At 36.3% G+C, this 141,007-nt stretch overlaps 5 protein-coding genes across 9 annotated transcripts; all 5 read left to right on the top strand.

Moving 5' to 3' along the window:
* Positions 1–417: 417 nt before the first annotated feature.
* On the top strand, positions 418–20,306 carry LOC124409091 (organic cation transporter protein-like). The gene is made up of 8 exons (XM_046886495.1): positions 418–890; positions 11,126–11,336; positions 12,266–12,524; positions 16,917–17,215; positions 17,767–17,879; positions 18,758–18,972; positions 19,247–19,595; positions 19,965–20,306. Exons 1-8 carry the CDS (start codon positions 520–522, stop codon positions 20,140–20,142), a joined length of 1,995 nt encoding a protein of 664 aa, XP_046742451.1. The 5' UTR covers positions 418–519; the 3' UTR covers positions 20,143–20,306.
* A 2,427-nt stretch (positions 20,307–22,733) lies between these two features.
* On the top strand, positions 22,734–54,624 carry LOC124409094 (organic cation transporter protein-like). 2 transcript variants are annotated; one of them, XM_046886498.1, is made up of 11 exons: positions 22,734–23,020; positions 43,560–43,564; positions 46,354–46,609; positions 50,527–50,737; positions 51,107–51,365; positions 51,595–51,787; positions 51,946–52,164; positions 52,589–52,803; positions 52,990–53,165; positions 53,777–53,949; positions 54,064–54,624. In XM_046886498.1, exons 3-11 carry the CDS (start codon positions 46,362–46,364, stop codon positions 54,161–54,163), a joined length of 1,794 nt encoding a protein of 597 aa, XP_046742454.1. In that variant the 5' UTR covers positions 22,734–23,020; positions 43,560–43,564; positions 46,354–46,361; the 3' UTR covers positions 54,164–54,624. The 2 variants fall into 2 exon arrangements, with proteins under 2 accessions (XP_046742454.1, XP_046742455.1); XM_046886499.1 differs by lacking the exons at positions 22,734–23,020; positions 43,560–43,564 and adding an exon at positions 42,202–42,369.
* A 2,670-nt stretch (positions 54,625–57,294) lies between these two features.
* On the top strand, positions 57,295–83,441 carry LOC124409105. Its single transcript, XM_046886519.1, has 6 exons — positions 57,295–57,536; positions 73,719–73,924; positions 78,371–78,506; positions 78,667–78,800; positions 81,482–81,722; positions 83,125–83,441. The coding sequence occupies exons 1-6, from the start codon at positions 57,428–57,430 to the stop codon at positions 83,208–83,210; spliced, it is 912 nt and encodes a 303-aa protein (XP_046742475.1). The 5' UTR covers positions 57,295–57,427; the 3' UTR covers positions 83,211–83,441.
* A 1,084-nt stretch (positions 83,442–84,525) lies between these two features.
* Positions 84,526–100,056, top strand: LOC124409097 (dipeptidase 1-like). Of its 3 annotated transcripts, none has more exons than XM_046886507.1 (11): positions 84,526–84,634; positions 92,831–92,972; positions 94,021–94,183; positions 95,088–95,371; positions 95,744–95,801; positions 97,121–97,297; positions 97,437–97,527; positions 97,600–97,675; positions 97,757–97,907; positions 98,449–98,564; positions 99,725–100,056. In XM_046886507.1, the coding sequence occupies exons 1-11, from the start codon at positions 84,631–84,633 to the stop codon at positions 99,828–99,830; spliced, it is 1,368 nt and encodes a 455-aa protein (XP_046742463.1). In that variant the 5' UTR covers positions 84,526–84,630; the 3' UTR covers positions 99,831–100,056. The 3 variants fall into 3 exon arrangements, with proteins under 3 accessions (XP_046742463.1, XP_046742462.1, XP_046742461.1); XM_046886506.1 differs by lacking the exon at positions 84,526–84,634 and adding an exon at positions 86,216–86,473; XM_046886505.1 differs by lacking the exon at positions 84,526–84,634 and adding an exon at positions 89,795–89,899.
* Positions 100,057–107,545: 7,489 nt separating this feature from the next.
* LOC124409100 (GTP-binding protein RAD) lies at positions 107,546–137,601 on the top strand. 2 transcript variants are annotated; one of them, XM_046886513.1, is made up of 7 exons: positions 107,546–107,908; positions 123,942–124,199; positions 125,373–125,588; positions 130,001–130,083; positions 132,086–132,275; positions 135,408–135,473; positions 137,227–137,308. In XM_046886513.1, the coding sequence occupies exons 1-6, from the start codon at positions 107,611–107,613 to the stop codon at positions 135,455–135,457; spliced, it is 1,095 nt and encodes a 364-aa protein (XP_046742469.1). In that variant the 5' UTR covers positions 107,546–107,610; the 3' UTR covers positions 135,458–135,473; positions 137,227–137,308. The 2 variants fall into 2 exon arrangements, with proteins under 2 accessions (XP_046742469.1, XP_046742468.1); XM_046886512.1 differs by lacking the exon at positions 135,408–135,473 and having other exon boundaries at positions 137,227–137,601.
* Positions 137,602–141,007: the final 3,406 nt, after the last annotated feature.

Genomic DNA, 141,007 nt, shown 5'->3' with positions numbered 1-141,007 from the left:
AATAATGAAGCACATGAAAAGTGAAACGCGATAAAATTTATTTATCATTGTAAATAAGTAACCAGAAAAATTTGAAAAAATAATTCGAAATATAAATATTAATCAAAATAGAAAAATAACGTAACAAAATTATGTGACAGCAAGATATTATTTCATCGAAGTGATACGCTAATTGAATAATGAATAAATTATTTATCCAAGTATTCATTACACTGCAGAGGTGACGGTGAAACGGGAAATTCGGACTAACCAGAATAATATATAGGATCCCTCGCCAGTGTCTAAGTTTTTATGGTTTTTTTGGACGTTTTAGAATCAAATAAATACCTTATAGGGTATTTGATTATTTATTTTATTTTCTTTTTCTGTTAGGCCAAATGACATTGAAATTTGATTAAACTGTTAAAAATTATCTTCTTATACATTTAATATTGAATTCTATACTTTAAAAAAGCATAAATTAAGTTGAAAATAATATTGAGAAGTTGCTGATAAAAGTACCACCATATAACAATCACCATGCCGCCACAGGAAAAATTTCAAAGCCACGTATCAGAATGCGTTACAACGAATCAAGAAACTTGCCCGGATCTTATGGAAAGTGGTTGTTCGACTTCTCAAGGAACCATTTGCCAGACCGGTAAAATAGCTAATTCAGCAGTACCAATCGGTTACAATAAGGATGGCAATGCCAATAAGGATATTGACTTTGATGATTTACTACCATATGTTGGAGAATTTGGACTTTATCAGAAGATACTTTTCATCCTCATGATCCCTTTCGCCTTCTTCGTGGCTTGGGTTTACTTTTCTCAAATTTTCATCACTCTAATACCCGAGGAACATTGGTGTAAAGTTCCAGAATTGGCGAACCTGTCGGTCGAGCAAAGGTAATAATAATATTAATAAAAATGACAATGATGATGATAGCAATAATAATTATAATGATGATAATTACGAACACCCGCCATACTCGATAAGGTAATACGTTAGCTGTTAAGCCATAAGCTAAGTTAGGTTAGCATGGCAAGAGAGGGGATGCATTATACGTCTTCAGCCGTCTTAAGATCTTTTTATCGCACGTGCATGAAAAGTGGGGCTTGCATAGCAGTTTATCGGGACGAAAGTAGCCAACTTCATCTCGGTGTTGTAAAGATAGATGTGCGCATGCGCAGTTAGCAATTGCTTCACTTTCGTCCCTTGGGAGATAAAATTGACTACTCGCGTCCCGCAAAACTGTCACGCAAAGCCCCACCATTTTTCATTAACTTGTTATAAAAACTATCGCGTGTGACTCGGGCCAAAAGTTGCAGGTGATCGCAACTCGTGTGATTTCCGGTGTCGCTTTGCTCAGGCGCCAACTTCACACTCTAGTTTCAACCCTTGCCACACAATATACTACGACACGTGGGTTCAGTGATTCTAATGTGACGTGCAATGCAGATTCCACGTCACGACTTGATCCGAAAATTAGCCGTCTTAGAATCACTGACCGCATGTGTTCAATAGAAGCATCTTCATTCGCAAAAGGTACTAGGAAAACTGCAAAAACCTTGCCCAGATGTAGCCGCGAAAGTTTAAATTTCATCTCGCTGATTCGCCGCCTGAACGATGTCACCCGTCTTATGATTTTTACGAGGTGTTGCTCAGGTCTTCATCGACACGCTGAGGATTTGAAATCGGGTTTTCCGGTTCTGCAGTCTCGCACGCTACGCGCCCTGCTACTACAGCCAATAAGAACTCTCAATTTTGATCAAATTTATTCGGATTATCGTAAGTGGTAGCAGTTTCCTACTGACAATCGAGGTGATGGATACACCAAAAAATGAAGTGCCAGAGGCAGCTAAATTCCATTTGTTTATTCGCCCTTTTTGAGTTTTTCATTCCCACAAATGCATACTTCATTGATAAAAGAAGTCTTATTTTGTTGGAAGTGAGAGGTTCTCACAAGTTGAATTATTTCTATTGACTAACTTTTTAGTTTGCTCTTAGGTATATGACTAAAAATTTGCTTGCGGTATTAACAGCAATAGTTTTATCGAATGATATATAACTTGGCCTTGCATATGACCGCGTTTATTGTCAGAACCAGAAAAATAGACTTATAGGCATGAATGAATTTCAAAGAGTAAACTGCGAATGCTTGAATTGCTGTAACATGGGGAACAAACATGCACCTCTAACGGTGTATACGCTCAAGAAAATTCGTCACTTAAACTTCAAGCTGTTTTAAATGTCAAGTTTTACATTCAGGGATTTTGAGCGTAGTCTCAAGTGGCCGATTCAAGAGTTTTAACGAGAATCCATCGCATTGAGTCGTAAAACTTCGAATCGATCTGGAATTTCTAGTAAAATGATTGAGCTATCGTCGGAAAGTAAACTCTGGTCAACTAGTGCTGACTAAATATCGTACAGATTGTTCATCTATTTATTTCGACGCGAGACAGGCCATGAGGTTATGTTTTGTAAATTATTAGAGTATCAAATTAATGTTTTACGAAAGAATGAGATGGCTTCAAGTAAAAACTTTGAAACAGGTCACGCAAAGCAACAGTTTCATTTCAAAAATATGAAAAAAATTGAGAGTCTTCTTATCGGTTAATAGAATTTTGAAAAAAATTGAAAACTGGATCCAAAAACATAAGATCAAAAGTGGTTCGAGTTCAGCTGGAATACGCCATATCCATAGGGCAATCCACCAGTTCGTACGTACCTAGAATCTGGCATTACAGATTTGATTTGTCTGCTATTGTCATATCTTATTTGACGTGATAAAAGTAATCGGTTTATAAAACGTAATCGTTGTAACCGTACAAGCCTTTGAGAAAAAAAATAATTTATTTTTCATTCAAGCATCTACTTCGAATGTGTAGTTATTTCTCAAAACTACAAGTGAATTGGCAAAAATGAGGCAAACGATTTTCACGAAGAACCATCTGAACTACTGTGACAAAAAATTTTGGTCTCTGTAGAAAAATTTTTTTCTCTGGAAAAGTCTGGTTAATAAAATGGTGCTTTTTAAGCCCCCACCCGACGAGTAATAGTATTTCTGTGTAACAAGTGCGGAAGTTTGCAGCCTTGAGTTAAATCGAGTGCTTCAAGCGCACGAGTACTTATGTGAACGTGGTATGAGCCAAGGCAAGTGCTGTAATCACACCATACTAATCAGATATCGCCCATCCGTACCACAGCACAAGCTATTTTTTCCAACATGCGTAGAGAAAGTTTGATTTGAAAAGCACCGTAGGTGCCACTGACAGCGCATAGAATCGGAGTTAAGTAATTTACGCTTAATAGACTGATGTTAATTAATATAATGTATATATTTTAGGTTGTTGATAAAGTTCTTGTAGGAATTCGGTTCAATCTGCAAGGAATGAATAAGAGATAATAAAAGCAGTGGCTCGCCTCATTTTTCGCAGTGAGAATATAATCAAAGTGTACACATATCTTGTCAATCTGGGATATTCTCATGATAAACATACTGAATGTTATTCTGTTTCATAAGTTACTGCGTTATGAAAAGCCAAGACAAGTATTTATTTAATGTAAAGAAATTTTTGATAACCACAGTTATGGTCCCATTCGAAAAATTATGGAGAAATAACAAGCTAAATCGTTTTAAATTTTCTTATCAGATGTAGAAAGTTCAGCGCTACGTCTCGTCAGTATTTTCCCGCTATAGTATCCGAAATCATTTAGCCTCAACCGAAGTCTGTGTAATCCAACTATATCTCGCCTTTAAATGAGTCTGTATAAAATTAACACACTAAAAACTATGTATCCAATAAATCTGTCGTGGAATTTAATTTTCAGTTACATTTTCGTAACGGCACGATCGAATGGTGTCCAGAAAATTAATTGCAACATACAATTAATTGGGTTTTAATTATTCAGTATACATATTGTGAAGTAACTGCACATATAATTTATAATTAGGGCGAATTAGATTACAAATTTGATGGTATTTTGCAGTTAAGGTGAATTAAAATATAAGTTACATCATCTGGTGAAGTTGTCAAGAAATTCGTAATTTGTATTTCTTTTCACCGCAGTTAAAAAATATGAATGCAATTTTTTTTTTGTTTGGTTTTAATTAAAAACTGCAAATCCGATTTGTATTTTACTTTGTTTTTGATTTGTAATTTCCAATTGGACAATTAAAATTTTACTCATTACTGGTCAAAACACGGTTTGACCGCAGACCCACATTCTACAATATTTGAAATTGGAAATGAATGTTTTCAACAGTGTGTAGTTCAGATGTTCACTCATTTTCAGACAAAGCATTATTATTATTTACCTAGGACATGGAATCAGTTATATATTTTATTCGCGATCAAGCATTCCTTGAAAATTAATTATTTTCCGAAAGTTTGGTGGCCTTAATCAGAGGAAATGGCTGAATGAGTATTCAGATCATAGAATTTCCGGTCTTGATCTTTCACCACATTGCTACCTTGCATTTTCACCGACGATTTCGATATCTACGATACATATCTATACTCGGCCAGTCAAATAATAAATATTTAGGGCCTGATATCCGATCTTACTTGTTGGAATTGTAAATTGACAGAACGCAAACTTGTTTCTCTACGATGCTGGGAAATGGGGTACGCAAATGACATTGGCGCACGCGCACAACTGAAATGCTTGATTTTCCAGACACGAGCTTTCTTCGGCGCATGCGCACCTTAGAGTGTCTAAATTTTACGCGCGATCAGTGGAACCTCGAGTACTTCTCATTTCTCAAATCAAACTTTCCTTCACAGGTGTTACAAAAAATTACGTGTGGCACACGGCGGGTAGAGATAAAGAGGACGAACGAAATAGCTATTTATGTGGCATGCCCGTAAACCGCCTGTTTTTTGGGCAAGAATAAAGATTTCAGGACGAGCTGAAGGCGAGCCGGAAGCGAGTACTGAAATTATCCGAGCCAAAAAACGGTTTACAGGCAAAACGAAGAGTGAGGTTATGTCGCGATCTGTTCGACGAAGCAACTTTATTCGGCAGTTTGGAATGCGCACTTCGAACTGCGCATCAAAACTGCGGAATAAAGACTTTATTCCGCAACCTTGTTCGCTACCGTATAAAGCGTCACTTTAGGGAACGAAAACTGCCACAAAAAGTGGACTTTCCAATGCCCATGCCGTAAGAAATATTTCAGAATTATTTAGCAGAAATCTTTATCTTTGCCAAAAAACAGGTGGTTTACGGGTATGCCACATAAATAGCTATTGCCAGTAGATAGGCAACCAAAGTTACACTTTGCACGCAGTATGCAGTTGCCTACCGGCCGAAACATCCTGAAGAACGAAAAAAATTGACTGTAATTATATAGACGTCATTTTTTTGTAGTAAAAATTACATCCATTGGAATAGGATTTTCTTCGTGGTGGCGAATGTTGAAAATTCCAAGTCTTCGTATGCAGTTTACGTCGAAATTTTCACATTCTGTTATATATCGTCACAAGGAGTTTCACAAATGAAAACCCTCATTTCGCATCCCGCTTTGGATTGTTCGAATTTACATTAGATTTTTTGGAAATAACACGAAAAATATATATCGAATGTATAACTTTTCAGAAGTTGTATTGCAATTTATGATTTTTAATAAACTTCTCATTCGTTGATGCTGAAAATTTATTACGCTCTGAACTGATAACTATACGTCAATGTATCATTTTCTCCAAACATTTTTTTCAGTGTATGTCCAAGCGTTGTTATGTTGACAGAGCATGTCTTATATAAAATCTATTCAAATGTTTAAAAAGCGCACAAGGTTGATTTGAGAATCAACTTGCGTGACCACAATTTCACTTTCCGATTCTAGAAATGCGCTGCGCGGGTCCTAACCACTTTTGAATGAACTCCTGCTATCGGTTTTATGCATTGAGATCCTGGCTACGGCTAACGACAAAAATATGTATGAGATTATATCATAGAATCGATTCCAATTTAAATCCACAGGAATTGCCGAATTACACGTTCTTAAATTTTCGAGTCACGTTAATGCGAAGATCCAAAATAGATTTGTTTTTTTTTTTTTTTTTTTTTTAGAAGGACACTTTGGAGTACTTTTGAAATTTTTACAGTGGGATGTCAGTGAGATAATGATTAAATTAGTACATCATAGCTGAGATCATAACACATCTCAAATCTAACGAAATCGAAATTTTTTTTATTGTAAAAAGTTGGTCAAAGGTTTATGGATCATTAATCTTGGTTTACCTTCGAACTTTCCTTACGATCCCCTTCTCAAAAATCAGGCATTCTCGTTTATCCAAGCGTGCCCCTTACGTACTTTTTAACAACATTAAAGTGTCAAATTAAAATCGGTTCAATTTCATCCAGAATCTCAAAAATAATAACAATTATCACATCAGTTCTTACGAGATAATATGAAATTGAGGATAAAAATATCCGAAAGCATATTGTGAGTCTTAAAAAGAGTGCCGGTAGGTAAAGAAGAAAATCGTCAACGTACTTTTTGCAAGGTAATCAAACGTGTATATTTATATACATATATGAGTTGGAATTGCACAGAGAGATACAATCTAGCGAGCCTTTCACAATTAATGTGAGGGCCAACTGCAAGACGAGGAATCACTTCGTGCGGCTCGAAAGGCTCAATTCACGATATCCTCACGTTATGCTGTTTAATTGCTTTGATGCTTCGAATATCCTTGAGATTAAATGTTGAGAAAATATTAGTAGAAGTAAATATTCGGTGTACGATGTACTCTTCGATACGTATAAGGATAAGCGTGTATCGCAACTACAATTACTTTAATTCCCGACGTATTTACATAGGTATATGTATAGTACTTATTACCGCAGCAAGTATCGCAACAAAAATTTTCTTCCGAACAATGGCATTACGAGAGATTTACGTTGGCAAAAAGTGTTTTATGCAGTTCAATACTGCAGTGATAAGATGCTTGAGAAAAATCGACTCTCAAGTTTGTAGGAAAAGATTAAAAATTAATCATACAGTATTCACACAATAACGTGACCTCGGCTTGCATCACAGTTAGAATTCAATAAAAACAATGAATGATTGCCAGTGCAATTCTTATCTAAATATAATATCATACAGATTTAAACGATTACCTAAATTTGAATTCAAATTTTGGAATTCTCGAATATTTTACGTCCAATAAAATGTGAATAACTGATGAAGACTGTTCAAGAAATGGTCAGCTTGAAATGGAACTCAATGATTTTCACCTTGTGCTATCGTCATCCAGTATGGATATTATAATACAATGCATTACTGCACAAGTTGCAAGACCTTCTGCCGCGAGTCATGGGTGCACGCTCTTTAATCAAAGACTTTGCGACTGAAATGAAATTGAAGTGAAACTGAAAATGCTGGAAACTAAGGAGTGTATTATATACGTGTAGGTTATTCGGCCCTGATTTAGGCAGAAAACGTTACGAACGCTGTTGCTAGCCATCTGCTTAAAGTATAAGGTACGCATAGGTCAGGGTCGCCTTAAGTCCCCATCGCTGTTACCTCATGTATCAATCGAAAGTGTGTAAAAGAATAAACAAATGTTTGGATATCCTAAATTATTGCACTAGAATTCCTTGATTATGCAGAACGATCTGTTATCGCAGAGCAGTTAAAGCTTTCACGGCAATGTGCGCGCTGAATAATTTTTCAAGCAAATGCAATTTCGTGAGAGTATACTTGGCAACAGGCTACATTAAGGATACATGGGAGGTACAGTCACGTTAGAAAGGTGGTTGCAACAAAAACGTGATGAAACACGGGCTTGGAAAGTCTCATTTAACTTACTTTACTTAGAGATAGCTAAACAATCCCTGTAGCATGAGAGAAACTTTGAAAACACTGAACTTGTAAAAACCTTATGTTAACAACCAACAACTTTGATGGAAAAATATTACCCTCTATTTTTTTATCGAAAAATTCAAATGTTTACTGGATTCTCCATAAATAATGTAAGTTAGATTTTTAGTAACAACAATACGTTCATAGCTAAATCATAAGTTCATCACTTATAAATTATTAAGGTCTCTCATTTTTAGTTTTTTCTTCCACCAGCCAATGACCTAAAGAACTGTCTCGTGTCAAACGATTTCCAGTGTATTCATTTTCAAAAACTAAGCTATTGTATAGCAAAATCAGATGAACGATTTCGATCATAACAACGAATGTTGTTAATGACAGGGTGTTCAGTACTGAAAATCCGTGTTTAAATATTTTTTTTTCTGGCTCACAAGGAGCTTCTTAATCATGTTCAACCTAATGAAGTTCATTTACACTTTTCAAACCTCTGTTTACTGCTGATTTTGTTCCCGCACGTTTTCAAGCTGACTATACGCAGCATGCATCCTTAACGGGGATTGCGAAAGGAAATGGCACAAAGTAAGGCCGTCGTATCTATTTGTGTAGACAGTAACGGTTTGGTGCGTATCCAAGCAAAATTACTAGCAGCATTTGATTAATTTTTTAACCACATCATCGAGGTTATCACGTAGGTTCATTTTCCACGTTGTTCACGCACGAAAGACATTCGGTCAGGATTTTGCAAATAATAAATCAAAGTTTGTACTATCGACAGGTGTGGAGGTGTATGTTTTTTACATATGACATGCAAAACTTTCCATTCTCACGACTTTTCACGAGAACCGTTAGTGGCACATTTCATTCCCAAGGTTGAAGAACATTGTCGCCGCTGAAGTGTAACGAATTTTAAATGGCCACATAATGCGCTCACTGCACTATTATATTAGTTGAAAAATATAGGTGAAAAGATATGTTCATACGATTTCATCATACGTCGACAAAACACGACTCGTCGTCATATGCTTACCACTGTATAATTTCCATCGCACAATTTATGCATTGCGGACGTCCCTCTCTTAACTTGCCGACTATATGTTTTTCTCATAATTTACCCATTATCGCAGTGTTCACGCGCGTGTTTTTAAACACGTGACATCGCACAATATTATTATTCATTTATATTATGTACATGTGAAATATTACGCATCGCATGGTTATACTATGTTTTAGCATGAATATCCAATTAATGATTCCGAGTGTGTGTGAGACAAAAATTACAAAACTCGAAGTCGAATATGCCTGACGTAAGTTTCGATCAGAATTTTGTAAGTAACTATGTATCAGGACGTGTTTTTTCGTAGACTATTGTAGGGTCACTCATTTTGAATTGAAAATTGGAATTCCAAAATTGAAAATTACGGACACGAAGTGGTGCACGTACAATGCATACGCAACTTGCAACTCAAAATCCTATGCAGAATTTTGCAACTGCGTACCGTAACGGATTTTTGAGATCACTCGTTTAGAACTTGTGTCCACAGTTGTAAATTCGCGAAAGCGAGTTAAACATGTTTATTTGACGTGATGCAGATACTAGTTTCTTGGACGATGATGATGATAATAGTAAAAGTAATGATGATGATGATGATAGCAAAAACAACAATAATAATAATGGACGTCTTCATACTCAGAGCGAAAAAGCGGGGGCTCAGCCGAAAATGTTTCATACTGCTTTGTAACCTCGGAAATGAATGACTCCGAAACATCGATTATCTTTCAATTACTGCTCAATCGCAAAATTTGACCCGCAAGCTCCGATAATAGTTGAAGTGAAACTTTACTCTGTCGGTAAAGAGTGACCATAGTATCGTCTTCATTACAGTTTCAGTGCGTTGACGTAGAAAATCGGCTGGTTCGGGTTGACTAGACGTCAATTTAAAATGAGACACAAAATGACAATTTTTTATCTCGGAACACAGCATCGTTCATCATTAACAAAATTAAAGAACGTTGAGCTATTTAGTGAAGTCAAGAATACAACATGTATCTAAATTAAAATATGCAACCTATTTTACTTCTAACAATTTCTGAACATTGCTATGTACAGTTACTATCTGTACTTCGTTTAGTTACTGTTAAATTTAACTTTGATAACTAGAAATATTCAAATGAAATAACGAACCCAATTAATCACATCCATACTATAAAAATGCAAAAGAAGTCAGTTAGATTAAATTAATACGACACCATATATCTTCTTCCAAAGAAGCTGAAGCTTGCAGCCAAAATTAGTATCCAAACGTGCTAACGTTTATTAAAATAAGGCAGTGAAGTTCGATAGTCAAAATTTTGTCGAATACCGTCAACCACTAATAATTTTACAGATTGATGGGCTTACATGTGAATAGACGGCAAAAAATAGGTGCCTTTGTGATATTTTTGAATTTGACATTCGTTTTGCATTCGAACTTTTTAGCTTAACAAAAACGGAAGGTAGTTCATCGAAAAAAAAAAATCATCCAATGCAGACGAGAGACATAAATTTGTAATTAAAAATAAAAAAAAAAGTAAGACCACGGAATTTCCGGTAAAATTTGAAAATCTTCAGTAGAGAACTGCGATGTCTCTTTCCAACTAACGGTTCAACGGGTACATTGATGTGCAACGATAATCTCTGACGATACGATATAATAAATACAATTTAACGCTTGTAAGATTTCTGATCAACATAATGCACAAATGAATACCTAGTTCGTGCTAATGCAACATGCACGATTTTTTGAGCGGATCGTGATTCCTTCGTTTATACCGGTTATCGACGTCATGGAGGTCTTAACATGGACGTGATCGTGAATTAACTGGCCAACTATGTGATCAATTTTGAAGAACCTTCGTGGGAGCAATGAGAGCGTGAACGTAAATATGTATTAATTGAAAACATATTGCTTTCGTAACTATATAATACCGTCCCGTGCAGGCTAAATCTCATAGAAAAACGAACGGACGAATAGTTTGGCAGAAAAAAGGAACAAAAAAGAAGAAGAAAAAAAAAAAGCAACAAACTATCGGACAAATAATTGCGGTGGGCAACTGTATCGTGAGGTCTTTATACCTTTGAGAACTCTCGACGTTTACATTTTTTATGTTCATCTTAATTGCAGCCTTCGTTCGACGAGGTCGAATCTAGCGATGATTAATGATTTAAGAAAATTACAATCTCTGAGCTGAGAACAAGCCGTCGTATAATTGTATCAATGAGCCAATTATAGATGTTGTGCATTAATTATCGTCAACGTGACTTTGTTCCAGGATATCGTTGGCTATACCTCCAGCCGCCGCGGATGGAAATGGCGAGGAATCATTCACGACATACTCGAGATGTTCGGTCTACGCGGTGAATTTCACCCAACTTTTAGAGCAAGGCATCACAGCAGCCGATCCCTCCTGGCCGATTCAAAAGTGCCAACATGGCTGGGAATTCAATTTTACCGAAATTCCGTATGCCAGTATCGCAGCTGAGGTAACGAACATACGAAACTCGAGTAGATTTATTAAATTGGTTACGGTACTGGTTATCCTTGAGCAACTGCAATGATTTATGGAATCAATTGACTGAAAATCATTATTATTAATTCAGCGTTCAGTGTATAAGAGATTCGTGGTTCAGTTTCAACAAAGCTTCCTGCATGAGATTGAGGAAAAGATACCGTTGCAAGATCTATTATTTATCCGATTTGCTGCTTATCATACAAACCTTATTTTTCTCAAACGCTGTTATCTTTTTACCCTTAAAGCCTCTGTGCCTTTACATTGTATTCGAGATTCAAAATGTATTTTGTTGAAGAAATATATTACACTTTCGAATAGAGTAAATACTTTGGCACACGTCTCTTGGCTACCGATATCGGATCAAACTGCCATCCGCATATTTTTTCTTCCGACTTATTAGATTATGCTTGTATTCACTTACTTACTTACTATACACTTGGCTACGGTTGAACGACATTTGTCACCGCGCCTGAGAACTACTGAGTTGAGTACAGGTGAGTGGGCACTCTATGTAGTTCAAGGACGATTGAACAGGAATGATCTTAGATATATCTTCGACGGTTACACGACGTTGCTTTGAGTTTATCACAGAGAGACGCAAGCCTTGAATCTATGTACCAAGTCGACGACTTTTACACCTACAACAAGTCGATAATAATATACCTGATACATGCCTTAGGGTGTTTCGTTTGGAAATAAAATATTTCTTTCTGTTCCTCACGCAGAGCTTATTGTAGGTAGTAGAGAAAATAAATGCTCGCTGATAGATATTCTAATTCGAAATTTTTCTATTTAAAAAACATGGAGAAGCTATAATTTGAAAAATCTGTCATTTTTTCGCTTACTATTTTAATTATTATTTAAAATGGTATTTCAATTATACTTTTTCCAATATTTCAGCTGGAATGGGTTTGTGACAACGCAGCTCTGCCATCTTTAGCACAGAGTATATTTTTCGTTGGAGCAATATTCGGTGGATTAATTTTCGGATGGATCGCTGATAGATACGGAAGAATTCCAGCGCTTGTCGGTACAAATCTGGCAGGTTTCATTGCCGGAATCGCTACAGTTTTTGCCACTAGCTTCTGGGAATTTTCGTTATGCCGTTTTTTAGTTGGCTTGGCTTTCGACAACTGTTTCACGATGATGTATATTTTAGGTAAGATCCCCTGGTTTTATACGGACGTCAGACATTTTCATCCTTTTTATTGCCTTTACGCCAGAGTGCAGATATTCGGTTACAGTTTTACGCATCCTTGACATTCGAAGGTGTGACCATTCATTATAAACGCCCAATCTGCTCTTTTATCCATGTGTCAGTACAGAGTACCGAGGCACTTAACTAGATATATTAGTACGTATAGGCTGCATAAATCAGTTCTACTGTTTTTGTTCATCTTTTTGCATCATTTAGGGCTATAAGAGAAACCAATGAACTGCATCTATCGTAAATCATGCAGATATAGCCGATATTATATTCTCAAACTTCCTTTATGGATGTTTTAAAACTTTTATGCGAATCGTGCTGTTTTTTAGTTTTCCATCCACGATATTGTTTTTCAAATCACTTACGTCGTAACAATTTTATCAGCTTCAATCTTTGGCATTGACCTTTTCAAGATGTTTATTCCGATCAAGCATTTGTTCCGCTGAAACTGTTGAAAAATCTCATCGAATTATTGAAAAATAGATATTTCTCAAAATTTTCCAATTCCGATTAGCATGCCGGTGAATATGTCACCTATATAGCAAAATTAACTAGTACGTATGAAAACTTGTTTATTAATAAGCTTCAGTTACCCATTTTCATCATACTTGCGTTGCAGAGTTTTGAGTAATCCACCTCGAAGTCAAAATCAACGTTCATTGAATAAAAAAACAAAAAAAATTAACCAAGTAACTAAATTTGTCCAAACATGATCAATAGTTAATTAAAATTAGTAAATGAACAAGCACGTAAAACCAGTTTTTGAACTTTCCACTATGTAACAACATGAAAAAAAAAGACTCAAACCTAGTCTACGGTTCTATATCCATACATACATAGGTAGCAATTTTTTGCTAAGGCTTCCGGATAAAAAATTCAGGTCCATTGAATAGACGATGCCCACTATGTTAATTTTTCTGTAGATTTTTTACATATCCTTGTAGCTTGTATAAAGATAAAAATTATATCAAGTGTGTTCGATTGAGTGAAAGATAATTATGTCAATATTTTTTTGCTGATCGCGGCATTTGCTACGAGAATATAAGTCCAAAGTTTATTACATTACAATCTTCAGTGGAGGACGACATTTTTTTCCAATCAAAATCTTTTGACAGTCTCCCGGATCTACGTTATACTGATTATGAAAAAATCATTTTCTTAAAGGATTGACTTGCCAAAATAAAAGAATTCACAGTCTCTGGTCAGTTATGATTGACATTAGAGAGGAACCCGAAACAGTGGCCTGGCGGAGAATACAATCTGTACAAAAGCAAAAGACTCCAGAAAAAAGAATAGGCATGAAAATTTTTCATTGACTTGGCACTTCCTCGTCTTTCCTCTCATTATATTCAGCTCCTTCTCTTATTATAAGTGCGTATAATCACATTACTCGCCTCCTTAGTAAAAAATATGTAGGTCATTTCTTATTGCTCGTGTCACTCACGTCGTTACTGTCCGTTACACCAAATAGTCATTGGCATACACATCGGCGTAATTATTCATGTTAAATTAGTCCTAGCGTGTCTCTTAACATTTCAAGTTGCCACTGGCCAGAGACTTGATATCAGATCTGCTGTCATAATGTTTGCACTGAGCTTTATGAATTGCATTTATTTAACCTAAATTATGGTCTCTTAGGTTTGTGAATAATTTTCTCATGCTATTGGTGACTTTCAAGGCAACATTGAAATGAAAGTTCTTTGTAGAAAACAAATGGTTTCAGTTCCAAGCGATTTTCGTACGTTGAGCTTTTCCTCATTGAACACTGCCTACACCACCAAACCAATGATTTCTGCATATTTATTTTTGAACCCGATCGAAATTCACGGTTTTAGATTTATTATTAAAAATATCGCAGAGTATAGTTCGACGTAATAAACTAGCTCGTCCGGGGATTTGTAGAATTCTCACGCAGGGAATTTAACATGGAGTAAATTCGCCTAAAGTAGCGGAGTTTGGCGTAATTCGTCGGAAATTCGACCATGAGACCGAAATGAGACCACAAAAGTCTGTCCGAAAATCTTGACAGACGTTGCGATCGATTAATATCAGGATTGCTTGGATCACGCGGGGAAACGTACGAATTAAACTGTACAGTTATTCGGAAAAAATTCGTTGTACTCGGCTTTATTTTCATTTTCTTCAACAAAATCGTAGGCACGATGCGCTCAAGTATGCATTATTTTTCATTCATAAAGATCCTATTCCGCATTAAGATCTATTGAGGGTTAACTTTGAATATAAGTATTCAAGCCTAATAAATGTGTGTTGGTATGATAATATATGAATAGCAAAAGCGCCTGCGCGTAGGCAATCAAATAAACGTTCTGACTCAGGAATAGCAGTAAAAGCACTTGACGGCGCAAGCAGGCATCGTGACAAAACAGTGGATTAACTTAAAAGGATCGACAGTCAGTCCTTACCGACCGCGGTAAGCGACACTTATTTGAACTTCTATCAAAATCTACGCATCAATAATGTGATAATATCGCAATCATCAAATTTATACATGCAATGCCGAGTACGAATATCCTTTCCTATAATTGAATTATAACTGATTGCAGATATAATGGACAGTTTTGTTCGGCATTGCAAGCAAAATTGCGTTGACTAGGCAAGTGACATTTGACTCGGTCGGTAAGGATTGACTAGAGTATCCTCTCAAGGTGGCATTACGACGGGGTGAATTTTGTAGGCGTCGTAGCAGGGTCCACCAGATGTTACGCAAATTAACAAATTCTTAAACGCCCAAAGAAAGTAAATAATGCTTATTAATTTACTCAATTACCCTAGAAAACTCGTTTAAAAACTATTTCGTTGCCTCAACCCTTGCAACTCGTACAATTTTTATGAGGATTGTGCACAAATCGCGTAATATTTCTCACTTTTTAGCTTAAAACCCCGATATTTTTTTATGCCATTCGGCTTTCCAATGTTTCTCTTCATAAAATTCGGAAACTTTATGAAATACAGTACCTACGACACTTTGTCGACATTTGTTGTTAGATCATCACAACATTTCTGTATTAATTTTAAATCTTACGGATCTCCTGAAATGAGTGTGTTTAGTATTTAATTAATCTTTTCCATCAGACTAATGGTATGAATGACTAAATGTCTTCAATGCCTTCTACACGAATTCTGTTTTAACACGATCCTACGACGTCGATTTGCTTCATTCTAGATGCAGATCGATCGGACGACGGAAAGCGCGTTATGATATTCGTGCCTCAGTGTTCAGTGATGGAAAAGGGAAATAAAAACATTTTAAGCAAACACGTGTAAAATCTTATAAGTTGTATAATAATTACTACAAAGTTATATATCTGTAATTTTCCCTTATAATCGAAAGAGTTCCAGACTTTCACTGACAGATTTACCTTGAATATATTTTTCACGTTAATTTTCTTGGTGAATCAAGTATAAAAAATTCCAAACATTTACAAGTTATTAACTTAAGACATTTTTTTTTGTCAAAGATGACTCGCCATAAGAAGAAAACTCCCGAAACATTAAATTTTTTATCATTTTCGGTCCGAAAGTAAATGCGACTTCGATTCTATACGAATTATGCGACAATCCATCCATTTTCTCACGTTAGCTGCATCGCCAGTCATTATCACATGATTCGCGTAGAATTAACCCCCCCCCCCCCCCCCCCCGTACTGCTATTGCTTAGGATCTGGTATCAACTCGACTGTCTCGAACACTTCCCGTCTCTACCGTGTCTGGAACTCGACTGCCGATTTTCAAAACCGTCGCGTCAGTTTTGCCTCATGGTAGCGCCCCTGGTGGCCAATTTAGGAAACATTTAACCGACTACAGGAGATCCGTTCCTCTTACATACCTTTAACGTAATTCAATTCAAATCTCTATTTATCGGTGTAACAACAACAATATATTTCTTGTCTAAACTTTAACAGCACATTTTTCTCTGTTTCTCAGGTAATAATGTGAATGCTAAGTTTTCTTTTTTTTTGTTTTAAATTAATATTGTTTATTTAAATTAGTTGCCGACATGTTTCAAAAATATTATTGTGCTTTGTGGGTAACTTTAGTACAAAAAGATTCTAATTGATTAGCACTAAAAGGAGGAGTTATTATTTTTGTAAATTTTGAATATAATTTGTAACTTGGTAGATTTCAAAGTTACCTCATAGTGTTCATAACTGTGAATGTCATATCGCATTCTCATGACGGGGATCAGTTTTAATCACAACAAATCATATTTTTTAATATTTATAGCTGCACTGCTTAACTTCTCCTGAATGCATATTCAAGAGACAGAACCATAAGTTTACAATGTTTCCATCGGGTGGTTTTTCACGTAACCTTTTCTTTCAGTTCTCGAATACGTGGGACCTAAATGGCGAACGTTTGTTGCAAACATGTCGATCGCTTTGTTCTTCACTTTTGCCGCATGTGTTCTACCCTGGATAGCTTATTTTCTGGCTGACTGGCGTTTAACTTGTATCGCAACTTCTGGGCCCTTAATCTTGGCTATCGCAACACCGTGGTTGGTTCCGGAAAGTGCCAGGTGGTTAGTCAGTCAGGGCAAAGTAGACAAGGCTGTCTTAATCATGAGGAAGTTTGAACGAATCAATGGAACAACCGTCCCCGAAGGCGTCTACAAAGAATTCAAGGTACCAACATCTAGAATCAGTAATCACTAACGATAAAAGTTAAAAAATTAGGTCAACCTCCCAAGTGAATCCCATAAGAGGATGTAATCGTCAGTCTTTATTTTTCCAAGGAAAATTTCAATCATTTCAATGCATCAACGATGCATAGGCTCTGATGGTAGCCAAAATCAGTGATACTTAAGGCGGGTAATATAGGTACCTACTTTGGTTTTTTTCGAAAAGAACGGGCAATCGATATAAATCGATTTCGAAATACCTGGCATGTTCAATCTCCCGCAATTAATGAGTGTTGCAGAAAAAACCTCACGTAAGAGTGTTGAACACTTTTGATAATTCCGTTACCAAAAGCCTTCTTGCGAAAAGATACCCCGATACTAGTATTGTGCACGTCACCACCACTTCGTTTTATGGGTTACTTGAACCATAAATATAGTATTTTTGATTAAGCTTATGGTTAAAATGTTACATTTTTTTACATAGAACTTCGAGAACAGGGTTCGTAATTTTTCCTAATCGAAAAGCTAATTTGAAATTTTGTTTCCTCGGAATAGGACACCTGCGCCAGAATTCAAAAGGAAGAAGAAACCGGCAAAGCTCATTCTGTGTTGGATCTTTTCAAGACACCACGATTACGCAACATCACCATTCTCCTGATAGTTATCTGGTATACAAATTACCAAGTATCATGTTCGTTGTGCAAAATATTCATATTTCACCCGAAACATTCGTCAAAGAGGTTTTCAAGGGTATGGATTTCACCATACTGGAGCTACAATTTTGAATTTTTAAATTTGAATAAAAAATTCATAACCTTTACCTGCAATCGCGTTCAATACTTAATTTTTATACAAATCTAGGTTTTTGGTTTTTTTTTTAACAAATTCTCCACAATATGCTTATAAGATTCGCGTACATTTCCAACTTTCAGAAGAGTAGATTGTGTAACAAGTGCGGAAAGTAAGCAACATCTGAGTAAGTAGCATGAGCCACACATGAAATTTTTTTCTACACTTGCTTGGAAGTTCGAATTTGGAAACCTCTGGAGCGTACGTAAGATTCCCGATTTCCAAATGGTGCGGTAAAACAACGTTGACGCATGCGCGCGATTGCAATGCCATATGCGTTCTATATGTTACACACTATCGTAGCTTTGGCGTGAAAAATAGGACAATTCACTTCTGCGCATTCACCAACGTTGTTTCCCCGCAATTTTGGGAACTAAACTACTTTACGCACGCTCCATAGGCTTTGAGACTAGAATTTTTCAAGCAGGTATTGCAAAAAAAGCCTGCGTTACACTAGTGTATAGGCGGTATCTGACTCGTGTCATTACAGTGCTTGCCTTGGCTTTCACTGCAAACTTCATACTCGTCAAAAACCACCAACTTTCTGCACTTGTAAAACAATATACCATTTCCGTGTATTACTCGTATATAATGGCGAAAATCAGTAGTTCGCGGCTATAAACGGATCCGGCTCGACACGATTATTTCTAGAAAAGATGAATTTTTTTCCTATGCATCTTAATGAATTCAATTTCAGGATGGCGATATCTTTGGTCTTCGATGGACATGTTCGGAACGTTGGTAGCTTGGGTTTGAATGTTTTCATGACATTCACTGTAGCTTCCGCCACAGAACTTCCAGCCGACACATTGCTTACTGTTGTTCTTGACAAATGGGGTCGCAGATGGTTAGCCTGCGGTTCAATGGTATTTTCCGGAATTTTTAGCCTATGGGCTTGTGCTGTTCCAACAGGTAACAGAAGTTGACTCTATCACGTACATATTACTACCACAAACAGGGGCGTGTAGTAGCATTATGACGTCTTATTTAAGCATGGGATGCACTTGCGAGCCATAATGGAACTTAAAAGCTGCCCAAAGTTTTTCTACCCTGACAATCATGTTTTGATAAAAACAATGAGCTGATATTAGTTTGAACTTTTGCCACTAGCGAGCCGGTGACTCTTTTTTCCAATTCCAATTGACTCGAGACCATTCTTATTAACATTGTGTTTACACACTCACAGGCATCTATTCAGCGAGTCTGGCTATAATGGGACGATTCTGCGTGAACATATCTTACAATATCGGACTGCAGTATGCTGCCGAACTTCTGCCTACTGTTGTCAGAGCCCAGGGTGTTGCTCTGATTCATATAATGGGTTACGTCTCCAGCATTGTTGCACCCTTCATCGTTTACATGGCTGTTTTGTCGCCCATACTGCCGCTGTTAGTCCTCGGCATCCTCGCCATACTTGGTGGAGGACTGGCTCTCTTCTTACCGGAGACTCTCGACAAAGAACTTCCACAGACGCTGCAGGACGGTGAAGACTTTGGAAAGGATCAGGGTATATGGGATATGCCTTGCTTGGCAAAGTACGTAAACATTTCTGACGCAGGGTCAAAATACTCTTCTCGAATAGTTATAGGTTGACGTTGCATGCCTTTATGGCAGCAAATTCGTTTTCAATCGATACATCGCTGGATACGCGTTTATTGTTCCTAGCCTTTCATATTTTACGAGATTTCCGTCAACACTTTGGTCGGACCTGTCAAAGTCCAAATTATGACTTCTTAAATTAGTAGAAGCATTGATCTTTACAATCAAAGAGTTTGGTTCAATATCTATGTGGAAGTACCTGGTAAAATTTACGAAACTTTCTTTTCTCGGAAACCGCAATGCTTAATTTTCCGCAAGTTTGCACTATTCGGCAGTAATGTTTATGTGACACTTGTTTCATACAGGAAAGCTGACGACGAAGAAGTTCCACCACCTATGATTCGGTCTTTGGCTCATGGAAGTATTCGAGGTTCCATGCGAGCGTCACTGCGTGGTGAGACCCTTAGGAGCAGCATGATTCAAAGATCAAGTGTCAGGTCACGTAGAAGCGTTGCTCCAACGGTGCAAGTGGAAAGATTGTAAAAAAAAACGATATTCGACCATTATCATACTTCAAAATTTGTACTTCATCATGAAAAATTGTAACGAAATATGTGCACACAGGCTGTGCGTGGTAAATGCAAGAGTGTGCATATGGGCGGATCACACCTAATCCCAGTCAGTCTAATAAAGCCTGTCCGCAACACACATAGCATGATTATTCTGTCTTACCTGTTTCTGACTTTCCTAAGATGTCGTAAAATGGTATGAAAAATTATAAAAGTATAAAAAAGTGTGCAAAATTACTAATTAAGAGAATAATTCTATGTTAGTGTTCGACGTTACTTAGACCACACAAGTACAGTAACAAACACTGTAGTTTGCCAAAGTTTGAAACAAATTCATTATCGAAGAGGATTAAAAGTGTTAAAAAATATGATTTGGTCAGTAAAAAATGTAAGTATTCGGAGTTGAATATTTGAAGAAAAATACCTCGCCTCCTTTTCTGATACCATCCATAACTACTACAAACTCCTCCAGGTCATTTGACAATGTAGGTTCTTCAAATGTAGGCAAGACAAACTTTTTCAATGCATTTTTAAATGCCACTAAAAATTTTTACCCCAAACCTGAGGATCTGTGACAACTTTAGTTTTTGAATAAAATTGATTGATAAATGTTCCAAGCAGACTGATTTTTTGCCATAACATTGATTCATAAAATTGTCTGTCTGTCATGTGTTAATCATTGGTACTTTTTATGCCTAGCATTCAATTTAATTTTTGCTATCGTCATTCCATTGGATTCCCCTCATCTTTGGCAGCACAACAGATTCTGGGTTCAGCACAAAAGCGGTACTGATCTGAATACGACGTTAAAGCGTTCATCCGTTGTTTGAAACAAGGAGAATATATGGAAGTAGCGTTATTACGTTAACTGGTCCTTTGAATTATATGATTAATAGGGCTGAACATCATGTAATATTTTATACACAGTAGCTTCCTTGCCTCTGTACATGTGATCTGTGCACTATTTCAGTAGCCAACTAACTCTATGCGCCGCACAAATGCTGTTAAATTAGAACAACAATAGTCATTTACTAGGCAAAAATTAACCTGTCATTTCGTTTTGATAAATATAGTACATACGCAGCATTGGTGAAATTACTTATTCTTACGCGGATATAATATAGGGAACAACTATAACCAAATATTTTTCTTCATATAGCTAACTATACAGCACTAACAATAAGCTATTTTGAATTTTTACCATAACAGAAAGATATAGTTCTGAGTAGAAAATGGAAAGGAATTTTGTAGGTGCACTCACAAAATCTAGGTCAAGTTATTATTCTTTTAGATTATGGTCACTCCTTCTATGTTTACTTGCGACTACTTGTTATTTAACTGAAAAACTGTAATTAACTAAACAAACAGGTTTTATGTTTCAATTACCAAAAAATTTAATACCGATCAAAGCGATCAAAGAATTGAAATTTAATATTATAAATCGCATTTCAAGTATGATTCTTTCCTCCGAAATTTTTAAGTACCTAGATGAAACAAATGCTGTTACTGCTGTTTGAATTACCTATGCACGTGGCAGCTGCGTGAAAAGAGCCCGCATACAATATCAGTATGAAGTCGTAGATAACACACGAAATTATTTCTAATTATATTACGTTTCAGAATACACGTGCAGCTCCTTGCGTGAAGTGTAGTTGGTTTACCTTCACATTATGATAAGCATTAAATTGATAAACTGGGCTCCTTTCAGGCAGCATATATCATTGTTATTAACCAATTAGACGTTAAAACGTGTTGAAAATGTATGCTCCGTCGGCAATTAATAAGATCCGGATGCGTTGGGTGAAAGAAAAAACAGGTTTGACAAAAGTTCATGACTACACTATCAAGCCAGATTTCAGCATTAATCGAGATTACTTACAGGTTCTAGTTGAGGCTGCGAGCCACTCAACCACGCACGTTGCTGTGAGAGCGAAGGGACTGCATTCATTCAATATAGGATTTGTAGTCCTGCTAGAGTCCCCGTCACACTCCAACGATACACGATGTTGAAGTTGGTAACGTTGGCCTGAATAAACATTATAAAAAAAATCCTTACTCTGTAAATTTAGAATGAATAAAGATTGCAGATAAAATCATATGGTTTTCGAATAAGTATTTTACGATAATTGATGAGTTTTGATGCTTGAGAATGTATTAGATAAAATCTGGGCCCTGTCGGAGCACCCAGAAAATTTTCCCATTTGCCTTGGTGCTAACCTCAACGCAAGTTGTGTACAGTAACCACAGAGGAACGTATAATAATTACTCTGATAGTTGACGTGAATCAGCAGGAAAAACTGCGGTAATTATTGCAGCGATCTAATTTTATACAGTTTCTGATATCCCAGTTTCATTATGCAATACTTTTATAATATTGAAGAAATATTACAGAAGCGTTTTAGATTCCAATTCCTTGACGTGTCTTTTGTAAATAATGAGCAGGTATTGTTTGAATACTGATTCTCGAATTTAAGAAGACTTCCCAGAGTCGCGAAATTACAATTTTTCCTCTAGACATATAGTTATATTAATGTCGCCAACTTAGACATAATTTTATAATTAAGATAATAAGACGAGAAAGAAAAAAAATAATCATCCTTTTGATACAATATGGCTGGATTTAAGTAGCTGTTATCATTTCAGGGCAATTTGTTTATTTGAAACTAAATCAGGGGGTCTAAATTTAATCGGTACCCATAAATTGGCATTGTTGTTGCGAGACGGATGGTGCTGAATATGGACGCGGTGGCTCAGTTTAGTGCATGGTTAGTTGGCGGTGGGTGAAGAAGTGGGATTCTAGGTTGGATCACATCGATTTGTTGGTGTCAATTATGTCAAGAGCCACTTAAATTGTTGTGAGTAAATGTTGTTCGTTGTATAATCTATGAAAAATGCTGTTTACCAGCAATGGATTACATCATATAGGAAGTTTGATATAATTATTGAAAAATTTCTCACTGGAACTCGATGTATTTCATGAGATTATTTTTAATCACAGTACTTCATTATTGGTGTCGTTTCATTTGATCATCTTCGCAACGAGCAGTGAAAATATTGTCCAATGGCAACAATTTTCTACGTTTCGAATATTTCTTTAACGGGAAACGTAACATTTTTTTTAAATACGTAGTCTTTGTTGGTGTGACGAGATGAGGAAAAATTCACACATAATTCATAACAATGCGGTAGAGAAGTGCCGATTTATAATTCTATATCGTTTGAATGTTTTTAATATCTGCGGAAGTATCAGTATGATGAATGTGAAATCAGACGTTTTTCAGAACCTTATACTTCTTAACGCTACTTGTTTTTCAATGAGTATCACTTATTTGAAACTGACGCTTCTTATAACGAGGCGAATACTTGTAGATAAAAATTCTGTCGTGGAATTTCTAAAAAAATCTCAAAACCTCAATGTGATGTAATCTTATCGTGAGTAATACTACTTTATCAAAGTATTTTCAAAACTTTGTGTGCTACAATAATTCATATATAATATACTCTCAATATTTGGAAGTTACCTTCATAAGCGCTTATTAATCTGATTGATGACAATCTTTCTACTCTATTCAATAAGTATAAGTCTGTAAAGAAATGATTTTGAATCATAAATCTGGGTCAGTTCCAAGGATTGACGTTTTATTCACCATATTCGCCCATTTCGGTACAAAGAGAGTTCCGCCACACACCGCCATTTTTCCGCGCAAACTCTTCTTCCGTTCTACGGTAACCCAGCCATTTTGTCTACATGAGTGAACATACATATTCATCAGAATATATGATGATTTACATACACTTATAAAATTGACGCGACAGCTGGTGGGAAAGAGGGTTTTATTTTGGCGTTTTGGCGAAACGGCTTGTTTGAAACAAATTAAACGTGATTTTCATCTTAAGAAGTGGATCAAATAACTTTCTCAAGTTCGCATTAGATTAAAAAAAAATCACTGAAAGAAAATTTAGTAGCCTTAGATCTAAAAAATGTCAAAATTCACTTTCATAATATCGTTTAACATTATCAGCCACGAATGTTTTTAGATTTCATAAATAAATTGTTTCTTCAAGACGGCCATGTGTGAAATGTGATTTCAGTGATTTGAGATTTTACAAATCGACGTAGTTGCAAATCTAGGTGATCCATGAAAAAAAAATTCTGAGGAAACCCATGCGGCTTCGTATGAAATTTTTCGCAACCGTTTTTAAGAAATTTTTTAAAACTTTTACAGGCAGTTTTTACTAAAAATCATCTTGTATGATGATACAAGAAAAGTTTTTGCTTCGGTCGCGAATAACTTGTTCTAAACTGGATGAATCCGACACAGTTCGTATGACGCTTGTAGAAAATTTTATACAAATTGCTATAAAACAAATAAAATAATGCTACACGAAACCTCGCGCGAAACCATGGCATGAAAGATGAAGGAACCATTTCAAGAAATGAAGATACTTTCAACGACAAACGATTTTCATCATACTTCACTGTGAAAAATGACGGTGTTAAAATTGACCCAAAGTCATAGGTGTGGCTACTACAATACAATTTTTGTAGTCAATTCAGAACTTGAAAGTCAGATCATGTTACATTTGCGATAAGTAGTATAAGATTGACATCAAATAGCGTTGGATTGACACCAAAAAATATTCTATCGAAGTCTACACCGGATTTTTTTTACAGTTTTGATGGTACGTCGAGAAACTGAATTGGTTTGTAAAGATGTTACGGAATAAAGGTCTAGTACTGACTAACGGTCATCAGGAATTTTTTTTCCCCAATTCGGGGAGTGGAGGAAGAAAAAAGAATCGATAGTAAATAAGAGGATAGGAAAGAAACTTTAAGGTTACTGTAAAGAATGTGGGAGAGTTGGTAAGTATAATGTATAAGTCTCTATAAGTTACGTAACAAAGTGGTGAAAAGTACTGCGAAAAACACTATTTTCACGGGTTGCTTTTCTTCCGAAAAAATGCATTCTTCATATAAAGTGTATCTCGAGTAAATACGTAACGATTTAGTTTAAATTTGAAGACAGTATTCTCAGGCAGTTTATCTGTTTTGTCACGATCCCATATTCCAAATGTACACTTTTTTTTTTTAAATTTAAATTAATAATTAGAATACGACGAAAAAACCTCCAAAGGGGATCAGTAATTCAAGAATCCTTCCCCAAAATACAAAGTAAATCTGTATTTAGGTGGATTTCGAGAGGGTATTTTTAGTACTTCTGCACTTTGGTGCAAACACACAGTTTTGCACGTGATAATATTGAAAACGCCGCTTCTTCTGCCCATGACATTGTACGAAAAAGAAAAGAAAAAAACAAATGTGTGTATCCAACCCTATCATAGTCACCCTTTGCGATTTTTCGTCAAGATTAGGGGAATCGGTTAGCTTTCGGCTAAAGCAGACCCTGATAACAAAAGACTATGCGTGTGCAAAAGTTTCACGTACAATAAACCTTGTGTAAAAGTGTCTTGTAGATTAAAGTTGTGTGTGTAATCGCGCCGTGTGCCAAGAGGTCGTGCGCAAACAAACGGAGTGTGAAAGTGCCGTGGGTTTAGGTTGCTGTGGACTAATGCTCTGTGTGCAAATAGGCTTTGCCACGGTTTTGAGGTATCGTAGGCGCCGCGTAACATGTCACTGATCGAAATGGCAGAAGTTATTGCGAATGAATCTCGATCTACATATTTTTTAATAAAACAAACACCAATCGATAGGAATTATCGGTTTTCCGGTTATGAATTTCCAAAATTCACACACTTTTTCAGCCGAGTACTCATACAGGTAAAACAAAAGAAGAAGAAAAACAAACAAAAAAAAAAACGTGCTAATTTTCTGTTGGCGACAAAGTGTTGCTCGTTTTTTCCAACTCGTTATATCAGATTTTTAGTTTTTTTGATAATATGTACACTAGGGTGGCGCAAAAAAAACCAACTGTTTTTTTTTTCTCGAATCTCGTGTGAGAAAATGTTAGTTTTTGGTCTTTTAAGAGCCCACTCCAAAGGACAGTTCAAAAAAAAATTTTTAAGAGGTCGCTCCACATTTTTTAAAACGTCAAAAATCGTCAAAAATCGATTTTTTTTTTTTTTAATTTTTCTCGTTACGGTATAATTTTATAGACAAAAAAAAATAAGTTTCCGAAAGTTTCAGTTCAAAATTTGAATTTTGAAGGTCGCTCATAATTTTTTTTAAATTTATTGGTGCATTTCTTTAGATCTTTTCGAGCGACCTTTTAATATTCATATTAAAATTTCATAAATTTTTTTCTTCAATTTAGTAAGAAAGAATCAATAACAATACACCACGACATGAATTAAAAATGAAACAAAATACTGAAAATATAATTTTTTTAATTCAATTCTTTGACAATATCTGACATTTTAAAAAATTTGGAGCGACCCCTTGAAATTTTTTTTTTTGAGCTGTCCTTTGGAGTGGGCTCTTAAAACATCAAAAACTAACATTTTGTCACACGAGACTAAAAAAAAAAAAAAATATTCGGTCTTTTTGCGCCACCCTAATATACACGTGGATTCTGCTACGCAAATGGATGCTAGCAGACGATATCGGTTGCTTTAGATCGGTCAAAATTCACCTCCTTGGGTGTGCACGATGTGAAAAGTAAGATGTTTTTTTTTTGTCACGACACAGTGATCAATAAAAACTGTAAACGCTTAAAGTAGAATACGATTTAAGCGTTGCGAAATATTGAATATTTGATAAGCAGATAGTGAAGCACCAGCTTGTAATCCATACGCTTATGGAATGTGCACGTCATTTTCAGTCATAGCGATGCAAAGATGACTTGAAATATTTACGGAAGCATGAGTTTATAGCGTGATAAACGATCTATAGCAAGCAATTCGTACCGACAAACATTCAAGACAGCTTCCAACGTTGATTGTATTCAATATTTTCCATTGACTTGATAGACTTGGCAGTTCTCAAAACGCTCTTTTTCCCGAGAGAGATTAAACAAAATTTGACATTTCATTACTATTTTCTTTTCATTATCAGATATGTTGACGAATTTTCCTCATTTAGTTGCCGCGCAGCACAGATTCGCATACTTATGTAACGCTAATTTCATTTCATTTCATACCATAATTACGTAGAATTCCCGACTGTTTCAAGTTCCAATCCCGTTAGCGCGCTTTGCTTTTCTTTACTTGGCACGTTCTACTTCCAAGGGACTTGAAGAAACAAATAATTTTCATGCGATGGTCTCACACGTTGTTGGAATGACAGACACGCGTTCTTAGAACAGTGAAGGAACAGGGAAGGTATTTCTTAATTATGAACGTCAGTAGAGTTTCGCTCTTGAAGGTTTTTCAAAGAATTCTAGAGTCGAAGAAATATTTGCAATAAAAACTTGAGGGAAGTTTGTTTTTCAAAATTTATTATCGGGTGAGTCACGAGACGTGTCGACGTCAGTCAAGTCACAAACACAATTCATAAAGGTACTCATGTCACAGTAGTATTGATTCGGAGGGATCTCGAAGCTGTTTTGACGCCCTGAAGGGATGAACTTTGTTTAAATTGAGCTCCTGCCGTGCTCAACACGTCACGTGACTGACCGTGTGTTTAGGGCATTCCATAACAAGTCAACATGCGATTGACCTAGTCGACTTTCGACTTCGGTGATTGTTCCTTATCTCGCAGTATGGATATAAACTGGAGGCGAATATTTTTTTTTTTTCAGATTTTAACATCAATCCAGGCTCAAACCATTGATTTATGAAAATGTTTCTTTTTCGTTAAATTTATTACGTTATTAGAATTATTTACAAAATAATTATGAACGATTTTAAGTCGTTCAAATGAAATTCCCTGACTTTTCCATTACTTTTCCCTTAAAAAAAAATCACTATTCCTTTACCTTTTTTCACGAAATATAGGCAATGATTGGCGGCTATTACGACCAAAATCTCCTGACATTGTTAATCTTCAATATATAAATTTGGATTAAAAAACATTTATTAATGCTTCGTTTAGGTCGAATAAAAAATGTTGCAGGTCTCTAGACGCGTGCAAGCAAATTCTTTATCAATATGGGGTTTTTCACGACTGTCGTAACAGCGACTATCAGGCTCAAGACCTTATCGAGTCGACATGGAATTCCCCATTTGTAATACACAATAATTATAATCTTCATAAATATAAGAAACTTTCGAATACTGAATTAGATATAGATCGCAGTTGATACTAAAGAATGACTTTTCAGAGAAGCAAGTGTTTCTCGAAGGTTAATTCTAATGTAACTACTTCCTATATTTGGCACCTGTTGCCAGCAATAACTTTCTCTTTGACGTTAGGGAGCTTTCCGTGTTTTCTACCGAAACGTCAACGACATAGCAGGATGAAAAGTAGATTTAACTTGGTAAAATGCTTCTTTTTTCGCTAATCCTTACTACCCTCAGCCCTTTTATCTGTGACGTCACAGGTAACGGTAAGTGATGAATGAATGCTATGAATACATTCAGTAGAAACCATAAGAGGGCATAATTGCTGTGCTACTCAACGAGTGTAAACACTCTGAAAATCCATTTATAAACGCAATGAACTTGGCCCGGAATATCGTTCAATGATCTCATGACACGTAATTATCGCAACTGAGGAAATATACATGAATCAGAGTGGAATTTCCGCGTATGTTTCTATTCTTCCACTTCTTTCTTAATCTTGAGTCGAGACTTTATACCCACCACACAAGACACGAGGTCATCGAGCATAACTTCACTCGCACACAGCATACCTGGGAAGGTCATTGGTGGTTTTATAGGCCCGTTCACTATTGTGAACTAGAGGAAATCCAAAGTGTGATGAAAACCGCGAGCGTGCATTTTTTCATAAAAATAAAATCTGATCTAATTATTTTATATTTTTTTGCTTTAGATACAGTGAAATCGGATTTTTTTTTAAATGTAAACCAAAGTTTCTCAACCGATAGTTTTTAAAGACATCTCTCGGAGAATGCAGACAGGTATTTTGATGAGCACCAATTTTTAGTCGTGCTGTGAATGTTTTGAATCTGAGAAATATGTCTAAACAAATCTCACCTTAGATAAATCCTCACTTATTGTTAAATAAACGAATTCTAAGAAACTTTCCATGAACCAGATCTACTGGTCTCTGCAACAGAGATAATCGGAGACGTGACCACAAACAAACCGCACAGCTAATTAGCTGTTACAGATAACCATAATTGCAAAGTCATATGGGATATGTAGACAGCGTTTTTACACTTTTAAAATTAGCCTTTTCTAGTGCAGAATATAATATAATTGCCATGAATTTATCGGAAAACGTTTTTTTTCTGAATGATATTCCGCATATTTTTTAAATAAATAACAAGAAGCCGTGAAAAGCAGTATTTTTTGCAGTACTTTTCTTCTCCTTAAAAGCCAATTAAAGTACTAAAGAAACCATCAAATATGATAAAAATATTGTTTCGTCGATACTTCCTTCTTTAGATGAAATTGTTTCCTCATTCGTGGGCCTAACTTAAGGCCTTACGTACGTCTAGCAGCGCCAAAAATGCGCTACAAAAAAAACCTTCTTTAGTAGGGATAACAATAGAAATTATATATTATTATTAGTCAATTATTTTGAGTCTATTGAGGGGGTGAGACATTCGAAATTCAAAAATGACTTTCTCAAAAAGCACCCTAGTCAGCATTCTAAGAGAACTGAGGAAAGCATTTCCATTTGTCCATTTATACGAAACTTTCATAAGAATTTTCCATTATCTGTTTCGAATGCATTCATGAAAGCATTCTATCCGCAATTTTTTTTTTTCAAACCATTCACGCGCACATACAAAACCTTTTGAGATCTGCTCGAGTCAAGAAAAAAAAATGCAAGTAATTACTGCATGTTTCACCATCAATTCCGTTTGCTAGGTATCGACGGGAACATGGCTATAGATCAGTGCTATAGATCAACTAGGGCATTCTTGTTATATTGCGTAAATAAAAGAAAAGATGAAGGAACAAATAACTTCTCTCTCTTTTTCCTATCGCTGTCTTTTTCTATTCATAAGCCGTTCTCTACCTCGTTTCCGGTTTTGATCAACTTTTTACAGGCCAAGACAAAACTTGGGACGCTTTTTCCAATCCCTCCGTAGAGGGATTAGATCATTACGTTCATCGAGATAATCACCTTTCAGTGACGCAATTTCATGGTCATAGTCTAGAGTCCTTACGAGTTAACGAAAAATTCGCTAATTCTCAATGGAATTGTAATAATAATTTTTCTTTTAAGGAATGTTGAATGCCTCGTTTCTTCTTTTCGCAAAGAAACGAATTCCTTGGGTATTTACGAAGATGTATCTACATTTTCTATGTTTCATCTTCGGAGAGATTCTGATTTTTCACAAAAAACGTGTCGAGTTTTGTTCATTTTACGATTAGAGAATGCGCTGAGAATTTCGAAGAAAAAAATTGATGAAAAATTACGCGATAATTTTATTGTGTTTTTTTATGTACAGAACATTCATGACAAGAATTCTGAAGTAAGTAATGATACGTGATAATATCAGTAATAAAAAATATACCGGCATGCAGGCTTGAGATATTTTTCGTAAAAACACACATTTTTGAGTTGAAAATTAATTTGCCGATATTATTCAACCTGTTGAGTTCAAAATGCTGTCACTAAGCAGACCTCGTCTTCATTATGAATTCCTTGGTAGAAAAATATTTTCCGACTTTGTTTGAAAAAAATGTCTGAAAAATTTTCCATCCGAAGTATTTTCACAAAATTTCAATAAAATCTCTGATTGTTAGAGTGTTCCGATAGCGCAAAATTCATATGAATGTAACGGATAAAGAATCAATTTTCTCACAGTTTCCAAACTGTTTAAATTTTTTTTTTAAATGATTGAAAATGTATTTTCCCTGAAGTATTTTCTCAAAAGCAGAAGACCATAGTCTGTAAAACGATTGTCGTCTTTCTTAGTGTCCAATTCAGCGAAAAAATGCATCACATACATTAATAGGAAATCGGTAAGGTCATCACGTAGTCATATCACGACCTTGTCTCATTCGTCGTGGTCACCATATAGTAACAAGTAACAAAACTAATTCAATCTAACCAATTCCCTGTTCGGTTCCGTGAGGAATTGCAAAGTCAGATCGAGGCTGCGGGTACACGGAAAGAAAAGAATTTGACCATGATTTACCTCAGATAAAAAGTATTTCGCTAGATGAGGACGAGTTTTGAGCCGGTCAAATACTTTCAACTCCTTAGCGCTTGAACTACGCTGCAAAAAAGTATAAAAGAAATTATTCGTAAAGGAAATTAATAATGAATAAATTTTTTTGATACTTTTACAAGAATTTGTGAAAATTAAAAAACGAATTGCAAGTCACTATCGTACAGTGTAGCAATAACTGTTGAGGAGGTATTCGTTTCTTTTGAGGGAAAGAAATCCATTTTTTTTCATTATCATCGCCTCTTTTCCGCCCTTGATGCACAATGTATTATTACCTGATATAGTTTTATGATATTTCTAGAATAGATACACGAAAACAACTTTCGGGGACGGATAAAAAACGTGGAAGTTATCGAGGCTTATCACCAATTTTCTCGAAAAGTAATTTTTTTTCTTAAAAGTTTTTCACGGTATGTGGGGGTGGATATGACGGATATAACTTATAAGTTTCATCAATGCTAAAACACTGCTTCATATCGAAAAAAAATATTTCGCGCTACACTGAAATTCGTCAATTTTTGTGCCAGTGTCGACTTTGTGGTCATTATTGAAATTTATTCAAATTTTTTTAGCCCAAATCTGAATCTCGCCTCATTTCGTCAGCACTGCACCGATTAGCCTCTTCAAGGCTAATCATCTTTCACTAACCTAGCTAAAGACCAATCATGACTTTTCCAAAACTCCCACTATTAAAGACCCTTTTCAAACCAGACCAATGCGACAGAGAATCACTTCAGACACCAGAGAGAACAGAACTGAATTAAAAACAGAACAAATCAAGACTTCATACCATTCAGAACTCTTCAAAATGAAGATCAATCCAGATCATCCTAAATTAAAAAACTCTCATATTCAGCTTCTTCGAACTTCAGTACAACTAAAGAAGTGAAAACCGACATTGTAAAACCAAAATCTTGAAAATCGATTCAAAAAACATCATTTTAAATTAAAGTATTGTGTGAAAAGAATCATTCCAATCACGCGTAGCGATAGTTGGCACGACCCGCAGCCACATAATTCCAGATCGAGACAGTCTGCAGGAGAAATCAATACGAGTAGATCATATAGAAGTTCGCGAACCTAAGCACCTCAAGGTTAGTAAATCGAGCTTAAATCAAGTATCACCAAGTGGATAAAAGATTTCTGGCGACGTTCTTTCCAGAACGTATATAGCAACTGATTTGCGGACTGATTGTGAGATTTCCACGCCAGTTTCTCGGCGCCTGCCTCAACCATCCTGGAGTAGCCCCTCAGGAGACCAGCCCGCGAATCCCGTATTCCGCATAAACTCGTTCTCATTTCATATTTAACACCAAGTTAATTTCATTATCCAAGTTATCCCACTCGACACGCTCGAGCCATACACTCTCGCAATACGACACTATATACGCATATAATTTATGCATAGACACATGATTATCCTACAGTAATTAGACTCTGCTTTCACGTAGCGCGTTGTTCGGAGAAATATTGACTCGAAACTGTCAGTTTATTCAGTGGACAGCCAAACGTGACGGTTAGTTCATAGGTTCTGGCTTAATTTTTCTATTGTATACCCTTCATTAATCTCACTCTTGCAGGTAAGGGCATTTATAACAAACGAATCGAGCAGCTGAACATAATTATTTTATTTTATTCGACTTAATTAATATAACAACAAATAAAAAGGCTGACGAAGATAAATAAACAAAATAAATTTAAATACACGTGTGATGTTATAGAAAATTGCAGACGAACATTTAAAGTTAATAGGCCAGACGTTTCGCGGTTGTCAGTCGAGATGCGCCATCGCTGATAACGCGGATTGCGCGTAAACTAACAATAAGTTCCACCTAAGTGACTCGGCCCAGTAATAAATTTAGAAAAAAAAAGAAAACTTTCCAAAAATTTTCATTGCAAATGTTTCTTCGAATTTCGCATTTATTGAAAAACCTTCCAACCCAAAAATCTACTTCCCCTTTAACTAACCCCGTTAGGGACGTAGGGGTCAAGTAGGAGATTACGATATTAATCAACCGCTGTATATAAGTAGTAGGTAAGAAAGGAACTTTTTTTTCGTGATTTTATTGAAACATCATCCAAACTATTTGTAAAGTATGCCGTTGGAACTCGTATATATGTATATGTATATATTCCTTGATCTTCCCGAAAATTTCATATGGCGACAACGTATGTTGCCGCCACGTTGCAGTTGAACAATCGCGGCAGAGAATATCTACAAAAAGTAAGTAGCATTTGTATCGTAATATTTTTCCTCGTATTTTTTTTTTAACTCCGCTCACGTACCTTCGTAAATTAAGTATTTTAGGATATACTAGCGTTGCGAGTTAATACACATATATACATATATTAGTCACAGGAGCCCTTGGGCTGTTTGACTTTTCTTTCGCGTCAAAAATGCGAAATCGTGTTAAAATTTCCTTAATAATTTTGTTTGTATTTTCCATGCATAAACATCTGAACTGCCCCCCGCCCCCTTCCTAGTTCCGTAGGGATCCTGCAGGACTCTATCAGAAAATCATATTTAAGATATCCCGAAGTGTTCTAAGCTATTTTTTGCTTTTAGTTATATCAAAAAGAATGGGTTGAAACAGCAAGAAAAAAAAAAAAATCCTGCCCCCTCTTATTCAATTTTAATGTTTATTGACATTCATAATTGAAGAATATTTTTATAGAGGTGCCTGATCCACCTCACATGGAATGTCCCTTGTCTTTTTCAAAACGTATAATGTATGTGATTCCAAAAAATTGTGAACCCATCGCATGAGAATTATTCGTTTATCAAGTCCTGCGGTAGTGAAACTTTTCAAGTACAGCAAAGCAATGCGCGTCACTAGGATGGAATAATCTAAAATTCTACGTAGTTATGGAATATAATGGAATTGCCGTCACATAAGCATTAAGCATGCGAATTGGCGCTGCACAGTAATGAAAAGACAGAGTTTGATCGATAAATCTAAAAATTAGAAGAACAGTGATATGACCTGAATTTTTTATTTGTTTTTTTTTTTTTTTTGCTCTAACGAAAAATGTAAAATTTGCAATAAAATCTTGAATGCAATTAACGTTGCAAGTTCTTCTAAATGTTCATCGTTACAAATTGCTTGCTATAAATGATGGTTTGATGTTATAAATTCATGCCTCCGGAAACACTTTAAGTTATCTCTTGATCGTTAAAACTGTAAATCGAGTGTAAGTATAGCTGACAAGCTGGCGCTCCATTGTTTGTTCATCAAATACGCGTTCTTTGTACAACGAGTGATCTATATTCTGCTTCTTACGGTTACGAGTTTCGTTATCTGTCGATGGCGGTAAAAGAGTTTAGGTGGAAAAAAAAATTCTGCTTTTCATTATACGGACACAATGTAAAAATTTGCGCCAAATTTTTCGTGATTTTTCATTGTGAGCTAATTTCGTTTTTGTCAGCTTTTTTTACATTTCAAATGTTTTTTACTTCGGTTTTATTACTTGTATTTTTAGTAGTAGATCAATATTAATTGTCATATTATCAATCAACATTATTACTAATCATGCAATTACGCTGTACAAACCTAAAAACTACATTGAATAGAATTTTTTCATCGATTGAGATACGACAGCATTTCCAAATGGTATTTCACACAAATGAACATCACAAATTTTTGATGAAACTACATACATCAATACTTTTCTTGTTAATGACTGCAGAGTTGTAAGGCGGAAATAATAATAATAATAATAACAATAATTAAAAAAAAAACCAATAATCAGCATGATTTCCTCAACTGTAACGTGCCACAAGCATCTACGATTTGATAGTTAAAAAGTTGTATAGCGCAATTTGACAAGTAGTGTGAACTATACGATAAATTATAAAAAGCATGAATCAAGAAATTGAGTGACTCGTTTATCAAGTTATCATTAGAAATCAAGTCTGGCTTTTGATGGGTGCAAGAGGTGCACCACACTCGGCCAAAAATTAAGGTGGAACGAAAACAAAAATTGAAAGAGCAATTTTTCAATAGCCAGAAAAATTGAAATAATGAATTTTCGAAAGAGCCAGTAGTCGAAGAGGAATTGAAGAACAATAACATATCGTATATACTTTTCATATAAAATAACGGTAACTTCTTGGGCTTAATTGAAACGATGACAAAGCACGATTCTACTTTTCAACATAGATTCACTTAAATTGAAAATAACATATCAAGTAATAACTTACAATTAATACGATGGTGAAATTTTATATTATAGGTTGACATTCCCGAAAATCCTAGTTTGTTTTTGTTTCACTTGAGAATCAATGAAGCTTAAAACTTTTCTAAAAAAGGAAAGAAGATTCGCGATGAAATACATGGGATATATTTCAAAAAGGAGTTGGTTTGAAATTATATTCGGTTGAATACTTCACAAGCAGTCAGAGGCCATGTCGAACAGTCGGCAGAACATTACGTGTCGTTTTACAATCTGTCGACTCAATTATAAAAATAGTTTATATAACAGTATTTCATTTCAACTAAATGTTCAAAAATCTAGTATACTCTAGTAGGTAGATAAGAATATTTTATATGAAGTCATTAACACATTTTTTCATCGCATTGGCATCGTCAAATAATTGATTTCACAACGTTTTACCGATATTGATTATAATGAACTAATGGTAACATCGAATTGATTTCTGAAAAAGAAAAAAATCTATTCCGAGACTTTGTGAAAAATAGTTTCTAGAATAAACCGACAATTCGCCGTCGTAGAGTGAAAATGAACGAATTGAGGTAACAGATTTTTTATCGATTGAGCATTTTGATTTCGGCGTTTTCGATTTTCATATTTTCAAAGAGATCTTCGTAGCTGAGGAACGTCACACTTTTATAAATATACCCAACGTACCACTATCTCGTAATAAAATTGTTGAAAAGTAGCGATTTCTACCCGACCTTCTTATACCGGTTCTGAGAATCGCCGCAGTAACAAAATCTGCAAAAACACGTTCCAAGTTCTCTGTAGATAAAACATTGCAATCGGGAAGGGATTTGATCTGGGAACGCTCGCTTTGCCACTTACGCATTTTAACAACCACGCTTGGCAATTGAGGAAACTTTCTATATTATTCCTTCGCCTCTTTGACCACCTGATCATTATCTTGTTCTGATGACGTACGAAGAGAATTACTTCTATAACCTGCTTAAAAATTTAAAGGTTAGCGATTCTGATTTCGCATTCCTTTCGTATATATATAAAAGTTGCAGGACTCGGCTATACGTAGAAATCTAAAATTTCAGTACGTTACTCCATTTCAGACAACACATTGCAATTCTTCATCCTTGATTCATTTAATAGAGGTATTGGTTTCAGTCGAGAATCACTTTCTGCGATTTCAACGAATTTTAAACGTTTTCGAACCTCAAGCATCAAAAAATAAAAAAAACTCTCGCGATGATCTCGCAAACGGCTGGATGAAAAAATCTGAAACTTACGGGATTTTACGTTTAATTCGAACTACCGGTTCTACCTGAAATATGAATCAGTTCTCAACTTTTATCCGACATACCTACACTTTTTCTAAATAAATAATAAAAAAATTTCCACTATATATTTATTTAAAATAATATTTATAAATATTTTGTTTAGCAGAAATTTTTCCTTCTAACTATCTTTAAAAAATTTCTCATTCCTCAGCCAAGTTCTATCAGTTTCACATTTTTCACTCGTACATTGTCAAGATCATCGCGTAAGTTTTTAGGACGGACCGACAGACTCATGGTGATAAAAAGTATTGCAAAGAAACTGTTTTTCCAACTTACTTTTGTTGCAATAGATCTCACAAGAGAGATATTCGAGTGCTGGCAACTGATCAGTGCGAAATATTTCGAAAACGGGCTTACGACGTTTCGATTTGTCTTCGGCCCCAAAAAGACCGAGTTTGCAGTTTGCCTCCTTGTTACGCAATATATTATTCAACATAAAAGTGGGTGAATATTGCTTATCGACGCAGTCACTTATCTTGAGGTAATTTACAAACTATATTACCTCAAACCTTGAAGTTCGTCCAATTATTATCATAGCTTTGCCTATGAATTACGTAAGTAACTTCACTTTTGAGTGTCGCAATTAAATATATTTTTCACACTATTTCATGTTGTGAAGTTTTTATGTTATAAAATGTATAATCCTCATGAACAACACAATGTAAACCTTACTTTCCGAGGTTACTAATTTCTCATAAATACGTTTACTATCCAACGTAATTCTATCGAGGGCTACAGTTCTTCTATTAGATCCTGTTTTAAAATTTTCAATTTGTATTCTGGATTATTCGGCCAATGACCTGGTCCTAAGGTTTTCCATAAGGCAAGATATAACCGTTAGATTTATTATGTATAAATTTCAATGTATCCACGAAGAGGGATTCATTATTTAGAACCTCTAGCTCCGTGAGACTCGCTGAATGTTAAAGAGTTTCGATGCCCGAAAATCAGTCCTTGATGCATCGACATATTCTACACGAAAAACTTTTCCCGCGTAGTCACAAATTCGTCTTAATTTTCAATGATCCACATTAAACGATTTCCTGATAATGTCACCTTAAATGCAACAAGTTCAGTAAAAATTCTACATAACGAATAAATAAAGATTCTCTGCAACGACCTGTTTTTGGCATATTGCTGTCAATGATTACTTGACGATGCTGACATGACGCCATGATCAAAGAAGACAGAGTGACGGGAACACTTGCACAAATGCATTATTCTTTCCAGAAGTAAGTCGATAATTGGATCGGACAGTATCGGCACGTCAACGGTTTACTGCCGGTTCAAATTCACCGGATGGCAGTCACTACTTCGTCTGTGTAACTGGCAGAACAAAGGCACACTAACATCGACATTTTGCTAGCATTGGCCGTCGCGTCAGTCTTATGGGTCCTAGGGCGAATTCCTGCGAAGGTCGGAACAACAAAGCGGATAAAAAAAATAAGCAACAACGAAGTATCGAGTATTTTACTATTCCTCACTGACGCGATGAAGAGGGATAGAAGGCTGGAAGTCGGTATAAACAAATGTCTTGTTACACGCGACTGTTGCCAGCAGGTGAAGCCTGACATTGATTTCAAGGGAGGGCTGCTGACCCTCGTATTCGACTGGATCCGTTCACATCCGATCGGCGTCGGACCCGAATGACTTTCCTGTCGCACTTGCTCGTAGCGGTATCGATAGGCACTCGAATCTCTTGTAATTCAATGAAAAAGAATTGCATTCTAATTTAATCTCGCGAATTTTTTATATGCGAGTATTGTTTACTGATTTTTATTTAGATTTTTACCTTTCTTATATCAAGATGTTGGTTTCGTACGAGAATGAATTTTAATAAATATTAAGAAAACAGGTTTTTATAAAAATCTCGTTTTATCTGTTTGTCTATTTGCTCGGACATACACTTGCGGTGATCTGGGAAGTGGTGGTATAAAAAAAAAAAATCTGAAATTTACACGACTTTACATTTAAATGATGGGAATGAAAAATTGATATGTTTCATTTATTTCTTTCAACGTGCGTTTCTACCGAAGAAGACCAAATTTTGATAAATTTTAAGCACCCCGAGTCACTTATGCCTATGAATTTCCTACGATTTTGGTTTCTACGAATTTTCGTTAAAATTGAAAATGGCCGAGTTATTGGAGAAAAACCATTTTTCATCAAATTTAAAATGGCGGACATAAGTAAGAACAGGATTTGGTCACCATCTTGAATTTACCCGAACCAGTGAAATTAATCTTTCTTTCCACTATGCAAAACCTCACGATTATACAAAGTTACCGAGCAAACGATACGAAGAAAAAATGGTGAAATTATGATTTTAAAACAAGATCTTGTACGAAAACTACTACCGATAAACTTATATTAAATAATAAATAGATTTCTGAAAAGTAGATATCGCAAAAAAAAAGTCTTACGTTGTGTGTTTCATAAGGATTCTGATTGTTATAGAAAAACATTAAAATATCAAATGGTAAAAAAAAAAAAAATACGAATTTACATGGAGTAATTTCCGAAATATTTCAATGACAATTGTACAAGTTTCAAAGATTTGGCAATCAGACGGTTTTACAAAGCGTTTTCTAGGGCGAGTGACTACATAAATTCAGCATTTTATATTTTTGTTGCACGCTTTGTAAAAAAAAAATGACAACCTTGCAGCTAAATAAGATAATTCAATTTTATTTTCGTACATCGGAAGAGAAAAAGGAGAATGCATAATTTGCAATCGTTATCAACGAAACCAGGTCTTCTTGAGAAATACTTGGCGCCTGTCTTTCGATGCGTAGAGTTTCGCAGCGGAGTGACGACAAGAAGTCTTTCGGGTGGCAAATCCGAGGGTGAAGATGAAAGTTTTTTCACGTGACAGGGGCGTTTTTATCATGGCAAAAGCTCCGCGGTATCAGGCTCTCGCAAGTTCACCCGTGACTATGAAATCTGCGCGTGTATTCGCTGGGTCAACTTGAACGAGGCAGTCGGTGTATAATTTTTTACGCGGTTACACTTGTTTATGCTTTAAAAATAGCTATATTTGTTTGGTGGTGAAAAATCATAAAATATGACACCTTGTGTATAGCTGGCTTACGTTTTACAGCTGATTGTGAGAATTGAGCTACTTTTAGAATAACCCAAGAACTGATAAGACGAAAATACGTGAATAAACATGAAAATGAATCGTCAACTATTTTGGAGTTATAACTCAGAAGCTGGAATTACAAGGGATTTGTTTGAATTATCACGAGATAAGGGCAAAGATTAAGCTTGTTTGATACCAACGAGCGAAAAAGATAATATCAGACGTTTCGAGACAGAGAAGTAAACAAATGAAAAATGCAGAAATGGCTAAGCATATAGAAGGGAAATAATATGTTTACAGAAGATGCTTCTGGTGCATGTATATATTGGTACAACAAAACGCCAAGTGAAGAGATACTAAAGAGTACATCTACGACAGCAAAATCCAAGATTGTTAAATTAAAGCACGAATTCAAGTCACATAGAAATACGGGTACCCTGAACCGGTTCTTACGGGTATTAATATTCCGTGAAAGCAAAACGTGGATTATTCATTAAAGTAGAATATTTTATCACCTATTTGTAAACTAGGACTAGATCTCTTGAAAAAGAAAAAGAAAAAATATTGAAAGTACTGTAATTGTAAACAAAAGCTTAGATATCGATGGTTTAGTGTTGGGCACCACTAACTACTTTGTGTAATTAATTACATCGAAATGGCTAATTAAATTGGTAATTTGTAATTAACGGGGTAAAAAATACTAACTTCATTTTCAATTTGTAGTTAGAAAAATTTCAATTACAAATTACGAATGCAATTAGTATCGTTTATTCTTCTAAATACAAATTACGAATGTAATCAGTATCGATTTTTCTTCTAAATACGATGATTTTTACACGGTATAGTATTTTCATGGTTGTCAAGATGTGTCAACAAGCTTTGAGTTCAACCGCATCTCCGGTTTTGAGACTAGCTTACGGAGATTCGTAATCCTTGGAATACGTTTGATCTCATAATTCAGTCAGTTCAGAAGAACAATTCAATCTTCGTTTGCCAAAAGATGTCTCGAATCCTACTAAGAGTGAAAATTTTTTATCCGAGAAAATTAATTCAACAAAGAAGCCAATGAAAGTAGAATTGATTACTAAAAAATGGTTATAAAATTTTCGAATCATCGCAGCAAGTATAGTATCATCTGAGTGACTGAAAAAAATTTCAAAAAATACATCATCACTCGCATGTGTTGGTAGTTATGAAACTGGTTAAATACTGTGTGAATTTTTACGAAGTAAGAGCTTCTTCGACTGCGGCAGAATGAGTTCTGAATTGAATTCACTCGCAAGGCAATTCCCTAATATTCGCGAAACTTCAAGAACTACTTGTCGTTAGCAAAACTAACGAATGAGACTTCTTTCGAGACTCTTACAATTAGCATCGCTGCGTCGTCTTTAGCAAAGGTATGGAACCTCCTTAGAACATGATATGCCCTAACATGAATATGAATAATTGAGTAAGAAATTATTTTATTGATTATTGATGCAATAAAAGACTTTCCTCCCATAAGGTTATGTCGTTTACGTTAAGCATTCGACGGAGTTAAGCAGAAATGGAATTTTTACCCCGCACGAGACTGCGATCCCGATCTCCGGAGCATGTCACGTTTATAAAGATGTAAGTTGGTATTTCCTCGTTCGCGATCCAACGTTCTATATCTTGTCTTGTTCCATATAAGTCGAATCCTCCTGTATGTGACAGGTTTACCTACGCAATGGTATAAACTAAATCGTGATGAAATGCAAAACCGATCGCCATGAGCGACATGGAAAGTGCGTAACGCACGCAAGCAGACAGTCCCAGTAAAACCCAGGCTTGATAAGCGTCATTAAATTTCAAATAAAACCAACAAAATCCCCGTGGCTAGTCTCTTACCGACGTCACGGGTAACCGGTACACCACGTGACTATTAGACTCGGTGAATAAGCGGAGGGGCAAGGTTGTATAAAGACTGCGGAGTCACGAATTCAACAGTTCCCTGAATGCGTTCACGATGCAGCTTACAAATTAATTGCCGTCAGTTTGGCAGATTCATTCGTAACCCAGAGTGGCTTAGGCGACAAGAGTCATTGTTGTGAATTCCTGAACAATCGTGACTCCCGAAGGTCCTTTGTGCGGAAGTTAGATTTACCTTTTTAGGATATTGTTTGAACATTTGATATTTGTTTTACAACTCTTATAGACTATAAATTGGATATTACCAAAATGACGTGTACGAATAAGTAAACAAACAAACAAACAAACGAATTAATTTATTTTAAACGAATAAACGAGTTGGTGAACTTTTTAATTCATTGACAAATATAATAAAACAGTAAATTAATAAGTGACTATAGTCGTGATAATTTCATGAAAAAGACCGTTATATTCAGGGATTTCGCTTCTAGTCAGTTGAAGATTAACGAAGTGTGAGTATTTATTCTGTAAGAAAACCTTTTGATTTAAAAAAAAAAATCAATTTGTAGACGCATTTTGTGAAAAAAATATTTTTTCCACCGTTACGTATTATCCAAATATTGAATACCCTTCGGTAGATTCAACTATAAATTGCTTCATACATTTCACTATATGTAATCGGTGTATACGGATTGGTCAAATTTACGAAATCATTAGAGCGATGGTAACGGAATCCATGGGAATGTGGTGCCAAACCTAACTTTTCTCGGTCATTATTAAACCATTTTGTTTTCCGCGTACTATAAAATCAACTAAACTTTTTTTGGTGGTACGAAAATAACGTTTGATCGTATGTATATTAACCCCGAAATTTTTTTTCCCGGATTAAATTTTATTCATTAGGATCAAATTTTTTTCCGACTAAAGCCACTAGATTAGTGACGTACAAGAACTTGTATCAAAGAAAGTAATAAGCTAAAGACAATTTCATGCTATCTATTTAATCAATATCCACAAGAGTGTAAATTAACTGAATTGTATCTTCTTTTTGTTTTCATGTCAGTCAGTTGTGTGAGTATATAAAAGAATAGCAACATTCTTCGATGTAATTTTCATTCCGGTGCAATCATTTATTATTCGAATCCAAGATAATTACTATAATTGTACGATACTTGCACAATTCTGCATAAAATCTTTGATTTTATTTCGATCATATTTCTCCGTACCTATGTCAACGTACAGTCACTTTATATTGTATTATTTATACGATAGAATTCTTCTGTGACGGATGCAGTCTCAACTAATGACTTTAAATTTTTCCTCAATTGTTTGAACACGGTATGACTCATTTTATAGCAGTCACGTGCGAGACGACTGACACGGTTCAATGGACGGTTATTCAAGTTCCAAATTAATCACGTCTGACAATAGGTGACTTTTTTGAGCTTCGTCAACACTTTTATTGTACGACCCGCGTTAAAAAAATATACGGAGATAAGAAGTTGGTGAAAATTTTGTTCAGTCAGAACGACGTTGCGAAGCTGATTTCGCATACTAGATTCTGTGAATATATTTCACGTAAAATTAAGACAGTCGTTGTATAATTGTGATTATTTTGTCCCCTGAGCATAAAATTTTGGATTTCGTATGTTCGTTGTCTATCAGGCAGCTTTATTCGTTACTTCTTATCAATAAGCAAAAGTTATTGTTCCTCGCTTCCACGTGTCACACTGGTGTCTTTTTCCCGACAGAAATATATGCAGATACGAATTCATTAAAGTGTAATTCCTCTGTACGTCTTTCGACAGAATAAATTATGTAAGGGAAAGAAGAACCATTGCATCGAGGTATCACCAGCAATGCTTCGAAATCGCATGTACGAATAAGCGAAGTAAAATGATCAGATACATCGAGTATAATGAGAAAGCTAGTGGACCCCAAAAAAACGTGCCTCTCCAAAACAAACCGGTTTTTGAACACCGTTGCATCAGCATTATTATTGTTTGACCGAAATTGAATCCAGTTGCAAGTTAAAATTTGGCATTATCGGAGAAATAAATTTTTGGCAATTAATCGTTGAAGGATGAATATTCTTCAAATAAAACGAGTCACAATCAGTGCAATTATGCTTCATTCATGAGAGACAGTCACGTTTTGGACCTATGTGAGGTCGTTCGTGCAGATAATGTAGCGTAAGGTGCATAATTAAAGCCTTTCAATTCAGCGTATCACTTTTTTCATTATTCCACGTCTCTGCTGGAGGACGCCAGATTGATAAACATGAGTTTATAAAATAAACCATAAGAACCAGTTTTTTTAAATTCAATAATAATTAATGAAAGGAGCGGATCGCTATATATATATATATTTAGTCGTTTCAAACACTGTATGCCCTTCTGGTATAAATAGTTGGCGTCACAGCATGCTATGAAAAAAATGTAAATATTCTTGGGATTGCAAAAAAACGTGTTACCAGTATTCGGAATTTTGGAATACCGACCGAGTTCTACAGTAACAACAATTAGAAATTGCTCTCAGTTTGCACGTTTTATACTGAAGTAAATATTCCGCATTAAAACAGTAAAAATGCTGCAGTCAGAGCAGTTTTACATGCAATGTCGAATATAAAATATATCCAAAATTCTACTTCAGCAAGAATAATGCATCAAAAATGTATCAAAATCTCGAACAATAGCTGTGAAATCTTTACCAAAATAAATATATAGTCGGTAGCTTGTGATGTCCGGAGTATACTTTTTGTTGAGAAATATTCTTTGAATATCTGTAAAATATTAACAAAAAATTCTGCGGTAATAATACGAACATATTGAAAGCAGTATTTATAGAATATTGTAAAGATATCTGTCAGAAAGTAAAAGTCTGACATTATAGATTTTATATTCACTTGCATATAACACAGAGCTGAATGGGTTTGGATACGCCAGTAAAATTCATTGCAGCATACGAAGTTCAACAGATTTTACTCGAATGGATAATGTTGAGACTAAAAATCTTTCGCCTTGATTCCTCTGATCGTCGTGCAAGAGCATGCGGAATAAAAATGTCTAAAGTATTACTTGAACGAATTGACGGGTCAAAGTTTGAACTAGTTTTCCAGGTCAGGAAAATTCGTATTCGAGATTCACCAAAGTCCGAATTCTTTTGTCCTAAAAAATTAAGTCAACCTGAATTACGCCACTTGCACTCTGAACCTTTGGATTATAAGTAAACAGAATGCTGTACAATCATATTAACGCATCTTATTTTCACACGCATATTCCTGCAGTTTATAGCATTTAATTCGCAATAAAGCTAGCAAAAGCTACAAACTTGATAAAATCAACTCACGCGTTTTAGTTAAATTTTATTCACATCATTGTTAGATTCGATGCGATCAGTCTTTATTTTTATGCCTTAATTGGTGACCACTTGTCTCACATTTTGGCATCATAGTGTAAGGAGTTAGGTGACTCGTTGATAAAGACACAAAGAAACTTGATGGGCACGCACTACATCGACTCGCATCGTTTCGCAAATTCAACAAATTGTTCATTTGATCGATTAGTGGCAATAAGAATCGTGGTGGGACCTACAGAGGTAAAAGTATTCGCATTTCCGCTATGCGTGGACTGAGAAATTCGGTTGAGAAATGTTGTGACGTCAGCTGGTGAAACTTCTCTATTGGTTCGTCTGCAAAGCTTGACTTAACCCCTTAAACTATGAGTATAATGTGCAACATACGCGTACCAATGAAACCTTAATTAGGTGCAGGTAATAATAATTCCTCGACGAAAATTTCGCTCGAATCCATAACATCGCGTTAAACACTTCAACCATAGTCGTTAGTCTGAGGGGCATGAATTGTTGCTTCGATTAATCCAGGCAGACGAGAAAAGTTATTTTATCATCAACCTTTTTACGCTCTGTATAATTGTGGTAACCTTTGTAATAAAAATGCAATCTACTTTATCAAAGTAGAACATCAACTCGTGATTTACCCAATATGTAAAAAAGCTTGTCAGATTGCGCTGAATGTCGTGTTGTTCAGATAGTCTGACTTGCATAAATTCATATTGATTATCTTTCCTTATCGCGTACCCGCATGTGTACCAAGAGTTCAATGCTTGACGGGTCTGTTCTTGCGTCTAGGTACAAAGCACTTACTTTGAAAATTACTGAAATATACATGGAATGATAGATTACGTACGTTGACTAGGTAATGTGCTGTTATTCGTGGTCTTGAGGGAAGAATTGAAAACGGGTAACTTCTGGGTAAATTTTCATAATTAGTACACTAAAAATAGTCTCGTAGTTTTTCCATTGGCTGGAGCCTTTTAATACACAATTCCATAAGACGCAAGACCCCATTATCGTAACCGTTCTTGACACTGTTCACTCAGTTTTCAAATTTTTATTCTGAACTGAAACTGAAAAACTTGTGAGGGTTTTTTATTTTTTAGACAAGCTTCTTTATAGTTTGTATTTTTATTTTACAGGCGAAAAAATGACGGTTGCTGTTGAGCCCTCGAAGGTGGAAGATGGAAAACGCGCGAAAATCGAAAATTTCGACGACATCTTACCCTATATTGGAGAAGCCGGCCGATATCAATGGCTGCTCTTCATTCTGTTACTGCCTTTCACCGTCGTTTACGCTTTCCTTTACTTTACTCAATTCTTCCTCACCCTTACACCGGAACAATATTGGTGTAAGGTGCCCGAACTTGATGGCTGGAATCTCACCGACCACGAAAAGTAAGTGAAATGTAATTATACAATTAACTGATCGGTTATCTTGGCAAACAAATCGGAATGAATTTTTTATCCAATCGAAATGTTATTTATTATCCAAGCGCAAAATTTTATGCCCGACTTCGAATGAAATTCATTAAAAAATCGTGTATTATACAACGAAGATATTTACTTTAATCAACAATCCAATCATCTTGCATCCAAAATTGATTTTGTGACCATAATCTGAACCCCCAATGCTTACGAATTAATAATCGAAAATATTTTCTAAGAATTATTTTTTATTATAAATGCTATAAAATATAATTGAAGCACAATTCTTAAAGGATTGAGATGCGAATGTTTTTTTCTACTTGTTTCTTTATTTATTTACTCATGTTTGACTCTGGACGATTGTTTAGCTTAAAAATTGAGCGTAATCGAATTATTTCTATAGTGAAGAAAGCTTCAATTCCATCTTCTATGAAAATCACGACGACGATCAGTGTATGTAAAAAAAGGTATTGCGCCATAAGTATGTTCGATTGCACATAATTCTTACCAGAAACTAAATATTTTTGGAAATATTAAGTACGTCTAACGGTAAACATTACCGTCATAATGATATATAAAGATCCAAATCTAATACGGCGTGAAACATATAAGCAAATATGTCTGCTTGATTCCGTTATGCATGTATGTGCCAACGTCAGATGCCAGGTTTCTACGAAAAGCATTTCTACGATAACTATTTTATTGAAATACGTACGTTTGCTACATCGAGAAAGTCATACAGCTTAAAGAACAGATAAATGGTAAAACTCGTTGGACATTCGCTGAAAGTAACGACTGTTTGAGCGAAGCAAATATTTTTGTGTGGTTAACGAAATCTTTCTTTTTTTAAATCAACTAAAATACAAAGTGATTTATCTCACCACATTTCTTGCTGGCTGAAAAAAAAACGACCGAAATTTCAGCTGATCCGAAAAAAAATTGTTGTTGTCTCACCAACAAGTTATCATGTAACCGAATAGTAAATTGTGTTACCAGTGCGAAAAGTAGGCGATCGTTGGGTGCGCAATAGATCATTAAGAACGTAATTTTCTTCTTCATTTCAACCCGTTATAAACAATTCTTGCGATTCGCCAAAGAAGAGATTCAAACGATACTGTAAACGTTGAATATTATGTTTTCAAGTTACCTGTAGTGTAGTCATAAAATTTCTTTCAATTTTCTCAAAAGTATAAGGTATTTGTAAAGAGAAAAAAAATACGCACCATTTATAAAAATGTAAAACATCCACGTGCTCGTTATATATGAATATTCACCTCAAGCAGGTTTTTAATGGACAACACATGGGACAATACATAGGCATGTTAGCATTCGTTTGAAAATTATTTTGCACAACGTGATATCATATAGTTGTAAAAATAGTGCAGTGAAAAACAGAAACGCAGTATCAACGAACTTGGTTGTATGCATGAGTCAAATTTTTCTCATTAACAATCAAACAAACTCTGAGGGTTAACTGCAATACGTGAAAAGAAGTTTTTACGACGCAGGATCCTACGCAAGGACTGAACAGTTTCGTCGAATGAACGGGGCCAGCAATAAAGAATTCCTAGAGAAACAGCGAGTGACGTATGTGGTATGATTTTGCATACTTTACCTGTGAATAATTCGCACTACAAGCTGGATCTCCCTGTTTCTTTTGTTCGCCTGGAGCTATTTTCAACACGCTCAGCTGAGAATCGTGTAGGAAGAAACCGGTTGAGAGGTAATGGGAAATACCCTGATTTGCGCAACGTGCTGTCCAGTTTCTGGTGACGACAAACCGCATCGAGGATGCTAATAGTTTCTTTGAAAATATTTCGATTGTGCATATCGTACGTCTAAAGATTAATCGTAGAGCTGATTTTTTTATGGAATTATATATTTCATTGTAAAATTGTGAGTCAATTAGTAAATGGCTTTGACTAGTTAATAAACATGAAAAGATTATGTGGTCTGTAAAAATACTCTTTAATTCGAAAGCTGTGTCCATTGTATATTTTAATTAAGGTCAGCTTTGTAATTCGTAGTTTGAATCAACCGGAAATCATGTTCTGTCTGTCTTTGAGATCAAAGTTTCGTTGTGTGTGAATGAATACTTTGTTACAGGCAGCCTGGTAAAAATGATTTCTACGATCTTTTAAGAATTTTTAGAGAATTTGCAACGTTTCGTACAATTTTGTAAAAAAAAATTATTTTCACCCAAAATTATAAATATGTAAGGAGAAAAAAAAAAAATTACAAAATGCTAAAATTTTGAAAGAAAATTAACAATTTACAATTAGGTGTGCGATTAAAAACTTCTATTAATATCGTCAGATAGAAAGTAAAAAAATAATTGACATTTATTTATTTATTTTTTTTTCAATTTGACTTTCCCTATCAAAAATATAGCAGTTTGAAATGAACGCGTGACGTCACAACAATGTGCTTGGATATGGATGTACTAGAATGTGAAAAATGTGTAACGTTATGACGTCACGCAGAATTCGATTAGCTATATCTTTGTTAATAAACATTGAATTGAAAAAAGAAAAAATACGTGTCAATTATTTTTCGACATTCTATCTGACGATACTGATAGAATTTTTCATTTGCACACCTAATTTTGTACGAAATAATGCGAAACGTTCCAATTTCTGCAAAAATTCCTAGTCGTAAGAATTTTCATCCGGGAGGTAGGATATCTGCTGCGAATTAATTCAACTATTATTTGCTTGCACGTCTTCCTAAGTTAGCTAATATCACTCCTCATTCCTAGTGATAAAATAACGGCTGTGTACAAATACTTACTAAGGACTCTCTTATAAAGCGGTATTTAAAAAAAAAAACCAATGCATTGAAAAATCAAGGGACGAATAATTACTATCGGGCCAGATAATCACGTAAACACATGTTCAATCGCCTTATACACCATACATGTATACTGTATCGATATCATATTTGCTTTCAAGATCATTGATGCAACTCTCTTATGATTCACCGTTTCCTGTCTCTTTTATATACACTCCGTTCTGCCCACGTGCTTCTCGCATTGACTTCCTTGACAGGAGGCAAGGCCAAACACGCAGCGAAAGAAACGGCAAGGTGTCGTGTGATAACATAAGTGTAGAGCAATTTGCAAGCAAGCGTGTTGGATTCCACTTTTTTCGACGCTTCGGAAATGTGTTACGTTTTTTCTTCAAAACACAACATATTTTGGTGAAAATAAATGGAATGCCATGACTTATAAAAACTAATATAATATTCAATCTCGTTTCCTTATGCTTTAACTGGCCAGAACTCATTTTCATATTTTTATTAAAGTTGTAAAAACAAGACAAAAATCTTCTATAATTCCGTTTTTAGGTATGAATTATTAATGACCCCCCCCCCCCTTCCCCCCAAGTACGAGCAAATAAAAATTTTGTGTTCCATTCCTCTGACTTCTTTGCCAGTTTTCTATTGAAACCCTTCAGGTCTAGGTCAATCGCATTATTTGATTTCGAATTTTTCATCCAAGTAATTATAAAAACGGACTTGGCAATAATTTGGATTTGAATAGTTTACCGACTGCGGTACAGTAGCGTGTGATTTGTATTTAAATTCTCAGCGCCTGAAAGGTAACTTGAGCGGCAACCCGCAAAATATGTAATACGGGTCACACCGTTCAGGCGTTGAATCGGTAAACTGAGCTTGAAACTTAGTCACAAACAATTTGATATTAACCCGATTAGATGAAAATAAAATTTGATATTTGTTAGATTAAATTAGATCAAATCATATGTTCCCATTTCTTTCCGCGATACGAAATCCGTTTTGAAATAAAATTATATCGGGCTAATTACATCTTATATTTGCAATAAAAAAATTTATAATCACATGATGTTAATCCAATATAAAACTTTCAGGATTGCCCTCTCTATTCCTGCGGCGAATGCTGATGAACTGAAATTAGAAGGCGCCACGGCTGTTTCTCGCTGTCAAATGTATGCTGTCAACTATACCGAACAACTCTTGGCAGGCGTGAGAATAGCTGACCCATCGTGGGCGACTACAAAGTGTGAACATGGCTGGTCGTTCAACTTTACGAACATTCCATATGCCTCGATCGCCGCTGAGGTAAATTTGCATAAGAAAAATACGGATTTGTTTGCTTAAAATTTCTTAATAATTATAACATCCGAGCGGGTAACCACTCCTGAAGTAGATCGAACATCCGACCTCAAATCTTCATGATTTCCAAACTTCGAAAGACTTCGTAAGTTCAACTGAATCCACATAACCGTAAGTGACTGAGTGAATTTCGTTGACGATGTGGATCCGACTTCCATAGTGGTTACCCCTCGATACTGCTAATTCCAAAAACCTAACGTAAGTGAATTATGATTTTCAGTTGGGTAGTTTCAAGGTTTGCTTGCTTCTCTATCGTACCCAACGAATCGTACTTATGCCACTTATGTTAATCGAATCTTATGTTTACGTTTACAGTTGGAATGGGTTTGCGATAAGACTTACCTCTCATCTGCAGCTCAGTCAGCATTTTTTGCTGGTAGTATGATAGGCGGGCTTGTGTTTGGATATGTCGCCGATCACTATGGACGAATCCCCGCCTTAGTAGCGTGCAACGCGGTGGGATTCTTTGCATCAATTGCAACAGTTTTCGCAAATAGTTTTTGGTCCTTTTGCTTGTGCAGATTGGTTGTTGGAACGGCCTTCGATAACTGCTTCAACATCCTCTTCATAATCGGTAAGAGTTCAGAAATTTATTATTCTACTTTCGAGCAAAAGTTAAATTTAGCCGCTACTGGACTAACAATCTCAATCAATCTTTCAATCGATTGAAAACTCTTTGTTCCCAACTTGATACCGGCCTTCTTCTTCAAAAAATGTTCTTAGCATGCGGAATGCATATCAAGTGATCAGTGGGAAAACACTTCACGTCATATCAACGCTCTAATCCAATTTCCATTTTACAGTAATAGAATACGTGGGCCCAAAATACCGGACCTTAATTGCCAATCTGTCCTTTGGAATATACTTCGCGGTTGCATCTAGCATTCTGCCATGGATAGCATACTGGATTGCTGACTGGAGGATTCTTAGTGTTGTAACTGCGGCTCCATTAGCGATTGCCTTCGTGGGGCCATGGATCGTTCCAGAGAGTGCGAGGTAAATTTATAATGACTAATTTTTACCCATTAAGTTAGGCCATCGATATTCGGCTACATGCGCAATGAATTATACGTTCGTCATATCCAATTATCTAGTCAACACCTACGTCACTGATCATCATGGAAGGCTTTTTCTCACATCATTCTTTGTTGCAGATGGTACATCTCAAGTGGTAAAGTAGACAAAGCTATTGACATGCTCCAGAGGTTTGAGCGTGTGAACGGTAAAACCGTGGAGCCAGAAATTTATGAAGAGTTTCGAGAAAGTTGCAACAACATAATAAAAAATGACAAGTCGCATAACAATTATACAGTGCTGGATCTCTTCAAAAAACCGCGACTCGCACGGATAACGGTGATGCTGATTATCTGGTGGTAAGAGACGAACTACTTGTCCACAATTAAAAAAAAAAATCTCATCGCTTTTTCATCGCATCAATTGTACATTGTGTAAAATAACACGATACCGCAACAATATGTGTAATGTAAATTCAACTTTGAATTAATTTTGAGATTGTTTTGATTATTCTGTGAGTTCAGTCAAGGTTCGACATAAACGTTATTTCTCTCGCTTTGTGTTCATACTGAATTTTTCATGGATTGTGGAATAATGGTGAAAAATTAAAAGTAAGTGTGTCGTGTTGTTGATCGACTACCTTTACACATTTTTCCAACCATGTCGTTTTGAATGTAAATTATACAGATTGTTCAAGTCATGCTTCGATATCAACAAAATCGTTAGTACTGGAATTTTTCACCCAACATTGCCAGCATTTCTCATACATCCGATTGATTACAGGCTTACAATGATCATTGTCTTCGACGGTCACGTTTGGAACATGAAACTTCTGGACCCTAACGTCTTCATGTCGTTTTCACTTGCTGCTCTCACCGAACTTCCGGCTGCTGTAATTCTTGCAATTCTCTTGGATCGCTGGGGTCGAAGATGGATGAGTTTCCTGTCTATGACGATATGTGGTATATTCTCCTTCATCGCCATCGCTACTCCCGCCGGTTTGTAGAGACATAATTTTATTTATTTATATTACTATTAACAACAGAAGAGGGAGACATCGAGAAAAAATGAAAACTTATATACTTTTCCTGACACTTTACCGATCAAAGTTCAATTGACGTAATGTTTGACATTTTGATTATGTAAATTTGGAAGTGTGATTAAATGTTAATTAATATTTCCAGGAGGGCCAACCGTAATTATGGCTATTTTCGCCCGTTTGGGTGTAAATATAGCCGCAAATATTGGCTTCCAGTATGCCGCTGAAATGTTACCTACAGTCGTACGAGCTCAGGGTGTCTCACTTATCCACATCATCGGTTACTTCGCACATATAATCGGACCCTACATTGTATACCTGGTAAGTTTTGTGTAAATTGGTTAACTATTTGGGAGAATTTAAAAATGAAATGCTTTTAGGTATACAGTTTTTTTTTGTCAAAATTAGAATTGAATAAAGCATTTTAAAAATCGCCGAAAATTTTGAAATAAATTTGCTCGAATTTTGAATTACACAGTCAGTTTCAAAATCTCTACACCTGGTCGTAAGAATCAAAAAGTGATTGTTTTATTGTTATTTAATATTTTGTGTCTCATATCTACTTATTTTTGGTATAACATCCGAAAATCTTTGCAAATGAAAAATTTGGCACTGAAATTCAAGTTGAAATTCTTGTTAGATTTGTCTATACATCAGGAACTTTGCGTGGGAAAAATTCTGACATAATTGCACCTGCACTTCAGGAAAGAATCTTTTGTTTTTCAATTGAAATCAGATTCCAGATAAAAAATGTTCGGCCGAGAACAAATAAAATTAAAAAATATTGAGAATAAGGCCCTAAAAATGTTCTATTTTTGAAACGTTGCATTCGAAATAACTTCAGAACATTTTAAGAATATTAGACTGAACTATAACCGAAATCCGAATGTTCGTCGTCGTGTACATTAATGTAAGTTTTTCTAATTTTACAGGCAGAGGTCGCTCCAGAGTTGCCGCTCGTAGTGCTGGGTCTTTTGTCAATGTTCGCAGCGTTTCTGACTCTATTTTTACCAGAAACTTTGGATCAAGATTTGCCAGAAAGTCTTCAAGAGGGTAATGATTTTGGTAAAGAGCAAAGCTTCTGGTGGATTCCGTGCATTAGCAGGTAAGCAAATTTTGAAAAAAATTTAATTATTAATGAAACAAGGGTATAACGTTCTTAGATTCGAACAAAGTTCGAAATAAACCTTGATAAAACTTAATAATATGGATTTTGCAGGACTCCAGAAAAGAAGAAAGCCTACAGAAAGAAACTAGGTGTAACAAACGCAGGTTTCAATCCAGGAAGTCTGAGCAGAATCGATTCCACGAAGTTGTAACGAAGCTTTTGGCCCTTATCATGTAAGCTAAACAGATAAACCAAAGTGTTGTGAATATCAACATATGGGTGACTTGAAGCTAGGCTAATTGTAAGCTTCAAGAGACGAATGTGTGAAAATTTCTTTTACTGGTCGTAAATATTTTTCGTAGCATGTATAGACACAAACTTAAGAAGGTGTGTGAAAGTTAGAAACGCTGAATTGCTCAATTATTTTTTACACTTGCTTAAGTATTATGTATATATTCGTGTCACACGTTTCGAGTGCTCGTTGCCAACAGAGAACTTGTATATAAAGCAATAAGATCGATTGGAGTGAATAATCTGTATTCAAGTAAGCAGAATACGGAAATACGATACACCGCCACGAGTATTTTATAGCTTCAAAAAAGCTTTCACTTATCCGGAAAAAAATTATTCCGCGGGACGATGATGTAATGCACGAAAAAATTACACTGCGAAAAGGATTTCTGCAACTAGATCTTTACAGGAATGTATGTACGTAGAGCTAAAAACGAGCGTGAATGGATATGAGTCTGCTCACCAATCGCTTGTGTACCAAACAGAGTTCTTACATTAATGAACAAAGTTATAAAATATCTATACATAGTCTGATAGATGATTAGATTTCAACATTGAACTCCGAGTTATTTAATTCGAGTGAATAATTGTGACGAATCACATATTGTGATTATTGCATTCCGAGAGTGTCAATTAGTTCGATGGAGTGTCAATAAGTCATAAGGACATAATTACGAATCGATATTCGGGGAAGGAATCCGTATCCATTATTTCTCATTTCCCTGATTGGATTTGGGATTGATTTGTCATTCGAAATACAGAAATGGAACTTTGATTGAAAGCAGACGATGTTTATTTCACTGACAATGAAAATGCGTCGTAGAAATATTTATTTATAAACTGGGATGCTTGAAAACAAAAACCTGTTTGTTGTGTTATATTAGTTATAATAGATGCTGATTAGCTGTTAATTATAGTTTACCGTCTCTATCGTTATTGCTTTCGTTGTTATTCTAAATTGGTAATTTAACGTGTAATACGACAAAGTTGTAACTATTTTTTACAATAGTTAAATGATAAATATTTCGACAAACACAATAAATTCTTATCAAATATTGCAAATCGAATTGAATTGATAAGTTTTTCCTCAGTGGCGTATCTTGGAAAATATATTGGAATACTTTGTTTAAATGGTACGGCGCCAGACACTGGAAACTCGACGCTGAATGACCGCATGGATGGTACTTTCTATTGGAATTGCTTGATCTCACGATCGCACGTTTAGTCGTGAAATAAGACCGAGTCAAGTCAAATTTGAGATGACTGTATCGGACGAGAGTAACACACGAATGTTTGGCGCGAAGCGTGCCTCGTTGAGATTCACCTTTTGCATTAGCCCTCTGGTCTACACCTGGGTCATTAACGACCCGACGCCATTTTAAAAGTTACGCCCCTGTAAAGGGATTCTTTTGTGCTTTCTGTATTTATTTTTAAATAACTATCTACTGCATGTAGATATCGCATTGCTGTTATCATATTCTTACTCAGGACATTCTATCGATTCCATTTTACTATTAAAATTATAAAAACAAATTCCAGTATCCAAAAGGTTAATTTACCTTTAAGTTAACTTTAATTAGTATTTACGTGAAGCACATGTGACTTATCTGTGATCCTGAAAGCATCAATATCTGAATATTTGTCATGTGACTCCAACATGAATGTGCTAAGTAGGGCAGTGACAACCAATGATAACCCCGACGATCTCATGACTTAATCGTACTCTAAATATCATATGCGAGAGCATCATTTATTTTCGTAAGTTAAAGTAACAAATTTCGCAATATCAGTAACAAACACAGTGACAAAGCATTTCTCAAAAGCGACTACAAAATATTATGTACAATAGAATCAATTTGAAGCTGACGAGCATGAGCCTGAATATTTCAAATTTTCCTAACCAGTCTTAGTTGATGGAATGATTATTAGCATGGACAAATATTTTGTGTATATTCTCACGGTGATTAGTCGTAACTGACCGAATTATGTCGCTAAAATGTTATCCAAATATGAAATACAATGTCCAAAATTCGTAATGAGTTAATTCTTACGATCGAGAAAACAACATCATTTTGATGATAGTGGCGACTTCAGTAAGTCGCAATGACTTTGTGTCACGTGCTACTGCTGAAGGATTGCTTCCTGACTGATTGCGAGTGTGGATACCCACTTTCATCAAATATTTCTCCTACAGGCCTTGAGAAATAAATGTATTTCTCAACAGTGGGATCCCTTCGTATACGAAATGAAAATACACTGTTCACTTCTATGATGCATGCGCAACGGGAGTGAAGATTGACAATGACACCGCGTGTACCAAAAAACACTCTGTATCAAGAATTCAAATTTTTCATTTTTCTCTCTCAAATGTGATGAAAATGGAAAATGTATAACGAAACCATTCAATCAGTTCGTAACCTCAGTAGGGTTAGATAACTTTGGATTATGAGCCGTGGGATAAGCTCCTACGTACTTGAATCTGATTCCGTGTCAACCGTTGATTCTTCACTCAAATTAATAGCATTTGCTAAGCTAATTTCTTATTCATATATAGATATAGATCGTATATATATATATATATATATACATACATACCCTAAGCCCTGATCTTTTAGAATAAATTTAGGTGAAAACAAATCTCTGTAAAGATATGCATGACTTCTACTCAATTCGTCCTGTTAACATATAAATTGCCGTTTAACGGAACAATCAGTTCAGGAAATTCAATTCAATTTCCTAAGAAACTCTTTAGTGTTTGAGATACAGCCGCTGAAAAGATGTGAGGGTAAAGTGGGGGAGAGAAAAGTGTAACGGGGTCGCGGGAATTGAGGGGATGAGCTGGGGTGGCAGGGACGAAGGACGAAGAGAGAGGAAGTCCCTAGGTATATGGCTGCGAGGGGTTATCTGCGCGGGCGCGCGTCCGGCGCAAGCTCCTCATGCAGCATCCTCGTCAGTTGCAAGTCGGAGAAATAGAGGCGAGGCTGTGTAGTCTCCGCGTACGCTGGCTTTCTTTTGTGCCTCGTAAAAGGTGAAAAATATCATTATTCGAAGGCTTCCTCGTGTAATTTCTCCCATTTATCCTCCAACGAGGATTTCGTGCGGGCTGCGTTTTCGATTGATTCAATTTTTTTATACGGGAAAATGTTTTTCACCTAATATCATACATTTGAATACATATGTATTGATGTTTTCGCACAAGTCATTCCCGATGTTACGGTTAAGTGTAGTGGAAAGTAATAGCAGTAGGAATTTTCGGCGACTCCTGTTCCTCGTCGTTCTTTTCACCGCTGGGGGTAAGTTGATTTTCAACGTTAGATTATTCAGAGATAAAAGAATATTAATTCCTTCATGCATCGATGTATCGGTGAAACTTGCCAAAATTATCCCTATTATGTCATAATTCACCCGTCAATTTGCAGTGTCTGAATCTTATCATTCGATTTCTTGAATGTGGTCCGAAAACGGATCCTTTTTGTAGTGGGAATTCAATGTTGAAAGCCGGCATCGCGATTGTTGCCTGAGCAATTTTCAGTATCAGTGGAACACGAGAATGATGGTTTATTTTTCAATTTATTTTCTCAGCGAATTAAAGGTAACAATAATCAGCACTTGGGTTAACCTTCGTAATTGATTGTCGATTTTAATTGATATAAAGAGCGCGATAACAATTCAGCGGCATTCTCTCAGGTATATCATAATCAATTGTTCGTTCAGAGTGTCTTCGTGTTCGATTTACGCTTTATTAGACGTCTACTTGTAAACTTTGGCAATTGACATCAGAATTGTCAGAATGTAATTTTCCCTCCTCATTGTCTCATCAATTACTCGTAGCTACGTCCTTTACTCTGCTAATTAGCGGAGGACAACAGCTCGGTCGGTAGTTCACACGTTACCAACTAACCAAGGCATTACAAATTCACATTCTAGCTATTCTACAGTCAATAAAGTGCTTCGAGTAGCCCGTTAGCTCAAGCCTTGCAAAATTTGCAGAACTGAATGATGCGGGAAAATGTTTTGTTTTAATAAGCTTGGAAACCAATTATAGGAACTTTTTGTAATGTACATACTAAACCATGTTTCCAGGGCTACACTTGTTCAAGTTAACTCTTGTAATCTTACTTTGGAACATGGCGCACTTGACAACATTTTTAAGGTTTATAAAAAATGATGCGAAAATACAGATAGAAGTTTATGGAACATTGGAAAAATTTTATGAATGAATTTTGTTCCGTTTTTACTATTTCTTCCTTCTGATTTTGCTATTTTACGGTTTTACACATTTTCAAATGGTTTATTGAACTGTATCGTGCTTAACAATTCCGCGAAATCCATTACATATAAAAGACAATGAATTTCAATTTCGTTGGTGGTTTGCAAATGCATAATTTGAATGATCTGGAAAGATTTTCTACCCTCTACCTTTGTTAAAAAAATGATTTATGTTGAGTTTTTTACAAAATTGCAATTGGGTTGGTAAATTATTTGTTTATTCGCCATAATCGAATTGTTTTTACTAAGAATTTCAACTAGTTCTATAAGGATAAATATTGAGGAATAACGCGAATAAGATACCGTTCCTTATGGGTTATTCCAGCGAAAACCAGCCACTCGTGGACCTTCCAGTACCATCGATTTCGACAAAACTTTTTGCTCAAGCTTACAGAACCTACGGAAACCGAACGCCGAAGTATTAGGATGTACGAGGATTCCATTCTTGAGACATTGTTTTTTGACAAATAATGGCCTAAAATCGGTAATTCTGTTTCTTTTCAAAAAACCGTGGTTCCCCGTATCAGTGCAATGCATGCAAAATTTTCAAGTACCATTTGGACAAATCGGTCGCTGAAAAAATCTGTTAGAAATCAAAATTAAGCTATCATTACCAAAAAAAAAACATATTCAATTTCTCGAATTTAATTTTTTATTCAATCATTGCAAAAAAGTGGGTTATTTTAAAGAACTCGGAATGGTTTGAAAATTTTCTTAAATCTCTGCTCTTTTGTGGTCCATTGTCAGACACACGGAAGATAGATATCAGTGACTGTAAATATTCAAAACATAACATGAAACTATTACTTCTAGTGTACTTCTACGATAAATAGATTCCAAATAGCCTGCGTAGCAGATATTATAGATTTTCGTCAGCTTCTTTTTTCGTTTTGAAATTTCTGTTCCGTCGATTGCATGCAATAACCGCGGAAGCCGGCGGATCGAGATTGTGCAGCGATCGTGGTTCTGGTTATAGATCTATAGTGTAGCGGTGTCGTTTTATTACGTTTTGGACAACGTCACTCTGCTTTCTGCAAGTTTACAAAGAACTTCTCGAAGCAAAAAAAGTTTTTACGCTTCAAGAGTAACGAAGAATTTCTTAATCCAAAAACGAGTGCTATATTGCGCACGATGCAATTAAGACAAGGTTACCTTCCACACTATACCAAGAGCGCGATCATTTCACAAGTTTAAACAGCTATCTTCCACGGTAATTGAATGTAAGAGTTTGAGTATCTTAGGTAAGTTTTCACTTGTAATGTACACGGATACGTGCCTTGCGCTAGAGGGTAGAATTTCGAAACGTGAATAGAAATAAACAAGTCATCCGGTAAGACAGCAAATATTTGATGAACCACTCAAAATTTTTTTCAAATCACTCACGAATTCTTCCAAATTTTTTCCAAGTGCATACGATATGCAAAAAAGAAGTGAAAAACCGCATTTTGAGTGTATAATGAAAGAGCATAAACATATGAATTCCCTAAGACTTTCAGGCTACTCGAAACAACTTATTTATTCCCAATAATTTTTTGAATATCCAATTCAAGAAATCAAATTCCAATTTCCTTGTGACTAATAGCTAAATCCTGACTGCAAAATCAACTCCTTCGATAACAGATCTTTTCAAACAGTACACGGATTTTTTTTATGCACTAGGAAATCCTGGTTTTTTGAGAAAAACAAGAATTATCCTAAACCTAAAGCTTCGGCGTTAAGTTGATTCAAAATCGATGATAGTCAAATTCTGAGAATGACCGAATTACCATATTATCAATAAAAATTAAATAAGGAATTTTGTAGATTTCAACCCAAGAATGCCGTTTAAACAAGTTCAAACAATATATTATCTTCCATTGTATAAATTCATTTTATAGTTCCTCACTTCCTTGCTTGGATAGTTTAAACTTGCATGTATAAATATTTTACATGCAAATAGTCTCCTTGTAGCTCCTTTCAAAGCGCCGAAGTCTAGACATTTTTCTTTATCGATTGTCTGACCATCTCATTTTGTCTCGTTCATCCTTCATCGGGCAAAGCTGCCTCCAGTTTTTGTATCGCCGTTAGTACCTTTGATATTTGCAAGAACCTGAGGACAAATCAGTGCCCAAAAAATCGCTACATCCGGTTCGTAGGACTGGAGGACCAATATTGAAAATTAATATAATAATTTTTTTTTTTTTTTTCTAATCTTATATTTTTCATTAGTAATTGTTCAAATTTTCTGCTAGAACAGCCTCTATGGAAGCATAAATTCATGCTCACGCAGACCCTAAAAGTCTGAACACTATCGTTTACTGCATATTTTTCATTTAGTTATACGTGTTTCAGAAAAATTTTGCCAAGATCTGGAAATACAGGGAAGTTTTCCGTCGTATTATTGCCGAATTCTGGATAAGTCCGCAGCTTTAGTGCCAAACACCAAACTCTACGAGCGGCTAAAGTGCCCCTCTCTTGTGACTACATATATATATAGTTTATAGAATAAGTTGAGTGGGAACGCGCGATTAGCGGCTTACTGTTTATCAAAGATATCGCTTCTGTTATATCTAGGGATTTACAAACCGTTTTTTCGCTCGTAAACTTTGATTTTTATCGCAACAAGTACGATTAGTAGTTTGGATTATTGAAGACAAGTCGATCGTGAAAAAGTTGTACTTTACATTACTTGTGATCTCATTGACGAATACAATCAAGAAATAATTAATCCAACGGGCGATCGTCATGGATCAGTAGATAAAAAAATACTCATCACCGGTATCAACAAATGATCGTGTTGTGGGTTAGGTTTTGCTCATTGGCACAGATGACGTAAACTTTGAGATGACGAATCAGAAATCACAAAAAGAAAATAGTAGCAAGCCTTTTTAGAAAAACGATTGAAGAGTCAGAGAGTAAGAATCGAGGAAGAACAGTCCAAAAATAAGAGTAAGGGAGCAAAGTCAAAAAGTTTGAATCGAGAAAGAGAGTCAGAAAGTAAAAATCAAAAAAGAACAATCATAGTTGAGTTGAAATACGAAGACAGTAGAGTCGGAATCAAGGACTTGAGCAACAATAATCGAAGATTCGAAGTGATCACTAATAATCAAGAGTCAAAGTGCATAATAATAACCAAAGAATCGAAATGAATAGTAAAAACCATGAAATGAACAGATGAATTTTGAAGTGTAGAAATAAACAGTTTTGCATCATCTTTTTTATATGAAAATCTTCATCTTTTCAAATAGAATAGTATTTGATCTCAATCATTATACTTTATCATCACAATCAATTACGTAACGCGGTAACATTTAATTTCTTGTGTGTAACGAATGGGGAGTTTTGTGTCAACTTTAGATTTGTAGGTATATAGGATCTTCCAACTTTTATATAAAAATTTACAGGGTAGTCTTAAAATTGTATAAACTGACTCGTGAAAAAATCCAAAGCCAAAATGGAACCTAAACGACAGTTGACTCAAGTTCTTAGCCTTCGAACATACATCGAATTTTCTTAGATTTTTGGTAGCACCCTAACTGGTGGAAGAAAACCTCAACTTTTCCTGTAAGACCTAGGTTTCCGGTGGAGGGTTAAATTATATAGATAGCGTTGCCTACATTTTGTCATTAAGGGGTAGACATGTAGGTTCACGTTTCATCCACTACCCACAGAGTGGGCAGTGAAAAGAGGACTCGGGTCATGTTTGGGGATGTCTTCAATTTAGCTCCGAGCTGCGGGCCGGAAAGTGGAGTAAAGTTATTGTACATTTAGGCATAGTGTAAGGAGTTAGGTGTTACTAGAGCCCAGCTTTTCAGATAAACCAATAGAAAAGGTCCGCCAGTTGACGTCACAACAAGCGGTCAATTCAAAACTTTTGAGTAATTTTTTGCACCCTGATATACATACGTTCGAGTTCTTATTAAACAAATTAAAACTATCTCGGTAATATTTTTATGAACATGATTTCAATGAAAATGAAACGATGAAACGATAAAAATCCCTGCTGTTTTGGGTAACATATATATATATATTTATATATATATATATTTCTATGAAAGTCGCAAAATACTTTGACAGTGACTTGAGCTACCTTTGTGAAATCGGATAATGGTAAATACAATTTCAACGTGAAACGGGTATCATCCACCCTGGTAAATCTGTCGTTGGTAACATTGTGTGTGTTGAACAGCCTAATGACCATATTTTACACGATAGCGGTGAGGCACACAACTAGCAATATATTTTAGGCCGTCATTATTCATTTTCTCTGACACATCCAATTGTTGCAGACAAAGATATTTCTCAGGACTCGGAACATATGTACTCAAATCTGCTAGAGAAACATCTCCCTCGTGAAGTACGTACATCCGTAATATTAAATTCTACGAAATGATTTTCATAGGCTAGCGACTCCTTGTTCCAAGGTTGCCTAGCCTGCATTAATGACTCTTGGAATAAATATGACGTTTGAAATTCGCTAGCAAGTATTGGTTCATCGAAATCGCTTCTGTAATTTTTTTTACCCTGAAGACATCTGCGGAATGCTTCCCCGATAAACATACACCAACATATAGATGATATTTGAAGTCCAGAAGCAATAGGTGATCATTAGTAGTCCCGATTTTCCAACGCGTCCTGATTCAAGCGTGAAGTTCAAAAATATTGGAAACTGAAGCTATCTGTGTTGTAACAGATTGCAATTATGAAAGAAATTTGCTGCACTGAACTGTTTGTAAGTATTATGCCTTTTTTAAACGGTGTAAATAAGGACTTTGAAATGTTTGAAAACGATAATTTTTCGCACGATAGAAAATAAGATATAAGAATTGTGTCTCGTGAGTCTATATTCACGCCAGAACAGCATGTGTTCCTGGATAGCTTATGCCATATTCGGTATTATTATTGAGTAGGCAAAACCAATTATTTTAATTTATTTTAATTTAAGAACAATAAAAATCGTCGTCACGTTCGTCCGTCGTTCAATATCTACTTGAACTGGAAAACGTTTGTTTCCTGCAAACTTTCATCCACTCCGTAGCAGTTCAGGGTCTTTGGGGAATCGAAAGTACGTAATACTTTTACCTTTGCAAGCCCCACCATGATTTTTATAGCCCTTAATCGAAGAGTTAAACATTTGATTAATTTCGGCAAACGATACGTGATCCACCACGTAGTGATTGAGGTTATGTTACATTGTGCGCGCTGGTATGCGCTTGCGCTGTAGGCTCATTGTGATTGGCCGTGACATCAACTGGCGGAATGCGCGATCATGTACGAATATTAGTTCTCCATCGAGCACAGCCAGCTCCATACACTATGCATTTACACAAGGAGCGCCGTGAGCCCCGTTTTACATACGATGAACGCCGCTTCCAACAAGGGTAGCCGAGCTGCTTGATGGCAGTTGACGGTATCGCCGAGGTATCCGCTCTCCCGGGACGGAACGGTGCTCGCTGTGTCAGTATATTTACACAAGTATTGATTCACGGCGTGCGAGTAAGGTATTTTTCATTCACCTATTCAATACCATGAAAGGATTCCTTAACTCAAATCGTTTATACCTCACGAAGTTACTAAATGTTGACGAGTAAGAAAAAAAAGGATCAAAGTAACCTACTTTCGTAAAAACAGGCTGCAATCTTACGAAATTGCAAATCGAAATGGTTACCGAAGCTTCCACTCTTTGTGAATACGTGAATATTCTTGAGAACATCTGCGAGCAATTTTTAGATTTTGCACTAAAAATGGTGGTTAGAATCGCCAAGCAGGGGGCTGTTACATCGTAATCTTAGAGAACGAGGTTCGGAGCATGATTAGAACGTTGAACCATTAAGCCAGAACACCATTAAAAAAACTGTCATTATCGGACAACAAAACGGGATGAGAAGACATGTAAGCTTCTTCTGAATTGAGATTATCCACAGAACTTTTTAACGTTTTTTTTTTTTTTTACGTAGAACTAGTCTATTTTTACTTGTAATAGTGTTCTAAAAAAATCTTCAATATTTCATTATTTTTTCATTTCAATATCTCGAAGACTATCGATCTAATTGAACCGAAAATTTAGTCCTTTTAGGAAGAAGACGTGGCCGTGTCGGCGGAGACCGAAATCATCAAAATCCATTAATCCATTTCTAAGACATCGTCATTTTTATTCCTTTATCTGATTTTCTAAATCGAAGAACTCGAAAATTACTGGATAAGTTCCAAGATTTTATCAATTCTAAGTCAAGAAAAATCTCGTCGACGCAGAGCAAAATCATCCAATATTGATGATCTAACCCAAGACAGTGGAATATAATTTAGCCACGTTCCGAATAGTGCCAACGGAGTCTTACTCGAGGACAAAGTGGCATGAGAGAGGCGGTGATGTGAAGTGTGACGGGGCGAGGTGGCTTATTATCAAAATCAAAACTGAAAACTGGTACTCGACGTCTTATTATAGAACTCAGACGTCGACTCTGCGGCGTGTTTTACAAGACGAGTATTTTTGGTATTAAAGTATCACAAAACTAGGCGAAAACTAAAGTAAAAACAAAACGGGGAATATCAACTTGTCAAAAAATCACTAAACAGAGTTGTTGAATTATAAAAGTGAGTTCTGATTCACCACACAAAGAATTTCTCTCAAAACGAACTTACATTTATTTACCGTTCTGCGAAACGCGCCCGGTTAAAAGGTTGAATTTTCAATTACCCATCGTATACTTATATTTGTTAGAGCTAAGCACGCTAGAATAATATTGTCTCGGCAAAGCTATTGTTGCAAGCTAAACTCCTCTTCGTTTAATTCAGATCAAGTTAGCTTATTCAAAACAAATCCTCTATCGGAATTACAAATAAATTTACACAAGTTCCGAGTAAAGTGATAAGTTGTTGTTAACGTAATATTCAGTGATATCAGGATTACGGAGGAGTGTTTGCGACTTCAATCATTTTTATTCTTTTGGAGGAAAAGACGAAGATGGTAGCTACGACAACGTGAGCAAAAGGTCTCACGACACTAAAATAAGTTCTGAATTATCGGAAATATTTTCAATTATTCACTTTATTTAAGCACTCCGAATGATTATGAAATATTATACTAACAATTTGTAATATTTCGACGTCAAGGTGAACTTTTTTTTTGCAGAACTTTGGAAACGTTAACTGCGTCAAGTTTCATGCAACGGATTTGTGCGATTCAATTTTGATTCGTTTTGATATAATACCGTAAATTTCTAGGGTTTAGAAATCGCAATTCACTTCTCCTCCAGCCTTTAGTTTGCGCCTGGGCTTTGTGATTCTTCAATACCACTGTTACGTGCTCATCACCATCTCACTCTCCTCTATAATTCATACCTCAACTTCCCTCCCTCCTATCTGAAAGCCTTTCTATTTTGCCAGACCATATACAATCCCTCGCACACCCCGTGCACACCAGATTATCGCCTCTCATTTTAAGAATTCTGATCCTGTACTTCACTTCCTACACTCCCTCACGCTTTGTTCTGTTCATTCGATTAACTTTTGGTTCACCTTCAATAATACTTTTGTTTAGTTTAATGCGGTTTTAATTTTAGTTCGATTTTGTATTTATAGTCGTGATATTCATAACAGTTTATCTATTTTAACCACTGTATGTCCTGCCTTGGGTTCTTTCTCTCTAAATAAATAAATAAATAAATAAATAAATAAATAAATAAATAAATAAAATACAAGACCCTTGGTTATTTATAATTACCATCAACCAGGTGCTATTTTACCTTCGAAACCCATATTTACTTTGAATTCTTATCCCGGTTGTTCTTGAACGCAAAAGCGAAAAGTTGAACCTAGCTAGTAACACTCTATTCCTTGTCGCTCGGGAATAAACGATCCTCAAGTCGATACACGAAAAATATTAGTTTTATGAAACATGGCGCAGAATTGACATCCGAGTTCTACGATAAGACGTCAAGCATCAATTTTCGGTTTCGATTTCGCATAAAAGCCGCCTCATCACCTTTACATCACTTTATCTACCACACCACTCTCTCCTCGAGTAAGACTCCGTTCACGCTATTCGGAACATTGCTAAATTACGACTATAAATTTGGCATTTAATCGTACCGCTGGATGTTTCAATTTCCCGCATCTCATTTTTTGCCGATAAAAGAAAATAAGGGTTGCTATTCATTGCTGTATATATATACTAACATTTCAGAATATTCAAATAACAAAATACATAGACAACGCAGCTTGTTAATAACGTTCCAATATTATTTATTCCACAAAAATATCATATTTATCAGCCATGTAACTCCACTATCAATTACATGGGTGATCACAAGGCCCTAGACATAGTCGCGAGCTCTTACGTCTTCCATTTGAGATTCAGACTTACTTGCTCACGCGAGCTAGCAGCGCCCTGTTGTTGATAAGTTAGAAGCAGCATTTGTCCGTCACGAAGTTAAAATAACAGTCAACAAAATGAACCTCAATTAAATCATCTTTTAGCTCATAGAAGTTTTTTATTCTTTGGGTCGTTTTTATTTCATAGGTCCTCGAAAGCTTTCGATCGTCCATCACCGACGAGACGCGATATAACTCCTTCGCACGACAATGTCTCTTCAAGATTGATTCTTTGAATTGTTAAGCTCTCACTGTCACCTTTCGAACGATCGCCGATGCCTTTTCGACTACGCTTCGACGCATTGTTGGGTACTCACTCAATTTATTGTCTTGAAAATAGTCAACAATATCCAAGTTTGAAATCTTTGCTAAATGGAACTAGGTTTTTTGTGTTCTAACAAGCCGTGCTGGATACTTCGAGAGGATGTGGACTTACTTCTTTCCGATGATCTGTCTTTTTAAATAAATTTGAAACGGAGTATAACTTAAATCGAATCACTGGATTCCATCTTTCGTTTTCAGTGGCATGAATCACCATTCCGATCACTATTACTTGATGATTGGTAAATTTTTAATATCTCGTGTCAAACTCTTAAACGTAGCAGTTTCAGTTTTAGATTTTCGTAAATTCAGTTATTTAATTCTAAATTGATTTATTAATCAAAGTGTTAGCCCGATTGTTAACTAATTTATCTATAATAAAGTTTGCTCTATCAAACATCGTTTCATTTACATTTCGTTTTCATTTGCTTAATTTTTTGTTCCATAACATTCTCCACGAAACTTAATAATCCTCAACAACAATTCCTGGTTATTGTAACAATCGTTGTTGATCCAATTATTCTATCTACGATTTTCAACCCGAATCGCTAACCACATATCTTGAGATATCCACGGTATCTTTGCATTGATCGCACCCCGAAATTAATGCTAAACTCTCCGCGCGTCAACACAAGCCATCGCCACCGCTTGCTTTGACGTTCGCCGGGCTCAAAACCCCCGAAAAGCACGTTGCTATAATCAAGTCAACAGAATTTGCACACCACGCTCGGCTCACGTAAAAGTTGCAGTAAACCACACCGTGAGACGAATGAAAAGAAAACACTCCTAAAGCAAATCGGCAATTTGAGTCCGAAAAACGTAGTCAATCAAATTTAAAAGCCGTATCGGTTAAATATCGCGTCTCCACAGAATTACAAATTACTTAAGTTGCCCTCGGAAATTTCGGAAATCCCTTCCGTATTTTGGGTTGGTATTATCCAGTTCTTAATCGGCTATTCGGAGTCGATTGAATATACTTTCGGATACATATCGAAGGCTAAGAATCAAAAGAGTGTAACCGACATAACTAGGGTACAATGCTATAAGGACGAATCCCGAACTTCAACAGGTAAATCCCATAAGAGCAGCCTTCATCTAGAAGAGCGATCTTAAAAAGTCGAGCTCACGTTTCGTACGTGTTTCAAGTTTTCGTCAGGAAAGGTCAGAGAAAGGGCAACCAATATTATTGGAATTGACGTTTCGGCTGGGCCCAGCTAGCCAACTTCGGGCTGTTTGTTTATGAACAAAAACCGCAAAAAATAAAATAAACGGATTGGCCACTACTTGGTTCGATAGTGCGAGTACAAGTTTGAATTAAAGGGGTGGAGGTCAAAACTTGGAAGGGTTAATATCGCGATTTGCCGAAATATCGAAATTTCAAACATGTCGAAATTAAATAACGAAAGATGAATTGTTCGAAATATTGATTGATGAAAGTGTCGCTGATCAGAATGACTACTAACCAGTGACTCAAGATTTCGAACAATTAATCTTTCGTTATTTTATTTCGACATGTTTGAAATTTCGATGTATCGGGCATTCGCAATATTGACCCTTCCAAGTTTCGACCCCCACCCAAATTAAACCACGATGTTTAACTGAGGTTAGATTAGAGGTTAACCCACGTATCGTGTGTAAATTACATCGGATGCAAAGATGTCTTATACAAACAGTAGAAACCTATCTTGACTCCAGTTACTTTAGTCACGGTGATACATTCTATAATAGCTATTTATGTGGCATGCCCGTAAACCGCCTGTTTTTTTGGCAAGAATAAAGATTTCAGGACGAGCTGAAGGCGAGCCGGAAGCGAGTACTGAAATTATCCGAGCCAAAAAACGGTTTACGGGCATACCACATACAATATTTTTTACGGTATGGGCATTGAAAAGCAAAACGAAGAGTGAGGTTATGTCGCGATATGTTCGACGGAGCAACTTTATTCGACAGTTTGGAATGCGCACTTCGAACTGCGCATCAAAACTACAGAATAAAGACTTTATTCCGCAAACTTGTTCGCTGCCGTATAAAGCGTCACTTTACGGAACGAAAACCGCCACAAAAAGTGGACTTTCCAATGCCCATGCCATAAAAAAAAATTTTTGGAGTAGCGATAGGTTAACCTATTATAACCCCTATAGTAGCAAATTTGGTAGTGTAAAGCCTCGAATAGACAGTCATCAAATCTCTTCCGTTCAAATCAACATTGACGACAACAAAAGGTATGTCACCGATGTATCGTGTGTAATTGACATTGGATGTGCAGAAAAATTTATACATCATGACGAAAACAGTTTGTGTCTTCAATCGAAAAGGCAATGTTCGAATTTGTCCAGGGGTGTAAACCCTGGCCGACTAAATACGTGCCATAACACTCGGCTTGCTAATAAAAAACTTTACTTACTTTTCTCCATCAAATTCATTGAGCGGCAGGTCGGGTGTGAATTTTCTTGAGTCCAAACTAGGAAATCTCGCCGGGCAGCTAACTTCACACTGGTGCACGGCAACCGTTCGAAGTTTAGATGATAGTCTCAAGTAACGTGCGCGTCGGAAGGAAGGTCAAGGAACAAATAACATCGCTACGCAGGATGTTATAGACGAGATTTGTGAACATTTTATTACCTTTATGAATGGCGAAAATCCCGCAACGACTGTCACAAACTTAATCCAATGTTCACTGAGTAGTCTGCACCGTCACACACACACACACACACACGCGTGTTCCAACACGTCGGCACTTGACTCGCGAATTTGCCAAATTTTACACGTCGTGTAAGTATGTTATTGTCTGACTGACGCGCGTCGCCGATCAGAAGTGATTTGTAGGCTGCCCCCCCCCCCCCCCCCCCCCCACCAATGTCGCCCTCTTTTGGTGTTACGCGGATTCAAATTACTCAAATATACTCGAAATACGCGTCTTTATAAGAATTTTAACCAGTCGACTATAATAGAATAAGTGTGTTTAAATTAGATATGAAAAAAAAACAAAGTGAAAACTTTTGGTAATCTACGAGTAATGACTTTTACGACATTAAGTTCGCAGAGGAAGTGACGATCGGAGTTTAAATTAAAAAATAGCCGATTGATAGACAACTTCACAATTGTAAAAATATAGTTAGATCTGAAACTTACGTGATATTAGAATATAAATGGATGAAATTTTGAACATCAGTTCTTTCGTTCACCGTGTTTTTTTTTTTTTTTTTTTTTCTCTCTTTTCTGCAGAATTTTTAATCCAGAGTGACTTTCTGTGAGGGGATGGAAAATCAGGGAAGATCTCTCTGGATCATGCGATTTTGTCGGATTTGTGATTGCAAATACGTTATTGTTAATGTTTTGAAGATTATCGTATGTAACATTTGGGGGGATTTTTATGACTTGTTTTGTAAACTGTATAAATTTGTTGTAACATGGCGGTATGTGATTTTAGCGGTATGAATAAATAGTTTAGTGCGTTGTATATTGGTTAATCTTTCTCTGACCTTTCCCGACGAAAACTTGAAGGATTCAATCTCAAGGCTTACGAATTTCAAACATAGTTTGACGTGTGTTGATTTTCTTGGATGACGAATTACTGTTCATTAACATATTTACCAAACTGGTTTTGGCTGTAATCGAAAATACATGGAACAGTACAAAACAACACACTAGCATTGCGAAAAAAACAATTTGTAGAGGCGGCCGCCATATTATGTTTCCTGGTCCACTGGACAAGATACTTTTTTTTACATTTATTCACGGTGCTGGACAGTTTCTATCCCTCGAGGACAATAAACAAGAAGGGACGAGTTACTCGTAGACAGAAAACCCATAATTTCAAGTACCTGCAGTTTTCAGATGCCTCACTAGGTCCGCAGCTCATGTGTGGCCGAAACGTTGATGATTTTGTGGTCCATACCGATTTTCAAGAAGGAGAAAGTCCACCACTTCTCACGATTTTAATTGTAATTCATTACGATTTCGTTTATGATCTTTTACTTTTTTGTGATTTTCATTCGAATTTAGAGTAGACAATTACAATTAGAATCGTCGAAAATTAATTTAACCCTCATATTTGGAAATTCTATATGCAATTATAATCAGTTTCATTTCAGAAAATTCTAATTGAAAGTTAAGAAGAAATCATGGAAAATACGTTCCATGTTGATTGAAAATTTGAAGATTTCCTTTTTTGTTTTTTATCCACTCTTTTGTCAGCAAAATATCAAACCCAAAATTTACGGCTTTTGGGAATCTTACATTTTATGCTTAAATTCAAAAGTATATCGCCATTGTTTACAAAAGGGGAGTGAATTAATTAATTTTCATCTGCAAGCTTTCAGTGAAAATTTACATTCCATGCATCAGTAATATTTATCATTATTCGTTAAAGCTAGACGTCGTTTCAGCTATTAATTGAAAAAAATAATTCATGTAAGGGGCATACCTATTGATTCGACTCATTGTCAGCGCACCAGATTTCGCGCATTCTTAGGCGGAATTCACCTGATGTTCCTTACAATGTGAGGTAAATCTTTTATCCGACTTGAATAATAATTAAACGGTGTTCAATCAATTTGATAGGAAACGTTTGTTCGTCGGTAGCAAACGTCTGGCGTGGAATTACAGAGAATCCTGAGAACTTGATGCCTGAACCAATTTCAGTCGGTATAAGATATTAGCAAAATAAATCTTCCCATAACGCACAAAACACCGATACCGTGGTGTAATTGGCGACAAACAAAATTTATTACCGTACAACTCTTCGGAAAACGACGACGACGGCACGAAATGTCGTTAACGAATTCCCGGACAGTTTTACGATAAGTGTGCAGCCTTTATTCTCTCAACAAGAAACAGCCAACTTTTTTGAGTTTGTGATCGTGTCAAAATAAACATCACAACAATATCACACTCTTGGCTCGTAATTTTCTTTTAGCCATGAACAAATATACTTTATAACAAGTACATTAAATATACTGAACAAAAGGCGCCATTTGGCTAGCAATGTAAGTTTAAAAAGTAGTGCAATATCTTTAAATTTTACTTATAACAGGAATCACGTTTTGTTGGTCAGTTAACTACTCAAAAGTATGTAGAACAAAGGGCATTTTTGTCATATCGGATAAACAACAATTTTTTAAAACCTGACAAGTAACACATATTAGTTCCGTTTCAGATCACAACGTTGACTAATAGAAATATGCACAACACATTAAGCGTGTTCCCAAACGTTGTACTGAGAGTTTCATCACCAGATTATTAGATACTTAATTTAATTCCCAAACTTAATAAATGTCGCCCCAGTTTAGATGGAAAAAAATGGATCCACTAGCTATGGTTGATTCGGGTCGAAAGAGTCAAAACTGTTCCAAAACTATTTCAGAACTGTCAAAAACCGTCACAATAGCAAAGTTTTCTAACATCAATTTTTTTTCTTTTTAATCGAGAAACAAGTTAAAAAAAAAACTTGCCGATTTCCGACGTGTGTCAAGTTTGTAGTGTGAGTCGTAGGTGAGTGCTACGTCGATAAATACGAACACAAACCAAATATCGCCCTATTTTTGCAACACATGTGACGTACAATTTGAAATGGGATGTACCGAAGGTGTTTATCCGCCACTGCTTAGCGTTCACCCGCTAGAGTCGAGTCTGGTTTTTGATAAAAAGAACTAGATCCCCTGTAGAGCTATAGTCAGTATGAATTCTTCTAGGTACCGAACTTCTTCGAGTCGGGCCAGCCCGAGTAAAATGATTTACTTTCGGGCAGTCGAAAATTTCTGATTATCCGAAAATCTCGGGTTACCCAAATATCACGAGTTCCTCGAAGATCTCGGGTTTGCCGAAAATTGCCGAGTTTTCGAAAATTTTGCTCACGACTGTTTTCGCTCCTCGAAAGATACCGAGATTTCTAAAGTAAACAGAGATTTTCGAAAATTTCAGACTTGCGTGATTGCGTAGCCATCTTTAATTCTGAGTTCTGGAGGTTTTATTCTCAAAAAATCAGACTAGAGGCCGACCGAATAATATAATTTCGAATTCTTTCATATCTGCTTCAATGAGCACATTATCGTGAAACAATTTTATTATCAACTAAAAATATTCATTGAGCATTTATATATTACTTTACGAAGAATTTTATAGTCTGCGAAGTTGTCAGAATTCAAAACCTCGTAACTATCTAATAATTCAGTACCTATGGCGATACTAAGAACTTTGAGCTCAGTAAATCACATGTACATATACGACCACACGTGCTCGATTCTGTACCGGCTAATATTATTGTTTAAACAATCAGCGTTCCCCTATGAAAATTTATGTACCATACATTTACATTACGAACAAGCGAAGTCTAGGCGATGTCCATCCAAATAACTTCTCAAGCCATTTTTCCTGATTTACGTCACTCTGACGTCAACAACATTAATGTTAAATTGACGTTAGTTCGATGTCAATTTGCCTGAGTTTCCTCATGTTCTCATTTGCCCATGCGATGTTATGCTAGTCGCATAACTAACGACACATGTTTCAAATGTTGTATTATTTGTTTCCAGGGGCAATGGGGATCCGAGACGTGCGTATTACTGTACCAGCAATGGTTCGGTCCCGGGATTCCGCACTTCTCACCTGTGACTACGATTTGGAGGCCGCATATCTGTACTCCATAAGGTGGTATCTTGGGGACGAAGAGTTTTATCGATTTGTACCCCGAGAAGATCCTCCGCAAGCAATATTCTCCGTTCGGGATATGCAGGTCGATGTATGTAAACTGTATTATGATTTTCAACAAATTTAGAACCTATGTTAAGTATTATATTCTAAGTTTTGATCTGTACTCAAGTTGACACACACACAGTGTGTGTTGGTTCGGTACCACTGGCACCCACTTAAGGGCACGAATATCAATTACCAACTTTTGCTGTGCAAAGAGTTTGATGCCACTAACGAAGAAATGAGAGAAGGTGTGCTCCTTTCCAACAGTTGGATCGAAGCATAAATACCGCAAACTGGGCAACGCTTAGTAGAATGAGGACTTACATAATAAAATCGTCAGTTGTAAGTTGTGTGTAAAATATTGCTACCTATTCAGAAAACCGTACGTTTCACAGAGTGTTTAACGCGAGGAATGAGCTTATAGAGTGCCAAGGGTTTTTTGAAACACTTGATATTATATAAAAAGGAAACGTAAAGGAAAAATCCACGGGAAGAAACGACAGTGGAGAATCTGGGGATGCCATCATCGAAAGCAGTGACGAGGGAGGAACGAGGGGAGGGAAAATTACAAGCATTAATGAGGATGAGGGAAGTAGAAGAATTTAGTTGGACAGGACAGTGGAAACGATAATAAAGCTCGTTAGAAATTTAACGGAAAGAAAATGTCACGAAAAGCTTGTGCGTGATACAGTGAGGAGAGAAATAAGTAAAGTCTAACCTAAGATCAAAAATAAATAAAGTAAAAATAAATAAGAAACATGTTGAAGGAATTGAACAAATTAGTAAAGAATTTCATACTACACATATGCAAATGGCGAAGGACTTAAAGACAGTTGTGTACACACTTATGGTGAAAAATTAAAAAAAAGTGAGCAAAAAATTACGACAAGTTACAAGGATACGGAAGAGACTATAAAGAACAATTTCGACATTAGAAGGAAAGGCGTTGAAGTAAATAAAGTAATAAATACAGCAAGTGGGAAAATAGTAATCAATCGCTAAGATACTATAGGACGTAGCGAACTAAACTCAGCTTTTGAAAAAAAAGCGAAAAATGAAAATAATGGAGAAGCTCATGGAGTGCAGAAAGTGTTCTAGAAGCCATAATAGGAAAGTCTACCATGATACGGAGGAAAAATCTGGTGCGCTGTATGGAGAAATTTGATATCATTTCAATAGATAGACATTAAATAATAAGTGAATTATAAGGATTGTCCACTCTTCAACTGTTTTGAGCAATTGGTTTAAATAAAGGAAAATGACTATTCTATCTTAACACGAGAAGTGTCAATGGAAACGTAGAGAACAGAGAACAAACTAGAATTTTCGTGGAAAGGCCAGCAGTTCTGGTACTTTCCGAAACAAGAGCAACCGAGGATATGCAGGATCAGAAAAGCGAAATTGACAATTACACAATGATAAATAGGAGGGGTGAGAATATACTTCAAGTAGGAAATCGACTTCAAAGTATTAGCAAACAAAGAACAGTAGGAAACTGCTGGATGAAGGTCCAGGAAATAAACGGTAAGAAGTTTTCAGCATAATAATGGCTGTCTTCCATTCACTCAAAGCCAGTGATTCTGCAACAGACACGAATGATGATTTATAGGCGGATTACTAATGATCAGACAGAACGATGCGAAAAGTCGAAAACGGAGTAATGCAAGCCATTTTAGATAGATTTAGAAGATATTATGCCGAACGCACTACAAGAAGAAAGAATAAAGTATGCTGTGCTCACAGTTACATATAAGTCAACAAAAACAGACCAGAAGAGCAGGATAGAAAAATGACAGTAACAGGAGAAGAAGGACAATCGATCACGAGACAATCAAGAAATATTGGAATGGAGATTCGGAAAAGTAGGAAGGAAAAAAATGAAAGTTATTGTCCCCCCCTGCCCCCATGTAAGGACACGTAAGATTTCTCGGACCCCCCCTCCCCTTTCTTACGTAAGATTTTACCTGGAATTTCCCTAAGAAGCGTTAAATAGTTGAATGTTGTTAGAAAAGGTTCAGTTACACTAAAACACGTCATTATTTGATATAAATCAAAGATTTTTATTTTTATTCTGAATAATTATTTAGTATTTGGAAGAGTAATAAAATATTACGTAAGAATGGCTTTTACCCCCCTCCCCCCGAGATAAGGTCATGTAGAGATTTTTCAAACCCCCCCCTCCCTCCGTGGACCCTTACGTAATTAATGAATGGCCCCTAAGGAATGACGATGTACGTGGCAGCATCTTAAATCAAAATATCTCGATTTCTTTGACGGATAGTACTATGATATTGTGCTGGATGATGTGAGGAAAGGTATCGATGATAGATCACGAGGTGTGATGCAATACTGGTGCCATTTAACCTCAGTAAGGCATTTCATAGCATAAATCAGCAGCTTTGGTCGCCAAGCTATCACGTTAATGGTTATAGAGTGAGGTATCGTGGTGAAGTCACAGGCGTAGGGTACAATACCTCCAGGGGAATCATTATCCCTTTCTGGATAACTTTTTAAGCCTGCTTTAAAGCTCTGTCTTTTGTCCTGTCCTTGTTCTAATTCTGATCAGCGACATTAGCTGCGTGATCAAGCGTATCAGGAATATAATTTTTGCAGATGATTTACAAATTCTCCAGTTTGGCTTATTGTTAGCCATGAAATCCTAACAAGGCTTTAGAACGAGAAAAAAAATATAAACATACAATTGAAATTTTTTCATGTAGTCCAATTTGCTCAGAATTTTCGGAAAAATCAATACTTATGGTCCAGTAAATGTCAATGATAGGAAACTGTTTTGTAGGTGGAAAATTAGTAGAATATCTTATTTTGCAGACTCTAGGAGGCGCATTTCCTAAGAGGGTCAATGTAGCTCCGGGCTCCCCTATTTCACGTAGTCAAAATTCTATCATTGCCTAGAGTATTATTCTTCAGTGTTGCCTTAGCTTTCTACTATCTATGCCTGATGCTTTTTGAAACTCAGAAAATTAGGTTTGGCACTTACACTGTAGTGTTAATTTGAAATTACTGGGATGTGTAGCTAGCAATTCATTATTTACTTAATTTATGGATAAATGTTATTCTGTATTACGTATGCCACCCGTTAGCCCATTATTCACTGTGGCATAATAAACCATACCTGCTTTAATCGAATCTAATCTCTCTTTGTTGGCTTGAGTTGTCTCAACGCGATGCTTCTTCTGTTTCCTGGTTTATTGGTACGGTGCACTTACAATCTAAAGAATAAATCTATGATTTCTAAACGAAACAGTGGGCATAGACGACAAATTTTGTTCCAGCTTTCGAGGTGTGGTGTTTCTAAAAAAAAAATTGATTTCAGTATCTTCGAATGTATCTTCAATTCCGCTTATGAGTTGCTCATAACGAAAATTGTACGTGTTTCGTATTACCTGAAATCAAACATTACTTGCTTAATTTCGTAAATGGTACATTTTACGATTCGATTTATGTAGATATAATTTTTTACTTTCAAATCTTTTTAAATTTCGAGGACGTTTTTTTCTTGTATCTTTCTTAACTTTTGCAATATTCGCCCGAGTCGTCTATGCAAGGACAAAAGGGTAAGATCCACGTGATGAAGCCATCCGACCTACCAAATCACGCCACGGTCTGAACACAGGTAGACGTGGGCTGAAGGGCTAAGAGTAAAGTAGCTTTGCGGTGAAATTCGTGATGCAGATCAAAGAAAGCGAAGTACAGAAGTTCAGTACAAAGAGCGGATGAAAGATTTTTTCTTGGAATATCATCGTGCGGTAGTACAAGATTTTCTTCAGAGACATTCCTTTATATGGGTGCAATATTGCAATACTCACGGATTTTAGAGCTCACAACCTCCGTGCTTTCTTCCTGGCTTCAGTAACGAACACTCCAGAACAGAAATCCGGTATAAACGATTCGATTTTCACGAGTGTTCTCAAGATTGCATTCGACTGCCATTATCTTCAGTACAATTCAATTTTATTGAATACTATTTTCACAAAACAATTTTTCCTAATCCCAGATTATGTAGGTGTAACTATATATTCGTGTGGATGAGATAAAGTTAGGATTTAATGATCATGAAAGTAGACGTGAGGAAAAATATTTCTATTGGAATGAGAATCTATTGTAATGATAATAATGTTAATTGTTCAGTTTTATTTTATGATTTATTTTGATGAAACTCAACAACCTAAATCAATTATATTTCTAAGCAAGAGCAAGCGAAACAGGCAGAAGTCAATCTCAATCAATAAACTTTACCACTCAGTAGTAATCCAATGGATTACCGTGTACACAGTGAGATATATCTATTCGAAAGTATCATATTTTAGGAAACAGTAGAAAAAAAGAATTGTATGAAACGTGCAATAAGGTGTGGCGGTAATAAAATCGAAATCGAAAAGGTAGAACGGTTAGCTTGCAGAAGAATTTTGAAGTAGGTACCTGCGCAAGCCAAAGACAGAGAGGCTATATTCTTACTTTTCAAACTTTGCAGAGACAACACTCAAACATGAAGGACGTGACATTGGTGAACGTGTCTCGAAACCTGACCGGGACCTACAAATGCGAGATTTCGGCGGATGCCCCGTCGTTTCACACCCTGATAGAAGAAGCGCAGATGAAGGTTGTAGGTAAGTAAACAGTCCCTCCCTCCACCTCCCTTTCCATCATATTTCCCGCTAGCCCATTTCTACCTCTCGATCGTAGTCTGTATAGTTTTTCGGTGGCTTGGCGTCGCGCCAAAATCAACCTCATCTCTTTAATGCATCTACTGAATTATATAATCAATAGATGTCCCAGAAGCGGATCCGTGGATTGAGCCAGAGAAACAACGTTTACCGGCGGGTGAAACTCTTCGGGCGAATTGCACGTCAGGCGCTTCGAATCCCGCCCCCACCATTACGTGGACGCTGAACGGAGATCCTGTAAGTATCCTACGTGACCATACTCGATGATTTAAGTTTTCAGCGTCTAAGCTGGTAAGACATATCAATTCTACGATACCTCCTCTCTTTAGCTCTGCGCTTAAATTTATTGGACCTCTTACCACGCCGATTAATCAATATTTCTCAACAGTTATTTATTGTACGAAGCTATGGATGTACTGGGATATCGCTCTTCCCAGTATTCAGAAGCGGTGTAACTAAACTTTAACAAAAAATATATCGTAAAAGCATCACTGAACCTGAATATGCACACACGTAACGTGGGAGGAAATTTTTTCCAACCCCAAATTTATTAACTAGAGCATTTTATTTTTACCTACAGCTTTTATTCTCTTACAAACTTTTCAGAGCTGGTTTTTATGTTCCCGCAGTCTGTTCATTTAGATCACATATCACGCAGCTCATAAATTGTTTACAAAATTGAGTCATGTGCAGCACTATCACGATATTATAACTAAGCCAGTATCCCCTTAATTTTTATCTCCAATCATCTTTCGCATGGATCTAACGTCTCTCTATGTCATTTTTATAGTCGTATGTACAAATGTCTTATACCATAGATTAGTTATAGCTAGATCGAAGTGTGCTCTTATTTCTGTCTCCATGTAACTTCGCACTGATCTATATGGATCGGTGTAACTTTTGCATAGAACGATGCCTCTCTATGTTATCTTTCTAATCATACGACTCTCAACGAATGTCATATATTTTCGGTCTATATATAGATGACGAAATTGTTTAACTGAACTGACCATTCGACAAGGTCAGATGTACAACACATTATATCACCTAGCTTTCCGTTAACTGATTGTATTCAAGTATAGCTTATTTAAAAAGCTCTTTGAACCCAAGTTCGAAAGCACTTGGCAGTAATCAGGATACACGAGATGCGCAATAGTACCCGAAAACAAAGTAAGTGTCAAGCACTGTTATCCTGATAGTAATTTAATTCAAAGTATTTAACAAATGCCATATAAAATATTGTAATGGGTAAAATTAAGTCTTGAAATTCTACTTAAATAAATTATCAAGTTAGAAAATTAACGTAATAACATTTGAAATATTTCAGGGATGCACCTACTAAGATTTTGGTGATGAGGCGTTTCCAGATTAGCTGTGAAACATCGGCAATTGCAACAGAGGTTAGCCACGACTGCGAGGAGCAAGCATGGAATGTAGAAAAGTGCAATAAGGATTTCTCTGCGTACAAGCTCCGACTCATTCGCTTCGTATGCCATCGAGTCATAGAGCTAGTGCAACGAGCAGCAACGAACAGATAATTTATCCTTAATTCAAAAATGTCCAAATTCACTTAATTCAACACCGCGGAGTACTTAGTTGTGATGATTTTTCAAAATACTAGTCTTTGAAGTACGGTTTACTATAATTCTACTTTGTTGATCCAAGCTGTTCTTGCACCTAGGTCGTCAATTGCAGAATTTAGCGAAATCAAGCTCAAACTCTAATATGCAGCGATACATTAAGCAATCGTAGGAATATCTAGTATTTCTTAGAAGATCAGCAATAAAGAGTAGTAAAGTAGACGAAGCTACTTGACTACGTAACGTGTGTCTAGCGCACGCTACAATATAAATTAAACAATACTCTAGATTTCTGGATTACTTATTGAATTCACGAATGAAACTGTGGCCTTCTTTTATGCATCACACAAATCTTATAATACTATACAAAACGAAAACTCAGGGTGAATATACTATGGTACTCTTGATAAACGACGCTAGACGTCTTCTAGGTCAGTAGAACAACAAGAAGATAGAGGCTGACTCTGTCAAAGTAAATGAAGAAAGAAGAATATCACGACAGAGCAAGAATGTGTATTTATAACCGTCGCAACGTTTGCTAACGATGAGATAATTACAGCTAAGTAAGGCTCAATTATAAAGGTGAGATATCCTAAAAAAGGTGACGAAAGCTTAATCTAGAAAGAAAAAAAAAAAAGATTCGACATCAAAAAGAGGGAGCAAGAGTAAGCAAAAATGGAAGCAACGGATAAAATGAAAAAAAGGATTCCCACGATATGCGTAGCCAAGTAACGTCGCTCGAGATTCCTGACTACAGAGACGATGAGTTTTGTCGAGATCCTTACAATTAGAGTTGGGCGACTTTTGTCGACAGAAACATACGGTCGAAAAAAAACAGGACAAGTCAATTTTTAATACCCATCATCCTCTTGTAAAAGCGTGTAAATTTTAAATCTTCTATTTGAGATTTTTAGTAATTTTTTACCGAAGTCATCACTTGTCCTACATCTGCACCGTAAATTTTTTCTTAAGCTATTGGTGAGAAAAATGTATTCACATTGAAGTATTATCAAATCAGCGAGGTCCCGGAAGTTGGTTTTTGACAGTGTGTTGAAAAAGCAGCGTCACATCGCATACGATATAATGTATACCTCAGTACAAGTTGTATTATCACTCACATAGTAATAAACCATCGTATTCAAAACGAAAAGTTCATTTACACCTGTTGAAAAATCCCACAAAAATATTCCTTCATTATTATAATTATTATTTAAAAAATTGGAATCGCACGTACAAAATATTGGTTCCGATTTCAAAATACCACCATTGAAAATCATTTCAGTATGCAAAATATCTTTGACTTATCATTATATCGCCGACCATTTACGCATGTTGCAGTTGAATCGTACAAACCTTGCTTTCAAAATGTGGCCACGGTTCTTGGGGCAAGGTGACATCAAATCCACGCAATCTACTTTGGAACTTAAGACGACCGCGGATCTTTTCAAGGAGGGAAAACTCGTGCTTCGATGTTTTGCAGCAATACCGACTGTTTATAAGGCTTCCGCTGAGTTAGTTGTCGCTGAAGACACACCGCTCATTGCATCAATCACCGGCAACGCTTCGCCACACTTACGCCGTAAGTCCAGTATGCCTACTTAATACCAATAATTTCTCCATTCTACAATTTTTACTCAACTTTCACAAAAGCGCCCAGTTTTTCTTCTGAGATGAGAATCAAATCATTTTCAGTACCATTTCAGAGTGTCACTTCAGCCATTATTTTCTTTCATTATTCTAGACATTTTTATTTGGTTGAGTATATCAACCACGTCCTGGACAACAATTTCATGTGACAATTATATGGCGGCTATATACTCGACCCTATCTAGGTTTACTGCTGCAATGTGAGCAATCGACGGTTTTATTCGGTACTCGACAATGATACTAAGATGCAGCAATAGAGCGCAGCTTTGCGTCACTAAGGTTGATGCCACCACGATGCTAGCTGCTACCGCAACTTACGAGAAAGGTATCCCAGGTGGATCTCTCTGATACGATTTCTTTTGTAACATCTTATAGTAGACTAGAAACTGAGCGACACATATTTTAAGGCATGTCAAGGGGCGATTTAGCCATTATTGTTTTATTTTATTTTTTTTTTTTTTTTTCTACTGAGAAAATTACAATTTTTATCTCTCGTCTGGAGAAAACGTTTCCAGTTGGATTAGTTCAAAAATATAATGTCCTTGTGGTTGAAACTGCCAGATCAACCCTTGACAAGCCTTACTTTGGAACGTAGTTTCACCCCCTCAAAGTGTTTAATGGCAGATAAAAAAAGATACGTGCCACTTAGTTTTTAGTCTACTATAACATATTAAAAAAGAAATCAAATCGGAGAGATCGACTTGGGATACCTTCTTTGTTAGTCGCGATGTCAGACTCAAGACGGACTAATCAATGAAGCTTTCACAATCTGCCAATATCTAGATGTAACATGTGTTGGATGTCGTTAATAACAAGTACATATATTATCAAGACGAAATTATCGGTTGCTCACGCAGTAGCCACAAACCTAGACGGACCCAGCCGTGTAGCTACCATTTAGTTTAGTCATGCCACATGAAACAGTTACCAGTGTGAGGGCGATTACTTCGTATTATTTCCTTTCCAACTAAGCTTCACAACAAAGAATTATACGCTTATCGATTAAGATGGTAATACATACGCTTGGTGATGACCTTTTAATCATGCGAGGCATCGTTGCAGGTGGTAATTAAACTTGATAAGAATACGATAATTTCATGACGAAAAGATTTTTCTGAACAGAAGTATGCACGGAATTCTGCATAGTATTAAACAAATAAATATCTGTTTCGGTCATCATATAAAAATATGAAATTTGAACTTAACTCTGTGAATCAAGTCAAGTGAAACGTTAATGTTTGCCAAGTTAAATGAGATGCTTTCATTTGACTTAATACTATTATTGTAATACCATTAGATCATACATAATCGCGACTGAAATATTCGTTTTACAGAATCAAGTGGATCCCGTCCGAGCTCTTTGGTAGAGATTGGCGTCCTCATGTTATCCTTGGCAGCAGCCGCATCCTGGAGCAGATAGCTCTTTTATACAAAGGGCATCGATTCCTCTCACTGACCCGAACACGTCGTCCATGTCAACCTAGTAGCTAGGGCTTCCAGTTATGTATGTTACTATGTATCATGTAGATAGGTGGATAATTTTTATTGAAGTGACAAGTAATAATACACAAACTATATACAGTTACTTTTGAACATGTTATCTTTTGATGTAAATTGTTGATAATAAAATGCGTTGATCTATGCATTTTAATCCGTGTATGAATTCAGAAACTATGATTTACTGCAGCCTTCGATATTCATCCCAATGTCGGTATTTTACAATCTATTTCAGCCAAGATTTTGAAACCGAAAACTGTATTCCGTAAACGCTATGACCACACAAAAACGCAATGAAAATAAATTTTTTTGGTGTTGCGGCTGAAATTTTGTTACCGAAGACCCTGGTGCCCACCTACTTGCCACTGTTACTATGGCGTGGCTTACGATTAGCCCGAAGTCCCATGTACCATGCAATATGTCCTAGCAAATTAAATAATGGTTTCCGATGGAGCGCTGGGAACTTGTAACTTGTATCGGTAAGTCTAGCTATAACTCAATTCTGTACGTCAACATTTTACAAATAACTGCGCAGAGAAAGAATAGAATGGCAATCTGCGGGGAATTTGTCTGTTTTATAGTTTGTTGGTATTTTAGAACAAGAACAAAAAGGAACAAGAAGTATCTGTCTGTAAATTATCTTCCGTTGAGACTCTTTTTTTCTAAGTTATTTTGTTGTTGTATTAATGGTATTCAGAATGAATGATTTTTCTTCTCGTTTTATAAAATTTTGTCATTCCAGCGAGTGTTTTCTTTCTCCTGAAATTACCGGTATCCTCTCCATTCGGAACATTCCATCTATCAGAGTGCTTGTGATAATTTCTAATATTCTTCATGATACGTAAAGAGGACTATAACTATAGTTTTATCGTATTTTATACGAAGGGGATCGTGGGGCACAATGGACCCCCTAAGCCGCTAATTATTTTTTATATTTTTTGAGCACCGGGTACAAGTTATTTTCATCTACATCGAACATTATTATAATCTCATAATTTCGAAGAAATAAAATTTCTTGAGCACGACGGACTCCCTCCAAAAAATAATAACAAAAATTTTCTATTTTATTTCTTCATCGATTCTGTATCCTTTTAAAACTTTCGTTGGAAACTTCTACACTTACATCATGGTATACAGCGTCGTATATCTTGTGCGAAAACGTAGCGTAATTTCGTCGATCGGTTTGAATGACGTGGATGATGGGTTATCAAAATCTGCTCCGCTAAGCTGCGACAATCTCAAAGGTCTCGGGCAAAGCAGACGACGGAGATTCGTGTAGTTTTGGAGAGGCGTTCGGGAGGATTCGACTATCAACAGCGCTGACTCGACTATCGCCAGTTAAAATGGGTAATTTCGTAAAGTGCATGCAATTATTTTGAGTGGATTCGATAATGGTATTAAAAGATAGTAATTAGAAATATGTAGACAATCTGAAATATTGTCATTTTATTCCGGGGATGCAGATTTTCGTCGAATTCAACTGTGAAATACAATTTTGCCGTCATGCCAACGACAGAATATAAAGACAGGTTGGCTTTGAAGCTTCGTCAAGGCAGCTCGCAAAAAGCATCATACGTCACGAATTAAGGCTCTGACAATTTTATAATGACACAAAAAGCACTCAATTGCATAATTTAATTAAGCGCGCTAATGTGACAACTCAGGGCCTGAAATATTTGTAATACATAAAAACCGTTTCATGTTGTTGGGTAATTTCTTCATGCTATATTTTTTCATATCGTGATATAGATTATTAGTCTATTCGCCATTTGAAATAGGTTTCTTCCTCTTAAACGAAAGAATATCTGTCTGTGAATCCGATACATGATTCTTGCGTATTTTAAGCCAAAAGTGGGGAGAAGGTCACTAAATTTGTTTATTACGCTTTACTTTTATCTCATTATACACGAACGATTAGTCCCATACATTTATTATGCGTGAGAATTAAATTGTTGATGAAAATAAATCAAACTAGTTTTTCAATACAAGTATTATCCTACATGTTTACCTCAATTTTTGTTTTTATTTTAATTTTTTTTTTTTGTAGGAGATGGGCATATCACTAATATAAATTGTGAAAGAATTCATTTGAAATATCGTAATTCAATATAATTCGGTGGTCACTCTTAGTCAAGGGGAGATAACAAGAATACCAGCAAACGATAATAGAGAGTCGGTTGGAGGGGAGGACCCGTTTAGGATGAGTGAGGATACAGTTTAGAAACGGCATAAGTGATAAATTGATTGAACAGAGGCGATAAAAATGAAAAATTGACGGCATCGTAGTCAAGAATTCGATTAAAAAATATTGTGTTTGAAACTATGATTGAAAAACATTGAACACAGAATTTGGACGAAAAATATCGTATCTCCTTATTTTTATCTCCATTTAAGTTTCGTCTGGGCAAAGTGATTTTCTATGTCTTTTTCATTCTCCTACAAATTTTTCATACATTGACCAATTAAACCAAATATAAAGTACCGACCTCAATTTCTTTGAACCGATCCATTTTATAGAAAAAAAATTGGTTTTCTCTTCGGCTTTAAGCTCTTAACGTGATGAAATTGTTTCATGAAAATCGGTCGCTTCGAGAAGAAGATAAAAATTAAGAAATCTCTTTTCCTTTATCATTCTAATTATATTTGCGTGTGGGACCTAATACCTGGCATGGATTATTCTCTCATTTCTCGAAAACTTCAGAGCAATATCGAGTAAAATTTCTCTCGGAGGCCGTTCGTCCATTCTTAACCGGGCATGGCCTTTCCGTCCTTTGTAGAATTGTAGAATCAAATATTATACATTATCGAAGAACCCACTGCTGAGCAACGATTTCAATACAGCTGAGACAACATCGAGCTTATGTTTTATTTATACAAGTCCGTGGGTAACTGTTCGAATATCGCAGCAAGTAGGAACGAACACCTACATGATAAGCAGAACGGAGCCCCATCTCTCGTGCATGACAGAACATGCGTAAAATAGTGAAAAGTTTATCTTATCGAGCTGCTGATTTAGATAAGAATATGGTACTCCGGCAGTCTAGCAATCAAGCATTTCTCTTCTTGTCAGTCGTCAAGTATAATACGACTAGTGATCCGTGTCGATCCGTGTCGATTTCCACCAGTTCAGTGCCAAACCCATAATGCCCGAGTACATAAACGTGTTGGGACTTTTTCACACAACGCGTGAGTATCTATTTTTTAAAAAGACCGATAAGCAGAGACGACGCAGCGCCGACAAAATCTATTTGTAGTGGCAACGAGCTGCCACAAGTGTTGGATATCTGGCCATGCGTGGACGTAAAGTGCATTACCAGTTGGTATAAAGGTTGCAAATATATCGGTGTAGGAAAATTTTCACATATGATGTACCGAAGCACCGTTGTTTCGATAAAAATCGAAATATTGTTCTTTCGGTATATATTGGAATTTCATTTTTTTTTTTTTTTTTTTTTTTCATTCAAATAACTTGAAAAATTCTAATTCTAATGCCGAATCAGGGTGTCTACCGATCATTCGATTCATAATGATATTTGTAATGAGACTTTCGCAATGATATTTATACATATACTTATTTCATTTTTATTTCAATATATTGTTACGCTGTGAAATTTTGAGAATTTCTCGATAATACTACAGTAGTGCCATCGTGTTAAAATCACATTACGCGGCAATCTTGAATTCGAATTTAAATACGGGTGATAATAAAAATATAAACGATGTTTTAAAATTCGGCGGGGATACCAAAAATACCTGGCGAAATATGAAAATTTCTTGGGATTCGAGGAGTTTCCATGGCGGAAAAAAATACCATAACAATTCCAGGAGTTCAAAGATTTTCCAAGCTAGTAGACACCCTGTTGTTGAACGAAATGTCAAGTTATGTCTCCAAATTTTTAATCGAACCTCTGAATATACGTTTTTTCAAATAAATCCAAGTAGACAGAGCTTCATTCTTTTTATAATCAGGATTATTGACGTCTTGGATATTTCGCTGTTTCGATATTTCGGTAAAAATTCCGGGAAAATGACTTAATCTATTCGAATGTTTACATGAAAAAAAGTGTGTTTGGTGGACGTCGATATAAAAATTTTTAAAGTTTCCACTATTTCCGGTTACAGATCGACGAATTTTTAAACTCTATAGTAATCATTTTGTGCATTATGAATTACATCAAAATAGCACGACGGATTAGGATGAAATTTAAATAATTATACATGAAATACTCGACAAAAATGTGTCACGAGACTTTTGGAACTTAAATTACACCCACTTACGTGCATCCTGGATTTTAAACAACAGGACGAATCGATTTCATTGAAATTTCGGGAAAAATGCATTATTCGATGGAGATACGATACAACATCTTTGAAATATCATATGTGGTCGTCATGACTGTAAAAAAAAAATAAAAATTCCAGAGTAATGATGGTTAAAATTCGTCACAAAACTCGTTAATGCCATGTATATAATTATTAAAATGATAATATCTTTGAAAAAAAAAAAAATACCGAAAGTACTCCATTATATTCTGATCATTTTGGTACAAGACCCATGATCGATATCGATTTTTTTCTAATTGCTCCAGTACCTAGAACATTTTTCATTCAACCGACACGTGGAAAAATGTTATAATATGAAGAGTCGACATGGAATGTCCCATACCGTTCTACAAATGTGAATGATTCAAACAATTTGAACGATTTGAGATGTCGGATATTTTAATAAAGGTGTACAGTCTGCGAATTTTCAAATACGTAGGGATCGTCGCCGACTGTGACAAAAGCTCAGAGAAGTTATGAAGGTGAAGGGAACGTTTCCCTTTTATCTTTGACGTCCCAAATGACACCGGCGTCCTTCTCAATCCCATTGCAAATGCATTGAACAGTTGGGACATAGTACATCGCCTTCTCTCTCAATCTGAGATTGGAACCGCAAAACCGTCACCGGGTTCTCTCCCTGTAAACAGGGTGTCCTAAGAATACCCGAAGCCTTGAATAACTTCGTAGGATTAAGTTTTCATGGTGAATATTGGAATAGAATAGTTGGTGGACTTGATCATGAACTTGAACTTAAGCTTCGAGTCTATTAATCGCATCTTATTGTTAGTATTTACTATAAGATGTCAGAATTTAGTGAAAAACAAAATTGTCGCCCGGATTGCTTACGAATAGTTAGTGAATGTTTTGTCTCCGATACGTACATCGATTTCAATACAAGAATTCTCGAAATTCTTCAAGTCGTTTCTGTCCGATTGATACAATTAACTAGAATCACGCGGAATTTTTCAAATTTTATTTACTAGACATCACAATTTTATCTCCCAAGTACGATCAATGACGTATTAGGGTAATAAATACCATAAATGAGGTTATCGAAATAAGCCTCTAACGCAGCTTAGTGAAGCATTTAACGGTGAGATAGCTCTGCTGTTTATCAATATCTTCAATATTTATCTACCAAACTGTAGTTTTAATACAAGCATACTATTCAATAATAGGCTTCTTTCGTTAATGGGAATTGGTGTAAAAATGTGCGAAAATCATTCCTGGGTATAAAGATTTGTAACTTTTTTTATGCATGATTTGAAAAAAATCATGTAGCATCCGTTGGCTGTTATAGTTGAGAGCGACATTGGGAAAGAAAAATTTTCTACGGCGTAAACTCCAAAAAACTGCATTACTGCAGGACTCAAAAACAAACAATTTCGTTGACAGAGGAAACAATTCATTTCGCAGGGTAACACCAGCAAAAATTATTTTTACAAAATTTTCATTTCACCCTTTTGTAGTTTTTGGGATGGTATAAAAAAAATTCGAAGTCGTCAGGCTTGCAGGCTAGGTGATTTGTCATAGAATATCGTACGAGTATGCGAACTCGTGAATGTAATTTATATTCTTTAAGGGTATGTGTTACTCCTACCTTTATCGACCGAGCTAACTCACCCGTTTTCTTCTTATATTGAATAAGCAAACGAACGGAAAGGGTTCAAATTTCAATGATGCATCGTCCTTTCTTAGCGAAACTCAAGAAGGTTACTCATATCCCAAACATCGTCAAAAAAGTGTGTGGTTTTTTGACACATGTTACTATCCTTCCAACTTTCCTGAATTCCGCTACCAAAAAGCGATCCACCGTCAAAAATTGAACCCTTTCTGATCATTTGTTGATTTAATATAGGAAGACAAAGAGTGAGTTTGCTCGGTCGGTAAAGGTAGGAGTACTGCATATCCTTAAGAAAAAATAAACCACGCTGACACGTACTATATATGAACTGTATTATCTGGGGACAGAACTTCCTGGTAATTGTTCGGCTACACGGATAGGCCATAAACGAGTAGAATACGCGTAAGTTATCATTACTTTAATGACAGTAGATAATGCGGTATATGTCGTAATTTTGTTAGCTATCCCTGAAGGCCTTATATAGTTGTTCACGCAACTGTAGATAAAATCGTCGTTTGAACCATGAATCGAAAATGCCACGTGATGCATCAGCAGACAGTCTCCAATGTTTTCTGTTCTATGACTCGACTAAGCTTCGTCTGAAATGTTCCGCAGAACCTTGATGCTTCGTTACACTGAAGGTGGAGAGATTTGTTGCCCAGAAAGTGAGTCACAGACTACCGAATATAGTTATAAGTAATAAACGCATAAAATTATTTCTCGTCATCGATTTGAAATTCCTTGCGAAGCGTTAGTGATAATAAAATGACATTCGCACGTTAAAGGCCAAACTATGTCACATGACTGCAACGTATTCCTGCAGTTTCTAAATGATAGTGAGTTCGGTAGTTGAATGAATCGACGCGGTTATGCTTATACGCTGTGAGATGTATTGTGTCACATGAGAGGTGCTGTTACTGTGCTTTCTAATGTAATTGTAAGCTATATTCGTCTCAAGAATAGTGCTTTAAATGACTAATATATGATACCAGAATTTTTGTTCGAGGTTAAAGTGCTTCGGTTCACAGAGACTCGGCCATGTAGTATAGATCCTTTCATGTATCTACAGATTTGAATCACTTTTTCGTGATATGTCGTAATATGTATATTTTTACGTTTCATAGTATTTTCTAGAAAAAAGTAATAGTAAGAAAAATGTGTCATCAAAACGACAACGACAACGGTAAAAATAATAACAATAAATAGGAAGCAGCGACTCAGTTCGTAATGAAAATCGGGGCTTCCATATTATTCTATTGTTCTATATTACTCTATTGTGCTCATAGAGCTTACGGCATACAGTCAGGGATCCGAAATATACGACAGAGGTTCTCTCCTCGCAGAAAAGTATGTGTATCGTCTTTTTTGATATAATAGCAAAGCTGGTTTGAAGAAACGAATATTTTCGGATCTCCAAAGTATTTACGTATGTACGTTACCTCCGGTAAAATTTTTATAGTAATAGATTTATTTTCTCTTTTCAAAAAAGAGACAAATTTTTTTTTTCTGAAAACAGGTTGAAAAGTTTCATTTATGTATAAAATAAAAAAAAAAAAAACGCCTGTTGAAATTAGATCTCCTAATAATAACATTAAGAGGTTGCGCATCGCACTTTTCTATTTTCCATAAGAATAACACAGGAAAAATGGTTATTGATCCTTCTGATCTTTATAACTAGCTAACGATGCGTAGTACAGAAAATTCACAGATATATTTTCGTAGAGAATTACACGCTCTACAAAAAAGGTTTACATTTTATCCGTGTTATTTTTATGCAAAATAGAAAAGTGCGATGCGCAACTTCTTAATGTTAATATTAAGAACTCAAATTTTTACAGGCGTATTTTTATACCTAAATGAAATTTTTTTTTCGTTTCTTTTTTGAAACACCCTAATATACTGCATACGCCTTTCTGATACTTATTAATACAACAACTGGAAGATGTAGGAATCAGAAAATTGACATTGAAATTTATTAGAAACTATCTAGAAGGTGTAAAACAATTAACTTATCAAACTGAATGGTATAAAGAGTCGTATGGTAAAAGGCCAAAACAAGCGACGTACAAGGTGCGATACTACAATCGTTTCTCTTTATATTTTCTATTGTTGACGCCATAGACTGAAATACTCAAGAGTGCAATTCAATATCATCCCCGGATAGTACTGTTATTCTGTATACCCAGTACTAAATCGTAGTGCAGTGTACTTTCGAGACTTGTAGTTAGTAAAATAGTTTATGGGTTGTACTAAAATGTAACAACCTATGAAATCATGACGTGGGAATCCGCGTCTGGTCATTGGTCTGTTGAATTTAGAAGCTGTACGTAATAAAACTGTGAACCTTCTCGCGGAATCAGACTAATGTAGTAGGTACAAAACCACTGAAACTACGTGAAAAATACATTCTGGTGGCAATCGATTATCACTATAAGGAACCGGCGCAAGCGTATAAGGACAACTCTTCAGTAACCAAAAGTAAACTGGAACAATAGCTGGAAGTAGATAAAGAAGAGAGATATTTATGGCCATAAGTTATTTTAATTATCCTGTATGAAATCTAAAAAACTCGCGAACTAAAAGATGAAAGATAGAAATAGTAAAATGCATTAAAAATCAAGTGACATCCTTATAATGATAAACGAATCGTCTGATCCCCCCCTAATTCTAATCTTACAATAGTCACACTAATTGACGGGCCACCCATTTTCGGTAATAAGAATCTGTAATTTCAAAGTTGCATAACTTTGAGAAATATTCATGCAAAGAACTGCATAAACGAGCATTTCGGAACTTGAAAAACAAGCTTCAAGTTGCTTTCTGCAGATTCGGATCAATTGAGTTTGAGCAAATGGGATTGGTCCACATGATTTTTTTCAAAGAATGCCACGAAATAATCATTTTGAATCGCGGTGTTCTCTTCAAAATGGTTTTTCAGATTTGCCGTACGATTACTTTTTCGTTCAGCTACTGACCATTGGACGAAAGAGTATACATTATACACGAAAACAAATTATCGTTAAAGGGGCTCTGATGAAAGGTTTCAAACCTAATTAAATATTTTTCTTCTGAATCACAAACCTCAACAAGTAATCCAATTCCTTTGGCAGTGCTGGTACTACGTCAAAGGGTACCCTTGAAAATCAGCGACTCGAATTTGAAGCTTCACTTAAGAATCTCATGCGATAATCGTGACTTGGGTACCTCATGATCTTGATGATTGGAGTGAACCCTTAAAAACCTTTTTTTGAAATTGATTTAACGATTATTTCTGTCGAGATATTCAATGTTAAACAGAATTGCGAGACTGCAATCTTACCTCCGCATTAATGTTATCCAAGGCTTACTACAAATTTAGTAAATGACGCTTGAAACTACCATTTACTTAAAAAAAAAAAAAAACTAACGTAGATCAAATCTACAAAAATGGTCTCGAAGTTGAGGTTTGAGGCTTAAAAATTCTTTTTCAAACATTTTTTCACATCAATTCTTTGCAAAATCACGCAACCTTGAATTTTGCAGGTTTTTTTTTTAAGTTTTTTAATTGGATAGCTTGTTCATTCTTATGACCTAGTAAATTTTCATCTTCGTTTCAGGGAAAACGCTGTACATCGGCGGAGCGGCAATCGTCGCTATTCTCATCCTGATCATTGGATTATCTGTGGGACTTTCGAATTCGTCCACCGTGGACACATACACGGGAAGTCAGGCATTGACAACGGCTCCACTAATCGACGGGTGAATTGATCTTTTGAATGACGATAATGTATTTCACCCGGTCCACGAACTTTCGGCCAGCTTTATACGAGTATAGCAAAAATTTCGAACAGTAAATTATTTTGATATTATTGTTTAAAAAAGTATACATTTCAAATTTCGGGGTAAGGTGAAAATGGGATCTCGGATTAACTTGGTGTAAATACTTCGGAGGACAAGAATTTTCAGAAATTTGTAAAAGAGAAAAAATTTTTATAATAACTTGTTTGTTCTTTTAAGTGAGAAAATAGACATTTAAGAGAATATGAAAAAGTTTTTAAAGTGGCATCAATACGGAATCGTAATTTTATCGGTAATATAAAAAAAGAGCAGATCAAAAAATTGATTGTTTTGATTTTCATGAGTAAGTAGGCGTACGTTTCGAGGTGGGTCCTTTAAGTTTTATGGTGGATCGTGTTACGTAGTCATTTTCACTTCACACCCACAACTCATTTTCCGTCCCTATTATCTGGAAGCCTTTTCATTTCACTTCTGCACGCACTAACACTCTGCTCCGATCATTAGAAGTCACTTCTCATCGCCCTCCCGAACGGTAAACCTTTTCGCTACTCTTTAAACCACACACTTTGTCATCAATTTCGATGAATATTTAACATCAAACACGTATTTTATCATTTATACCCACAATCAGTGTTAATCAAACCCTTCTGTTCGTCTTCCTGGCTACTCCTCAATGCAAAACTAGAAAACCAACCACTTCAAAAAAGAGAGATAAAAATTCCGAGATAAAGTTCTAATTTTGTAAATTGACAAAATGGATCGACGTATTTTTCGTAGAAAATGAAGTCTAGAGATCTGACTATTGGAGAAATTTCACATCCCAATATATGTATATCACAACGTATTCAAACGTATCTAAAATTTTACCCGAAAACGCTGGCCGAAGTTACTATAATGCCGGAACCATTGCCATCTTGTGCATGTAATACAGTGAGATAAACGACACTGTATGTATAAATATTCTGTGATGACCGTTCCAGTTAATTATAATTGATGTTTTGAAACGCAGGCACAATGATTTGCCGTTCAATTTGTACGCTTTACTGAACAACAAGTTGTCGGGCTTCAATTTTTCCAACAATTTGGAAAATGATTCTGTTTGGGGAACGACTGCATGTTCGTCTTGCTTCACGGATTTACCTCGACTACAAACTGGAAAAGTTGGGGGTCAGGTAAGTCACCTAAATTATAAGTAAGTCTTAAGTAAGTCTGCAAGAATTTTAAAAGGACTGAATTTTAATAGTAGATTATATTTAGGGTGTAAATTTATGTACCAGTCAGCAAGTCAGGTATGGAAACACCTAGTATCAAAAAAAAAAATATGTGTCATTAAAGTGTGTTGAAGAAGTTGAAAATTGATCCACAAATACTCTATCCAAGGAAAAACTGGAAGATAATCAAATAGCGCAATAATGGGTGGCATCGCGTCAGTTCGTTAGTTTAGATCAGTTTAGTGTCGTAAAAATCCATCGCTATATATCATGGAAATCAAGTCAGTGTAAATAATTTGAAAGACTTGAAATTTGATAAAATGTTAATTCATCGAAACACTGAGCTTTGATATTGAAAGGATTTGACCGTTTTATCTAATAAAAAAATAACCTTGACTGCTAAATTACACGCTCACGTTATCAGAAGCCACGGGCACTTGATATCCTCACTTCCAGCGATTGCTGTTGAAGTCGGATTAGCTTATAAGGAGACACCTAGGGATGGGTTGGTAACCAACTAGATGTTCCGTCTGTAGCTACTTCGAGATGCTCAATAGAAATATGTACCTACATTTGCACTGGGAGTAAGGAAGACTGAAGAAAGTCTTATCCAGTAATTAAATGTGAGAGTTCAAGTCTCAACTTGACGATTTAACGCCTGAACAACGTGGCCCATTTCACAATTTTTTTGGTTTAAGGGTATAAGATTTCTCCCAACTTTAATCAGCCACAATCCCAGATTACAGAAGACTTTTCCCGCGAATTGATTTTGAGTACTTTGCAACAGCTATCGCATAATGTAACACTTGTTTGTACATGACTTGTTGGATTGAGAAAGTGTGTATATTTCAACAAATTGTTTCAGTTCTGGGTGGCCTACACGAATTGCGCCTCGCAGTACAAAGACTCGGTTCAATTGACTCTCCGACAGATAGACGTGATTAAACGATTGATCAAGAATTACCCCGATAACCTGACATTGGTGACCACCGCTGCTGACATCGAGACGACCTGGAGTAGTGGAAAGATCGCGTCACTTATTGGCGTTGAAGGTGGACATTCTTTGGATTCTAGTTTGGCAATTTTGAGACTTTACTACGAGCTCGGTGCTCGTTATCTCACTTTGACTCACAGCTGTAACACACCATGGTAAGGTCACTCGTTGGAGGAAAAAATTGACGAAACTGTACCCAGATCTCCAGTAATATTGTTAAGGCCAGTTCCACTGAACATATGAATATAACAACATCTCTAGAATGTAAAGTCATCATATCGATTGCTTGAACTTTCCTCAAATTGTTGTAATTTAAGATTTGCAGTGATTTTCAAATTTGATCGGACTCATTTCCTTTGAATACTGGAAATGTTATTGGATTCGTGTTCACTCTATCCTTTATACCAAGAAGGTTGCTAAAAAATTTGCACATGGCTTACATTTTTAACAAGCTACCCTGGAATTTGGGTGCAGATCGCTCCATTTTGAATAGCAGTTCTCAGATAAATTTTTTATTAAATGTCTAGGGCTGACGCTTCGCCAACAACTGGATCACCCGTCTACAATTTAACAGAGTTTGGTCAGGTACATGAAATGAGATTATTTTAATGCTGCCGGGAAAAAGATTCACTTCATAAAAAGTGTTGGCTCAATGTGGAAAAATCAAATGAGCTGTATCACAGATACTTAACTTAATGATTTCTTTCAAATCTCCGCTTTAAATGCCAAAAAAGTTCAGACACGCGTAACCAATAGTATGGCTAAAACCTTTTGTAACACCCACGCAAGCAGCGTTCCATATCTTTAAATGAATTCAATTCAATCGATATTGACTAGTGACTTACAGTTAATAAATTTTACCCCGGTTGGTTACTTTTCGACGAGCTTCTCGATTTGAAAAATCACGTTCTACTGAGAGTAACGGACTATAAAATTATTTGATTATTGATTCATTCTGGCTGGTGTACGTTATCGTACAATCTTGAAGATTAGCAGTATTAATCTGATGAAGACTCAGCGTCGTAAATCATGATAACAAAGAAAGAGATATGCTGTCGAATCAATTGAATCAATTGATTAGGGGCTTATAAGTCCAGACAATATATCGGGAGGATTGTGTGAAAGCAGACGACGCGAATGACGCTGTGCTGGCAGATAAACGACTGAAGTTACATCTGATTTTTGTTATGTACGGCGTGAGCTACAAGTCCATCCAATTTCGTCAAATAGCCGATGTGGACTTCAATTTCTATTAAATATTTAGACATTTATACCGGAATTAAATCAATTAAGGTAGAAGATTTAGTCCACCATCTTCGGAGCAGGGGGTCGATTTCGATTGACTAAGTGTAATACAACTGTACCTCTGACATAAAACGATCTCGAATAGTGTTGACAAAATCAGGTTTAGAAATTTTGCCAAAACTTGTTTGTGGTATTTTGAATTTTATATCAGTATAGTGGATGGGCGAAAAAAGTTGTTTAACGTTGTACGTGAATTATTAATTCCTACGAAGGGAGATAATTTCAAGGCGGTGCATCCAAATAGATCAACTTCTTCAAGAAGGATAAGCAGAAAAACGGGTTTGAAACTTCGATAAATAGAAAATTTTTATGAGAGTTGAGTAAAAGCGTCTCAGGAAAGCAACACAAAGCTCAGGAAATCCATCATTCTTCTTGAAGCTGTTCCACGCTATGTTTGCAGAGTCCGCATCTGTTAGATTAGTGCCAAATTAGACGGACTTATGGCTTATGTTGCTCACGGTCTCATGATTACTCTCCTAACAAAAACCATATGTAACTGTGGTTGCCTATTTGCCGGTGCGATGTCGTTCGCATCGTTCGCCTTCACGGAACCCTCGCGATATATGTAATAAAGTACTTATTGAAGTTTTAATTGACAGACAATCGTCTGGGAAATGAATCGTCTTGGTATGATGGTCGATTTGTCGCATGTTTCTCACAACGTGATGAGGGAAGTTTTGGCGATCACAAAAGCACCAGTTATATTTTCCCATTCATCGGTCTACGCCCTTTGCGATCATTACAGAAATGTGCCTGATGACGTTTTAGATTTAGTGGTAAGTTGCACTAAACTTTAACGACTAATTAGATATGATGTGAGTAAGATATCAATTTGCATCGATTGGCATTGATCGAACAGTAAATGGTTTAGGAGTGGTAATAATATTGTTTCTAGAGAATTGTTCAAATTTTTAGAAAGAAAACGATGGAATCGTGATGGTCAACTTTTATAGCGGATTTGTAAATTGCAACGACAGTAGAAACGCGACCATTGACGACGTTGTCGGTAAGCAAATGCTTTCACAAATCTTACGCGACGATAAATTTCTTCAACTTCAGCTTATTTCGTTCCTCACAGATCACATAAATTATATTCGAAATCGGATTGGCGCCACGCACGTTGGTATTGGAGCGGATTACGACGGAGTCAGTAGGTAAATAAATTTGTATTCATGCAATTTGGTGAATTGATAAGAAAAACTTCATTTCAATTTGAATGTTGAAATTCTCCGCAGTATGCCAATCGGATTGGAGGACGTTTCCAAGTACCCAGACCTGTTCGATCGTCTCTATAACAATCTGGATGATGAGCCGACCTGGACTAACGAGGATCTGGAGAATTTAGCTGGCCGAAATCTTATCAGAGTATTCTCAGCTATTGAAGAAGTGAGTTACGGACTTTTTTCGTTAATCTTTATGATCGCTGTGTACCCGTACAGGAGCTTTACAACGAAGCTATTAAAGAATTTCTACTGTATCATACACACTTGTGGTTTAGCTATCGACTGTCACTGGTATTTGTTGCACGACATGGCTTATCGTTATAGATACAAATCGACACTGACTAAAATTTCATCTATCATTTAGAGATCGGAAAATCAGGATGATAATATAATCGATCGTGCGTCATTTCTGGCAGTGAATACTTCTTGAGCTTCCAATGGGAGGATCCCGTCACACATGTTTCATATGCTTCACAATTCTTTAAAAATAATCATTCGCATGCGTTCGAAAAGATCGTTTATAGACACGTAAAAAAGGGGGTTTATCCAGTAAAATAATTCTTTGTTTCATTTTCTTCATCCAACAGTTTCGTTTAAATTGTTTTTATCAGCCGCCAAGTATGAAGGTCAAAGATCAGTGGACGCCTAAAAAGTCTGGACCACGATTGTTTCTATATTAATATGATGATGATTTTTCTGTCCAGGTTAGCACATCGCTGGCTAGTGAATCGCCGTATGAGGATATTATAGATATTCAAGAATTGGGTGACGCTCAGGAAGCGGTAAATTTCACAGCAGGAGCTTGTCAGACGGCTATAGAGTGAGTAAAACTTTATATTCTATTCGCATATCGTTCCACAAGATGTCCACTACGTCTAGGGGAAAAGTGTTATACCTCGGATCGAAGTGAGCTTCGAACCACGAATACCGCAGTCGTCATATATTGCAATTTCGAGTTACATAATATTTACTACTTTTGAGTAACCTTAAAATAGTGATTAATCCCGGAAGTCACTGTCTCAACACATTGAGTGTGAATGTATTATAGAGGCCAATCCACGAGCTTTCGGCCAGTTTTTTTTATGGCAAAACTTTCAAATTGATTAAAAATTTGAATTTGTTATAGTACCTAGTACACCGGGATATAAAACTACTGCGATTCTTAGATCTCTAGCCCTTATTGTTCTTGATAAACAAGTTAATCAATTATATCACTTTTTCGAATTGGACCTTCGTTTTCGAAGTTTTAGCACTTCCTGTCGACGGAGTAAGGATTTAACCGAAGTATTTTTCGTCTAAAAACGTACCACAGTTCCGAAAACAGAATGCAATTTGTGGTAGATCCGTAGGAAGTGTGAAACAAAGTTTTTTCGACTTTTTGAGTGAGAATGTGAGAAATCAAAAAAAGAACAACTCTTTTTTATTTCTATTTGCAAAAAGTAGACGTTTTGAAATATATCCTGAAATTATTTCACACATCAAATATAAACAAGATATTACAGAATTTTTTTTTAATCATACTCCGACAATTTTCAATTTCGAACAATCACATCACTTCCATCACGACCCCATTTTCATTGCACTCTAAAAATTTCAGTATATACTTCAAAATCTCTATTCTCTGGAAAACTAAGAAATTAAAACAATCCATTTTTTTGTGCCTTTACATATTCATGATTCGACAAGTCAAGAGAACGTATCGTCTTTGCACTTCCTAAGAATGTACTCTAAAATGAGTTTCAGTCGAGGTTTCAATCACAGAAAGACCGGACTTTTTTTACATAAAAAGCACAATAGGTCATAACTCTCTTACCACGGCAGTAAGTGCTTATGGATAGAAGACAAAGCTATAGGACAATGTTAAAAAAAATCGTTTAAGATTTGAGAAGAATCGGTTCAACACTTTTTCCTGCACGAAATTCGCCTTAAATCAACCTAAGTTTATACCCCTAATTTTGATCTCCTTTTTCGTATCCTCAGATGGAATGATTACGAGCAGTCGTCTACCACTGTTACCACTGATACAGAAAGTACTACAGTAATCAGCTCGACTACTACTACTACGAATAGTTCCGAAACGAGATAACATTCCATCCTGCCACTCAGACTTGATTACATTCTTTTAGGATTCATATCGTAAGGTCAGAAGGATAGAAGACAAGTTACAAGTAGTGCCCGTATTGAATTTGATCAAAATTCTGCTTCTTTCCGTATTTCACGATGAAAAAGCAAACTAAGTTCTTAACACAACGATGACAATGCATTGACTTGTAAATATCATCAAATGCAGAATGATTATTTTGTGACTGAAATGCCATGTTGTGAAATTAATTTCCTCGTAACACGTATTGACTGTTTTCGATATTTCTCTCTATCTATCTCTGTGATCAAGTTTATATTCATTGATGGAATACGTAAAGGCGTATTGCTGAAGTAGAAATCCTTGGAAAAAAATTTATTCAGAGTATAATTCCTGGGAAAACGTGAAAACTTGAAATTCTCAGTCAACTAGGAAATTTTTCGGATAAGTGTAAGTACTCTTTTGATACCGTTGTCCTCAAATTTTTCAGATGCAAAATAAAAAATGATAAAAGTAAACTAAAAAAAGATATAGAACATCACTTTCAGGGACTTGGGTGTTCCGTTATTTTACCCATTCTGAATATTATTTATCCAAGTTTCACTGATTTAAAATTTTTGCTCTCGACATATTGACTTGAGAAACATATTCAATCCTGAAAATACTAGTTACATTCCATACCTGATTTCGAAAAATTAACTTTTCACATCGTAACGATCTGCATTCCGTTAATTTTGATCACAATATCTATGAAATTAAATTTTTAAACTAAAAAGTATCGTCTGAGAAGCCATACTTCAACACACTAATTCGACGTAATGACAATAAAAATATCTCTTGACAATAAAATTATTTTCTCATCGTCTTTGAATACTTACTCCAGTATCACCATTTTCATCTTTGGAAATTATGGCCCGTCTACTTTCTGGTCATTCGTTATTTTGCGCCTCAGCCAGGTGCATCGGTGCATGGACAGTGTAACCAATCCGAGTAGTCGTCCGCTCCGTCGTGCATACATACGTTCTGGTTCTGCGGTTCGATTCCGTAGTTCCTCGCGTTGGCCGTGGCGGCAGTAAAGTCCAGCGCAGACTTCTGCGCTGCGCGCGCAGCTCGATCGGGCACGCACACGGCTACTGCGCATTCGATTGGTAGATGGTACGCGGTATGAGTGAACGTAGCGCCTGTCAGGGAGCGCAGAGCGTAGGAAGAGTTGTGCGTAAGCTTGGCTTGAAAGCGTCGCCGACGAGCAGCAGGGTAGCAACGCAAACTGGAGTCCGCCTCGTAACGACTCTGTCGTACGAATAAATATTCGACAATTCTGGTCCTGAGTGCTCTGGTCTGACTTTATGGGCTTCAATATTCTTTATTTAACGCATCGTGTTCTATGTGTTGTTTCATGCTTGTGTTCGGTGCGTAAAGTAACTGTTTTAGCTATGATAGAGTGAGCCACGACTGCGCATGCGCGGAGTACAATGAAAAGTGTTTTTAGGTAGTAGGGGTGGAAAGTGGTATTTTCTGTACTCCGCGCATGCGCAGTCGCAAACAGATCTGATATTATGCGAGCCTAACCTCAATTTCGTGCTTTGTGAAAAAATGTGTAACACTCACTTGTTACGTAGAAAATAATGTGCAACAAGGAGGCAACGGTTTTTTCACCTCGCGTATTTACAATATTCGTCTTCGGATCGTGAGTGTGCTCAACTGGGATTCATATTGCAAAGTTACACTCGGTCTGAAAAGATCGAGTTTGCCCCCTTGTTACACAATATACTATCTCCTTCGAGTTTTGTAAACTAATCTCACCGAACGGAAAAATATTGTGGATAGTGCTGAGGAGGAATACTCTTGTATGGATACAATAAAACTGTCAAATTACTCATAAATCTTCATGAATTGTGAAGCACATTCATGGTAGCAAAATATTGAAGCTGAACATGTCAACTTCAACCAAGAAAACATGACAGGTTTTCAGTTGTTGTATAAAACTTTAAATAATAAAATAATCAATTACCTAAATAATGTTTTGATAGATAATAAAATACGAGAGGGATTTTTTTCATATTTTAAGATTTACAACTAGCGTGGCAGCATAAAACGCCATACGCAATATGGGGTTACAGGTTTTTTGCACATACACTCCATCGTCTCTGAATCATAAAAGTTTCAGGTTCTGTTTAAAATTGAACAAGAAATAAGCTGGGATTCTTTTTTCAGAATTTCGGGTCGTATAAATCATGATAAAAAATCCGTCTGAATATTTATAACAATGAAAAAATATATTTGATTGTAAGGAAAGTTCTTGAAGTTCTTGACCCTAAACTTCAAGAATTTTCTCGGGTCAACGACAATATATTTACGAACCTTCGTCAAGTTTTGAAGCCTGACGGTTTCGAGAATGACTTGTATACGGAAATTAATTGAAACAAACGGTAGTACTTCCTCCAAATATCTCATAATTATAATTAACAACGGATAATGGATTGGGCATATTACTTCGCTACCCAGCCATTTCAAAAGAGAAATACGATATTCGGAATGACATCGACAAGTCTTTTTTTGACAAAAACCACAATAAACCTGGGGTAAAATCCATATGTATTATCGACAGGAAAGGATCTTACAATTATTATAGGATTTTGTTTTACTAATATTTTTCCTGGCAATTCATTGAACGTGTTATATTCAAGGGAATTCACAGCAAATGAGAATAAATTAAACGGATACATGAATATTAAACGTTTTTTGAAGAAGTTTGGAATGTTTTATTTATATCTAGTAACAAACCACCCGGATAACCGATCCAATAGACACTACGCCATACCAAGGACTCAAAGGACCAGTCTAACGTACAAGTCAAAACGCGCGTCGTCCAAAGCATAGCCAAATTCAATTAGAATCGACGGAATAGACATAGGATGACGCCTACAGGTAGGCAACCGGCAAGATTCTATCTGCGGATGAGCGATGACCAACGGGGAAATAAGGGCGGAATTCCAGAAGCAAGCAACCCACGGGGCAATGAATCTGAACTTGCTCACAATTAATGTTTAATTCCAATTTCTTAGAATTCGTCGAATTTTGATAAATCGAGTAAAAATATGATCTGTATAGTTTCTAATTCAAGATTCAACAGTCAGGTATCTCTAGGATTTTTAAGCATATAGAGACGTGAAAAGTAAAACATTCCAATTTGAATTTGAATTTTGTTTGGAGAATTGCTTTCGTAATCATAAGTTTAATGCTAGACAGTAAATAATTTTATCTTTTTCGAAATTTTTTTAAATGAATTTGAAAATTTGTTTTCTGATATTCCTAAACGAATGGATAATGAATTCACAATCATTACGAAAATAGCTTTTAATGTATTTGTAGGAAATTCACTTCAGGAACTTTTAACTATATATAGCTAGAGAGTACTCTACAGGCATTTCTATGGGAAATTCTATAGCCTACCAATTTATCATTCCAATGTTGACTATAATGTCAAAGTTTGGCCACTCAAGACGTTAAAGGCCGAACGTTTACACAAATAGACATGCGTGTCTTAATTAAAACTTTCGATCCGTTTGATATAAGAACTTCGTTCAACGAATAATTTAGTCAACAATTCAACTGTCCGCAAAAATGCGGTCAAATCGTAACAAAAGAAAGTCTGTACAAAAATTCTCGCTTACACCCCAACCATATTATTCAACTGAGCAGAACTACCCTTAAAATGATATTTGCGAGAGATATCTTTAAATGAGTATTACTTTAATGCTATATATAAGATTTTTCGTGTATAAAAATTCAGTAAGAAAAACGTAACACCACGATTACAATATTTAGCGATTACATAGATTTTATACTCGACAAATAAACTTTACTACCATGAAGAATTTTATTTTGACCAGGTGTGATTTCGAAGATGACGGAATCATATCTGAAACGATATCGAGAGCACGATTACTCGAGCGAATGACTCCTCGTAGAGAGAAAAGATCGAAGTGAATAACGTAGGCGTCTACCCCGAGACGTCTTGGAGTTAGTTAGTAAAAAGAGCGCCTCCCTCCCTCCTTCGGATGTATTTCTAGCCGCCCCCTGTCACGACACTCGGTCTCGTTACGTCCCGTCAGACCGAAAGTAAGTAAGTAAGTACGGATGCACTCCCTAAACCGTCATTCAGCATGGAAATACCAACGGAGTGTCGGTGGCCGAGGCAGAGCGTCGCGTCGCGTAGCGTCGCGTAGCGTCGCGCGTCGTGTCAATATGTGTGTGGCTGGCCGATTGCCAGGGGCTGGCGAAGTGCGCCGAGGGAACACGACGCCCGGCGTCCCGACGCCGCGTATCTCGGCTTGCGCCGCCCGTTCAGTGTGTTGCGAAACGTAACGCGGCCGGCCTCGCGGGTAACGAATTCTTCACCTCCGATAATAAAGTTCTCCATAGATAGTAAGCTCGCGATGAAGATGTGAACAGAAGCCGAGCTTCCGGAGACTACTTCGCCCTTTACTTCCGGCATGGACGTTGGATTGGATGGTGCGGTTTTCGAAAGTGACGCTCGTTCCTTCTGCAGAATTTCGCAGACTAAGCGACACTCGACACATGTTTTGCACGATCGTGAACAACGCTCCTGATGGTGTAGATTCATTCGAGCATTGCGTAATGTAAGCTTGTCGGCAATGAATTTTCGTTGTCTATTTAAAGACGAATTTCACTCAAAGTTCTTCGACCTTGCGGTCGTTCTTCAGGGCGACTGAAATATTCGAGATAAATTCGAATACACTCGAATACTCGAATTCTCGTATCATTGCGATATCGCTTTCTACCCTTCTCGGATGATTCTGATCTTCTAAACCACTGAAAATTGAATTTGAAAGAAGTTCTCCTCTTGCTTGTATTACTTTCTTGATTTTATGCCTGGTAATATGTTGTATGTTTAATTTTTCTGGTGAGTAAACATCTGCCTGTTTACTCCGCGTGAACACGCGTTGCCGCGAAAGCTTCGGAGCTTGATTATTATTGTAAAAGCTATTGAATTTCTGTTCGATTAAAATTGACGGTTATTCAGATATCCGGAATGAAATAAAACTGTGATTTCATTAAACGTTCCAGTCGAGTGCTGCTGATTTATCACAATTATAATCAGAAACGTGTGGTCGATCGGTTAAGTTTCGAGTCAAATTAAGAGGGTTTTTCAGGGGTGAATAATAAATTGGCAGAGAATTCTATTTTCTAGCTTGATCTGTGCCATAAAAAATCTGTCTAGCATTAAAAATAAACCTCAGGTTCAGAAAAAATAAACAGCACAGTACGTTGATCCGAAAGTTATGATCCAGATTGCGATGCTATCATTATCCCGTTCGTGTAAATGAATAAATTATTTCCATCAGATTATGGGTCGAATATTGTTTGTAATATTCGTATTTAACAATAAATTATACCCGCGATAAATTTTGTTTGCTTGATAGCCGAGAGTAATACATACATCACGAATGAAAGATAAACTACTTGTTTGGGGCTTCAACTTCAAAACGTCGAAAAAACGCTTTTTTATTTTATATATTTTATACTCATCAGGTATAATTAGAATCCAAATTTCTCGCTACTGTTAAAAACATGTTTCGAAAGTATTCTATTCAAACTTGAAATAATAAGGATGCTGGAGCAGTATTCTTGGAGTAGCAGACTTTCGCAAATGTTCACTTGTAATGCCATGAACGCGTTTTTCTCGGAAATAATTTTTCAAACCTCGTGTTCGTGGTCTGAAACTTTTCAGACACATTTACTTTATTTCCAATGTTTATTCAAAGTTGAAATTTCGTTATTTTCCATTGTTTATTGGTTATATTTCGGTCCGAGATATTGCCAGATCGTTCAGTTGAATGGCTGTCTGGTTTTCTTTTTTGTTCCTTACTACCGGAAATATACCTCAAATCTCGAAATAATACGAACCAACGGTTAAAGAAATGGTGAAATATGACGATCGAAAAGAGATTCTACACTAGACGATTCTCTTTTATTAAGGAGGTGTCGGAGTATAAGCAGAACGTATTTTACACTTTTCTCTTCCCTCGGGTGATAAAATCGTTTCAAACTTTAAGAAACGATGAATTTAACAATTGTGAAATGGACTCGCGGTTTATTCTCTCGTGCACGCTTTGGGGTCATGGTACGCTACTCTATAACCGAATCCAATATGTTTTATATCTTTTCATCAACTGTTTGAACTTTCCGTAACGACCATACGAGTGCTGTTATACACTGTATCATTCCTCCAAGTTTCAAGCGATTTTATCACACACAAGAAGAAATAAGGTAAAATATGCTTTGTTGAATTTGAAGGTCTGACATCCCTTATGTCGATGTATCGGGAGTACAGTCCAGTCAAGAACCGTCGAAACAGAAAAATTAAAAAAACGTGATTTAGACCCACTAACGAGATAAAATTTGGATAAGACTTCTAATTAAAAAAAAAAATCAAAGACCTGATTCTTGAACAGAATGGTTTAGTGATTCGTGATCTAAGACAGCTTATCCAATGTTTAAATGAATGGGACATGGATTTCAGATGAGAGAAATTTTTTTACAAATGATGCATTAGTTGATCACATGCATGCGATCTGTATCGATTTTATACAGGTTATTTATGTGTGGAAATTAGACTGGAGAAGTGGCCAGGCCCTGACCGGAAAGCCCGGCTTTTAGTCGGCTGCTGGTCGGAGATTATAGTCGGATCTTACCCAGAATCGTTAGGCTTGTCTGAGCAGTACTCGGCCAGATCCGGACCAGAATGCCTCTTCAGAGCTCTTATCAATATAAAAATATGACTCAGGGTTGCTGATTCTGAAATCTTAGTCGCAGCTGCTAATATATAAAGTATAGGTAGTAGCTGATAATATGTAAAAAAAAATAGACGCAAAAACAGTAAAGATGAATTCTGATTCGCTAAAATTACAAAAGAATTTTTTACAAGGCAACACTTGGCCAGACCCCATTTATGATTTATGGAAATACCTATAATGCCCGGCCAGCATCCGGCTATAGGAAGTTTAGAAAAATAATTGCCCGACCGACGCGATGCCCGGAGAGCATCCGGTAAGAGAATTTCACAGAGAAATTTCCTGACTAGCGGCTGTCCGATAACCTTTTTGTAACAGGGCCAACCCACACTACTTCCACACGTGTTATTCAGTCGATTGAAGAGCTAAATAAATATTCGAGTTTAGGCAGTTCAGGGATAATTAATTTGCAAACAACTCGTGCTGTGATTTGTAGAAATTAGGTTTACGGTTTTTTCGTCGAAAGAAAGGTAGACCGCTGTAAATAAGACTAACAGCTCTTCCCACGCAAATCTGTCGGTTCTTTTTTTTATTTCTCCACATAAAGCAGACATTGCCTTGCCACAATTCAACGAGAACCTTACATTAGCTCAGCATGACTTTCCTAATCTTTTGATTCCGATTCTTTTGTTTAAAACCATGTTTACCCGATAAATCTTCAACAATCCTCCATAGCAGCTTCCGCAATTAAAAACAAGTCTCTCCCTAACAGATAATTGGAAAAAGGATATGAAAAAATTAAAGTCCCTGTGTCGGATAAGATCGAAGTTATAAAACGAGATTGTTTACCGCGATACTCGGTATAAATACACGTGGTTAATCGTAAGTTAAAGAACAAAAAGACATAAATCAGGCGTAGTAGCAACGGGCGTGATAAAAATCGTCGAAAAGCCGAAAGCGGCAGACGTAAGCTAAAAGCACTATACTATCGGCTATCCGTCCAACAAACGGAAATCATCAAATTGGCCATGGCCGACGACGTGATCCAGAAAAAAGGCCGGTCGGCTTCCATCTGTGCACCCGGCTTCTCGACCATGGAACAAATGCTGGGCGCGATTCCTCCGTCGGGGGTTAAGGAGGGAAACGTTGGTAGTGGTGGTGGTGGTGGTGGTGGTGGTGGTGGTGGTGGTGTCAGTGCTGGTGGCAATGGTGCCAGAACTCCTGAGAATAGTACACCCACAAGGAGACGCAGACCCGCCGCGAGGTCCCAAAGCGCACGAGTTTCTGGAGCCAATAAAAGCATCCGACGGAAAGCTGCTGCCCAAGGTATGGATACGAACCTACATATCTCCTACATTACGCGGATATTATAAGCATGAACGTGCCTAGGGATTGAAGGGCTTTCGAAAGATTATTAAAATTTTTGCTCGAATTCAAAAATATTTATAACACGCTTGAAGTTTCGATTTTTAAACAATTATGACACACTCAAAGGCGAATTCTGGTAAAGTAAAGCCTTAACTTGGGTGTGAATTTCATGGTGGCTATGGTCGTGGAAAACCGGGTGAAACCGAGAATTGTCAAAAAAAAAAAAAAAAAAAAAAAGAAGATGACCAAACATCTAATAAATGGCTGAAAAGGAAATTAAAAAATTCTCAATTTGTTGTTAGAAAAAAAAACAACATTTGCGTTAATCACACGCAACAGAAGTGAAACTTTTCGGTATTACAAACAGTACACGACGATATGCATATGTGTATATTAAGTTGGTCCTTATTTACAGTGCTGATGAATTTTTTTGGGCTGCGCTCCCCAAATTGAGTCCAAATAATTCAAGACATTATTACTACGACTGGAAAAAGTTCATATAATCGTACCAGGTAATCTAGACGAATGGCACACCCGCTAAAAAAAAGACAAAGTCAGATTTAGAGGGTTTGCAATTATTCTAAATTTCCTGGAATGATACTGTAAATTTTTTATCAAATAGTTGCACCAATGCCCACTAAAATCTCGCAATTACAGACTTTTTTTTTTATTTTTAAATTATTATTCTTATAACAAAATATATGCTGAGAATGTGGTCGAAATACGTGCATTTTAAATAAGAAAATCCACTCTCTTGGTGGGAGAGCTTAGAGTTGAGATAAGAATCTGACTAAAATATGAGAATTGTTTTTGAATTATTTGGAACCGATTCGGGGGGTGGATGATAAAAAATTTCAAGCCCCAAATAAGGAGCACCATAATTTATATATATATACCTATATTTGAATGTGCTTTCATGTAATTTTTCTTGACATTATTGAATTTCCTAATGAATTTACGTTGAAATGAAATGAAGAATTAAGGATATTTTGATTGAGGATTCGTAGCGATAATCAAGACAATAAGAACTTTAGTCAGGGAAAATTGAACAACTGGTTCGAGAAAGTCAGGGAATTATTTTTCCGCGAAAAGTGGCCACCATGAATTCGCCCCTTCGACTTTTCTCCTATGGGAATTTAGCATTATCTATGAGCTGAAGGGTGTGAATTTAGAACCAAGTTGGGGTTCTTCTTCTGCGAGGGAATATATTGGATCAGGGCTGATACTGTGTTGTACATACAAGTGACGGCAACGTAATGAATCAATCACTGTTGAATAAAAATGACTAGTTTTTGTAATTTTTATGGTGACCTCTGGAGAAGTCGACTTTTCGAAATGGGATTATGTTTTGAATCAACAAAGTTCAATGACCCTCGCGCATCACGACTTTCAACTTTGTTGTAACTTTGGTATATGGTTGTATCGCACGGCTGTCCTCCCAAACACAATTTCTCGTATTTATTTTTTGTATAAATCTCACTCACCGTTCCGAAGTCAAAAATCCTTGAGCTCCTGCCACTTGCAAAAATCTGAAAACATACGAAAGGTTTTCTGTAAAAGTACAAAACTTTCAAAAAAGCGTTGCTTTTGCTGGCATTGAATTGGAGATTGAAAATTATTTTCTACTGCATGATCGGAAAGCCCTGATAGCTGGTCAATCATATTATTCGGAAAAATTTATAAATATGTCAAATATTGCGCCTCTTACGCGCTATCGGAAGACGTAATTGAAAAGTTTTATGTTCAATTTCGTCCCGAGGAAAAATTTATTTTTAATTCTTTGATTTCGGGAATTTTTAAAAATTAATCCCGCCATTTTATTGCTCAAGAGTGAATTATGCAGTCTCAAATTAAATTGCAACTCTTAATAATCTGTGAATCATACGCTCTTCATTCCCGAATCTCATATTACTTTTACCTCATGGAGGTCCTTCGTTTTAAAGAAGGGGGAAGGACTATATTCTTAGGTAAGGAGAACTGAAAATATATATATTTTTTTTTTTGCCTCAACCAAATCGAGTGCAAAATTTGTTGATCACGCTATTCAACAGCGCATAAAACGCGCAACGTTTCACGTGTCTTTCAATTTTCTTCAAGCCTGCGGAGAGACCAGCTATTCAGACATAATTCATAAAGATTCTAAACAGTTTAAAAATGAACTGGAGTAAGCGATGATGCTTCGAAAAATAGGGCAAGACTGGTTATTTTCACGGTTGCGAAACTATAATGGTACTTGTTATGTTAGATGAATTCATATCAAACGCGTGTGCCAATCGCACAAGTTTCGTCTGCGTATAATATGAATCATGTATATTTAATCTTTTTTTTTTCTGAAATCGTTTGGCGACTACCCAGAATAGTTGAGTAGAAAAATATATTTCTTCAACCGGCAGCTGTGAACGTGATTTTTTTTATTCGACCGAAGATTTTTTATTTCATTTGTCTTGGAAAAATCTTATTTGATTGAGAGAAAAATTTCGCAACAAAGAATTGTACGCAGGGACAAATAATTCCGTCAAATTAAAGACTGTTTCACTGGTTTCAATCGTGAAATGATTTCATACATACATACAAAAATATCATTTACTCGTAGGCAGTAGAAGTTTAAATTATATAGTAAAATATAGTAATTTTAATATTCTGGTAAATGCAAAAGCAATCCGTTCGTTTGTCTTGTGATATATTTCGGTTCATTCAGGTCTTAACGTCACTTTATCGCTTCGCGAACATTAAATTATCGCAGCCTTCGCGATAAAATATACGTAGCACGAATTACTACCGCTACCCCAATTTTTTCTGCAAATCGCTACTTAGACGGACTTCTCACGAGCCCCTTGACTAGAACGGTGTTGTGGAAAGAGAAGTGGGGAAAGCTGAGGGAAACGAAGAAGAGAATAACGAAAGGAGGCTAATAATTTCAACGTACAAGCGTCGTTGTAATTGAAAGAAAAATCAAAGCATATTGCAATTCGAAAAATAGTAAAATCACAATTTAGAAGCTTCAAGCGAAGAGCAAATAATTACTAAAATGTAAGCTTAAACTAAAGCATAAGTGCTTTTTTAAGCTGGAAATAAGAGATTATTTGAGAATTTTTATTGACGAAACTAACCGGTCGATTAATTTTGAGCCTTGCAAACATATTTGTTATGTACTCAGGTAATTGCAAAATTTTTTTCAATAATTTTCTTGTATAAAGACGCCTGCTACCCGTCTTCGGACCATGACGTCACGACTCTGGTTGGCCTAATTTCTTCAGTCCAAGTGATCCGACAATGAAACAAAGAAATCAAACAGCGTTTCACTTCATCTACATGCAGCTATACATAGTTATTTACTTACTTTTTTATTGCAAAGAAATATGCCGAATTTTTTACCCAAATTGATAATTTTATTTTGACAAGTCACCATTTCGTCAGCCTTTTTCTTTTATTCTGAGTCATATTATAAGCTACATGTAAACAAAGTGAAATGCCATTTGATTTCTTTCTGCAAGAAATTTATTTTTGAAAAAAAAATTTGTAATTACCTGAGTACATGTCAAATATATGGACAAAACTCGAATAATCGAGCGGATAATTTCGTGAATAAAAATTCTCAAGTAATCTCTTATTCCCAGCTTATAAAAAGCAAATCCCTCTTTAAACGACTTCGACAGATCAACTTATTAATTCAACTGTAAGCATGTTGCCAAATTCGAAAGACATTTTAAAAGACTTCCAGCTAACTTCCAATCTAATGTAAAATTCAATTATTTCTTTCGCGATTCTTTCGTCGTATTCCAATGAAATTAGGAACCCACCGCAAAATGAAAAAAAAAAAAACCAATATCTCACTCGACTAGACTTGCAATTACGGACAAAAAAACTCAAGCAACGGACACGCCGTGGGACATCAGTGTTGGAATTTTAAACTCGGTGGCGACCTAATCTGGCGGGGTTAAATCCCTGACACAACGTGACGAGTAAACCGCTGCAAAATTTCACCGCATAAAGTAATCAGAGCTCGTACTCACCGCTATGCGCCACATTCAAAAAGTCACCTGACCCGCAAAAATCTCTCTGCATTTTCCACTTTCAGTGACGCACAACTCTAAAAATCTCCAAAAAACTGGCGTCTAAAAACGAGATTCAAAGTGTCTTCGACTGCCAACCTACCGCAACGCTGACCCCTTAATTAAAACCCGTTTTTTTTTTTCATTACTTAACACACGCCAAAAATTGATAACAATTGATTCTTGATCCGATAAAATCTATCACCTTAGAGTATGCGATAAAATATGTGACGCTAGATTGTAATTTCGTCTCAGTTTCTCAGTTTCGAACAGAGGCGTTTGATTTGTTTGAATGAAACCAACGCTGAAATGATTCATTCATCAATAGAGCCATTCAGTATTGGCTTTCATTCAAATACATCAGCGTATCGAGAAATCAATCCGTTGGATATACATCTTCGGAGAATCGATTCACCTGTTCAAACCGTTTTCCCAACAATAAAAAGATAAATTTCTTGTCTCGAACGTTTTACAACGTACACGAATTTCAAAGAATTCAAAGGGGGATACCAAAGTGGTGTTCCTTGTCAGCGAGGATCCAAGGGTGAGGCTGGATTAGTGGCTCACGAGTCACAGCCTTTCTGTGTGCGTGCAGACTCACCTTTCTGCTTCGTAGTCAACTGCAGCTTGTGTAGGATCCGTTACTCGGGTCACCTGGGGATCAGTCGTTTGCTTTGCTTATAGGATTGGTGAGGGATATAAGACGAGGTCGATATCACATCCTTTGGCAGCTGATATTGACAGTTCTCAAGGATTCAAACCGGACTTTAAACGACTGTGCTTTCCTGTCAATAGCACTTGGGTTTACCCTTTTTTGCAGCTTGTGAATTCTGGGTAAATAGTTTTTGACTGATTATTCGAATCTTTGATATATTCGTGCTGCTTTTCCAAGGACTCCGCACTTCGAACAATATCAGGCCCTCGTATCATTTTTTCACTTCATTATATTTTATTGTAGTTAATTGATTGTAATAGAATTGAGGGTTATTTTATTACTCGTTCGAACGATATCTCACCCCAAACGATTGTATGACACGACGGACGCCCATCTTATTTCTTTGTTTATTGCTTCTTTCAATTCTTTGCTATTGTCTCTCTCGGTGACCTACGTTGTAATCAATTTCTCTTTGTACTTATTTTCTCTTTGGATATAACATTCAATCCAATAATTGAAATGGAGTGAAACAAATTTCAATCGCTTTGTCGTCAGAGGTGCCATAAATTCGATCTCTCGACTTTCTACCGTAGGTACGTCTCGCTAAGCAGGCCGACACTTTTTACAAATACCTGAAGAAAAGAAAAAACTTTTCCCGCGGTTCCAAGTAATATAATCAATCAGTTTATCATTAATTTTTATTTTATTCGATTTTATTATTGCCTTGCCAATGTACCGTGCCATCGTTTTAAAATGGGGCTTATCGTTTGTTTCATTAAAAGCAACTCACTTATTGCATTTCACTCTATCGTTTTGGATCTGTCGTACCGAATTTTGGAAGTATGATATTGAAATCGTATTCAGTGACTTAGCAACATTTCCAAGTTGGTATTAACTAGATTTTTTCGTCGAAAATTACTGTAGCTGCTTCATATTTTCATATTATTCCCTGCAAATTGGTATAATCCTGGTGTACTTTACTTAAGCTGTAAAGGAAATATCAGATTTTTACTTTTCCACGATTTCATCTACATAGAAATCAATGTAATTCTGACATTACGCCCAAAGGTGGGTGCCGACTTGACTGAAAACTGAAAATATAGAAACGTTGACACATCTGACCCTCATCCTATGTCCCAAAAAAAATCAATCCAATATCACTCATAGTTTACAACTTATGAAATAAAGATAGATGAAATCGTACGAAATCTTCGTTTATCGCTTGGCTTTTGCACTGACCTTTCCCCTTGAACAAATTTTGTCCATTATATTGATGACTCGGCAAAACCATACACAACGCTGTCCTATACTGACAATGAATAATATTCCATACAGCCGTACTGATGGTTTCAGGGCAGCTGAGAACAATTAGACGTAATCAAAGGACGTAGGCATGCTTTAATTGCCTAAGGGCTTTCGGCCCAGTCTCGAAACCCTTCACAAAACTCTGGCACTCTGGCTTTACAAGTTCTTGAAACGTGAAAAATGGTACCATTTTAAGCTTTGCGAGACTGTAACAAAGAATTAAACGAAATAATTACAGTTACGCAACTTTGTAAGTACTGGCGAAATTCACGCACGTTTAAAAAATTATTAACTTTAGTTACAATTCATATACGGTGTGTCAAAATCGTGGTCAGTAGTAAGTGTGTCAAAGAAGGGATAACTGTCGTTAAAAAGTGAAATGTTCGTTCGTTTGCAAAGGTTTGCGAATTGCAAATATTGCTCTTCGATATAATGTTATGTGTGGATTTGCTGACTCGGTATACATATATCTTAGCCTAAAACGTATTTCCTCATCCCTCCAACAAATGTCCGTTTCAAAGATGCTGTCTGCGATCTACGTTTATCTCCTCGGAAGCAGGATGTGATCGGAAAACGATTCATTCCTTCTCATCAAATGAGTCGTAAGATGCTGACCAAGATTGAGTTTCCTCACTTTTCTCCCAATTTGATTCGTATACAGTGTCGTTCATTCGATGCTGAACGCAAGGCTCGAGTAAAAGAAACTTACTTATGCAGATCCGAATAGAACGGCTGCGTCAGTCATACTTGGTTTCAGTTTAGCAACGAATAAATAACCTTGTAGGTATTATGTATTTTATATCACATGTAAAACCAATTTGATACTCTTTGCCATACTTTACATTCGACGAGGTTATTTTAGGTTTCGTGCCGTGTTGTGGTTTGTGAAATTATTTATGGGAAATGGCGTTGACAAATGGACAGGTGACGATTATTGACGTTTTCGTTCACGACGATGTTAACACTCCTCGCTAAGAATACGCGAGACGTATAGTTAGATGAAAAATTTTTGTTAACAATTTTGCTTGAGGGGTCCATCGATAGCAACTTTACAATAATAACGGCATATTGATTATGCTCGCAGGTCCATTGCAACTTTGACATAATAAAGGTGGGTTAGTGGCACGAATTCATTGTTCCAATGGTTGAATTGTGATAAGGCAACTTGAAATGAATAGCAAGAGAGATGGTATTGTTCTTATTGTTAGTTGGCGCAGACTCGATGATCGATCGATGGCCAACAACAACGTCTTCGCACCCTTGCTAGCATGATATGCTAGAAAGTTTACAAATACCGTTGTTAAACTGCTACACTTGATACAATAATTAGGTCGAATATCTAGATATAATCCATACAACAAATCCAAACGAGGTTAGAAACGTGCCTCACGAAAAGCACATAAAGGCTAAAAGACATTAAGTTATTGTTGACGAAAACGCTTCAAAAAAAAAAAAAAAATTCAACAAAAGTTGTCTGTGAAGTTTTTGAAACGATATGGATAGTTGGTGGGTGATGAAAAATTATTGGAGAAAGGAAAACCAATATCGGAAGTAAGAGTTATGAATATATTCATTTACGAAGTGTAGAATCAAAATAATCATCAAAAAGTACATTAGCTAAACCATCGCAAAACTTATTAATAATATTACAACTTCGGTACTGTTATTCTCACATTTGAATATTGCACGACGCGGTGTACAATAACACATTCCAATGCTTATGGAAATGGTATATCGATCACTGATCACTGCAAATATTCGTCACAGAAAGTAATCACCATAATATTCTGCTTTATTCCAAGTATAGGCTTTCGACGCGACAGTTGAAGCATTGAATGCAGCAGCCACGTACGTAGGAGCTTTTGAAATATGGAACATGACAGGCAAGACAATATGTGTCCTCATTGTCAGATATTCAAAAAGGTTCCTTCATAGACTCCGAGTTCCCTATAGTATCCCTGATATCGGTAGTATTTCCAGCAAGTACATATGTATTTTACATCCCTAATTTCCTTCGTAACTCGTTTTTTTTTTTTATTTTTTATTTCATACCGAACTATTTGCAGGAATATCAGATTTTAGTTACTCTCTGACTTTCCGTTTCTTCTGAATTATGACGTCGATACCGCGAGCAGTGTTACAATTGACACCGCACGTCATTCATTAGGTACCAAACTACGATATAGATATAGACGGAGTTTGGAAGGGATAGTATACCATGGAACCATATCGCGGTTACCATGGTAACACGCAGTAATCACGTCAAATGTAACTTCGGTTGCCTACCTATCGGTGAAACGTCGTTTGCATCGTACGTCACCTTACGTAAAACCCTTCCGACACAGGCATCTAAGTGGGATGGATACAAACACTTCAATGCGGTGGTGAAATTCTCTGAAGGTATATGACTGTCGATTCCACCGAAAATTTTTCGATTCCAAAAAGCCATTTTAAAATTTAAAGTCTCATTACAAAAACTTAGGTACATTAGCAACATCATCAATCACATTACTATCCAACGCAACTTGTCCATAAAAAAATTCAGATCGTTAGTTAGATTTTTAATAACAATCCTCGTCTCTTTCTAAATTATATTTAGATCGTTATCTGCAAATCGTTATAACGATTATATTCAGGATGATTATTCGTCGGAGCGCGATGTGAGAGAAGGTCTAGCTAAGGTCGGTTAAGGTTCGCTGCCTTGCATTCGTACTCGTTTACCTAAAAACAATGGTGTGTAATCATCGATCGAGTTTTGAATGTACGCTGTAAGCGTGAACGTAAACAGATTTGGCGGTGAGGATAGTCCACCGATAATCACACACTATTGTTGTAAGGCAAACGAGTAGATGAATGAAAAAAAGTGGAAGCCTCAGCCAGCTTGGAGCTCCATCCGCATCCGACGACAGAGAAGATTCACGATATATGACGGATGATCTTCAACAAGTGCAAAGAAAAAAAAATAGTTTCGAAGGATTTACAGGGGATTTAGTAACGAATGAATAAAAAGTAATTTTTCATCGTAATCGGATAAATTTTCATAGATTTTTTTAGTAAACAAATAGTAGAATATGTATTACTCTGTGACTTTGCAATGAAAAATTTATTTAGAATCGAACTTTATAATGCCTTGAAACTTTTTTTTCGATTACAGAATTAATTAACATTTATTAATTAGATTTGAATTGATTGAGGTGAGTTTCGCGTTTTAAACTTTTGTTTTTTCATATTTTTCCTTGAATATATGGTTGAATAATCTGCAGAAGAACGAACATAAAATTTACTGATGGAAAAAGTTATAATGAAAGTGAGGAGCTGGTTATGTTATACCTGAAATATAGTAAAAATATTCTGTGCTATGTGCAAAATTACAGACCGCCGCATTATTAGATTGTAATATAATTTATAGTGATCGATTTAAATACAAAACCTCAAATCGAATTACGCCTACTATACGCTCTGCACCGTCAAAGTGATCCCCAGGGATTCAATAAATAAAACTAGTCACTAAAGTTGCTAAATTCGAAGTGGCCACATCGATTACTGTAATACAATTTTATTGCGCGGTGAGTCGTATCGATGAACTATATATCTCAATAATTTGAGATTAATATCACGGATACGACGGAGAATGAAAAATAAATAAATAAAGACGTGATTAAAAATGACAATTTTTTGTCCCCACCGAAAAAGGTGAAAATTGAAAATCTAGACAAAGTTTAATTGCTTCGTAAGAAATTATCCGGCCACAAATGATAATTTTTTTTATCACCAAATCTTTTCGAGGTTTCAATTATTCTGTAGAGAAAATTAAGAGTATTCTTAAAATTGAAAGGTACTAGAGGAAATCTGACAGAAACTCCGAAAGGCTGTGATTCTGATCAATCCTACTTGATTATTCTACCTCCTTCCAATAAGAGACAGTAAATTGAGGCCAAGCAAAAGCCGAATGAGAAAGAACGTTGCTAAAAATAATAATAATAATAATAAGGAAGAACTGTGCGCACGATGTATACCAGCAATTAAATTCACGGGATTATAAATTTATTTCTCCCCTGACTAAAATCATTCAACCCCTGTTGGAGGACGCAAGTTCTGTTTTCCCTTAGTCAAAGAAATATATGTTCCATTCAAACAAGATGTCACTTGATTCAATTAGTTAATTTTCAAAGAAATTGTTTTTTTTTTTTCAAGATTAATAAAAAATTCGTCCGAATGCAGCGATCGAAATCCAAAATCCTGATACCGTATTCACACTGCATTGCTCCGGAATTCTTAACTCGATGATTTATTTTTAGCAGCACCAAAAAATATTTCACCACGGAATCTGTCAGCCTGAATTATCGATCCCCTTTCTACGCGCCGTGCAAAATTTCACAAGACTCTTACCCAGCTCCCAGAGCTCAAGGCCTATCGGATTTTCTCAAAGCTCTCTGTTTCAATATTCCCTTTGCAACACCGAATCATTTTAGGGGAATTTGCCCTTTTTGTCCTGATAAGCCATTGACGAACAATGTGATTATCTCTCGGTTGATCAGCGGGTAAAACGCCAAAAGGACTCGACGTAACCAAAGACAATTCAGTCTAATGGCTAAATGAAACGCTTTCTTTCTACAATTTTTATTTCACAGTCATCATAGTCTTCAGAAAAAAAGCAGTAAATATTCTCAATTTTTACATCTGCTGATTTTATAGCTTACCAATAGTAATTGCTTAGTTTTACTTGTACTACACAAATGCTGTTTTTTATTCGCTAATCGATGATGTTTAAAATTCGTCCAGTTACATGATACTATTATTCTCTGAAGAAATTCGGTGTTTTATTATATGAAACGCTTGACAAAACACACTGGAGTGGATATTTTGATTTTTTGAAACAGAATTTTTTGATTTTCGTAAATGATATGAAGATCAAACGTGACGAAATCAATTATGTTTTTCTTCGCTTGTCGAAAAACGTTGCATGCAAGATCATTATATTCCGGGTAATAATCGACAACCTATTGTTTACTGAAAAACAAAATAACTGTGAGTATTCGAAACTTGTTTCTGGTTATCTATAAAAAATTTAATCATGAAACAAAGGGGTCCTAATCTACGGGAATTGAAGGGTTAATATGGCAAGGTAATGAAAAAAAAAAAACAAATAATGACGCGCCGGTGTTTCTGAAATTGTTTATAATTGAAATCTCATTATTCAGATTTAAGACTTTCATTAATTCTTATTTTTTCATGTACGAGGAAGAAATTCTCGGTATCAAATTGATGTTAATCAACTCGATTATCATTTCTTTGAAGCTCGATTTTAGCATTTTTTATCAAAAATAATTTTCCACTCAACCGTACCACCGACAAATCCTGCATAAATTCAACTTTGGGTTATTTTCTTTTCGAAGCTTTTTATTTTCGTAGCCCGAGCATTCGAGGCGTCCTAAGACGTTTGGTGACTGTACTGCTAACTTTATTTCTTTGCCTCGAAGTCGAGACTTCGCTTTCTCTTCTCCAGAACTCATTTGGGAATCGCCTCTGTACAAACTATATCGCAATTGCCTTTCTCAGCCTGGCTTTTCATCTTCTTGACGTGGAAAAGCGTCGGGTCGTTGATACACGGTACCAAAACAAGGACTCACATTGTAAAGCCGCTTCGGATCACGCAAAGAAAAATCACCTTGAAGCCAGTTCACTGGCAAATGTCCAATGAGAGCGACAACTAAATATAATTGAGTGCGAGACAACCGTAGTGACAAACATTTTAAAACAAGAAAATCCATATAAAAGAGATTCAGGCGAGCTACGTCAGGGAAACTCCGAGCTATTTCAATTTACCGCAAATTTAAACCAGGCATCGACATTTCATTTCACGAATCAAACATTTTTCCCACTCTTTAGATTTATTGTGTTTAGTTTCTTTCGTCAAACATTAAAATTCGAATTCTCAAAGACGAACCTTTTCCACAAACATATAAGTAAAAAAATTTCGACGAATACAAGTATAGCTGAATATTTTTATGGTGAAAAAGTTATTGCTCCTGAGACAGATTTCATTATAAACTTCGCAAAAGTTTTCGCTCACAAATACTTACCAAGTCAATATGAATTTTAGAAAATTGTTTTACTTAGAATAAAACCGTCGAACGAAACGACGAGTTTTCTGCAGTTAATTCTTTCAATGGTAAAAGTAATAATAAATATATTGTCCTTAGCTGATAAATAAATTAAAAGCTTTATGCACTATAATTTTTAAAGTTTGACCAACTTTTTTTCCTTTCCCAAAATATACTTTAATATTACAATACTAAATGTGTTTGAATTTTTATTTCATTTCATTTTTTCTTTGGCGGGTGAATTTCGCGGAGAATCCCGTTTCTAAGAAATGCATTTTACATTCGAATGTCTGTTAAGTTACGTGCTTATTCTCATTTCACTCTCGTTTATTATTTATACCTCCACTTTTATTCCTGTCATCTAAAAGCTCTGTAGATGCTTTTATTTGCTAATGCTAATGTGTGTCCAAAATAGGAGGCACGTCAACGGCAGAACATAATATAAAATACTGCATTTGCTTGTCAAGAATAACAATGCTAGTGTAAAAAATAAAATGACAAACAAAACGGCAGATTTTTCATTTCGAATATAATTGCACAAAGCATTTCCATTTGCCCGTTGAAATTATACTTTCATAAGACTTTTCCGTTTCAAAATTTCAAATGGATGTATGAAAGCATTTTATCCAGCCCTGAGCATCAGGAAAGGTATAAAGCTCCGACTAATCTTGGCCCACAGAAGCGCTCACTGATGCTCACCACTGTGTGGTGCTGTTGAACGATATAACTTGCGATGGATATATTTAAACTCCTAATCGCGTTAGCTTCCCAGGCTGGAATTGCTAACTTTCCGAACCACATAGCCAAAGTTTTACCAACGTGAGAAATTAGTTTCTCAATTTTTCCTAGCATGATTCATGTACGATTCACTTGTCGCAAAAAATTGTATTTTTTGGTGTCGCATTGTATCGACAAGTACACACAATCGTCTATTTTCATAGGGATGTTACGCTTAATTCTACCCACAATGTTTCATTATTTTTTAAATAATTATTCACACACTGACAAAAAAAAAAACTGTTTAATTTCAACTCTGATATGATGAAATCTAAAAATTGAATATGGACAAAAATGTATTCACTGAATAAACAGCTACAAAACTACAAAAGAATGAAACATTGTTGGGAAGAATTAAATGTAAGATTTCTATAAAAAAATATATGGTGTGTGTATATATAAATAACGCACCATAAACAAAGATAATTTTGTTGCAACAAGTGTTTCGTATTCGAGTACTGTTAGCAAAAATTGGGACACCATTTTCTGGGGTAAGTAAAACTTCGGCTATGCGTCTCTGAAAGTAAACGATTCTAGATAAGGAAGCTAACGTGATCAAGAGTTTAAATATATCCATCGTCAGTTAGACCGATCAACAGCACAACAGTAGTGAACAGCAGTGCGCGCTTCTGCGAGCCAGGATTCATTGCAGTTTTATACCCTTCCTGACGCCTTTATCGAATTTCGATATAAAAGAGATTTATTTGCAAAGAAAAAAAAAAAAAAAAAAAGAAATGCAATTTCTCCCCCCTTTCAGCAAGCACAATAAAGTCTGTAAGGCGGAAGTCTTTAAAATTATTTTATCAAAGTCAAATACTTCGCTGTGTTCTTAGTATAAATTTCGAATCTCATAGCATAATCAGGAAGCAAATTAAAAAGAGTATCACACCCAGGTGTTTCCAAGTTAGAGTCGAACCGAATATTGATAAAAAAATAAAAATATGATTGGAAATTTTTCGAACCAACCGAAGTGAACTGAAAAATCACGTTTTGCATGTTTCGATAACTATCAATTCCAGTATTTCTCGCTTAGCAAATTTTACGAAAGGTGCTGAGAAATTTTTTTTATATAAGAATGATGATTTGTCGAACTAGATACCGCAAACATTAATATAGCCGCAAATTTTGTTTTTTTTTCGTATAAATCAAATCACTCCAAGTCTCAAGTTAAGATCTGTGAGGACGCTTTTGGCATGCTTACCTATCTAGTTATATCCTTTCGAAGAAATAAATTGAATATTACATTGATCTTTCGCTGCCAATGAATTATAAATCCGGGTCAAAACAAAATACGTACATAAACTAGTTTAAAAATTAAACTACGTAAACCTGCTTATTTTCTATGCATTACGATTCAATATTCCCAATCGAACTCTTGTGGCTTGTGTCTGGTCACAATCGGATGGTTTTATTCCTGACAGCTGCCGCTCGTTTAACAGGTTCTGGGCTCGTAGATCGAGAACAGATCAGCCACGACTGCGCCTAGTGAAGCCTTGGATAGACAATTCCGAAGAAGCAGACGCCCAAGCTTGAAATGCAGAATAGCGTCGTCCGTTTTATTAAAAATTCGTCCATGCTTGTTCAGATGTTTTTAGTTTTGTTAATTTCAAAATAAGCAGAAAAGGAAGTCAATTTACAATCAGCAATAACATTGAGATTAAAATCGGTAGATGGATAACATCGGACAGTTAACTTTGAATGATTCGGATATGTTCAGGCATTCGTAAATTTACACAATACCGTTCTATTTCACAGATGAAATCAGTTAATTGAATTACACGATACGAGAAATGACGGGAAATCACTGGATGAAGAATTATTCCAATATGGAATAATTTCTAGTCAACTTCAAATTTAGATTTTCCCACTTTGTATTCTGCTGAAAAGTGACAGTTTTTTCACTTCCATTTTCGCGTTATAGAGCAGCTCTGATGGCTTCAGCGTTCTTTTGGTCTCCAAAACTGAGTAGAATCGAATTCTGTGGACGGCGATGCCCCTTTGACAGGCTGGCAAAAATAGAACTCTCGCCCTCTACTAGAGAGGGTTAATTTCAGGAGGTTGGTGGATTGAAAATCAATACTTTTCGTTGATTTTTTTTTTTTTTTTTTTTTTTTTTTTTCTTACCTGTGGTCGCACGTTGAGTAATTATCGAATTAATATATTCGTTACGAAGCGGGATTACGGTATTAATTACTACGTATAAAATAATGCAAAGAAAAAGTCAATAGACCGAGTTACTTAATATTATATTACAATGCAAGGAAAGATAGTCCAAACAAGTTATTTTCTTCAGCAGATATCAACGAGTTCGATTCGTGAAATTAATGTAACGAAAGCAAAGAATGACTTCAACAGGTACAGGATCGATTGAACAGCCCTGGTCGAGCGAATAGGAAATGATGAATAAAGGCGTGCGGAAAGAAAATTAAAATATCATGAATGACATAAATGAAGACAATCACGGAATGATTAAACATTGCAAAGTACACGCAATACGAAAGAATTCAAGATAAAATATTGAAATAATTAGAGAGTAACTTGCCAGCGCGCTAACGCGAAGTTAAACGAGGCGAGATATTGAATAATAGCGTGCGTAAAGTGCTATTTTCTGCACGCTATATCGAAATAATTTTACTTTTTGCACTAGTATCGAAAGGATCTGACTTTACTCACGGTATGCCAAAAATTGGCGCTTTACGTACGGAAATCACGATCATAATAGTACATTATGTAACAAAGAAATAGTCAACTTTTATTCTTGTGTTACAAATAATACTTGAATTCCAAATCAAATTTGAAAATTAGTTGGCCCACCAAACACCACATATCGAGAGCTAAGATGTTACACATCAATTCAGTAAAAAGTCAAAGAATAATGCTACAACTTTTTTTTCTTCAGTTTTTGTAACTCTCAAACCTTGCAACTCGTGGTTCTTTGGGCTCCTCTAAAGCAGGCTCAAAAAAAAAAAAAAATTAAATTAAATTAAACATGGTTCGGGTCATGGCCAGATCATTTAGATGGCTCGTGTATAACGCATATGAGAACGAATCGAGGGATCACGGTGGATGTTAAGCGCGAATGAACCTTCTTTTTTTAGCCGCTGCACAGCACAACCATCAGGAAGGGGGTGTGAAATCAGCACATTGCAACAGTGAGCCTCGTCTGTCTGAGAACGATGTCAGTCCAGGGATCAGGAGACGCAACAGCCGTCGTGGTCAAAGCATGCATCATGCCCACCATAGAAAAAGCGCTGCTTTCCTTGACGTGCCAGATACACCGGCGCAACAACCCCAACGCGAGGAAGGCGAAGACGAGGATAGCTACAGATTGCGCAGTTTTAGTCTCACCAGCAAGGGTGAGTCCTTCATTTTCAGAATTAGAACGTTTCTTTGAGGGGACTCGTCGGTCAAACTCCCAAGCTTTCAAAGATCAACGTCAAAGAGTCTCCGAGAAAATTGACCATTTTGAGGTCCGCACGAATTTTTGTGACACAAAGGGCAGACGATGCCTTGTAGGATACCCTCATACTGTTTTAACATCCCCTAAAACAGAGTGCGACGTTATTGAATTATTTTAGAGGCATATTTAAGGATATTTTTGACATCAGATGCGGATTCAGCGTCGAAAATTACACGGTAATATCACGATTGTTCTTCCAAATTTGATTTTTTTTTTTTACCTGAGTTTTCGTTGCCGAATACATGGAAAGACAAATTTACTTCCCCGTATCCTTGGAAGCATTTCTACCTATACTCGGACCAAATTTTTTCATGAATATTAGGGTACTATAAAGTATAATTTGGCCTGTGTTTCGGAAAAATTAGCGCAGATTTTTTTACGTATCAATGATGTTCTTCAAATGAGTATTTTCCGGTCTATTTTATATTCTCTGTACACTCGTATCCTCGGAAACCACCTTGGTTCGACTATTGCAAGAATCGAAGAGGAGTAAGAAAGAGGGTGTTGGTCCTAGAAGAGGGTTGGAAAGGTGAGTCGCGGCTTTTACAGAAGAAGCTCCTGAAGAAAAAGCTTGACGAGACGGGAGACCGCAAGGTCCTGGAGGATCTCCCCTGCGGAGGTTAACTAGCTGTGAAAAAATATTGAAAAAATTCTCCTTTCCTTTCACATTCTCCCTACGACCATAGAGATGTAGCCGAATTATCGGAGAATTTTCCTCTATACCGTTAACCCCGTAAAAAAAACTTAACAATCGAATTCCTACGTACGAATTCTTATGGAAGACGTGACGAAATTATTGGTAATCGCGTGAAATTATTGAAATCGTATAATCACTCGCCGATTAATCTGCAAGTTAAAAGCTCCCGATAAAAAGTTCGTGAGCTTCCAAACAAGTATATTCGATTTATGTTCAAATTGTATGAGCTTCTTAAGCTACACTTTTTAGCTTTCATCTCGTGATTATTTTCATGGGACAATAGTTTGACGGACTAATGAAGTAGTATGACTAATGAACTTAGAATGAGTGATAAAAAGAATAGTTCGACGAACATGATATTCGTGTTTTCAGGTGTCATCAACAGAGGCGACTCGTTCAGAAGGAGGCGTTCACGTTCGAATTCCTTGGTCCCTGCCGAGCAAGAAACTGTGGAAACGAAAGCGCCATCATCGACGGAAATCGTGTCGTATACTGTTGCTATTCTGGGTGCCCAAGGGGTTGGAAAAACTGCCCTGATCAGCCAATTTATGACCAGCGAGTGCATCAACGCCTACGATCGTCAAAAAGGTTGGCTCATAAAAGTCCTAAAGCTGAAGGTTGCAAGCTCCAGCTATCGAGTAATTTATATCATATTTTGCAGTCGATTCTCGATGCTTCCACGTGAAATTAAAAAATATTTTGAATGAAGCTGTAAATTATGAAAAAAAAATTTCGCTATTAAGACTACGTATTGAAACAAGACTCGTGCTCGATAATTTTTTTGGACTGGATTAATCGATGCATCGATTATTTCTAGATTAATGGCCGTCGCTACTTTCAAGTATAAAAGCTAAAAGGCTAAAACTCAAATACGAAAACAGAGCTCGGTAGCCCCATTCTGTATGCAATTCTGAACAACAAAAAAAAAACTCCAATGTATATTCATTCTTTCGTCATTCATATCTTTTGTTGGAATTTCGGTAAATATTTTGTTACAGGGACAACATAAAAAATTTGTTGCAATGGACAGAATTTTTGTGAAACGTTTAAATGTCAATTCTATGCATGAATTTCATTTTTCTGACATTCCACTATGTGCACACATGCAAATAAAATTTTCCAGAATAAATTCTCAAGTCGTACGAATAGTTTTCAAATGTCTCGTGACGAAATTAACGGGCCCTAATAAAATGAAGCTAACTCGCAAGAAGGGTTAGAACCAGACTAGCTCGGTAAGACGATTAGAACTGAGCCAATCCGGCAGGAATGTTAGAACCAAGCTAACTCGCTGGTGCGGTTAGAACTGATTGTGAGCCAACTCACCGAGGAACTGACTGATTATTCATGACACAGACTGTACCGATTAGAAACACTGGGTGCACATTAAAGTCCCGGAATCCCAAAAGTCCCGAATACCCGAGCGTCCCAGAAATACATTGTCCCGACCGCGCGTTATCCCGAATCACAAAAGTCAGGACCGCTCGTCCCGTCCCAGACGGCAGAAGTCACTAATCAGTATTTTCCGTGACAAAGTAAGCCTCGACGAATCTACTGTAGTTACAATAAAATACAAAGTAAAACGGTTCGCTGGCTTGTAAAGTAAGTAATCAGTTCTTCTTCTTCTTCTTTGTCTAACTAATATCTTTTAAGATACTATCTTAAATTTGTGAAGTAAGTTTATAATTTCTATTTGAAATCGTATCTTATTATTAGTCAATCTAATATCACACACTGGTCAATTGATTACTTATTCAAACTTTCGAAATCACAAAGACGCGACTAGTTGAACTCGTACTAGGAAAAAGCAAACTAGGATAGATCGCTTTGGTAGTTGCTTGACTCTTACTTTCCGTTACTATATACTGGAATGTTCTACCTGATTTTTGGATCTAGCAGGTAAACCATTTAGAACTGATGGCTAAACGGAGCAAGCGATACGTAACCTAATTAATCGTCACCTTCAGGCGGATAACGAAGTGGTCGGTAACGTCCCCTAATCAAGATCAGTGCCGTAGAAGTAAAAAGGATCTAGTCACATCGGCTTCCTCAATATTATTCCGCATCCAGAAACCTTGATTTATAGGTTGGTCGATGGAGGTTCAGACATGCGATGTACCTTATCACAATCCACTGGCTCCCACTGTCACAATTTGTTACCGAACAACTTATTAAGCATTTTAGGTGTAAGGATCAGACGCCTGGCGTCAGGGTGAGCAAGACATTACACGCTGCCATTGTTGTAGACACTTTTCTCTCGTTACATCTCATCTACTACGCTCACAATCAGTGGAAACACCCAACTTAATTACACCGCGCGTTCCATCGAGTTGGCTTGGTTATAATCGACTTGGTGAGTTAGCTAAGTTCAAACATTCCTGCGAAATTGGCTCAGTTCTAACAGATCCGATGAGTTGGCTTAGTTCTAACCCTGCTACCCGGCACAGCGAGTGAGCTCAGTTTCGTTAGGACCCGTCCAAACGATTCCTCATTCAAAATTGTTATGGGAAAAACAGCGGCAGCGGATCACAGATTAATCAGAGGTAGCGGTAAGAATTGTTCTTAAATAAACAAACTGACATAATCAATGAGGCTACCACTGAAAACATTTTTCCAGCATTTAGGTTGCTTCATTATATTTAAACAATCAATTTTGGTTAAGAAAACTGTGAAAATTTTCTTCTACAATCCTTAAACAATACCTAGATATTTGTTTCAGATTTTCAGAAATCATTTTTGAAGCAAATTATTAATTAGGTACAATCTTGCTTTATGTAGTCAGAAGGTTGCTTCAGTTTTGGGTCTGTCGCAAAACTCATAGTTTGTGTCTTCTAAGGATTCTTGGCTGGAAGAAATTTTCCTCGCAGGTTCAAGCGAAAACAAATGGAATAGGTTCTGCATGAACATGAATAGACAATACAAATCTATAACAAGAAATATGAAGAACACCATATTTTACATTATTTAACACCACGGCTTCCATTGAAATCTTATACTACCGATGAACAAGCGATTTGTCTAAAAAGCTTTGCTTTTTGCACAAGGCACGGCGCGGACGATACTTGAGTAACGATAACAAAAACATGGAAAATGCAATGCAAATGCAAACTTTTTTTCATGATCGATTATCTGAATATGTACATGACAATACGACATCCATCAAAGGCATATTTCATTAACAGAAAGTTGTATTGCAAAGTTCGTTGAATTTCACAGAAAATTTCTGAACAAGCGTCCGCCATATTGAAACCCGGAAATCCCAATGCGTCGAAAAGCTTATTGGACGTTTGTCTCGGTACGAAAAATTTACTATTTCAATTCCAGTAAAATCGGTTCAGCGGGTCGTCTGGAATCCTGCCAACAAAAATCTTACACGCACACATACACACTGTGACGTGAATTTTTGCTGCACTTGGCCAACCCGAAGAAGCTGCCAAGTACTTACCTCGCTCACATTAATTCGGTGACCCGCGATGATAGCTAAAATTGTAAAAGACATGAAGGTTTTGGTCGACAGACCCGCAATCTTCATCGTCCCTGATCCTCGGCTGCCTTAGGGGAAAGGAAAAAAATACTCGAATGCCGACATGCAATTCAAAGAAATAAAACTTAAAAAATTCATACGTTTTTTATATTATCGATAAAAAAAAGTTACACAAAAGAGTCTATAAAGACGTAAGATAAATTGTAAATTTCAATGCTGAATTTGCAATTCGCGAGATCTCTAGCTCGCGGGGTAAAACAACCTAAACTACATAGTCTTGCCTAATTGCGAAAATTTTTTATCAATAAATGCACGCACTAATCGCGATTTTGGCGATGAAGCTTCCAACTAACAACGCAAGTCACTACAGCAAAAATAAAACAAGAAAAGGTAAAATAATAAGATGAGTCAAACTCAAAAGCGCTCTTCGCAACTGTGCTTACTTTTAATACTATACCTGCGCGCTAATCTCAGCAACTAGAACCTGATCGTCACCGAAAGCGCTAATCTTTGATCTTAAACCGACACTGATTCACTATCAACGCTAATCCCGGCGACGAGAAAGTGCTTTGATTAAAGCGCTAACCGCAGTAAGGAACACAGAAAAGGGTCTTTAACTTTATCCGGCTAGAAATGTCGCGGAAAATCTTACGTCAACCTATTTCTAAGTCAACTTAAACTAGTCGTGACGCGTGTGGAACTTTAATATTAATCGAAAGTGCTAAACTAGCTTTTATTAGTGCTGAACTATACTTGGGAGGTGAGACTTGAAAAAGACGCTATCGTGAATTTGGCTGTTCGCAATTAACGAAGAAATTGATTCAGCACGAAGTCGTGACTCGATTCTGCGATTTTCGATAAGACAAAATTGACTCTACGCCGTATCGGGAAACTCAGGTCACGGCCGCACAAGCACAGAGATCGAGAAACGAATTTCGAGTACTCTTCGACACGCAAAGCCCAGAATGGTTAAGCCGTTACTCTACGTCTGTGGAAATTCGATCGTAGGAAATTAAATCAGCGCTCACCGCTTCGCAGCCACACCGGAAACTCCGCCTCTCGCAAGTGTAATTCCGCGTGACTTCCTACAGTTGGAAAAACGCAGTGCTCAATACCATCGCCAAGTTAAGAGTATCGGCAACGAGCTTCGCTAAGCAGAATCGCGCAGTGACTCAATCAAGTTTCTTCCTGTTCTCCCGAAATTTATGTCGTCTGGACCAATAAGGAAAACTCACCCCCAAAACATTTATTGCGAAATGTTCTTATTCGTTCTTCGAATTTAATTTTTTTAACATAGCTACGTCCACTTCGGATCTTCTTAAGATAACTTCAAAATTTCTAGCTCTATCTTTAGTCATATATATTGCATTCATATTTTAAAAAATTAATAATTTGTGTTAGCTGATCGTATTTTAAAAACGTCGTTTTCAACAGCAGACCCGACTTATTGTTGCCTGAAAGCTTTTACTGCATAATGAAAATTTCAGGATAATGTATAATTAATTGTATGTGTTTACAGACATACCAAGTGAACAGTCCGTCTTCATAATGCTGAATGGCGAAGAGAGCGAATTGAGATTTTTAAACATCACAAACCCGAAGGTACAGTCTTCATCGTTTCACTATAATTTCTAGTTTCCACAATTATTCATTTTTCTCACAAAAGTTTTGAATATCACAGTTAATTTTGAATTTCATTGTTATCAAATAGTTTACGATACATTTTGATTCTAGTATTTCTACTGCTTCATGAATGTAAATAATAATAAATTGCCAACGTTCGCACACTGCTCCGTTTCTATTGGTTAAATTGTATTATTGCATAGAAGAAATTAGACTAAAACTTATTGTTAGTTTTAGTTTGCGATACTGCATATTGGATTCGTTCTTATCGTAAAATGGTGACATGAATATGAGAATTTATGTGTCGGTTGAACAAGTACCAAATTAGATCAGTTTTCACACAAGTTTTTGTGAAATAAAATGAATAATCAATTGCAAATTATTGGCACAACCAAGCAGTAACTTGTCGGATCTCAATTTCCATGGCAAATTTCGTTTGCTATAACGCTTCGCCTGTAAGCAGGGAAATCAATGAAATAAAAAAGAAATTTCGACAGTAATCGTACTGCAACGAGCTTGCTGAAAATCACCTTAACCATCACAAGTGGAACAAAATTGATTAAAACCATGTGAAAACCACTTGTTTTGTAGCTGTCTTATTAAAAGGTTCGCTCATGTGTCTCCTTAAAAGTTGCTAAACTCGGCGGGGGTGCTTACTTTTAGCGTGGACGGTACTGGGACAGTCGTGACGGTGAACTCGGTGCGGCATGCTAACGGCCTGCGTCACACTCACACTCGTGTGGAAAACCACTATGCAGACTATTTCGCGCGTCGGTGAGCTCGACTAGTGTTTTAGCGGTGAGGCGAACGACCAGCGGCAGCACCGACCGGTTGTCCGCGCGTCACGCTTAAGAGGATGCTGTAGTCAGTCCTTACCGACAGAGTAAAATGTCAAAGTTTTCGAATATTATCGACGCTTAAGATGCACCGACGACGTGGAAATACTGCAGTCAGCTTAATTCTACATACAATGCCGAATAAAAATATTCGAAAACTTTTTTGCATCATGCGGGAATAAAAACAGGAAATGTATTTCGGCAATCGTGGATTTTATCTTCCAATATAGAATACTCACACCTTAACTGCGTTCAAACTTTTGTCCTTAACTGCACTTCAATTATGACAGTCAACTGATTAACTTCTAATCCATGTTCCGTCAGGTACGCTTGTAATCGATCTTTCGTCAAGGAGACTTCTATTCCAACATTGAACTAAATAACTTCGCAACTCAAGCAAACAGTTCAACTCCTAATTCCAAGTGCTACATAATCCAAATTTACTTCGTTCAACTACATATTTGCACTCTACACTATTTCAATAAATCATTTATACTTTCAACAAAAAATCTTCTTCGTCTCATTTTCTACTCACTTCTTCGTTCCCTGAGTCTGAATCCGAGAGAATAAAAACCAGAATTGAGTTATTCGAAAGTGCACATGTACCATAAAAAAACCTAGTATGTAAATCGAGCATTCTAGTTGTGCGCATGCGTTAGCGTCGTTTTACAGCACTGGAAATGGAGCATTTTACGCACGTTTTACTGGCTTCGACAATCGAATTCTCCGTGCAAATGTTGAAATACTTTTTTTCCATTCGCGTTCGGCTGATACTGTCAACTGCGCACTCGAATTTATGTGAATGCAGCACTCGCCTTTGCGGTTCACCCGTAAACAACACGCTCATCGAAAATCTTCCACTTTCCGCACTTGTGACACAATCAATTATTCAACAATTGATTCAATTTACCGAGCTATTTGTAAACGTCTCATTAGAAATTGAAGCAATTCTTAGGTAATATTTCGATACGATAAGATTCTTTATTGAAAACGCGAACGATTATAACCGATTTTCACTCAACTTGTCAATCCAACTTGCATAGTTAATGAACAATTTTAAAGAGTTGTGGCATTCGCTGAAGATCTTTATTTTCGAATCACACTTCCAACAATACGTATATATTTAATTCTATACCATTTTTCAGGCGGAGTTGGATAAGATATCCCAACCCGGTGCTTTCGTCGTCATGTATTCAGTCATTGACAAGGCGTCTTTCCAACGAGCTGAAGAATACTTGGCACACTTACACGATCAGGATCTTCTTCGAGGAAGGCCAGCCATATTGGTCGGTAACAAGATCGATTTAGCTCGGTCAAGAGCGGTGTCTTCGCAAGGTGATCTAGTTTTTAAAATATCTAGATTTTTAAACTTTGTCGAAAACCTCGCAACTTTTGCATTCAAAATGTTGTTATACTCGCGTAAATCGTTATTCCTGCAGGTTTTTTAAATACTCCTAGTCGGAGTAATAAAACGAAATTTTTTTTCACCATAGAACAATTCACAACGAAAACTTTTGAAACTTTCTCTGCCAAGACTTTGCAGGGTTGCAGGATGAGTGGAAATTTTTGACATCTTATTTTCCTACCTGCGAAATCCTATCCTCAGGATGAAATAAACTCTCAACATATAACATCTCTCATTGTTTGGTCTTCCACAAACATTCAAACAGAAGTCAACCGATGATATTTTTATTCAAATTTAAAAATATAGAGTGTTGAACCTGAACTAACAAATCGTCGTAATAGAAAGTAATTAGAATCTAATGAAAAATGGTACCCGAGTGTTTTAAAACTCCCTAGTCTAAAATTTGAAATTGAAACTATGTCAATTCATCATTTGATGTCCGCTATTATAAATTTTGAAATTCGGAAATCGATTTCGATTTTAGCGGCACCGTAAAATTCTTAGGATCACATGTTAAAATATCATCAGACGAGTGCCGTTTGTGCGTGTATAAAACGCTGAAAGATATGAAATTTGATTACTTGAAGAGTGGATTTCAACCTTTTAGGATGGGATTCCGCAGAATGATATTACGTTCTCCACAATCCTGCATTGTTTCCTTATCATCAAAGGCAAAGACATAGTGAAGTTTCCTTCACATTACTATGAGAAAAACACAGATTGGAAAAGAGATTCACAACGTCCCTCCTTCTTTCGCAAAGAAATGCCTTCAGATGTTCCTCTGAAATCAATTGAATTTACTGGCTTGCCTCGTTTCTCGCCCGCTCACCTATGACCCTATATGTATATTAGGGTGGCGCAAAAAAACCGACAACTTTTTTTTTTTTTTGAGTCTCGTGTGACAAAATGTTAGATTTAGATGTTTTAAGAACCCACTACAAAGGACAGTTAAAAAAAAGCGACCTTTTAATATTCATATTAAAATTTCGTACATTTTTTTTCTTCAATTTAGTAAGAAAGAATCGATAACAATACACCACGACATGAATTAAAAATCAAACAAAATACTGAAAATACAATTTTTTGACGATTTTTGACATGTTAAAAAATTTGGAGCGACTTCTTAAAAATTTTTTTTTTTGAGCTTCCCTTTGGAGTGGGCTCTTAAAACATCAAAAACTAACATTTTGTCACACGAGACGCCAAAAAAAAAATACTCGGTTTTTTTTTGCGCCACCCTAATGTATATAGTTTACCGTGAAAAAGTTTTTTAAATCATTCTCCTAATCTAGGTCAGTATGGGTTTATATTCAACTATCGTACACCTTCACAAGACATTACCGAATGACTCTTCACATTCACATCCGAGTGTACCTTGTCTCCGATCTTGAACCCTCTTTGCTCGGCTCATCATTCTTACTCAATTGTTTAATCTTCTTTAGTCTGCTATGGGTTTTCTGTAATTTTGAGGCAAGCTATCTCGTGATTCTTGGGTGTGATCACCAAAATTGTACATCAGTGCTGGATCTTTCCTTAGCGACGTTGGTAGTTCAGATGAATATTTGTACACCATCTCGAACGGTGTAAATCTCGTCGCAGTGTGTTGCGTCTTGTTATATGTAAACGTGGTATAAAGTAATCATTCGTCCGTGTTACTCTGTTCCTCAGCTACGTAATGCTTCAGATATTCCACTGATGTTCCATGTAACGGTCCAGAGCTCCATTGGATTTGGGTCGATGAGTCATCGACTGGATCTTGTCAATCATCCACCGTTTACAAATATTTTCGAAACTGTTACACAGAAAGTTCGTACCTTGATCAGTGAGTGTTCCCTGCGGTATTTCGGGGTTTTAGTACAGTGTTAACAGCTTCGTTTGGAACAGGCATTGCCTTGCTGTACTTACAATTAGTCAAATGGTCTTGGAACCTGAAGATATATTTGTTTTTTTGTTCCGCTTCCTTTCATGGTGCTACGATATTTAATGTTCACTTCTTGAAAAGTTGATTCCAAGTATCAATTATGAAAATTGTACGTTTCCGTTTTCTTGACGAGTTGGTTGTTTTGGGAATTCTCGCATCTCGATATTTACTCTTTGACCAACTTTTGTTATCCTGCTCAGTCGTATTTTAGTCTGATTCTTCTAAACGTTCGGCTTGTGTCAAAGTACTCGTAGTCCTGCCTCGTTCTTCTTCCGAGTATCCATATTGCGAATTAATAGATACAGTTTTTTTATGACGAATCAATGATTTGAAAAATAAATTACAACCAGCGGTCACATTTCTAAACTGAACCTTCAATGTCTTCATAACATTGCAGCATCCTCCTTCCAATGATGCATTGGGAATCATAATCAGTTACTTACTGTACAATTTTATTTTTCAAACATTTAACGAGGCTTTCCAATACCAGAATTCGACTTGGCTGGTCATTCGGGTTGTAACGACAAAATGTACACAAACTTTCGAAACCCGCTATCTTGTGATGCGATTCGGTAGCTATTTGCCGACGAATTTTATTTTTTAAGAAATCAGCGAAGGCTCAGAGAGACAAAGCTTTACTTAAGTAATTATTTGAGCTTGAAACGCAATCTTCGGGTGGCCAAACAATTTTCTCCGCCCTGGGGCCCCAGCACTCTACTCGTCCTGCAAGCTTGAGCTTCATGACTTGTATGGACAATGTAAAAGTAATTGCTTAATTTATTAATTAATATTATTCTCGCTTCCGCAACTTTGTTGAGGACAGAAAGGGGCAGGGAGAGAGCATGGGTATAAAAAAAACAATTTTTCCGCCACGTACCCCTTGCTCGTTGAATCGTTTTTCATACCACCGCATAAAACACCAAACTCTGACTTCACGACGCACGAATGCCGAGAAGTCGTGCTTGACATTTTTCACGATTACACGGCAAAAACTAGCGACAAGTTTTCGTACATTTTCAATATAAGATAATTTTGGTACTGAGCGGCCCTCTTTACATTTCAAATGGTTTGTAGCGAAATTCATTACTTTTGTAAGAACACAATAAAAATACTGTGTGTACAGTACTCTGTATAAATTCAGATGGTCCGTTCAACCATACCCCTGTAACTGTCGAAGGTGGATCCCACTGATATTCAATTGAAAATGGTAAGCAATGAATTTTCATTATTCTCAAGATTTAAGTCTCAAAATTAACACCTCGAAACCTGGTCGGCTGTTTAACTAATCTTTCACTATAAAATGCCTACGCAAGGTGATTTAAAGATAATACATTTGCTGCCATTAATTGTAAGATACTTCGTAGTTCGAGTTGACATTTATAGCGAATTGTTCTTTTTTTTTTTTTTTTCTTCTTCTTTTCATTTCATCTCTCCAGTACGCAGACTACTGTTCGGGGTATCGATCTTGAGATTTGTAGTACAAAGTATAGGTATGCAAAGTCGAAGGTTTGGCATGACAAAAAGCGGTGGCCCTTATGGTCAGCACTTTGTATAAGCGCTTCCGCATGTCACGCTCCGGCACAAATGTACATATAGTTGGCGTAGAAGCCAAGTAGTCAGTAGTGATAAAGCTCTGTTAAATAAATAGGTACGGGGCTTAATTAATGTATCCCCAATTCCTTTTCTCCACAAACTATAAGAAGATTCATCACTTCCGAGTCATGAAATCATCTTTTTCAATTAAGATGCGTACCATGATCGGCTAATAAAGTTGGACACGATCGCAACTCCCTGGTTCTTCGTGGACATTAGTATTATACTTATCGCAAACGTTTCTCAACTTATACAAACCAAATTTGAATAAATTGGGTGCCAGGTACCAAAGTGCCAAGGTTTGTTGGTAACAACAATGAAAAACAAATAACTTAGGCTTTGACCGAAATTATGAATAATAAATTTAACGTCGAAGCTTTTCACGTATGTCAAAGAGACAGGGGAACGTGAAGTCAACGGTGTAAAAATTATTTCAGAAATCAAATCGAAGGAAACAAAACGTTAATTTTATTTAAGGTTATGAAACACGATATCTTTTCAGCTGTCCTACAAAACTTCAATACGTAGAATAACAAGACACACGTTTAAATAACAATAGAAAACAGATGAAATTATAATTTGTACGATAACACTGTACGACTCGATATATCCTGAGTCAAATATATGACACGAAAGCACAGTTTTTATAATAGATAGAATTGAATTGGAAAAGTTAAGTTACATCACTTACAATATGGGTATAATGCCTAGTAGTACGTTCTAACTACTGCACTACACTAGCCTACCTTTTCCAAAATATTTCAAATTTAAACTTTTTATTACGAATTATTTCAGTTTAACGTTAAATTTTACTGAGATTTTTTATACAAGAATGTGACTACAAACGAATAGTTATGAGTACCTCACGAAGATAAATTGATTGTAATTTTCAATCACGCGGAAGTCAACCGTGTATCATATTTTTTGGCGATTATAAATTCTTCTTCTATTCTCGATGTTGAGTTTCAGATAACTAGAATATATTTCACTGCTGAATTCGAGTTTGTCATTCGCGAATCATAAGGATTGCTACAGATATCGGATTTTGTTTTTCAACTGATAAGCTCAAGAAAAAAATCTGTCTTATACGATAATTGATAAATAAAATATCATTTTAGTCAATAAAGTCAAACGAAATGACATCAATTCTCTGATGTAAATTGTTAAAATAATATGAATTCTCTGACGTTAGTATCACGATGTTTTTTCTGTTACACTGTTTAACTAAATTTTGTCAAGTTTTCAGTCAAAAACATCGTCCACCTATCGAAATACTTGAGTAGATGAATTCTTGTCAAAGTCGTGAAAAAAATCTAAACACCTCTAAACACCAGGAATCTTTCACATAACGCACTTCCTTTTTCCAGATGGCAAGTGTATGGCCTGCACTTATCGTGCAAAGTTCATCGAGGTATCCGTCGGCATCAACCACAATGTAGACGAACTCTTAGTAGGGATTCTGAATCAAATTCGATTGAAGTGGATACACGCAAGTTCCGAAAACCGTGGTGGAGGCGGGAGCGACGGAAGTGGCCATTGGTACAAGTCAAGAGGAGTAGTCAGAGCCAGCATGAAGGCGCGTCAGATGTTCACCTGGTTGTTTGGTAAAGAGGACAGCAAATTCAAGAATTGCGAAAACCTTCACGTCCTGTAATCGTAGGATTGGCTGAACGACGCGTCAAGCTGCTCGCGTCAAGTTCTAACCGAGAAACAGAAACGTATAAAAATTTCCATCGTATGAAATGGAACACAATAGTATGTCGTGTGACAAGGAAGCACCAAATTTGGGCCCCGACTCACACACGATAGTTTTTATAACAAATGAATGAAAAGTGGCGGGGCTTTGCGTGGCAGTTTTGTGGGACGTGAGTGTTTAATTTTTTCTTAGGAATAAAAGTGATCTCCCAAGGGACGAAAAGTGGAGCAACTGCTGACTGCGCATGCGCGAATCTATCTTTACGACACCGAGATGAAATTGGTTAGTTTCGTTCCGATGAACCGCTACGCAAAGTCCCACTTTTCGTACACGCGTGATAAAAACAAAATTTACGTATGCAAGTCCTTTGCTGTGATATAAGGACTTGTGAGTAAAGAATTTATTCGAGATTCTGGTCACGGTTGTTGGATAGATTTTTTTTTACCGTGAAGCTGTATTTGCAACTTACAAGATTTGCAAACGAAAAAACTGAAAGATAGCTAACGAAATTCTTTGATAGGATATTGAGGATGCAACTACAAGCGCGGTGACATTATTTCTCTACGAAATAGTCCCATGAGACATCGGAAATGAGCTATCGGATTTTTTAACGAGGATGTTAGCATGATCTATCGGTCAATCATAAGCATTAATGTATGGTGCATTCCATACCAAACCAGCTCTGAAAATTTGAAATTTTTAATAATCTTATTTTTCCAGATTTAATAATTTTTGTCGGGAAATGATGATTGACAAATATTTGAAGCTACTAAAGTCTTACTGCTTCCGTAATTATTGAAAAATTCTACAACATATCGGTACCTCGCAATGTAAGGATTCGTTTTTTCCATTCGTCGAAACACTATAATTTTCGTAAAAGAATATTTTCTTGGACTTATCAAGAATTTTTCATCGAATGGTCTTCGGTTCGTTACGATTACGAAAAATCCATATCAACGGGAGAGCATATCTGAGTTTGATCGTATTGTCAAATTGAAAAATGAATCTCTAGTTTATATAATAAGTGTGCCTCAAAAATTTTTATTCTCGATCGATCTCCCTAATATCAAGGTCTCCAAGGAGATGATCGAGGTGTAAGTTAAGTTTGGTATGAAGAAGCATGGTATTGGGTACAAAAATGCTAGTTTTCCTATTTTTGAACTCATTGCTTTTAAAGCAAAAATCAATCTGATACGTTCAGAAGATAGAAAATAAGGCTAGAATCATCTTTTTTGTTAATTACTCGGAGAATGCTTGCGTTGGCGCCAACAATCGGAAAAAGGTTAACCAAGTAGTCTGTAACCAACGAGTCTACGGAATATGAGAACTTGAGTTTAAACCCCCAGCGTGTTGGAAAGGAACTGTTTGTGAGTGGCGGCTCGCAAGAATTGTAAAGCATAGTTCAGACGCCAAATCGGTAAACTGAGTTTTAAACTCGGTCCAGCTACACCTGGGCAAAGTTTTCTGCAGTTTTCCTTACCCCTTGTACCAGTGCGGTAGTTTCTATTGATCATAATAAGACGGCTGCAGATGCATAATGATGGTAACTAAACCATCCCTTGCTCACCTTGGACAAGCTGATCGCTTACGGGGACGCATCCGAAAGAACATGGCGAGTTTGGTTGTAGTTGTTATTATTATTGGTGTTGTTATTATTGTGATTATTATTGTAATTGTCATTATTATTGTCATTATTACTATTATTGTTCTTGTTTGTATTATTAGTATGATTATTATTATTATAAATCTTATTATTCTTATTGTTCTTACTCTTAATCTTCTTGGTATTTTCATTTTTATTACTATTATTACTATTATTATTGTCAACTCTATGTCCGAACGGTAGGTCAAATAGACAGTGAGGTTTTAGAATGACAATATCCACTTATTCTCTTTGAATGCCGATAGAAGCTATACGTACAACATTTATTATGGATCATTATGAACACAATGATGAGATATTGTCAACGTTTAATGACGAAGTGACATGGAAAGAAGTGAATTTTGCTTTGATATCTACTAAGGCACCACAAGCAAACGAATTTTGTTTCCTTAATCGATAGCACAAGGTAATCTGTATGACCAGAGAAGACACTTCTGGCCAAACCTTTGATGTTTTTGATTCAAACTATAGGCATGTTCTGAGGGAGCTTCAATGGCGCGAAAATTCAAATGAACATTATAATCCCTATATATTGGCGGCCATATTCTCAAGGCATTTTCGCATACGCAGAAAACACATGCGCACAATGGTTGGAATCAATACGCCTTCGGAGTGCTTTCTCTGGTTATCCTTACTTAGTGACGATAGTCTTACTTATTTTTCGGCAAAAAGTGTACGTGAATCTTCTGAAATCTCACCGCCTAACTGACCCACAACGAATGTGAACACACAGTTTGGAATTTTTTTAAGAAATGAGTAATTCTAAAATTAACGAAGGACATGTAACCATTTCACTTCATGTTTCGTTTTTGTTTTACGAATGTTTTCACTGAACTTGCAGTTAACTCGTTGGCTAATAGATGAAACCAATTGAAAAACGAGAAGAAAATCTTCCCACTCAACGCTGAAAAAAATTCGACTGTGTCACCCAGATTTCTGCTTCTTGAAACTATAATCGAGTCTTTGGGTACCACAGTGCTGCTGTCTAGCTACCACAATGGATCGTTAAAGTACCTGATGTACTCCGCTAACGCAAACGAGACGGTATAGCTGCAGGAGGTGAATGATTTTTACTATCGAGCTGCAGTCGCTGCTCGCTAGTTATCGCGCAAAAATCAAAATGGTTTGCTTAGTTTAGCTATACGTGTGATTTCCGAATCATGCCTATAGCTTGCAGAGCTATGCCACCGGAACAGTTATCGTACCTGTTAAAAATCCTTTAACTAGTAACTGAAGAGCATCTTTCTGGGTATATTTACTTATTGTTAGAGTAAAGGATACGTAAGCGACTGAATCTGTTGTTTTTTTTTTTTTTAAATTGGATGTAATTTATCCAATAAATCTTCCCTGTTTGTTCTTCCTAAAAATATGGAAACACGAGAAAAACGTTCAAACAAACTTCGAATCCCATGTGGTTACTACAACAAATGCTACACAAGCCAAACAAATAGGTTACTAAGAACTGGAATTCATAAAGATAAGAAGAACCTTTTTCTACCCTGAGGAAGCACAAAGTAGATCATAATCACAATTAAAAAAGATAATAAAAAAGATAGTAATTGATAACAACAACCCACCTCCAGTCGTAGAGGTAGCTGGACGAGAAGGGACGCGGTTGTTCGAGTTCTTTTCCTCGCAGAATCTGAAGAGAAGATTATTCGAGAGGAGGTGCTACTGTCTGGGCTTTCGATAGATTGTCGTTAGATCTGGCATAGCAGTTTCATGGTGTTTCTGTCGCACTTTGGCAAAGCGATGACTTGTTTGGAAGAAAGTCCTTGAATAGAAAACT

Source organism: Diprion similis, chromosome 8, assembly GCF_021155765.1.
Source record: "Diprion similis isolate iyDipSimi1 chromosome 8, iyDipSimi1.1, whole genome shotgun sequence".
Taxonomy (NCBI): domain Eukaryota; kingdom Metazoa; phylum Arthropoda; class Insecta; order Hymenoptera; family Diprionidae; genus Diprion; species Diprion similis.
This window is presented reverse-complemented; position numbering and strand designations above follow the sequence as displayed.

What these genes read in the sequence shown, in the direction of transcription:
- LOC124409100 (XM_046886512.1), top strand. Translation starts at nt 107,611, where the DNA reads ATGGCCGACGACGTGATCCAGAAAAAAGGCCGGTCGGCTTCCATCTGT. An exon ending in TAAACATCACAAACCCGAAG is followed by an intron (nt 130,084 to 132,085) that starts GTACAGTCTTCA and finishes ACCATTTTTCAG; the next exon opens with GCGGAGTTGGATAAGATATC. An exon ending in AAGAGCGGTGTCTTCGCAAG is followed by an intron (nt 132,276 to 137,226) that starts GTGATCTAGTTT and finishes TCCTTTTTCCAG; the next exon opens with ATGGCAAGTGTATGGCCTGC.
- LOC124409091 (XM_046886495.1), top strand. Translation starts at nt 520, where the DNA reads ATGCCGCCACAGGAAAAATTTCAAAGCCACGTATCAGAATGCGTTACA. An exon ending in GCGTCTACAAAGAATTCAAG is followed by an intron (nt 17,216 to 17,766) that starts GTACCAACATCT and finishes TCCTCGGAATAG; the next exon opens with GACACCTGCGCCAGAATTCA. An exon ending in GATATGCCTTGCTTGGCAAA is followed by an intron (nt 19,596 to 19,964) that starts GTACGTAAACAT and finishes TGTTTCATACAG; the next exon opens with GAAAGCTGACGACGAAGAAG.
- LOC124409097 (XM_046886505.1), top strand. Translation starts at nt 89,839, where the DNA reads ATGTTCCGCAGAACCTTGATGCTTCGTTACACTGAAGGTGGAGAGATT. An exon ending in ATGACGTTTTAGATTTAGTG is followed by an intron (nt 97,298 to 97,436) that starts GTAAGTTGCACT and finishes TCAAATTTTTAG; the next exon opens with AAAGAAAACGATGGAATCGT. An exon ending in TATTCTCAGCTATTGAAGAA is followed by an intron (nt 97,908 to 98,448) that starts GTGAGTTACGGA and finishes TTTTCTGTCCAG; the next exon opens with GTTAGCACATCGCTGGCTAG.
- LOC124409105 (XM_046886519.1), top strand. Translation starts at nt 57,428, where the DNA reads ATGTTTTCGCACAAGTCATTCCCGATGTTACGGTTAAGTGTAGTGGAA. An exon ending in CGTTCTTTTCACCGCTGGGG is followed by an intron (nt 57,537 to 73,718) that starts GTAAGTTGATTT and finishes ATTTGTTTCCAG; the next exon opens with GGGCAATGGGGATCCGAGAC. An exon ending in TTCGGGATATGCAGGTCGAT is followed by an intron (nt 73,925 to 78,370) that starts GTATGTAAACTG and finishes CAAACTTTGCAG; the next exon opens with AGACAACACTCAAACATGAA.
- LOC124409094 (XM_046886498.1), top strand. Translation starts at nt 46,362, where the DNA reads ATGACGGTTGCTGTTGAGCCCTCGAAGGTGGAAGATGGAAAACGCGCG. An exon ending in ATGCCTCGATCGCCGCTGAG is followed by an intron (nt 50,738 to 51,106) that starts GTAAATTTGCAT and finishes TTACGTTTACAG; the next exon opens with TTGGAATGGGTTTGCGATAA. An exon ending in GACCCTACATTGTATACCTG is followed by an intron (nt 53,166 to 53,776) that starts GTAAGTTTTGTG and finishes CTAATTTTACAG; the next exon opens with GCAGAGGTCGCTCCAGAGTT.